Source organism: Schistocerca gregaria, chromosome 8 (assembly GCF_023897955.1).
Source record: "Schistocerca gregaria isolate iqSchGreg1 chromosome 8, iqSchGreg1.2, whole genome shotgun sequence".
Lineage (NCBI taxonomy): Eukaryota > Metazoa > Arthropoda > Insecta > Orthoptera > Acrididae > Schistocerca > Schistocerca gregaria.
In genome coordinates, this window is record NC_064927.1 from 382701480 (window position 1) to 382845658 (window position 144179).

At 43.4% G+C, this 144179-nt stretch overlaps 1 protein-coding gene across 1 annotated transcript; it reads right to left on the reverse strand.

The window, feature by feature from the left end:
* Positions 1-351: 351 nt before the first annotated feature.
* LOC126284821 (protein yellow-like) lies at positions 352-88502 on the reverse strand. The gene is made up of 6 exons (XM_049984032.1): positions 88273-88502; positions 52811-53017; positions 30677-30948; positions 22585-22787; positions 15326-15587; positions 352-3140 (listed from the first exon to the last, which is right to left on the reverse strand). Exons 1-6 carry the CDS (start codon positions 88340-88342, stop codon positions 2772-2774), a joined length of 1383 nt encoding a protein of 460 aa, XP_049839989.1. The 5' UTR covers positions 88343-88502; the 3' UTR covers positions 352-2771.
* Between the last annotated feature and the right edge of the window lie 55677 nt (positions 88503-144179).

The following is a 144179-nucleotide window of genomic DNA, read 5'->3' on the forward strand; positions in this document are numbered from 1 at the left end:
ACTCTGTTGCATTTTCCTAGATTTGATCCCCATGCTGAAACATCGAGGAAGTCTCTCAGAAATGCGTCTGTAGAAAGTGTACGGTCTTTATGACAATCTGTCCTTCCCTCTGGAGTTCCAAACTTGAAAAGATATGGGCAGTGGTTTTTGTTGACTACATCTCGACTTGTTACAAACTTAATGCTGTATTTCTGCATTTGTATCATCACTAATGAAATGTAGTGCCTCAGTATTAATAATACTTGGAAAAAATCCTTTTTCCTGCTGCTTTGTCGAATACCGACATTTTTTAGACGGTGGATAAGTAGGAAATACAAGTTGATTTTTCCAAAGAAGAAAACAAAAACAAGCTATCGTTAATGGTTCTATTTATTTTCACTAATAGCACCGCTATCGGTTCACGTTTATATTATATTGATTGTGGTTTACATTAGTTGTTGAGCCGTTTTTCCTAGCGACTAAATAAGTAATTTCCTTAGCGATATATGCAATATATCACTGGCACAGGGAATTTTTCCAGGCAGGTTAAAATATGCAGTTGTTAAACCACTTCATAAGAAAAATGACAAGAAAGACTTAAACAATTACCTCCCATTTTCTTTACTAGCGTTGAAACAATTTACTTAACGTGTCACAGTTTGGATACCAAAAGGATGCTCGACTAAGAATGTTGTTTATGCATTCACTCATCAAAGAGTACAACTCTTAAATAAAATACATCATCACTTGATATTTTTTGCAATCTTTCCAAGGCGTTTGATGGTGTAAATCATGTTGCTCTTAGAAGAACTCAAGTTTTATGGAACTGGTGGTCTTACGCCTCCTTTGAATCATATTTGAAAAGAATGCAAAAACTTGTGCTGAATAGCTCAGACAATGTCGCAAAGGTAGAGCATTTTTGTAACCGGGAAAATCACAAAGAGAGTCCCACAAGATTCACATTTGGGGCCACTCCTATTCGTTAAATATGTGAATGACCTTCGACTTAACATTCAACAAGTAAAATTAGTACTTTTTGTAGATGATACTAATGTCCTAATAAATCCCATCAGAGCGAAAGTAACAGAAGAGTTGGTAAATGATATTTTCCAAAGAATTATTGAACGGTTCTTTCAAAATAGACCCTCCATAAATTTTGAAACACACATACACACACACACACACACTACATTCAATTCTGTACAACAAATAGAGTCATGCCAATAATTGATGTAGCACATGAGCAGGAGTCAGTAAGTAGGGTAGAATGCTCCAAATTTTTTTATGTACATAGTGCTGGAAACGTAAAATGGAAGAACCATATTACTGACTATACCAAACAACTAAGTTTAGCTACCTTTGCTCTTCGTGTATCTGCTAGTCTTGGAAACAAGCTTACAAAACTTCTGACATATTTTGCATATTTACACTCAATAATGTCTTACGGAATAATTTTCTGGGGTAACTCATCACTAAGGAAAAAAGCATGAAGTGCACAAAAGCTAGCGGCGTTCCCCCACAGACGTCATGTAGGTACCTCTTCAAGGTGCTGGGCATTTTAAATGCGACGCCACAATACATATATTCGCTAATGAAAGTCGTCATAAATAATCTGTCACAATTTGAGAAGAGCAGTGACGTCCATACTTACACCACTAGAGGAAACAATAACCTTTGTTATCCATTATTAAAGCTGTCAGAGCTCTGACAGGAGTTAAATATGCACCAACAAAAATGTTTGATCATTTGCTCAATAACCTAAACTGTCTGACAAGCAGCGAAGCAAATTTTAAAACTAATTTAAAATCATTTCTTCTGGACACTCCTGCCATTCCACTGGCGAATTTCTACTTATAAACTCGTAGCCAGTGAAAAAGAAATTAAGTGTATTTCCGTAAGCGGGACTAAAAATAATAATGTGTTCATTAAAGGTAACACTAATGATGTTTACTTCAATACATTTCTTGTAAACTTACTCGTTCCACATCATTTCGATAAAAGAATCGCTCAAATGATCTACGGAACATGTAACTAACTAATCAACAACAAATCTAACGGAAACGCGAACAGCTGTGTCAAGATGAACGTGTCACTTAGCAACCTGCTACGGCGCCATTTGTGTAAAGAAATACCATTATTAACATTGGTTGGTGGTTATTTTCTTCTTTGCAAGAATCAACGTGTAAAGGCTTTCTTATTAGTCCTGAGAACCAGTCAGTTCCCTAGTATGAAACACAGAACGTTGTTAATAAGGTATTTATTCTCTAATTTGTCTCTTTTTTGCGGTGATGCGGCGAACAGCATAATTCTATGTTATCAGAATACCTTCTCAATTTTTGGATACAAACTTGTTATGCACAAACAGAGACACATTGACTTAGACACACATACTTTTCGTTCTGACAAATGTCAGGCTTGACACTTGGAAAGTTATCCATTTCAATTCTTCAAATGTCCAGTAAGTTTTTATTAATCGTGGCTTATTTTATGATCTTGTTTGTCACTCTGTTTAAATTTTAAATAATTTTTGAGACACTACATTCTTAACGGTTCTTTTTATCAGGATACTTAAAAATGCTCCAAAGCCAAAACGGTACAATAGCAGAAGTAAAATAAAACTGACAGTTTCAGGCGGGATGCAGTCACTTAAAACACCGGAGAAGAGTTTCCGTACTGAAATATGATTCGGTTTTTGGAAAGACAGTCTGTGCTTCGCGATTAGGACCACGGAAGCTTCCGCTGCGGTTTCGACCTCAGCGGCTGCCGGGGCACCGCGACGCCGGCGTCGGCACTCACGCGGCAGCGGCGGCCGAGGTCGCGAGCAGCGTCGCGACGGCCACCAGCGGCGCCCAGAGTGCGGGGGCGGGCGTGGGGGCGGCGGACGGCGGGGGCGGCGCGGCGGCGGAGCAGGCGGTGCCCGCCACGGCCGCCTCCACCGGCGCCGACAGCACGCGGAAGTTCACCTCGACCGGGTCCAGCTCCGAGTACAGGAAGAGTGGCATGCGGTCGGTCAGCACCCACAGCGTGCCGTTGGCGTCCACCTTCATGTCGTTGGGGAACACCATGGTCACGTTGTCCTGGCCCACCATGCCCTGCGTCTCCGGCGTGTAGGTCTTCGGATGCAGCTTCGAGTTCCAACAGCCCACTGCGTTCTTATTCACCTGCGTCACAAGGTTGGCACGTCAATTTTACTGAACCTTGAAGAAGTGTGTCGTTTCTTACCCTGTACGGCGAACAACTCATACTCATACATGAACTGTGGATAAATAAACAAGGTGGAAGTTTATGAGCTGTATGTCGTGGCCGTCTCCAGAAACTTTTCCAGATGGGGGCAAGACCCAAACTGAAAAGTGAAACTATAGTATTCCAGAGACCTTTTCAAAAGAAAAACATACAGGGTGTTACAAAAAGGTACGGCCAAACTTTCAGGAAACATTCCTCACACACAAATAAAGAAAAGATGTTGTGTGGGCATATGTCCGGAAACGATTACTTTCAATGTCAGAGCTCATTTTATTACTTCTCTTCAAATCACATTAATCATGGAATGGAAACACACAGCAACAGAACGTACCAGCATGTCTTCAAACACTTTGTTACAGGAAATGTTCAAAATGTGCTCCGTTAGCGAGGATCCATGCATCAACCCTCCATCGCATGGAATCCCTGATGCGTTGACGCAGCCCTGGAAAATGGCGTATTGTATCACAGCCATCCACGATACGAGCACGAAGAGTCTCTACATTTGGTATCGGGATTGCGAAGACAAGAGCTTTCAAATGCCCCTATAAATGAAAGTCAAGAGGGTTGAGGTCAGGAGAGCGTGGAGGCCATGGAATTGGTCCGCCTCTACCAATCCATCGGTCACCGAATCTGTTGTTGAGAAGCGTACGAACACTTCGACTGAAATATGTAGGAGCTCCATCGCGCGTGAACCACATGTTGTGTCGTACTTGTAAAGGCACATGTTCTAGCAGCACAGGTAGAGTATCCCGTATGAAATCATGGAGGTGAATCGAGGAAGTACAGTACATACTGACGAAACTAAAATGAGGTCTAACATGGAAATTAAGCGTTTCCGGACACATGTCCACATAACATCTTTTCTCTATTTGTGTGTGAGGAATTTTTCCTGAAAGTTTGGCCGTACCTTTTTGTAACACCCTGTATATGACGCGTGTATGCAGCCTGAAGCGACGAAAGAAAGTTTGTGCTATGGCTGGGTTTCGAACACTAATTTCGTGTTCATGAGGCAGGTGCACTACCCACTATGCCACATCGGCTTTGCACAATTGCATGGACTACCCTAGTCCTCCTTCCTCAACCCTAATTCCCATGAACACCTCAGCCCACTTGGTATTCCCCCTAAACTTGTACAGCATTGCAAAGGCCCTCCAACTTAACTGAACTAGCACCTCAGCATCGAACGAAACGGGAGATCCTGCCTGAAACCCGGGCATAGGCGTTTTGATCATATGAAACTGCGAGGGTCACTCGGAATGTCTAGTGGATAGCGTTGCTGCCTCTGGATCACGGGGTCCCGAGTTCGATTCCCAACCGGGTCGGGGGTTTTCTCTGCCCGGGGACTGGGTTTTTGTGTTGTACTCATCAATTCATCATCACCATTCGTGACAGTGGTTAGACTGGACTGTGTACAAAAATTGGACCGAGTAAAAATTGGGACTTGTACAGGTGCTGATGACGACGCTGTTGAGTGCCCCACAAACCAAACATCATCATCGTCATTCGAAAAAGAAAGAACGTTCTTTTCCCAGAGAATTTTTTATTTGATATAATTAAACTAACTATATAAAAATGTCGTGTGACTAGGGCCTCCCGTTGGGTAGACCTTTCGCCGAGTGCAAGTCTTTCGATTTGACGCCACTTCGGCGTCTTGCGCGTCGATGGGTATGAAATGATGATGATTAGGACAACACAACACCCAGTCCCTGAGCGGAAAAAAATCTCCGATCCAGCCGGGAATCGAACACGGGCCCTTAGGATTGACATCCTGTCGCGCTGACCACTTTTTTCTTTCTTTTTTAGCTTACAGGCGTTGACATACGTCAGTGGGGACAGATGAAAATTTGTGCCCCGACCGGTACTCGAACCCGGGATCTCCGGCTTACATGGCAACGCTCTATCCATCCTTTTTTATTTTTTTCTATCCATCCTTCTTTTAGTTTATTTTTTTCTTTTTCTAACGCTCTGTCCCTCACTCTTTTTTTTTTTTGCAATGTCAGGCTTACCACCTTTGCTGACATTTTGTTGTACTACCGCATAAATAGTGTCTACAATGTCCATATGTTGACAAGTAGTGGCTAATTAGAAAATTAATTAATTAAGGAAATGAATAAAACTGAAAATGCCCAAATGAAAGACATGAGGACATTGCAGATAGTACAAATGCAAAAGAAACATGCTCCTGTAGCAATGAAATGAAATTCGGATCGGGGGCGACACCTGCTCACGACCTGACGTTCAATAGAGCAAGAGAGCCATCTATCGACTCGCTCTCCAGACGTTGGTGTAAGACTGGGTCGTCTTCTCGATATTAACTAAGGGTCCGTAAGTGTGATCCATGTCTATACCGGCTTCTTCGTCTATCTCATCTCTCACCCGTCACACCCCATCTGGCCGGCGGGTCGGTAAATGTAAGTCGCAAGTAATTAGCGAAGTCTTGCCCATATTTCGTATGCTGTTGCAGCTTCGTTTGTCCATCCAGGAGAAAATGCCATAAATCAAATTTGTCCTTTTCCGATTCGTTATACACGTAGCCCACCACCATTCCCCGTACCCATGTCACTGCAGTGGTTTTTTGGACTGGAAAATAAGATTCTCGGGGGGAAAAAAATGTGTCTGATGAAATTGTGTGAGGGGCGGAGCGTAACAGGAACGCCAATATCTGTTGTGCCAAGAGCCACACTGGAGCCGCCCCACTACATGCTAAACGATATTCATCAGTGTCCACTGTTGTGCAGCCTAAACATGGTGGAGTGTCTGCCAAATGAATCGCGTGCCGCCGTTGATTCGTTGCGAACTTCCTATTTACCACCACATACCATGTTGAGCGTACCGACGTTGGGAGGTAAACGTTCCGTAAAACGCGCCATATCTGTCGCCAGTTCTTGTCTGGGTACTTCTTTTCCAGGTTATTCCTAGGACACCGGCGTAGTAAGAGTTGGTGTACATCTCGCGTCGTCGGTAGTCGTGTTGTTGGGAAGGAATCTCTGACATAGCTAAACTAGGGAAAAAAAATTGAAATGTGACAGCTTCGGTGGAATATGGCCCACATTGGCTGGGAGCAGCATTGAAGTGGGCGCTAGTACATCGGCCAACGCACCCAAGATATTGCGAAATTGACCGCGCCACTGTTAGAAAATAGTACTGACGAATAACGCCCGTGCCTTTCCATATACGTTCACTAGCCCAAGTCCACCCTCTCCAGGTGGTAGCGTAAGCGTTGTGTATTGGATCTTAAACAGATGTCCCACACTCACGTAGGTTCCGAAAGTTGCTTGTATCCGTGATGCCAGTGTGCGCGTTAAGGGCAGGACATGCGCTACGTGAGTGAGTCTCGGTGCTAGGTATACGTTAACATAGGTCACCCTCTGAATCATATCCAACGCTCTTAATTTCTGTAACAGCACCATTGTCCGCATCAGCTTCAATATGCGTCGGTAGTTATCCGCTGCTGTCCGCTGCACATCCGTTGTTGTTGTTGTTGTCTTCTGTCCTGAGACTGGTTTGATGCAGCTCTCCATGCTACTCTATCCTGTGCAAGCTTCTTCATCTCCCAGAACCCACTACAACCCACATCCTTCTGAATCTGCTTAGTGTAGTCATCTCTTGGCCTCCCTCTACGATTTTTACCCTCTACGCTGCCCTCCAATACTACATTGGTGATGCTTTGATGCATCAGAACATGTCCTAACAAACGATCCCTTCGTCTGGTCAAGTTGTGCCACAAACTTCTCTTCTCTCCAATCCTATTCAATACTTCCTCATTAGTTATGTGATCTACACGTCTAATCTTCAGCATTCTTCTGTAGCACCACATTTCGAAAGCTTCTATTCTCTTCTTGTCCAAACTATTTATCGTCCATGTTTCACTTCCATACATGGCTACGCTCCATACAAATACTTTCAGAAATGACTTCCTGACACTTAAATCTAGACTCAATGTTACCAAATTTCTCTTCTTCAGAAACTCTTTACTTGCCATTGCCAGTCTACATTTTATATCGTCTCTACTTCGACCATCATCAGTTATTTTGCTCCCCAAATAGAAAAAGTCCTTTACTACTTTAAGTCCCTCATTTCCTAATCTAATTCCCTCAGCCTCACCCGACTCAATTCGACTATATTCCATTATCCTCGTTTTGCTCTTGTTGATGTTCATCTTATATCCTCCTTACAAGACACTATCCATTCCGTTCAACTGCTCTTCGAAGTCCTTTGCTGTCTCTGACAGAATTACGATGTCATCGGCGAACCTCAAAGTTTTTATTTCTTCTCCATGGATTTTAATACCTACTCCAAATTTTTCTTTTGTTTCCTTTACTGCTTGCTCAATATACAGATTAAATAACATCGGGGAGAGACTACAACCCTGTCTCACTCCCTTCCCAACCACTGCTTCCCTTTCATGTCCCTCGACTCTTATAACTGCCGTGTGGAACGTAATACCTAGGCATTTTATGGTCTTCACTAACATGAGCGGGCCTTCCTCCCCCGGTTGTAATCCTCGACCGACATTCATGCAGCGTGATTTTTGTAGATTAAGCACGCTTCCTGCCGCCATCCCGTATCGCTGTATTCATGCCAACGCCGTACGTACTTCTTCGCCTGTCCGTGCCACCAGCATCACATCGTCAGCGTAAGCGCGGCAATGAAAGGTCAGTTGTGGCAACGGCACTCCCTCCAACCGTCTGCGGAGACCATACAGACAGGGTTCCAAAGCCATTGCATACAAAAATATCGAAAGGGGCAACCTTGACGAACTGACCTTGAAATAACAATGTAGTCAGGGCTCCGCCCATTCACCAAGACCTTTGATCGCACGCCGTGTAACAGTCGCATGATCACTAGAATGAAGGCCTGTGGGATTCCCAATCTGTCCATCACCGCATGCAAAAAGGTGTGATCCACTCTGTCGAACGCATGATCGAAGTCAATAGCGACGAGTGCCCCACGCACTCGGCATGCCGCAGCTAATGCGATGATATCTCGGTAGTCACCGAGCGCCGTATGTACGTTACTCTTACCGGCGAGGCAAGTTTGACCTATTAGGAGTCTATCAGAAATTGAAGACCGCAGGTGAGCCCCAAGGATGGGCGCCAAAATCTTATAGTCGCAGTTCAAGGGAGTGAGTGGTCTATAATCTCCTGGCCTTCTGCCACCGCTTGGTTTGGGTATTGTGATGATGATACCCTCCGTGAATTCGGCAGGTATCTCAGTCTGCGGTAACAGGAGTTCGCTGTACATCTGAATCCAGGTCGGTCCCATGAGGTATGCAAAGGCGCGGTAAAATTCAATTGGGAAGCCGTCCTGTCCTGGGGACTTGTTCGGAGCCCCCCTGGCAATTGCAAATGTCAACTCGTCCTCTGTTATCGCTGTGATGAAAGTCTCTGCATCCAGTGGTGGTCCTCTATCTGGCATTTCCGCGATGATGACATGTAGAGTCTCGTGGTTCACTTGTACAGGTACATATAACTGGCGGAAATAGTCGATAAACACATGCGCAATGTCACGCTGGTGCCCAACTTGCTGGCCACTTTCAGAGATCAGTTCCCTGATCAATGGCCTGCGTCGTCGTTGGCGTTCACGTACTACGTGGTGCATGGAGGGGTTTCGGCAGCAACTGTGTCTGTCAATCTCGCCCGGACACTTATACCTTCCATTTTTAGTCTCGTCAGCTGTAATAACTTGGCTTTTATCCTGCGCATGGCCGTGTGCCTTTCCGGCGATGGTTGTTGGGTCATCAGCTCCATCAGGGCTGTAAAATAAAAATCAGCCGTCGTGCGGTTCCACTGCGATTTGTCCTGCCCGTATCGTATCAATGTTCTCCGTAACGTTGGTTTTGCGCATTTAATCCACTACTGCAGAACCTAGGTGTATGCTCGTTGGCGGCGAACGCAGGTCTCCCAGGTCGCCTCTATCGTCCGGCGACATTCAGTGTCACGTAAAAGTGCACAATTCGTTTTCCAGTGACCCTTACTCCGACATATCTTTGATGCGTTAGTGAAATCGTACAGACGTACGCCATATGATCCGTAAAACCCGCTGGCCAGATTTCGGCATCCAGTATCGCCGTCCGTAGAGCTCGTGTCACATACACTCTATCAAGTCTACTCGCCGAGTGTCCCGTTACAAACGTATAACCCGGTCTGTCGCCATGCTGCAGTTCCCAGGTATCCAGAAGTGCCATTTCGGTAATCAACGCACGCAGTTCCATGCATGGCACATAATGAGGTACTTGGTCCTTTTTGTCGACGACACAATTAAAGTCGCCGCCCACTATATAGTTATCATAGCGTCCAGCGAACAACGGTGCTATCTCTTCGGTGTAAAAGGTCTCCCTTTCTCTTCGTTTTGTGGAGCCAGATGGCGCGTATAAATTGATGAAACGAACGCCGTCGACAGTGATCGCTATCCCACGTGCCGAAGGGAGAGACATGACATCCTCCAGCCCTATTCCTTCCCTGGTGAGAATCGCCACACCGCATCCACTTTCATCGTGCACTGAATAATGTGCCTCGTAGCCGTAGAACTCTGGCGGCGATGTGAAACGCACTTCTTATAGGAGTACAATATCCACGTCCGCAGCGCGTAACATATCTTTCAGCATTTGAATTTTAAGCGGTGTCCGAATGCCATTAATGTTTAAGCGTTTATCTGCACCCCCGGCGCTCCTCACCACACGAAGTTGTTCAACATTTCCCGACCCCTCCCGGCCTCTGGCCAGAACTATCCTCAATCGTCGCGTTCGTATCTTCATTCTGTTCCCGTTGGTCCATTTCTTGCGCCCAGTCCCCCAGCATATTTCCGGCACTGGTCCAAGGATGGGAGGCAACGTCGTCACCGCTCTGGTGTTGGACAGTTGTCATCCCCACTTCTGCCTTCCGGTCACCAGAAGGAGAGTTCAAGTTATCGTCGCTGTGTAATTCCTGCATCGTCATCTCGGTATCTGTTGAATCCACTGGTCTCAGGCCGATACTGTCGTTGTCGTCCACCGTCCCCTCGGGACTATGGCTATCGTCAGCAGAAGTCAGTCGACGCTTCTTTCTTCTCTTCGGCGAACGCTGTTTCCGTTGCCTTGATTCCGCATCGGCTGTTTGGGTTGCGTATCCTCCGTCTTGGGCCTGGCCTATCACGCTCTCGGTGGAAGCACTGGCAGCCACCACGGATGAGCCTGGAGCGGCCGTCAGCTGCACTTCTTGTGTGGTGTCCTGTGTCTGCTGTGGTGGAACCGGTGGTCGGAGTTCCAGTCCATTGGTGTCCATGTTCTCTATAGGGCGCAGCTGCTGGTGCCCATCGGAAATCTCCCTCACATCGCCTCTCAGGGCTTCCACAAAGGTCAACGGTAAGACAGTCATCTGTTGTGGCGCCTGAACGTCACTGGAGGCATTCCGAGTGGACGTGACCTTCTTTCCCGCACCCCGAGCAAGTGCGAAGTTGCCCATCATAGATTATAATTGCTCGACAACCTCCTATGTACAAATAATTGGGGACGTGCTTTCGGTTTAGTCCCCCTTAAACATCCCAACAACCACCACCACGTGCTTTCGCAGTTCTTTCCGTATTTGTCTCACCCCATTTAAAACGGAATACGTCGTAAAACTCGTCCATTTTTCGGCCACATGGGATAGAACTGTACCGTATGGTCGAAAGGCGTCGGTAGCAAGTTCAGACGGGACCTCAAACGGAAGTTAGAAGACTCGTGTAGTGCGGATCTCCATTCCCGCGTGATCGACTGTAGCCGCACCAACTTTCCCGTCGGCATGACAGAAACGATACCCGTTCGGTGATCGTTGTAGAAGCCTTTCGCAAGCAGCCTCGTCAACAAGCTTGACATAGACGACGCTAGAAACGATCGATAAATTGATTCCCACGATTTCCTGTGGATCGATTTTTACCTCTTCTCGTAAGAAACTTTCAATCTCGTGTGCCTTTTGTCGTGTGTAGTCGTTCGCAAAACTGAACTTCAAAATCGTTTTTCTGTACGAATGTGCCATCTCGTTCTAGACTCACGACGCCGCACACGCGAAGCTGTCCGGCGTAAACAAACAGGCGCGCGCACCACAGCGCGGCCCGCAGGCAACACGGTCCGCACTGTGTCACTGCCGAAGGCAGACTGCCACTCAGCTACTGGGCGTGGACAACAAATTATATTATACATATAGTATGATGCCCAAACCATTTTTCTACAGTCATCATTCAAATTTAGGCACTTGTCGTACTTGTTTTACTAGCTTCGCTATGCCATCTGTATACTCGGTTTTTGCCAAGTTGTTGACCCACTGTTTAACGCCTTCTTTAAGTTCATCATCACTTCCGTAGCGTTGTCCACTTGGAAAAATCTTTTAATTTGTGGAATTAGTGGTAAACTCTTGGGGCTATGTGTGGACTGAATAGCCGATGTTCTACATCTACATCTACATCCATACTACGCAAGCCACCTGACGGTGTGTGGCGGAGGGTACCCTGAGTACCTCTATCGGTTCTCCCTTCTACTCCAGTCTCGTATTGTACGTGGAAAGAAGGATTGTCGGTATGCTTCTGTGTGGGCTCTAATCTCTCTGATTTTATCCTCATGGTCTCCTCGCGAGACATACGTAGGAGGGAGCAATATACTGCTTGACTCTTCGGTGAAGGTATGTTCTCGAAACTTTAACAAAAGCCCGTACCGAGCTACTGAGCGTCTCTCCTGCAGAGCCTTCCACTGGAGTTTATCTATCATCTCCGTAACGCTTTCGCAATTACTAAATGATCCTGTAACGAAGCACGCTGCTCTCCGTTGGATCCTCTTCTATCTCTTCTATCAACCCTACCTGGTGCGGATCCCACACTGCTGAGCAGTATTCAAGCATTGGGCGAACAAGCGTACTGTAACCTACTTCCTTTGTTGTCGGATTGCATTTCCTTAGGAGTCTTCCAATGAATCTCAGTCTGGCATCTGCTTTACCGACGATCAACTTTATATGATCATTCCATTTTAAATCACTCCTAATGCGTACTCCCAGATAATTTATGGAATTAACTGCTTCCAGTTGCTGACCTGCTATTTTGTAGCTAAATGATAAGGGACCTATCTTTCTATGTATTCGCATCACATTACACTTGTCTACATTGAGATTCAATTGCCATTCCGTGCACCATGCGTCAATTCGCTGCAGATCCTCCTGCATTTCAGTACAATTTTCCATTGTTGCAACCTCTCGATACACCACAGCATCATCTGCAAAAAGCCTCAGTGAACTTCCGATGTCATCCACCAGGTCATTTATGTATATTGTGAATAGCAACGGTCCTATGACACTCCCCTGCGGCACACCTGAAATCACTCTTACTTCGGAAGACTTCTCTCCATTGAGAATGACATGCTGCGTTCTGTTATCTAGGAACTCCTCAATCCGATCACACAATTGATCTGATAGCCCGTATGCTCTTACTTTGTTCATTAAACGACTGTGGGGAACTGTGTCAAACGCCTTACGGAAGTCAAGAAACACGGCATCTACCTGTGAACCCGTGTCTAAGGCCCTCTGAGTCTCGTGGACGAATATCGCGAGCTGGGTTTCATACGACCGTCTTTTTCGAAACCCATGCTGATTCCTACAGAGTAGATTTCTAGTCTCCAGAAAAGACATTATACTCGAACATAATACGTGTTCCAAAATTCTACAACTGATCGACGTTAGAGATATAGGTCTATAGTTCTGCACATCTGTTCGTTGAAACATTTCCCACTGAAACTGCTAAACCAAGTCTTATGTCACTCCCGCTGCATGAGGACGTGCATTATAGTGAAGGAAGGTGACTCCATTGAGTACCATTCAGTATCGCTTGTTCTAATGGCGTTGAAGAATCTGGTAGCAGACGTCAGGAGTGCACGCCTATGTTCTTGGATTTTGGTTTCAATCCTTGCACTGTGTCTGTCAGCACTGAGGGCTGGCCTCAGCCATCTTCTCCACTGTTAAACTTCCGAAATATATATATTGCGATGGGTCGAAATATCTGCACGTTAAAAAAGCGAGTAACACTTCGCACTTTACACTTGCCGGGATCGACAGTTTAGTCACACATTTTCAAGTCACACAGTTGAGCAATAATCAATCGTATTGAATCGAACCTACCGCCAAACTGAAGCAAATGAGCAGCAAGGCCAGTGGTCGACTGGCGATCATTTACATTCAGAATAACCCTTTTGTATTGCTGCAGAGACCTTCTTAAGTTTCAACCATTCACAGCTTCACTCTGCATTTGTAGATTACAGATGTTTTACACCTGAAAAGTACTCTTAAACCACGTACACTACAGGCCATTAAAATTGCTACACCAAGAAGATGACGCGCTACAGACGCGAAATTTAACCGACAGGAAGAAGATGCTGTGCTATGCAAATGATGAGCTTTTCAGAGCATTCACACAAGGTTGGCGCCGGTGGAGACACCTACAACGTGCTGACATGAGAAAAGTTTCCAACCGATTTCTCATACACAAACAGCAGTGACCGGCGTTGCCTGGTGAAACGCTGTTGTAATGACTCGTGTGAGGAGGAGAAATGCGTACCATCATGTTTCCGACTTATTGTTAGATAAAGGTCGGATTGTAGCCTATCACGATTGCGGTTTATCGTATCGCGACATTGCTGCTCGCGTTGGTCGAGATCCAATGACTGTTAGCAGAATATGGAATCAGTGGGTTCAGGAGGGTAATACGGAACGCCGTGCTGGATCCCAACGGCCTCGTGTCACTAACAGTCGAGATGACAGGCATCTTATCCGCATGGCTGTAACGGATCGTGCAGCCACGTGTCGATCCCTGAGTCAACAAATGGGGACGTTTGCAAGACATCAACCATCCGCAGCAGCATGGACTATGAGCTCGGAGACCATGACTGCGGTTACCGTTGACGCTGCATCATACAGAGGAGCGCCTGCGATGGTGTACTCAGCGACGAACCTGGATGCACGAATGGGAAAACGTCATTTTTTCGGATGAATCCACGTTCTGTTTACAGCATCATGATGGTCGCATCCGTGTGAACGTCCACTGGAAGAGTGTATTCGTCATCGCCTTACTGGCGTATCACCCAGCGTGGTAGTATGGGGTGCCATTGGTTACACGTCACGTTCACCTCTTGTTCCATTGACGGGCCTTTGAACAGTGGACGTTACATTTCAGATGTGTTACGACCCGTGGCTCTACCCTCTACATTTCAGCAGGATAATGCACGACCGCATGTTGCAGGTGCTGTTCGACTGTTGTCCTGGCCAGCACATTCTCCAGATCTCTCACCAATTGAAAACGTCTTGTCAATGATGGCCGAGCATCTGGGTCGTCACAATACGCCAGCCACTACTCTTGATGAACTGTCGTATCGTGCTGAAGCTGCATGGGCAGCTGTACCTGTACACGCCATCCAAACTCTGTTTGACTCAATGCCCAGGCGTATCAAGACCGTTATTACGGCCAGAGATGGTTGTTTTGGGTACTGGTTTCTCAGGATCTATGCACCCAAATTGCGTGAAAATGTAATCGCATGTCAGTTCTAGTATAATATATTTGTCCAATGAATACCTGTTTATCATCTGCATTTCTTTTCGGTGTAGCAATTTTAATGGCCAGTTGTGTATAAGTTTCGACACGCAAGTAACGTGGATTCATAGATTACAGGATGACCACCTTCAAATGTGATGCTTATTTGTAATAACCATCATTAAATTAATTAAAGCTCTTGTAACACATCGCAAAGAGGATTAGGCGTTGATGGTCGTACCTCGTATTGCATATTGCAGTTACTGTTATTAATCAATGACTACCCCGGTCACATGCCCAACACATCGCTTCGTCAGGCAATTACGGTATTACATATTTGGGGTTGCTGAACGTGGCAGCAATGTGAAAAACAGAGGACAGTCGACACGACATGCCTGTCATGGTGTCGACTTTTAATGGTCAATTCTTAAGGGACTGCGGCCAACTTACCGCGCCCTCGCTCATAATACATTAATTTACGGACGTTACCAATTAACAATAAGCCGACACTGGTTCTTGAGCGATAAAAAAACAACGACCTCTGACGCCCATTTATGTATAATGTGAAGGCGGCAGGGCTCACCAGAGAGTAGAAGAGCACGCCGGACTCCTCGTCCATGAAGGAGGCGCAGGACTGGGTGCTCGGCCCGCGGGAGCCCAGCAGCTTGAAGTCGTGGAAGTGCAGGTGCGCCGCGCCCGGCTCGTGCAGCACCCGCGTCGGCACGCTGAACTCGTTGGTGCTGGAGAAGGGGTGGAAGTAGAGCGTGCGGTGGCCGCGCAGGTCCGGCGCCGACAGCGCCAGCCCGAACAGCCCGTCCGTCCACTGGAACTCCGTGCCCAGCACGCTGCAACGACACCGCCACCGTCAGACCGCCTCCCTACTCGCGCTTCAGCGTCACACAGCAGCAATATCGCAGACACTTTTCGGCTCTTAAGTCAATGATATCCCGCTACTCATTAGTTCATACCTACAAATACTAAATATAATTGCAATTTTGTCAAATGATGACACGATGGAGACCGTGGCTGTTGTTTGAAGACAAATGTTCATGGTGTTAGGACAGCAACCAGCCACAAATTTACTTTCAGTTCCTTTATTCAAAGGGTACCACTACCGGTTTCGAATAATTGTGATTCATCCTCAGACGGTTTACACGCTTTCTTTATGACACGTGGTGTGTTTTTTACAGATTAATTGACCTAAAATATAAATAATACATAATTATAAACACGCCACACACAGACGGTTGCGTTACATATTTTCGTTGCATGTGACTTACGTGAAACGTCGGTTTGGAGTGATTGTTTTCATAACATTCGTCCAACAGATGTGAATACATTCCCATTGCATTCTTATTGTTGCACACGTAAATTGTTCTTACTGAACACTTTAGATTTGTCACTGAGAAGATTTCTACTACGCACCACATGTTTTGGTACATACAAAGAGCTTACAAACATATGAGTATCAAAGATGCTATGATATATCGTAACATTTGACGATGATGTCCTATGTTTGGAAAAGATCATATATTCATTTACGCAACTGTAATTCCTTTTACACTAGTACAGAGACATTGAATTTTTAAGTTGATATTGTTAAATTAGTTATAATTTATTTTTTATTTTTTAAAAATATTACTGTATGGGTAAAATAGTATATTATTTAATTACATTTGACATCATGAGGATTCTAGTAACATATAAAAATTAATTATAATTTTTCAATATTTTTAAAATATATTTATATATAGTACTGTATAGCTAAAATAGTATATTATTCAATTACATTTAGCATCATGAGAATTATCGTGACATATAAATTTCATGAAATCAATATAATTAAAATAGTTGCTCAGAATAATGGATATAAACCCACAATAATAGAAAAACTCCACAACATAATGCAGACAAACCCACAGATCCACTTCACAGAAGTCACTTCAAGCCAAATCAGTGTGCCACAGAAGCCAAACCTAAATATGCTACTCTCCCATACATAGGACCACTTTCATACCTAATAGCAAACTTATTTATAAAAAAATATCACAATCAGCTTTTCCACAAATAATAAATTACAAAAAAAAGTAATCCATGATGTAAATACCTCCAAGAGTCCTACCGTAAATCAGGAATGTACAAACTCAAATGTGATACATGCACAAAATTCTACATTGGACAGACAGGCAGAAGTTTTGAAATTAGATACAAAGAACATATTGATGCTTTAAGACTTGGTAACGAACAAATCAGCATTTGCAGCCCATATTGCTGAAGAAAACCATTCAATGGGAAACATTGAGGACAACTTAAAATTTTTAAATCTAGCAGAAAAAAGAACCACTATGAATATACTAGAAGATATAGAAATACACACACACACCAAAACAGCACCCCAGACTATATCCTTAATAAACAAACAGAGTTAGATAACACCCCTTACCTGAAAAATTTCCAAAAATTATTTTCCAACCTCCAAAGCTAATAATATTAGTACACCTCTCTGCAGATCAAACAGCAATTTTATATGTTACTAGAATCCTCATGATGTCAAATGTAATTAAATAATATACTATTTTACCCATACAGTAATATTTTAAAAAAGAAAAAATAAATTATAACTAATTTAACAATATCAACTTAAAAATTCAATGTCTCTGTACTAGTGTAAAAGGCAATACAGTTGCGTAAATGAATATATGATCTTTTCCAAACATAGGACATCATCGTCAAATGTTACGATATATCATAGCATCTTTGATACTCATATGTTTGTAAGCTCTTTGTATGTACCAAAACATGTGGTGCGTAGTAGAAATCTTCTCAGTGACAAATCTAAAGTGTTCAGTAAGAACAATTTACGTGTGCAACAATAAAAATGCAATGGGAATGTATTCACATCTGTTGGACGAATGTTATGAAAACAATCACTCCAAACCGACGTTTCACGTAAGTCACTTGCAACGAAAATATGTAACGCAACCGTCTGTGTGTGGCGTGTTTATAATTATGTATTATTTATATTTTAGGTCAATTAATCTGTAAAAAACACACCACATGTCATAAAGAAAGCGTGTAAACCGTCTGAGGATGAATCACAATTATTCGAAACCGGTAATGGTACCCTTTGAATAAAGGAACTGGAAGTAAATTTGTGGCTGGTTGCTGTCCTAACACCATCAACATTTGTCTAAATATCATTTATCTTACATCATTTCAAAAATAAAAACGTTCAAAGAAAATTCTTTTTCAATCTGAAATTTTGTTAGGCACTGATTTTGTTGTTGGGGATGGAAGGTTAGAGAGGTTCAAATGGCTCTGAGCACTATGGGACTTGACTTCTGAGGTCACCAGTCCCCTATAACTTAGAACTACTTAAACCTAACTAGCCTAAGACATCACACACATCCATGCCCGAGGCAGGATACGACCCTGCGACAGTAGAGGGTCGCGCGGATCCAGATAGTAGCACCTAGAACCGCTCGGCCACTCATGCCGGTAGGTTAGAGAGGAGGTGTATTACATAACATGTGACTGCAATCAGGGGGAATGGTCTCGTTGTTCTAGCGGCTGTAGAGGGCATTTAGTAAAGTTCTGATGAGAAATCCGTGTCAGGAAAAGTACGGTTCGGGTGTAAAATAAGTTTGAAGATCTATTACTGTCAAATCTCCTAGTGTATGGTACGCGCGCAAATGGAGAGCATTGTCGTCATTCCCCGCTGAAATTATGACATCGCATCCGCTTTCTTCACACTACAACAACAGCTGCGAGAAACTGTCACGTTCACAACTGGGAGGTCTGTCGGTGGCGCCCGTGGAACCGCCGATTCTCGACTGTGAAGAGAACCCGAGAGAGGTGTTGTTGTTGTTGTTGTTGTTGTTGTTGTTGTTGTTGTGGTCTTCAGTCCTCAGATGCAGCTCTCCATGCTACTCTACCCTGTGCAAGCTTCTTCATCTCCCAGTACCTACTGCAGCCTACACCCTTTTGAATTTGCTTAGTGTATTCATCTCTTGGTCTCCCTTACGGTTTATACCCTCCACGCTGCTACACCAATACTAAATTGGTGATCCCTTGATGCCTCAGAACATGTCCTACCAACCGATCCCTTCTCCTAGTCAAGTTGTGCCACAAACTTCTCTTCTCCCTAATTCTGTTCAATACCTCCTCGTTAGTTATGTGATCGACCCCTCTAATCTTCAGTACACTTCAGTACGACATTTCGAAAGTTTCTCTTCTTGCCCAAACTATGTATCGTCCATTTTTCACTTCCATTCATGGCTACGCTCCATACAAATACTTTCAGAAACGACTTCCTCACACTTAAATCTATACTCGATGTTAACAAATTTCTCTTCTTCAGAAACGCTTTCCTTGCCATTGCCAGCCTACATTTTATATCTCCTCTACTTCGACCATCATCAGTTATTTTGCTCCCCAAGTAGCAAAACTCCTTTACTAATTGAAGTGTCTCATTTCCTAATATAATTCCCTCAGCATCACCCGACTTAATTTGACTACATTCCATTATCCTCGTTTTGATGTCGTTGATGTTCATCTTATATCCTCCTTTCAAAATACTGTCAATTCCGTTCAACTGCTCTTCCAAGTCCTTTGCTGTCTCTGACACAATTACAATGTCATCGGCGAACCTCAAAGATGTTATTTCTTCTCCTGGGATTTTAATACCTACTCCGAATTTTTCTTTTGTTTCCTTTACTGCTTGCTCAATATACAAATTGAATAATATCGGGGATAGGCTACAACCCTGTCTCACTCCCTTCCCAACCACTGCTTCCCTTTCGTGTCCCTCGACTCTTATAACTGCCATCAGGATTCTGTACAAATTGCAAATAGCCTTTCGCTCCCTGTATTTTACCCCTGCCACCTTTAGAATTTGAAAGAGAGTATTCCAGTCAAAGTTGTCAAAAGCTTTCTCTAAGTCTACAAATGCTATAAACATAGGTTTGCCTTTCCTTACTCTATTTTCTAAGATAAGTCGTAGGGCCAGTATTGCCTCACGTGTTCCAACATTTCTACGGATTCCAAACTGATCTTCCCCAAGATCGGCTTCTACCAATTTTTCCAGTCGTCTTTAAAGAATTCGCGTTAGTATTTTGGAGCCGTGGCTTATTGAACTGATAGTTCGGTAATTTTCACATCTTTCAACACCTGCTTTCTTTGGGATTGGAATTATTATATTCTTCTTGAAGTCTTAGGGAATTTCGCCTGTCTCATACATCCTGCTCACCAGATGGTAGAGTTTTGTCAGGAATGGCTCTCCCAAGGCCGTCAGTAGTTCTGTTGGAATGTTGTCTATTCCCGGGGCCTTGTTTTGACTCAGGTCTTTCAGTGCTCTGTCAAACTCTTCACGCAGTATCATATCTCCCATTTCATCTTCATGTACATCCTCTTCCATTTTCATTATTTTGTCGTCAAGTACAGCGCCCTTGTATAGACCCTCTATATACTCCTTCTACCTTTCTGCTTTCCCTTCTTTGCCTAGAACTGGGTTTCCATCTGAGCTCTTGATATTCGTGCAAGTGCTTCTCTTTTCTCCAAATGTCTCTTTAATTTTCTTGAAGGACATCGATTATTTTCATGTCGGCATTTGCCTGCGGCCCATCTCTGTAGAAACGCAAATTAAGTATTGCCAATTTAACATATTGTAATAAACTCAATTAACCCATTAAGTTCCAAATTATTTTTTTTAAATTGATTTTTTAATTCCTTAATTATAATTTACAAAGTGTATGAACCACAATAAGTACAAAAATAGTCAGAGAGTATTTATACATGCTGATATAATGACCGTCCTCAAAATAGGACACTGGGATCTAACAGTATCGTATAGCATGCTAAACTGTATTCAAGTCTTAACTATCTATTTCTTGTGAATTAATAATTTACTGTATATTTATAAATAAATATGTGCTACCAATAGTAGGCCATCCATTGCAGTATCTTCTGGATCCTTTCCACAGTAAAAATCAAATTTGAAACACTTGCTCCACAAAGAGACCACAACTTTTAGCTAAATCTAATAAGCTTGTCTCGGATAAACTGTTTCAGCCCACTTTGTCCATAGTATTTGACTATCATTTCATCAATTGAAAAAATTTTCCTCAAATATTCCAAATTTTTGAAAAGATTCATTTATCATTTTCAGGAGACATCTAGTTTTGAATCTGTGATCGTGTGTGTTTTCATTGGCTATGTCATTATCTTGAAAATGAAGCAATGTTTTCAACTTTTGATATTTATTCTTTGACGTAGCTGTCTTTATAATTGGTATGCCAACTCCTTCATCCTCAGACAGGTATAGCTTCTCAGCAGAGAGCTTATGGTAGCCAGCAAAAAGAAGAAATCTGACAAAGACTTTCACTTCTTCAATTGTGAGGATAAAATCCTGCATATTCTTCATATTTACTGCATAGCTCACTGTTTCCTTCACTATGAACTCGTATATGTTTTTGTTCATCAGTTCGACAAACATCTCCTTGGGAGTCGCGGGAGAAAGTTGTTCCTTCAATTTCTCTCTCTTTATGGTGATGTCATGCTCACTCGTTTGAGACAGCTTTGTATAAACTGGAGGTGTCTTTTTCCAATTGCTTTTCTCATCAGTAAGACGTCTCTTCTTCGATTTACTTCTGGAAACTTGGGATTTACTTGGCAGTGAAGTTTTACATACAGTTTCTTCGTTATTCTCTGATGATGCAATATTCGAACGTGCAGCAGTACAAGTAACTGAAATGATAACAAGAAGTCGCAGTGTCCTATTTTGAATACACCAAACTTTGTAACAATGGAAAACAATGAATATAACTCCAATTGAGCTAACAATGCAAGTAGTTTAAAAGACACATTGCTGACTATAAATAATCACAAAAAGATCTTTGGCACATATTTAAAATATTACTAAATTGTCGATAAAGTAAATACCTGTAATAACGAAAAGTGTGCCTTAGTATTCAATAATCAATTAATGGTGGGATTTATTGTTTTTAATTTCCTGTAAGCATGTATTTGTTATAAAAAAGCACCAACAAATGACGTAGAACAGTAATAGTTGCAAATTAATAATTTATTGTGTATTTATAAATAAATATGTGCTCTGAAACTTCCTGGCAGATTAAAACTGTCTGCCCGACCGAGACTCGAACTCGGGACCTTTGCCTTTCGCGGGCAAGTGCTCTACCATCGGAGCTACCGAAGCACGACTCACGCCCGGTACTCACAGCTTTACTTCTGCCAGCATCTCGTCTCCTACCTTCCAAACTTTACAGAACCTCTCCTGCGACCCTTGCAGAACTAGCTCTCCTGAAAGAAAGGATACTGCGGAGACATGGCTTAGCCACAGCCTGGGGGATGTTTCCAGAATGAGATTCTCACTCTGCACCGGAGTGTGCGCTGATATGAAACTTCCTGGCAGATTAAAACTGTGTGCCCGGCCGAGACTCGAACTCGGGACCGCTGCCTTTCGCGGGCAAGTGCTCTGCCAGTGTTAGGAGGGGGCGTTAGTCGTGCTTGGGTAGTTCAGTTGGTAGAGCACTTGCCCGCGAAAGGCAAAGGTCCGAGTTCGAGTCTCCGTCGGGCACACATTTTTAATCTGCCAGGAAGTTTCATATCAGCGCACACTCCTCTGCAGAGTGAGAATTTCATTCTGGAAATATGTGCTCTGTCCCCAAAATAGGACACTGGTACTTAATGGGTTAATAAGATTTGCTTGAATTGTTGTCTGGCTGTCCGAGAAAACAGCTTCGTAGGCACCCTAACTGGACGAGTGGGACAGGGAGTAGTAAGAAGGTGGGGTGGCCGGTGAGCGGTGAGAGCCGCGGTGCGTACCTGTACTCCCCGGCCAGCGGGTCGGAGTGGAAGTAGTTGTGGGAGACGCGCCACGTGGTCTGGCGCGCCCAGTCATGTACGACGAGTCCGTAGGCGCCCAGGTCTGCCGCGTAGGCGAACGTCGCCTCGCAGTCATAGCCGCCGGAGAGCGCTGGCGCCACCTCCACGGCCACGTTCGCGAACAGCGAGTCCTCCTTCACCACCTGCCGGGGCACACACAACAGCCGTCACTCGCGCCGTACCCTCTGCCACCAGACAAAGGCAGAAACGTGATTCAAAGTGGTCCACATGGCGCTAAGCACTGTGGGACTTATCATCTGACGTCATTAGTCCCAGAGATCTTACAAGGGAACCTCCACATCGCACCCCCCCCCCCCCCCCCCCACAGATTTAGTTATACGTTGGCACAGTGGATAGGCCTTGAAAAACTGAACACAGATCAATCGAGAAAACAGGATGTTGTTGTGTGGAAATATGAAAAAAATGAGCAAAATATACAACCTAAGTAGTCCATGCGGTAGATAAGCAACATCAAGGAGAGCTTGAGGTCAGAAGCGCCGTGGTCCACTTTACCACCTGAAACATTTCTTCGTAGAATATAGCTACATTAGACTGGGAATACCCGAGAAAGTTGTCATCAAAGTCAAGGAAATATACCAAAACTTAATGAACTTACAGACAAAGAACATCATAGAACAAAAATGCGTCGGTCACTCTTGGCATGATATCTGGAGGAACATATACCACCGGTATTTACCAACAAAAGTGCGGTCATTGTGGTACTATTTTGTGAATAGGAAATTTCCAACGAACTCCAGACTACATTCCATTCACCTGGCTGATTCCGCCTTTGTGTACCACTTGCAACCTGATTGATACAGATGAACATCAATTTGTCTGTGGGAATGCGAATAATATATGGTTGTCAATCAGAAAAAAATTAGCAACTATGCACAGAAAACCGCCGTGCCTTTTATACCCGGAAGAAGTATACCCCAGCTGGAAGAAAAATGTCGTCAACTGGTTGAAGGGACACGCGGTATTTTACCTGCTGTGCAGGAAAGAAAGGAGCGAAGGAGATTTTTGGACGTACATTTCCGACCAGCATCACAAGCTACTACGCATGAATAATTATTATGATACATACGCCAACTTCCTCAGAAGAACAGTCAAATGGTTCAAATGGCTCTGAGCACTATGGGACTTACCATCTATGGTCATCAGTCCCCTAGAACTAAAGAACTACTTAAACCTAACTAACCTAAGAACAGCACGCAAGACCCAGTCATCATGAGGCAGAGAAAATTCCTGACCCCGCCGGGAATCGAAGAACAGTCATGTGAACTCCATTTTCGATGATGCGATTCAGAACATGAAGAAACGAGAGACAATTTGATCTTTGAAAAACAAATACGATCAAGTGACGAACATCACTGTCTGGTTTAGACTTGGATTTTTTCTAACATGCCAAGGAACCTGTAATTAATTTTAGTTTGTTTTATTACTTTTAAATGTCAGTTGAAAATTATGTACTACTGTGGAATGTTATGACCAATAAATTGGAAAAAAGTGGTTAGCTTGAGCAGCTGCGGAACGAGAGGTCCTTGGTTCGAGTCCTCCCTCCAGTCAAAACTTTAATTTTTAATTTTCAGACGATTCTCAAAGTTCAGGCACTCACACATAATCAACTTCCCTCTCCAAAATTCCTGGACATGTTCAGATTTGCTTGGACATGTGCAGGATTTGACAGTCTACACACGGAAAAATTTGAAAACGTTAAAAAAAGATGTTTTGACACAGCACAGACCGTGCGACTGTGAAACTGTTGCATTCATTTGTTGCAGTTTATGTCACAAACTCTTATGTTTTAATCACTTTTTTGGAAGTGATTATCGCATCCACAAGAAAATCTAAATCGGGCAAGGTAGAAGAATCTTTTTACCCATTCGCCGAGTGTACAAGTTAGGTGGGTCGACAACATATTGCTGGCATGTGACACACATGCCGTCACCAGTGTCGTATGGAAAATATCAGATGTGTTTTCCTATGGAGGAATCGGTTGACCTGTGACCTTGCGGTCAAATGTCTTCGGTTCCCATTGGAGAGACACGTCCTTTCGTCTACTAATCGCACGGTTTTGCGGTGCGGTCGCAAAACACAGACACTAAACTTATTACAGTGAACAGAGACGCTCATATTATCCTTCCTCCGCATGGACTACTCAGTTTATATATTTCGCTTATTTTTTTCATAGTTCCACACAACTTCTTCCTGCTTTCTCGATTGATCTGTGTTCAATTTTTCAAGACCTATCCACTGTGCTTACTTAGAACTAAACCTGAGGGGGGTGCGATGGGGAGGTTCCCTTGTTAGAACTACTTAAACCTAACTAACCTAAGGCCGTCGGCACACGGACCGTGCATCCGAACGTTGAGCGCGCCGAGTTTCTGACGTCATAGCGTGGAATAGCACGTTCGGGAGTCTTTCCGAACGTGCAGAGCAATATCTGACATGTCAGATATTTTGAGCGTGCGTCTGAGCGTTGACCAATGAGATTGCACAACGCCACCTACGTCACACGCACGCTGTCTCCCTTCAGTACAGAGTATCTTAATTTTGACAACACTTTATCTCCTTGGTGGAAATATTGTTTTGAACTTTAACAAGTTCCTAAGAGATGGAGCATAAAGTAAAGAAGTTGATTTAAAGCCTCCAATCTAGAAGCTTAAGAGACCAGCCAATTTATATAAATGTAAATCGCACACCACGAGCACTTTGTCAGCTAAAATTGTAGGCAGCTTCCTAATTAAATTAACTGCTGCCCTCTGGTCAATATATGAAGGGCACTCAGTGGAAATGTTACCTACTGAAATTAGTTCACTCCTGTTACCATAGACAGGTTGGTCTTACCGCACAAGTAAAGCCAAGGGTGAGGGGAAATATTATCTTTATGGAGATGGTTGACTGTGAATTCATCTTGTTTCTGTGGCTAGCGTTCCCGCTCGGGAAGCAGTGCGTTATACTGCACGGCTAACCGGGCGGCTAAAAGTCTGTGTACTCAAAGTTATTTAACGCTGTGCTGTGACGATTTGGCTAACCTTAATAAAAGCATAATACAGGTTGTATCAAAGAGAATCATCTGATTTGGCAAGTCTATATTTCTGAAACTAATAAACATATAGAATGAACTTTGTTTTTTGATGAACGGGAAACTCAAAAAGTTTCTTTCCATACCTTTTGGAAACTTTTGGAAATTTGTGGTAAGGACTATGGGACCAAACTGCTGAAGTCATCGGGCCCTAGGATTACGCACTAATTAATCTAAATTAAACTGACTTACACTAAGGGCAAAACACACACACACACACACACACACACACACACACACACACACACATGCGCGAGGGTTGACTCGAACCTCCGACGGGGTGAGCCGTGCGAACTGTGGCAGGACGCCCTAGACTGCACGGCTATCCCGCGCGGCTTCATATCTTTTCATAGGTATTCAATATGCCTCCTGTAACATGCACGGCATGTGTACACGCGGCTTTCAAATTGTTCCCACACTGCAGCCGTACACCTTAAGTCAAGTAACGTAATAGTTACGATTTTAAAAAAATCGGATGGTGTTTTTTGATGCACCATTTAAAACTCGAGAGTTTTCTCTTTCCAACAGCACGTTGTTCACGCACATATCTCAAATAACATAATAGTTATGATTTTTTTAAATCGGATAATTCGTTTTGATACATCCCATATATGCCGGCCACATATTGGCCTCGATTTACTCGGCGTCTCTTTTGAAAACTTAATTTTTATATGTTAAAATGTAGATATCCAACCCTTCGTATTTTTATAACATCTTAAATGCCAGGTGATCATCTACTTTCGAATTATACCAATTTTTAATGCTTGGGTGATGCTACACGTGTAAAGTTGTGCTAAAATGTACTGTGTGTACTGGTTGACCTCCTTGTTCTGCGAATGTCACAGACTGTCAGTGTTTCACCATCCAAAACGTGACTGTTAGCAAAACAGTGATAGTGACTTTCACAAACAGGTCGACGTGCAAAGATGAGCACACCATACAAAAAGCTTCTAAACCTGTTTTACACGTTTCACTCTCGACTAATGTGGCTGTCTTTGAAACGGCGATAGTGATACTAACAGGAGCAGAAGGCCGCTAGCACGCACCAAGCACATACATTCTAACCATGCCTTACCCGAGTTGCGTCATCCGAACATTAGAAACTGACATTTCTTCCAAAAGTGAACTTGAACTGTGGGAATAACACGAAAAACTCCATGTGAGCTGTGGTGTTAGACAACGATATTGAAAATTGTTGTAGTTGTCTTCAGTCCTGAGACTGGTTTGATGCAGCTCTCCATGCTACTCTATCCTGTGCAAACATCTTCATCTCCCAGTACCTACTGCAACCTACACCCTTCTGAATCTGCTTAGTGTATTCATCTCTTGGTCTCCCTCTACGATTTTTACCCTCCACGCTGCCCTCCAATACTAAATTGGTGATCCCTTGATGCTTCAGAACATGTCCTACCAACCGATCCCTTCTTCTGGTCAAGTTGTGCCACAAACTTCTCTTCTCCCCAATCCTGTTCAATACTTCCTCATTAGTAATGCGATCTACCCATCTAATCTTCAGCATTCTTCTGTAGCACCACATTTCGAAAGCTTCTATTCTCTTCTTGTCCAAACTATTTATCGTCCATGTTTCACTTCCATACATGGCTACACTCCAAACAAATACTTTCAGAAACGACTTCCTGATACATAAATCTATACTCGATGTTAACAAATTTCTCTTCTTCAGAAATGCTTTCCTTGCCAATGCCAGTCTACATTTTATATCCTCTCTACTTCGACCATCATCAGTTATTTTGCTCCCCAAATAGCAAACCTCCTTTAAAATTGAAGTGTCTCATTTCCTAATCTAATTCCCTCAGCATCACTCGATTTAATTTGACTAGATTCCATTATCCTCATTTTGCTTTTGTTGATGTTCAACTTAATACCCTCCTTTCAAGACACTGTCCATTCCGTTCAACTGCTCTTCCAAGTCCTTTGCCGTCTCTGACAGAATTACAATGTCATCGGCGAACCTCAAAGTTTTTACTTCTTCTCCATGAATTTTAATACCTACTCAGAATTTTTCTTTTGTTTCCTTTACTGCTTGCTCAATATACAGATTGGATAACATCGGGGAGAGGCTACAACCCTGTCTTACTCCTTTCCCAACCACTGATTCCCTTTCATACCCCTCGACTCCTATGAGTGCCATCTGGTTTCTGTACAAATTGTAAATAGCCTTTCGCTCCCTGTACTTTACCCCTGCCACCTTCAGAATTTGAAAGAGAGTATTGCAGTCAACATTGTCAAAAGCTTTCTCCAAGTCTACAAATGCTAGAAACGTAGGTTTGCCTTTTCTTAATCATTCTTCTAAAATAAGTCGTAAGGTCAGTATTGCCTCAAGTGTTCCAACATTTCTACGGAATCCAAACTGATCCTCCCCGAGGTCCGCATCTACCAGTTTTTCCATTCGTCTGTAAAGAATTTGCGTTAATATTTTGCAGCTCTGACTTATTAAAAATTGATAAATTTTTCCTTGCACAATGTAAATTAGTTCCTAGTGTACAATGACTTCAGTTTACCATCTCTGGTACCAAGTTGATAAAATTAGTCAACCTGAATACTGCTATTACAGATTCTGCATCAATTTCTCCCTGTCTACATCCGATACTTTAATTCCCTAATTCTGCCCAACTGAAGGTTTAGGAATTTTATTACTTGAGACTGCTTTCATTTTCTTTGCCTGCAGTTGAAGACCTTCTTTGGCAGCCTCTCGGATCCGCACTTTCAACCTCCTTCTTTCTGTTCCAGTACTTGATTCACTGGCATAATTCCTTGGCAGTCATTTTCAATTTCCTGTGAGTCAGTGGAAGTGGTGTTTAACATTGTTTCCAAGTCTTCTTCAGGATTTACTAACGTCCCTTGGTAAAAGTTCGAAAACTATGCATAAATGAGAAATTTCGGACTTTTACCACACCGCGATGCTATATCTTCGGTTCCACCGGTTAATTCTAGGGTTTACCAATTATCTTACTTTTGCAGTAACATATGCAAAAAATAACTGAGAAATGTTCGGTAAAAGTTCACTCAGAGATAGTACAGAGGAAGAAGTCGTAGCGGGCTACATCAAAGCAGTTGGAAGACCAATGATTCTTCCCCCTCCTCCCTCCCCCCCCCCCCCAAAAAAAATAACTGCACAAATGTGTATTATGCCACAAAATGAGTAGGTATTCAAGATACAATGGACAGGATACGTATAGGACCTGTAAACTCGATTATAGCAAAAATGGTGTGACAGATATCACATCTACACTACTGACCATTAAAATTGCTACACCAAAAAGAAATGCAGGTGATAAACGGGTATTAATTGGACAAAAATATTATACTAGAACTGAAATGTGATTACATTTTCACACAATTTGGCTGCATAGATCCTGAGAAATCAGTATCCAGAACAACCACCTCTGGCAGTAATAACGGCCTTGATACGCCTGGGCATTGAGTCAAACAGAGCTTGGATGGCGTGTACACGTACAGCTGCCCATGCAGCTTCAACACAATGCCACAGTTCAAGAGTAGTGACTGGCGTATTGTGACGAGCCAGTTGCTCGGCCACGATCGACCAGACGTTTTCAGTTGGTGAGATATCTGGAGAATGTGCTGGCCAGGGCAGCAGTCGATCATTTTCTGTATCCAGAAAGGCCCGTACAGGACCTGCAACATGTGGTCGTGCATTATCCTGCTGAAATGCAGGGTTTCGCAGGGATCGAATGAAGGGTAGAGCCACGGGTCGTAACACAACTGAAATGTAACGTCCACTGTTCAAAGTTCCGTCAATGCGAACAAGAGGTGACCGAGACGTGTAACCAATGGCACCCCATACCATCACGCCGAGTATGGCGATGACGAATACATGCTTCCAATGTGTGTTCACCGCGATGTCGTCAAACACGGATGCGCCCATCATGATTCTGTAAACAGAATGTGAATTCATCCGAAAAAATGATATTTTGCCAATTGTGCACCCAGGTTCGTCTTTGAGTGCACCATCACTGCCGCTCCTGTCTGTGATGCAGCGTCACGGGTAACCTCAGCCGTGGTCTCCGAGCTGATAGTCCATGACGCTGCAAACGTAATCTAACTGTTCGTGCAGATGGTTGTTGTCTTGCAAACGTCCCCATCTGTTGACTCAGGGATCGAGACGTGGCTGCACGATCCGTTACAACCATGCGGATAAGATTCCTGTCATCTCGACTGCTAGTGATACGAGGCCGTTGGGATCCAGCACGGCGCTACGTATTACCCTCCTGAACCCACCGATTCCATATTCTGCTAACAGTCATTGGATCTCGACAAACGCGAGCAGCAATGTCGCGATACTATAAACCGCAATCGCGATAGGCTACAAACCGACCTTTATCAAAGTCGGTAACGTGATGGTACGAATTTCTCCTCCTTACACGAAGCATCACAACAAAGTTTCACCAGGCAACGCCAGTTCAAATGGTTCCAATGGCTTTGAGCACTATGGGACTTAATATCTGTGGTCATCAGTCCCCTAGAACTTAGAACTATTTAAACCTAACTACGGACATCACACACATCCATGTCCGAGGCAGGATTCGAACCTGCGACGGTAGCGTTCACGCGGTTCCAGACTGAAGCGCCTAGAACCGCACGGCCACACTGGCCGGCGCAACGCCAGCCAACTGTTGTTTGCGTATGAGAAATTGGTTGGAAATGTTCCTCATGTCAGCACGTTGCAGGTGTCGCCACCGGCGCCTTCCATGCGTGAATGCTCTGAAAAGCTAATCATTTGCGTATCACAGCGTCTTCTTCCTGTCGGTTAAATTTCGCGTCTGTAGCACACCATCTTCGTGGTGTAGTAATTTTAATGGCCAGTAGAGTATTTGGTACCAAGGTACGAACCACCTCCCCGCGAGTCTAACGCAACAACAGTTGCAGGTTTCAGTGAGTAGCTGTTTGGAATGGAGTGCTCACCTCTTTTGGGAAGGTGATCTGCCGGATGAAGGTGTCGGTGTTGAGGTCGAAGACGAGCAGCGCGGGCGGCCGCAGCACCCTGGTGGCGGCGCCGCCCAGGATGTCTGCGATGCCGGTGTCCAGCACCCACAGCCGGCCGCACTCGTCAGCGCGCACGCGGAACGGCGACACGATGACCGGCGCCTCGACGGACGCGTTGGCGCCCTCCAGCAGCGACAGGTCGTGCCACGACCACTCAGGGTACGGCCGCAGCTTCGGGTTGTCCGCCGGGTCTACAACACCACAGTCGGCGTCACCTGCCAGCTCTCCGGGCCTCACGGGTTATACGCTACCCCCTCCGTCACCACCCTTTCCACGCAACCAACATGTGACGTCACACTAGTTGCCTTGCCCGATATACCGGCCTCACGGGTTATACGCTACCCCCTCAGTCACCACCCTTTCCACGCACCCAACTTGTGACGTCACACTAGTTGCCTTGCCCGATATACCGGCCTCACGGGTTATACGCTACCCCCTCAGTCACCACCCTTTCCACGCAACCAACATGTGACGTCACACTAGTTGCCTTGCCCGATATACCGGCCTCACGGGTTATACGCTACCCCGTCAGTCACCACCCTTTCCACGCAACCAACTTGTGACGTCACACTAGTTGCCTTGCCTGATATACCGGCCTCACGGGTTATACGCTACCCCCTCCGTCACCACCCTTTCCACGCAACCAACTTGTGACGTCGCACTAGTTGCCTTGCCCGATAAAACGGCCTCACAGGTTATACGCTACCCCCTCCATCACCACCCTTTCCACACAACCAACTTGTGACGCCACACTAGTTGCCTTGCCCGATATACCGGCCTCACGGGTTATACGCTACCCCCTCAGTCACCACCCTTTCCACACAACCAACATGTGACGTCACACTACTTGCCTTGCCCGATATACCGGCCTCACGGGTTATACGCTACCCCCTCAGTCACCACCCTTTTCACACAACCAACATGTGACGTCACACTACTTGCCTTGCCCGATATACCGGCCTCACGGGTTATACGCTACCCCCTCAGTCACCACCCTTTCCACGCAACCAACATGTGACGTCACACTACTTGCCTTGCTCGATATACCGGCCTCACGGGTTATACGCTACCCCGTCAGTCACCACCCTTTCCACGCAACCAACTTGTGACGTCACACTAGTTGCCTTGCCCGATATACCGGCCTCACGGGTTATACGCTACCCCGTCAGTCACCACCCTTTCCACGCAACCAACTTGTGACGTCACACTAGTTGCCTTGCCCGATATACCGGCCTCACGGGTTATACGCTACCCCCTCAGTCACCACCCTTCCCACGCAACCAGCTTGTGGCGTCACACTAGTTGCCTTGCCCGATATACATCCCTTGGCTATGTTAAAAGGTAAGTGGGGAATCACTATGTCAGTGAAAAGATAACTACTAAAGCTCTTAACTTTGTCATAAACTGTTTGTTCTTGATGTGGTCTTCTGACCAGCGACTGGTTTGATGCAGCTCTCCAAGCTACTCTGTCCTGTGCAACTTACTTCATCTCCCAGTACCTACTGCAACCTACATCCTTCTGAATCTGCTTAGTGTATTGATCTCTTGGTCTCCCTCTACGATTTTTCTCTCCACGCCGCCCTCCAATACTAAACTGGTGATCCCTTGATGCCTCAGAACATGTCCTACCAACTGGTCACTTCTTCTAGTCAAGTTGTGCCACAAATTTCTCTCCTCCCCAATTCTATTCAGTACCTCCCCATTACTTACGTGATCTACCCATCTAATCTTCAGCATTCTTCTGTAGCACCACATTTCGAAAGCTTCTATTCTCTTCTTGTCCAAACTATTTATCGTCCATGTTTCACTTCCATACATGGCTACACTCCATACAAATACTTTCAGAAACGACTTACTGACACTTAAACCTATACTCGATGTTAACAAATTTCTCTTCTTCAGAAACGCTTTCCTTGCCATTGCCATTCTTCATTTTATATCCTCTCTACTTCGACCATCATCAGTTATTTTTCTCTCCAAATAACAAAACTCATCTACTACTGTAAGTGTCTCATTTCTTAATCTAATTTCCTCAGTATCACCCGATTTAATTCGACTACATTCCAATGTCCTCGTTTTGCTTTTGTTGAGGTTCATCTTATATCCTCCTTTCAAGACACTGCCCATTCCGTTCCACTGCTCTTCAAGGTACTTTGTTGTCTCTGATAGAACTACGATGTCATCGGCAAACCTCAAAGTTTTTATTTCTTCTCCATGGATTTTTATTTCTACTCCGAATTTTCCTTTTGTTTCCTTCACTGCTTGCTCAATATACAGATTGAATAACATCGGGGAGAGGCTACAACCCTGTCTCACTCCCTTCCCGACCACTGCTTCCCTTTCATCGACTCTTATAACTGCCATCTGGTTTCTGTACAAACTGTAAAATGCCTTTCGCTCCCTGTATTTGACCCCTGCCAACTTCAGAATTTGAAACAGAGTATTCCAGTCAACACTGTCAAAAGCTTTTTATAAGTCTCAAAATGCTAGAAACGTAGGTTTACCTTTCCTTAATCTATTTTCTAAGATAAATCGTAGGGCCAGTATTGCCTCACGTGTTCCAACATTTCTATGGAATCCAAACTGATCTTCCTGGAGGTCGGCTTCTACCAGTTTTTCCTTTCGCCTGTAAAGAATTCGTGTTAATATTTTTCAGTCGTGACTTATTAAACTGATTGATCGGTATTTTTCACACCTGTCAACGCCTGCTTTCTTTGGGATTGGCATTATTATATTCTTATTGAAGTCTGACGGTATTTCGCCTGTCTGATACACCTTTTTCAGCAGATGGTAGAATTTTTTCACGGCTGGCTCTGAGAAGGCTATCAATATTTCTAATGGAATGTTGTCTACTCCCGGGGCCTTGTTTCGACTTAGGTCTTTTAGTGCTCTGTCAAACTCTTCACGCAGTATCATATCTTCCATTTCATCTTCGTCTGCGTCCTCTTCCGTTGCCATAATATTGTCCTCAAGTACCTCACCCCTGTATAGACCCTCTATATACTCCTTCCACATTTCTGCTTCCCTCCTCAGCTTAGAAATAGGTTTCCATCTGAGCTCTTGATATTCATACAAGTGGTTCTATTTTCCCCAAAGGTCTCTATAATTTTCCTGTAGGCAGTATCTATCTTACCCCTAGTGGTATATGCCTCTACATTCTTCCATTTGTCCTCTAGCCATCTCTGTTTAGCCATTTTGCACTTCATGTCGATTTCATTTTTGAAACGATTGTATTCCTTTTTGTCTGTTTCATTTACTGAGCTTTTATATTTTCTCGTTTCATCAATTAAATTCAATATTTGTTCTGTTACCCAAGGACTTCTACTAGCCCTCGTCTTTTTACCTACTTAATCCTCTTCTGCCTTCACTATTTCATCTATCAAAGCTATCTATTCTTGTTCTATTGTATTGCTTTCCCTTCTTCTTGTCAATCATTCGCTAATGCTTGCTCTGAAACTCTTTACAACCTAAGTTGCAGTTTCTTAAGCTTTAATCTGCAGTTAATAACCACTAAATTGTGCCCAGAGTCCACATCTGCCCCTCGAAATGTTCTACAATTTAAAACCTTGTTCTGAAATCTCTGTCTTAACCATCACATAATCAGTCTGAGACCTCCCGGAGTCTCCATACCTATTCCGCGTATCGAACCTTCTTTCATGAGTCTCAAACCAAGTGTCAGCTATGATTTAATTACGCTCCGTACAAAATTCTACGAGGTGGCTTCCTCTTTCATTCCTTTCCCGTGGTCCATTTCCACCTAATATTTTTCCTTCTCTTCCTTTTCCTACTATTAAATTGCAGTATCTTATTATTAACTTTTCATCTCCATTAACTATCTGAATAATTTGTTTTATCTCATCATACATTTCTTCAATCTCTTCATCATTTGCAGAGCTAGTTGTCATGTAAACTTGTGCTACTGTTGTGGGTGTGGGCTTCGTGTCTACATTAGTTACAGTAATGCGTTCACTATGCTGCTCATAGCACCTTATCCACATTCCCACTTTTTATTCATTATTAAACCTACTCTGTATTACCCCATTTGATTTTGTATTTATAACCCTTATTCACCTGACCAAAAGTCAGGTTCCTTCTGCACCGAACTTTATTAATTTCTGGAATATCTAACTTTAACCTATCCATTTCCATTTTTAAATTTTCTAACCTACCGTCCGATTACGGGATCTGACATTGCACGCTCCGATATGTAGAACGCCAGTTTTCTTTCTCCTGATAATGACATCCTCCTGAGTAGTCCCTGCCCGGAGATCCGAATGGGAAACTATTTTACCTCCGGAATATTTTACCCCAGAGGACGCCATCATTATTTAACCATAGAGTACAGCTGCATGCCCTCGGGAAAAATTACGGCCGTAGTTTCCCCTTGCTTTGAGCTGTTCGCAGTTCCTGCACAGCAAGGCCGTTTTGGTTATTGTTAAAAGGCCAGATCAGTCAATCATCCAGATTGTTGCCCCTGCAACTACTGAAAAGGCTGCTGCCCCTCTTCAGGAACCACACGTTTGTCTGGCCTCTCAACAGATACCCCTCAGTTGAGGTTGAACCTACGGTACGGTTATCTGTATCGCTGAGGCACGCAAGCCTTCCTACCAGTGGCTAGGCCCATGGTTCATGGGGGTGAGGGGTGTGTGTGGAGGGAGGGGGGATGTCATACACTATATGATCAAAAGTATCCGGACACCTGGCTGAAAATGACAAGTTTGTGGCGCCCCCCATCGGTAATGCTGGAATTGAATATGGTGTTGGCTTGATGACAGCTTCCACTCTCACAGGCGTACGTTCAGTCAGGTGGTGGAAGGTTTCTTGTTGAATGGGAGCCCATCCTTTAGGGAGTTCTGTGCTGAGGAGAGGTATCGATGTTGGTCGGTGAGGACTGGTAGGAAGTTGGCGTTACAAAATATCCCCAAGTTGTTTTATTGGATTCAGGTCAGGACTGTGTGCAGACCAGTCCATTACATGGATGTTATTGTCGTGTAACCACTCCGACACAGGCCGTGCATTATGAACTGCTGCTCGATCGTGTTGATAGATGCAGTCGTCATCCCTGAATTGCTCTTCAACAGTGGGAAGCAAGAAGGTGCTTCAAACGTCAATGTAGGCCTGTGCTGTGATAGTGCCACGCAAAACCACAAGGGGTGCAAGCCACCTCCATGAAAAACACGACCACACCATAACACCACCGTTTCCGAATTTTACTATTGGCACTACACACGCTGGCAGATGTTCACCGGGCATTGGCCATACCCACACCCTACCATCTGATCGCCACATTGTGCACCGTGATTCGTCACTCCACACAACGTTTTTCCACTGTTCAATGTTTACGCTCCTTACACCAAGCGAGGCGTCGCTTGGCATTTACCGGCGTGATGTGTGGCCTGTGAGCAGCCGTTCGACGATGAAATCCAATTTTTCTCGCCTCAAACCTAACTGTCATAGTACTTGCAGTGGGTCCTGATGCAGTTTAGAGTTCATGTATGATGGTCTGGATAGACGTCTGCGTATAACACATTACGACCCTCTTCAACAGTCCGCGGTTTCTGTCAGTCAACAAATGAGGTCGGCCTGTACGCTTCTGTGTTGCACGAGTATGTTCACGTTTACACTCTACTATCACGTCGGAAACAATGGACCTAGGGATGTTCAGGAGAGTGGAAATCTCGCGTACAGACGTATAACACAAGTGACACCGAATCATCTGATCACGTTCGAAGTACGTGAGTTCTGCGGAGCGCCCCATTCTGCTCTCTCACGATGCCTAATGACTAATGAGGTCGCTGATATGGAGTACCTAGCCGTAGGTGGCAGCACAATGCACCTAATATGAAAAACGTTTGTTTTGGGGGGTGTCCGGATACTTTTGATCACGTAGTGTATGTTATCTTGAGCGTGTGCATATTTGAACACGCAGATATGTAGTATTAAACTGGCCTGAAATATTAGATTAATGCATACGTTCGTAGTGTTTCTGTTTGGCATGTTGGTATTCCGGTTACTATATGTTATTTAGCAATTGTTATTTTTTATTTGTAGTTCACTGTTGCACTTTGAGTTTACATATTGGCATTTTGTCATTTGGAGATAGTGAGTGGAGCTACAGACGCTATAAAGTGAAGTGCCGATTGGAGAAATCGGAACTTTTCCGACATATTCTTCTTTTTGAGTTCAGTAGAGGGATGACAGCAATCGAGGCAGCCAGAAATATTTTCTCTATGTATGTGAATGGTGCCACTGGACAGAGCACGGCAATAAAGGTTGTCTCGTTAAAAGGAGGATCGTTTTGATGTTGGCGACTCTCCACAGTCAGGAAGAACTTTGGGGTTTGGTGAATATCGTTTAAAAGCATTAACCCACAATGATCAAAGTCATTGTACTCGAGAACTAGCATGTGTGATGTAAACGTAAATGCCGTGTACTAGAGAACTAGCATGTGTGATGTAAACGTAAATGCCGTGTACTAGGTCCTCCCGTCGGGTAGCCCGTTCGCCGGGTGCAAGTCTTACGATTTGACGCCACTTTGGCGACTTGCGCGTCGGTGGGGATGAAATGATGATGATTAGGACAAGACAACACCCAGTCCCTGAGCGGAGAAAATCTCCGACTCATGCACCATCCCAATAGTAACTAGCTCCCCTCAGGACACGCTCGCTGAAACTGTAAGACTCGTAATATCACGTGCTGTTACGTACGCGACAGGGCACCGTAAAGCTTGTTGATCCCGCTCTCTCTCTACAAAAACTGGCAGCAAATGTTAGACTCATTCTGACGGGTTATAACCTGTTCCGCTCTGACCAATCTGCTGGATAGGACTTTTCACATTCGCACAGTGATGGTGGCGTTGCCATAGAATGTGCGAGAAAAAACTGGCCTAGAACTGTTTATACACTACTGGCCATTACAATTGCTACACCACAAAGATGACGTGCTACAGACGCGAAATTTAACCGACAGGAATAAGATGCTGTGATATGCAAATGATTAGCTTTTCAGAGCATTCACACAAGGTTGGCGCTGGTGGCGACACGAACGTGCTGACATGAGGAAAGTTTACAACCGATTTCTCGTACACAAACTGCAGTTGACCGGCATTGCCTGGTGAAACGTTGTTGTGGTGCCTCGTGTAAAGAGGAGAAAACGTACCACCACGTTTCCGATTTTGATAAAGGTCGGATTGTAGCTTATCGCGATTGTGGCTCATCGTATCGCGACATTGCAGCTCGCATTGGTCGCGATCCAATAACTGTTAGCAGAATATGGAATCGGTGGGTTCAGGAGAGTAATACGGAACGCCGTGCTGTATGCCAACGGTCTCGTATCACTAGCAGTCGAGATGACAGGCATCTTGTCCGCATGGCTGTAACGAATCGTGCAGTTACGTCTCCATCCCTGAGTCAACAGATGGGGACGTTTGCAAGAAAACAACCATCTGCACTAACAGTATGACAACGTTTGCAGCAGCATGGACTATCAGCTCAGAGACCATGGCTGCGGATACCCTTGACGCTGCATCACAGACAGGACCGCCTGCGATGGTGTACTAAACGACGAACCTGGGTGCACGAATGGCAAAACGTCATTTTTTCGGGTGAATCCAGGTTCTGTTTACAGTATCATGATGGTTGCATTCGTGTTTGGCGACATCGCGGTGAACGCACGTTGGAAGCGTGTATTCGTCATCGCCATACTGGCTTATCACTCGGCGTGATAGTATGGGGTGGCATTGGTTACACGTCACGGTCACCTCTTGTTCGCATCGACGGTACTTTGAATAGTGGACGCTACATTTCAGGAGTGTTACGACCCGTGGCTGTACCCTACAGCGAAACCCTACATTTCAGCAGCATAATGCACGACCGCATGTTGCAGGTGCTGTACGGGCCTTTCTGGATACAGAAAATGTTCGTCTGTTGCCCTGGCCAGCACATTCTCCAGATCTCTCACCAATTGAAGACGTCTGGTCAATGGCGGCCGAGCAACTGGGTCGTCACAATACGCCAGTCACTACTCTTGATGAACTGTGGTATCGTGTTGAAGCTGCATGGGCAGCTGTACCTGTACACGCCATCCAAGCTCTGTTTGACTCAATGCCCAGGCGTATCAAGGCCGTTATTATGGCCAGAGGTGGTTGTTCTGGGTGCCGATTTCTCAGGATCTATGCACCCAAATTGCGTGAAAATGTAATCACATGTCAGTTCTAGTATAATATATTTGTCCAATGAATACCCGTTTATCATCTGCATTTCTTCTTGGTGTATCAATTTTAATGGCCAGTAGTGTATGACCGACGCGGAATGGACACTTGTTAAAGAACAGGAGAACTGTCTATCACAGAAAAACATAAAATGCTGGAAAGTGTGATTTCCGTGCCCCAATTGGCCGCTGTCACGTGTCTGTGCACGTGCTCTGTCCTGAGTACTTCGCTGTGTTGTCACGTTTCAGCGACTGAGAGGAGCAGACGTGTTTAGTGTCCAGTTAAATACAAAACAGAATGGTGCTCACCACAGAACAGGGATTTTTTATCGTCGAATGTTATGCGAAGCCTAATTCGTGGAAAACTAGTGCGGAATTCTTTGCGCAAGAGTTTAAGGCTGAAGTGTTTTCTCTGCACCTAGATCAAAGGGTCCAATGCAAACCAATGACAAAAAGGCACTAAAAGGCCTCCGCACCGAATAAGAACCGTTGTGTTAATAACAAAGGTCAATCCGCATTTCTCTCGTAGTAGTTCTCTTCCTGTCCAATTCTGTATCGCCCACCCATTATTAAATCATTTTTGTAAAGACACTTTATGGTCATACTCTTCAATCTTCGATAAACGGGATGCTTCACATTCCTTGTTGCAGTCTTCTAGGAGCTTTAAAGGGAATTTAGCGGATAAATTTATGGTAAGGAAATAATATTCGGAAATGTATGGTTCAAATGGGTCTGAGCACTATTGGACTTAACATCTGAGGTCATCAGTCCCCTAAGCTTAGAACTACTTAAACCTAACCAACCTAAGGACATCCCACACATCCATGTCCGAGGCACGATTCGAACCTGCGACCGTAGCAGCAGCGCGGTTCCGGACTGAAGCGCCTAGAACCGCTCTTCAACAGCGGCCGACTCAGAAATGCACTATGTTGGTATAAAATACGTTTGGAGATCCGGTCGCTTTCAAGATTCCTGCTTCACGATGCTCAGAGAGAATGATAATAAACACTGTCGTCGGTTTCTGTTTTAATGATGACATCAGGCATCATTTTCGAACGAATACAGCAATGGCTGTGAGAAACTGGTTCGTTCGCAACTAGGAGGGTTGGGTGGTGCTCCAGGAACGCGCCAAAGCCTCGATTTCGAAGAGGACCCGACGACGAGTACTTGAAACACTGCCCTTACGACGCGCTCCTGCAGAGCGTGCTGTCAAGCGGGCGATTTGAAACTGAGCCGATCCCCAAACTTATTTTTCATCCAACCGGTACATTTACAGACATGGATTTCTCATCAAAACATTCCCTACTAAGGCTCCTCTGGAGCACCTAGCAACCTGTAATAAGAATTGTGAAGCACCATGTACATATAGCAGATTCCGCTTTCAGGTCCTGAGAACGATGCAGCCTCTGCTAGCAGCCTTATTATTTGCCAAAGGCGACATTAGGATGCTGTTTGGAGGGGCGTGAGACCGTCCCGGGCTTTCCAATCAGCTCCTAAACTGGACTCACGAAGTTGAGTGAACCCTTCCAGCAAAAATAATCTCTCACGCAGTACCGATCGGAAGATATTGCTAACAAAAACCTAAGATATTTAGACCGAAAATTATATGTTGTTTCTAGAGACGTTACCAGGCCCACTTCGAGAACATTCTTCCACAGAACTACGATATCATTTGCCCCCTTCCCCGCCCCCTCCCTCTTCCTCACTGAGATAGTTCTCCTTAATTTGACTCTTGGTAGGACCATTTACGACAAATGTTTAAATCAACTACACAAATCGTGAAATGATAAACATAGTACGGAAGGAAATCCGCACATTTCATGAGGCAACAGACATTTTCACACTGCGTTTACGGATACAGAGGAAGGCGCCGGCTTGTGATGCATTGCAATGCGTTTTACGAAGGCTGTATAGGGTTGAGTGCTGGATACTCATGTACGACATAATCGACACACTACTATATTTTTGATTAAAAAATCATATTTTTTACTTCTATCATTACAAATTCGTTTCCTGACTTTAATGATAAAGAATTACACTAATAAAATTGAATTTTTCATGTAAAACGTTTCATTTTTTAGCAACGAGAATCTAAGTTTGGCAAGCAAATAAAATAAATATCAGCAATAATGGTTCAACTCTTGCAGAGACAACTGTAGCTTTGGCAAGCAAATAAAATAAATATCAGCAATAATGGTTCAACTCTTGCAGAGACAACTGTAGCTTTAGATACATCTCACCCGGGCTCAAAGTATTTCTTTTTGGACAAACAGCATCTTTAAATGATTTTTCACCACTTGTAGGTAACATGAAAAATCTTACATAGTCTTAGCTTGATTTTAGGGTTCCGCGCCTCAATCTATAAAAACGGAACCCTTATAGGATCGTCAGTCCGGCCGGCCGGCCGGCTATCTGTCTGTTTGTCCGACTGTTAAGAACCCTTACTTTTTCAGTGGCGGGTAGACGCATGAAGCAGAAATCTATGTCAAGTGCTGAAGTCTTCTATGGTCCCTTAGCGACGTAAGACTGCTGAAGCTTCTAAGTTTATGTAGTCAAAAGATAGGGCCACTTATGTCACATATTCTGATATTCGAAAGCTCGTGGAGCAAAACCTATAGGGTCAATTGAGTAATGAACTGGGGACCTAGAAACGACGTGGAGCCTTCGTCCCACCGTAGCTAAAAAATGGTTCAAATGGCTCTGAGCACTATGGGACTTAACTTATGAGTTCATCAGTCCCCTAGAACTTAGAACTACTTAAACCTAACTAACCTACGGACATCACACACGTCCATGCTCGAGACAGGATTCGAACCTGCGACCGTAGCGGCCGCGCGGTTCCGGACTGAAGCGCCTAGAATCGCTCGGTCACGCCGGCCGGCGAGATCTTTCACTGTTATGGGGAAAGAGAAGCTGGTTTGCATTTTTGTGGCGACGAAGTCGCTGAAGTCATTTCTTCAGTATCGTGATGTAAGCACAATACACTTCAGAACTGATCGTTGCACTTTGAGAAAGGACTTCGAACAGAGCAACATCTTCGGAGTTCCAGAAGGCCAGAAGATGGCCGCCACGACTTTACTGGGCTAGGGTAAACTTTTACGGGGGAAAGGTGTGGCGCCATTGCACGGACTGCCGTTTTGTTTCCTGTTCGAAGGGATGAACCCAGTATTCATCGCTTGTGACGGTGTTCCGCAAGAACATCAGGCTCGTAACGCGCAAGTGATTCCTCACAGATGATCCTCCGCTGCCCTTTATGGTCTTCTCTTAAGCGTCGAGGAACCCAAAGTTCACACACCTTTGAGTACCCCAACTGGTCGACGAGTATGTCAGCGCTACCAACAGAGACCTCTAGCTGTGCAACGAGGTGTTTGTGATCCATCAATCACCTCAAATGAGAGAGTGCCCGCACTTTTCGACATTGCACCAGTCACAGCTGTGTACTGTCAGCCGTCACGTGGCAGATCGGAGAGGTTTGCAGAATCTTTTTGATACGTTTCGCCCAACAGCTCACCGTGATTTTGTTCACTGCCAGATCTCCGTACACGTTCTGCAAGCGCCTGTGAGTGTCTATGACGCTGTGGTTTTCCGCTAAAAGAAACACATTGACAGCTCTCTGCCTGGAACGCACTTCTATGCAGACACCAATTTAAAGGCTACGTGCAGCGCCGCCATCTATGGGAACTTCGCAAATTTTAGGGGCTGTAAAGGGAATATTTCACAACGTCCCACAACAAATGCTGCATTTTTTGAACAGAAACTGTCCGAGAAAAAAACGTGTTGCATTACTTACTGAGCGTCCCTCCTATTTTAACAGATACATTGTTTGACAGGAAGTTCTATTTGCGGTTTGTCGCTTGGTAGTGAAATTTCAAATAACTTTTATATAAACGGAGACGTTGTTGTTGTGGTTGTGGTCTTCAGTCCTGAGACTGGTTTGATGCAGCTCTCCATGCTACTCTATCCTGTGCAAGCTTGTTCATCTCCCAGTACCTACTGCAACCTACATCCTTCTAAATCTGCTTGGTGTATTCATCTCTTGGTCTCCCTCTACGATTTTTACCCTTCACGCTGCCCTCCAGTACTAAATCGGCGATCCCTTGATGCCTCAGAACATGTCCTACCAACCGATCCCTTCTTCTAGTCAAGTTTGCCAAAAACTCCTCTTCTATCCAATTCTATTCAATACCTCATCATTAGTTATGTGATATATCCATTTAATCTTCAGCATTCTTCTGTAGCACCACATTTCGAAAGCTTCTACTCTCTTCTTGTCTAAACTATTTATCGTCCATTTTTCACTTTCATACATGGCTACACTCCATACAAATACTTCCAGAAACGACATCCTGACACTTAAATCTATTCTCGATGTTAACAATTTCTCTTCAGAAACGCTCTCCTTGCCATTGTCAGTCTACATTTTATATCCTCTCTACTTCGACCATCATCAGTTATTTTGCTCCCGAAACAGCAAAACTGCTTTACTTCTTTAAGTGTCTCATTTCCTAATCTAATTCCCTCAGCATCACGGAGACGTTAAAAAATCGAAGTAGGCAGAGTTTGGTCTGATAATATCTGCAGGAGATACTTCTACATTAATCGTACTTTTGTAGAGCAAACAAATTCCTTTCAGGTTTTTTTCATATTTACTTTTTTGTTTGACAACAGATTTGGTAAAATCAGTTTTGGAGAGACTCACAGAACACGTTCTGCAGGTTTTGCGTAGTATTTAGGATCCTCGAATGGAACTTTGTGAGTATTATTATATTGCTGCGGGAGCGGGACAGGTAGGATTTTCTGTTGTACTGACTCCGAGAAAAGCTATTTCAGTTGATCATATTGGAATGTTTAATTTAAATTCTCTAATGTGTTTCATCCAACAGAGGGCAACAATTGTCAGTAATTTTTACACGGACATTATTATGAACAAATACGGAATATTCTACAGTATATACATAATAATCAAAACAGAAATTTAGTCCCATTTTTTCTAGTTAAACATTACCAAACCGCACTATCATGAAGATTAGACATAGCTGTTCCCGATGTCTGCACTCGTAATCCTACTTATGCCGTGCAATCAGAGGCTCTTCTTCACAACATCATAGCAGCCAGTTCAGCTGTCTATAGTCCTTGAGCCCATTCGCGCAAACATCTCAGTTAGTACGGTCAGACTCAGCGCAAAATCGCACACTTGTGCTAACACAAGTGAACCGAGCTCGTTAGGGAGGCCTGCTTGTGTCGTGTGTAGGACTCCTAAGTGACGTTTCCCAGATGTTGCGCCATTTGTACACGTGCGTCTATAGCCGCCAAGACATCGTGAATGCATAGCGCCACTGGTCTTTCTGCGCTGAATACATCGGTTCTCGTCAGATCACCGAAGTTAAGCAATATGAGGCGTGATCAGTACTTGGATGGATAACTCCTAGTTGCGCCACGTGCCATGGCACCTTTCCATTTGCCTTGACCGCAAACGGGAGAGGGGTGGTGGCATATAGTTCCTCATCAATGGTCTTTGAGCCAGTGCCTTTATCTTGCATTATTTCGCAGGGTCGGCACGGTTAAGGTCGGATTTGGCATGGTTAATTTTAAGGTGTGGCCAGATGCCCTTCCTGTCGCCACCCCAACCCCCCGGGACGGAATTAGTGTACCCCATCTGTCTGCGTCTCGTGCAAACACGAACAGCTGCTAGCATGAGTTTCTTAGAAGTAGATACCTTAGGGGTTGCGAAGCAACTCAAATCGCTTGGTACGGGAAAGTCTTCAGGTCCAAATTGTATACCGATTAGGTTCCTTTCAGATTACGCTGATACAATAGCTCCCTACTTAGCAATCATATACAGCGGATCGCTCACCGATAGATCTGTACCTACAGATCGGAAAATTGCGCAGGTCGCACCAGTGTTTAAGAAGGGTAATAGGAGTAATCAATCCAACTTCAGACCTAAATCATTGACGTCGGTTTGTAGTAGGGTTTTGGAGCATATACTGTATTCAAACATTATGAATCACCTCGAAGGGAACGATCTATTGATACGTAATCAGCATGGTTTCAGAAAACATCGTTCTTGTGCAACTAAGTAATGGCCGCTATCGACAGGGGATCTCAAGTTGATTCCGTATTTCTAGATTTCCGGATAGCGTTTGACACCGTTCCTCACAAGCGACTTCTTATGAAGCTGGAGGCCTACGGGGTATCGTCTCAGTTGTGCGACTGGATCCGTGGTTTGAGACGGCAGATCATCGAGTAAAACTGAAGTGTTATCAAGTGTTCCCAAGGAAAGCGTCCTGGGACCTCTGCTGTTCCTGATTTATATAAATGACCTGGGTGCTAATCTGAGCAGTTCTCTTAGGTTGTTCGCAGATGATGCTGTAATTTACCGTCTAGTAAGGTCATCCGAAGACTAGTATCAGTTGCAAAGCAATTTAGAAAAGATTGCTGTATGGTGTGGCAGGTGGCAGTTGGCGCTAAATAACGAAAAGTGTGAGGTGATGCATATGAGTTCCAAAAGAAATCCGTCGGAGTTCGATTACTCGATGAATAGTACAATTCTCAAGGTTGTCAATTCAACTAAGTACCTGGGTGTTAAAATTACGAACAACTTCAGTTGGAAAGACCACATAGATAATATTGTGGGGAAGGCGAGCCAAAGGTTGCGTTTTATTGGCAGGACACTTAGAAGATGCAACAAGTCCACTAAAGAGACACACTACACTCGTTCGTCCTCTGTTAGAATATCGCTGCGCGGTGTGGGATCCTTACCAGGTGGGATTGACGGGGGACATCGAAAGGATGCAAAAAAGGGCAGCTCGTTTTGTATTATCACGTAATAGGGGAGAGAGTGTGGCAGATATGATACGCGAGTTGAGATGGAAGTCATTAAAGCAAAGGCGTTTTTCGTCGAGGCGAGATGTATTTGCGAAATTTCAGTCACCAACTTTCTCTTCCGAATGCGAAAATATTTTGTTGAGCCCAACATACATAGGTTGGAATGGTCATCAAAATAAAATAAGAGAAATCAAAGCTCGAACAGAAAGGTTTAGGTGTTCGTTTTCCCGCGCGCTGTTTGGGAGAGGAATGGTAGAGAATAGTATGACTGTGGTTCGATGAACCCTCTGCCAAGCACTTAAATGTGAATTGCAGAGTAATCATGTAGATGTAGATGTAAACCATGAAATAGTGCGAACGTTTTGAAATGTCTGCAAGTCGAGTAACTAAAGCGGGACGTGGGGACCAGCCCAGTATTCAACTAGTGGGATGTGGAAAACCGTCTAAAAACCACTTCCAGGCTGGGCAGCACACCGGCCCTCGTCGTTAAACCGCCGGGCGGATTCGATCCGGGGCCGGCGCGTTTACCCGAGTCCAGGAAGCAGCGCATTAGCGCCCTCAGGTCTTTGAGCCAGTGTAATGGATTAAATCCCGAAACTCTCTGCGGTGCCTGATGAAGCGAGGGTACGTGATGCTGTTGATGGTGCTCCGTCGACTAGATGCGGATTTAAACTCGGCGACCCCTTGATGCTCATCAGGAGGAGGAGCAGACTACGTGACGGCACTGGGTTTCACCCTCCCCCTTCTCTCATCACTATTATCGAACACAAACACAACAAGACACTACACATACCTATTACAGTTGTCACCACTCATTAGACACACTTAAACGTACAACTCTGAAGTAAAGGTGCCATAGTGTGCGAAGGACAGGAAAACCTTTCTAATCAGGCGACTGATCCTGTCCTTCCGTGTCTCCCAGCCAACAATGCCACAAGGCTTTACTGTTTTTAGTGTATAACCCAAATGTGACTTTATGCCCTTTTCCACATGGCCCCTAATATCTCTCACCTTATTTTGTCGCTCTTATTTCCAATATTGTGTCGGATCTCCTTTTTCCCAGCTTAGCGCAGCGTCTCAATGTGGCATGCTCTCAACGAAATGGTTCAAATGGCTCTGAGCACTATGGGACTTAACATCTGAGGTCATCAGTCCCCTAGACTTAGAACTACTGAAACCTAACTAACCTAAGGACATCATACACATCCATGCCCGAGGCAGGATTCGAACCTGCGACCGTAGCGCGGTTCCATGCTCTGAACAAGTGGTTGGAAGCCTCTTGCAGAAGTATTAAGCCATGCTGCCTCTTTAGCTGTCCACGAACGGACCTCTCGATCATGTCCCATAAATGTTCTTTGGGATTCACATCGCGCCATCTGGGTGGCCAAATCATTCGATCGAATTGTCCAGAAAGTTCTTCAAACCGGTGACAAGGCAACTTTGTCATTCATAAAAATTCCATCATTGTTTGCCAACACGAAGTCGAAAGAATGGATGAAAATGAAGAAGTCGAACGTGACCATTTCCAGTCAATGATCAGTTCAGTTTGACCAGAGGACCCATTCCATTCCGTGTAAACACAGCCCACACCGTTATGAAGCCACCGAGAGCTTGCACACTGGCTTGTTGGCAACTTGGGTCCATGACTTCTTTGGGACTACGCCACAATCGAACCCTACCATCAGCTCTTACCAACCGAAATCGGAACTCATCTGACCAGGCCACGAACTTCCAGTAGTTTAGGGTCCAACCGACATGATCACGAGCCAAGGAGAGGCGCTGCAGGCGATGTCGTGTTGGTAAAAAAAGGCAATCACGCCGATCGTCTGCTGCCATATCCCATCAGATTTGGCCGCACTATCCTAATGGATACGTTACTTTGATTTCTGCGGTTATTTCACTTAGTGTTGCTTGTCTGTTAGCACTGACAACTATACGCTAACTCCGCTGATCTCCGTGGTTAAGTGAGATCCGCCGGCCACTGCGTTGTCCCTGGTGAGAAGTAATACCTGAAATTTGGTACTCTCGGCACACACTTGACACTATGGATCAAGAAATACTGAATTCTCTAACGATTTCCGAAATGGTATGCGTCTTGCTCCAAGTACTGTTTCTCGTTCAAAGTCTGTTAATTCCTGTCGTGCGGCCATAATCACATCACACGAATCACCTGAGTGCGAATGACATCTGCGTCAATGAATTCCCCTTTTACACATTGTGTACACGATACTAGCCCCATCTGTACATGTACAAATATACGTACATACCGCTATCCCACGACTTTTGTCACCTCAGTGTATTACGATTCTAGCAGTGCCTCAATAAGGTCATTCGATATCTGTTGTCAGACTTACTACACAACGCTTGAGCAGTCTTGTGGAATTGGATGTAGCCGGCCGTGGTGGCCGTGCGGTTCTAGGCGCTACAGTCTGGAACCCCGTGACCACTACGGTCGCAGGTTCGAATCCTGCTTCGGGAATGGACGTGTGTGATGTCCTTAGGTTAGTTGGGTTTAAGTAGTTCTAAGTTCTAGGGGACTGATGACCTCAGAAGTTAAGTCCCATAGTGCTCAGAGCCATTTGAACCATTTTGAATTGGATGTACTGTTTTTATATTGGAACCTACGTTCTCTTGTGCCCATGGCTACGTGGATGAACAACAATACAATGGAATCAAATAAATGTATTACAGCTTGTTACGGATTTTAGATAATACCTACACACTAGTGTAGGCAAATTTTCATATTCACTAAAACATGTGTAGATTCCGTATACATTGCAGTTATTCTTGGATAATAACGAGTTTACTGATATTGACAGCGTACAGTTGGATTTTAGATATTCTAACGCAATATTTGGGTCTCAAAAAGAAATGTTTTCTTTTTACCATATGTTTACATCGGTCTGAGGAAACCGATGCAGATGTTCTTGAAGCAGCTGAGACTGAACGTTACGTGCTTCTTAAGCGATTTGAACATCTGTATGTACTTTAGCAACGACGCACTGTTAGTGAAGGACATATTTGCGCGTAGACACTTAGACTACTTTTAGAGGATTCCAGACATTCAGTTTCCAATTTGGACTAGAGGAATATCATCGGACTTTCGGAAGAGTATCATAGTTGCTATTTCGAAGACAGCAAGAGCTGATAAGTGCGACAAATATCCCACAATGAGCTTAACAGATGACACATCAAAGTCGGTGACCACAATACAAGGCACAAGAATCCGCCTGCTTAGCTAGATGGTAACGTGCTCGCCTCCTATGCAAACGGGTCCGGGTTCGATTCCCGGACTGGTCGGAGATTTTCTTCGCTCGGGGACTGGGTCTTGTGTTGTCCTCATCAACATTTCATCCTCGTCACCTGCGTGCAAGACGTCCAATGTGGTGTCGACTGAAATAAGACTGCCACTAAGTGGCCGAACTTCCCCGGTTGGGGACTCCCGACCAACGATCTCATACGCTCATTTCCATTTTTCTTATGCAGAAGAATGGAAGAATCGTAGAGGCTCTGTTGATGATGATCAGTTTGGCTTTTGGAAACGGAAAGCCACCAGAGGCGCTGTGCCGATGTTACAATTGGTAATAAAGTGACCTCTTCAGATACAATCAAAACTTTCCGTGGGATTTGTCGACCTAGTAGAAACGTTCGGCAATTTAAAGTGGCGAAATATGTTTTAAATACTCAGAAAAATAGGTACACGCTACGGGGGAAGACGGATAATATTTATTATGTCTAAGAACCAAGAGGGAACAATGAGAATGGAAGACCAAAAGCCGCATACTCAGATTAGAAAAAAAAGTCTAAGGCAGTAATTCAGTCTTTATAGTCTACTGTACAAAGTGAACATGGAAGAATCAGTGATGGAAATAAACGAGAGGTTCAGAAGTGAGTTTAAAATTCAAGATGGAAGAATATCAGTGATAACATTCGCTGATGGAATTGCTATCGTCGGTGATACTGTAGTAGAAATACTGTAGTATTAAACGAAACCTCAGATGTGGAACCATTGCTGCACGATGTTCATTGTGCATTCACCACTAGGGTCTAATGAAATGGACAGTATTGAGCAGTAGGCGGCCAGGTGATCACTATATGTGGACTGTTTGAGCTCTATGTGAATTATTAACAAACTTGCAGAACTGGATGCTATATTTCATGGATGTTCTTCTTCTCTTCCCCGAGAGTTCATAGGGAGTCCACGATTCCTGTAGAAACTGTCCTTGATATTCACAATTTAAACTGTAAATTTGTATTTCTTAGCGCAGTTTTCAGTGATGCTAAATCACACTCTTTCCAGGAAAACGGTCTTTCAGAAATGAAAGAGAATATTGTAGACTTGCTATGTTAACAGGAATTGACAGAGATGGGTCCCTTAATATAGTCTGATAACCCTGGAGAAACAGAAAGTACAATGAAGAACTTTTATCACAAAAGTGGAAGACGAGCTTTTAGAAATAACTGATACAACAAATTGGTTATCTGTATTCGAGTCTCCGCCCTCCTGTACATTTATTTGCCTTCTACAGCTCCCGCTAGTACCATGAATATCATTACCTCATGTCTTAACTGATTTATTATCATCCAGATCCCATTTCTAGTTAATTTTGATCAAATTTTTCTGCCCTCACCGGTTCTCTAGATAATTGTCTCATTTCTTACGAGTCCACTTAATTGTCTGCGCGTTATTGTAAGATCAAGTCATACCGATGATGTTACCTACTTTCTCAGACATTTTTTTCTCTCAACTTAAGATCTATGTAGGATACTAGTAAACTTATTTTATCTATGAATGAGCTCTTTACCTACGATAGTCTCTATTTACATCCTCCTTGCTTCCAGAGCAGCAGAATTCTGCAATAGCGGCTACTTAGCGGTCCCCAACTTCGATTTTAAGTTAGTAGCAACTCTCATTTCTGCTAATGCCCGTTAGACCTGTTCTGAATCTCTATCGTACGTTGATATGTTTACTATGCATACACCTCTAGTGTCTTACGAAGTAGGAATTTTCCGATACATGTAAGTATTCGATACTTTTGTTTCGATATCGATTCGAATAAATCCTTTCGATACTTATAAAGTATCGGAAAAAGTACTTCCATCAAATCGATTTTACGCGCTTATTCCATTAGTGAGTGAGTGCTTAGCCTTCTCGCCAGGCCTATTCATCGGCCATATTGTTTGTTGTGTTTTGGAAGTGCGAGCTTCTTGTCAAAAGTTCATTAGCTTTTATTGTGTCAAGACGCTGCCGACATCTGAAGTATGGACATATTTTATTGCAATGAATGACAGTACGGCAAAGTGCAAGGAATGTTATAAAACTGAAGTTTTTGTAGCAGTATGCACAATTTATTTAAACAAACCAGTACCCACGGAATTGCTGTAGACAGAAATTAAAGTCAGCTGTGCCTCTGAGACTGATAAAGCGAGTGAAAGGTGTCTGTAAACCTAATAATAATTCTCTTTTGATATCCTCTGATACAGAATTGTCATATCTGTGCAGACTTATTTTTTAGATTGTGGGTTGTTCTTTTAAAGTTTGTCAGTAATTTATTTTCATTCCCAATATAGATATGAGTAACTATCATTGCGAATTTTGAAGTTACGAGAGAAAAACGCTGATACAATAACATCTCGAAAATACAATTAAAACCTGCAGTGATGGGAAGTGTCGTCTTTCGACAAATATGTATAGCTTTAATTTTATTGTCTTTAATTATTCTAATTGGTAGTTTTAATATGTTTGATTTTATAAGCTGGTGACATTTCAACAATGTGTTGCCGTCGCTGCAACATCTACATCTTACTCTGCAAACCACCGTGATGTGCACGGCAGAGGATACTTCCCATCGTACTAGGTATCAGGGTACCTTCCCTTACGAAGAATGAAGAATTATTGGTTAGATGACTCTGTGCTTTCTGCAATTAATGTAATCTTATCCTCACGATCTCTATGTGAGTTATATGTAGGGGGTTGAGTATATTTCTGGAGTCATAAATTAAAGCCGTTTTTCGAAACTTTGTAGGTAGGCTTTCTCAGGGTAGTTTACGTCTATCTTCAACAGTCTGTCAGTTCAGTTTCTTCAGCATCTGTGTGACACTCTCCCATTAATCAAACAAACCTGTGACAATTCATTCTGCCGTTGTCTGTATAAGCTCAGTATCCTTGTCAGTCAGTCACCACAGCGTAACTATAATAATGATGCTTCATCTTATGTAAGTACAGATATATTTTCGACAAATGCTGTCTTGCCACTTACAATTGTCCTACTCGTATCTGTTTAGCCACCAGTGATCTCCAGCAATGTAAACGTGTACATCAATGTATAAATCCTGAGGATGGGCGCAAACCCGAAACCCGTCGTGTTACAAATAAATATCCTTTTATTGTGACTGGTAGCGGAAATTTTTCTACACCCTATAAAGGAACAGTCACGGAATTCAACAGCATCCACTATGGATAAAATTCAAATTGAAGTGTACTACCTGCTTTATCTACACTGAGCCTGTGTGATCATTCCATATTGACTGAACATTTATGCAGCTTCTTTAAGACAGCACTTCATTATAGACAACTACATCATCTTCAAAAAGCCTGAGATTACTATTAATATTGTCCGCAAGGTCACTGTTGTACAACATCTGTTCCGAGTGAATGTTTATTTTTTAAACCAGTGCAGATACGATTCAGAATAGAAATAGACTGTTTCCTAAATATTTACAGCAAAAAGTTTTCTATTTAAGGTTTATTATTAATAAAAAATGAATCTATTTAATGTGTTTTGTTGGACTACATAAAATAAGCAGTCCATTAAAATACCCAGCATTACTTCAATGCATAAAAAAATTAATAAGAGTATCGATATGAGTAGGTATCGATACTTTTGTAGTACTCATAAGAGGGGTATCGCATGACGACTTTAGAACTACTCTTTTCAGTAGTTATCGATACTTTGAAGATATCGAAAGATCGCTAGTTAGGCAGGAAGCAGTGCACGTCCAGGTAGGCACACTGACCGTCTCTGCGGACGTAGGCGAGCGAGGCGGGAACGCCGGCCTTCCAGCGCGGCACCGTGACGAAGACGCGGTCTCCCCACACCTCGACGCCCACCGGCACGTTGTCGGAGGGCCGGAAGCGCTTGGTCGCCATGGCCGCCGAGCGCTCTGCGTCCGACGGGAAGTCGAAGTCCAGCTGCCGCCAGCGGAACGTCTCGTTCAGCTTGCCTGCAACACATCACAGGGACACTAATGAAAGGCTCTGACACAGAACCAAACACGAACAGATACACGTAGTGAAACAGATATTATCGGAGATTACAATCGAAGTGATGGACGCTAAATGCAAACGACGTAAGGTCTAACTAAACACAACAGACACAAAATTATTAACCTCGAAGAGACGTCACGCTAGGGCCTGGAACACTGTCTCTGCCCTGGATAATGGGCTCAAACGGGCGAGGAAGAGAGTACACAAGTTTCTTCAGGTGTACCATAGCCAGCTGAAGACACTCATTAATGATTAGAATCTATATTCAACGAGACTACAATAATTCCAATTCCAAGGAAAGCAGTTGCTGACAGGTGTGAAAATTGCCGACGAACTGCCACTTAAATAAGTCATTGCATTGTATGTTGACCTGGGGCCTACAAATGACTCAAAGGCTCCATCCCCACCTCAGACGCAGTGGTCCACAACCTCACGACGACTACCGCAGTCCACTTCATCCCTCCGCCGCCCCACATCGAACCACTCTTTCAGGGTTATTTTATTGCGCGTTTCGGCATCCGGTGGACACCTCCCCCCACCCGCCCCTCCCCTCCCACGGAACGTCTCACACCAGACGAGTGTAATCCATATGTTTGCGTGGTAGAGTAATGGTGGTGAACGCGTACGTGGAGAACTTGTTTGTGCAGCAATCGCCGTATAGAGTAGCTGAGGCATAATGAGGGGAACCAGCCCGCATCCGCCGAGGCACATGGAAAACCGCCTAAAAACCATCCACAGACTGGCTGTCTCACCGGACCACGACAGAAGTCCGCCGGGTGGATTCGTGCCGGGGACCAGGCGCTCCTTCCCAATCTGGAAAGCCGTGCGTTAGACCGCACGGCTAGCAGGGCGGGCTTAATAACTCATGGTTGCAAAATACTAACACGAATTACTTACAGATGAATGGAAAAAGTGGTAGACGACCTAGGGGAAAATCAGTTTGGATTCCGGAGAAATGCAGGAACAAGTGAGGCAATGCTTACCCTACGACTTCTCATACAAGATAGGTTAAGGAAACGCAAACTAAGTTTATAGCATTTGCAGAGTTAAAAAAATATTTTGACAATGTTGATTGAAGTACTCTCTTTGACATTCTCAGGATTGCACGGGTAAAATACAGGGAGCAAAAGACTATTTACAACTTGTACACAAACCAGATGGCAGTTGTAAGAGCCGAGGAGCATGAAAGGGAAGCAATGGTTGAGAAGGGAGTGAAAGACGGTTGTAGCCTATCCCCAATGGTATTCAATCTGTATACTGAGCATGCACTGAAGGAAACGAAAGAAAAATTTGGAGTGGGAATTAAAGTCCACGGAGAAGAAATAAAAACTTTGAGGTTTGCCAATGACATTGTAATTCTATCAGAGACAGTAAAGAACTTGGAAGATCAGTTGAACGGAATGGGCAGCGTGTTTGAAAGGAGAAAAAAAGATGAACATCAACAAAAGCAAAACAAGGATAGTGGATTGCAGTCGAATGAAACCAGGTGATGCTGAGGGAAATAGATTAGAAAATGAGACGCTTAAAGTAGTAGATGACTTTGCTATTTCGGCAGCAAAACAGCTGATGATGGTCGAGGTAGAGAAGATATAAAATGTAGACCGGCAATGGCGAGCAAAGCGTTTCTGAAGAAGAGAAATTTGTTAACATCTAGTGTCTGTGTGACCATCTCGGTCAGACTGTTCGCACCACGGATCCTCAATTGAGAAACCTACACACTGGAGACGGTACCTTGCAGAACCTTACCGACTCCCTTCCTACATCTCCGCGCGGCGCAAGGTGGCTATTCAGCCTTCGTACAGGTGATCACATTTATGTGACTAGACTGTACAATGGTGCCGCTTGTTTGGTCCTGTTCATATTTGTTACTTAAGAGATCGCACATTTTGCTGCAACGGGTGGCTCTCTGAAAATGAATCAACTTAAATCGTATCCGTTATAATTTAGCGACGATCTGCACCTGTTGTCATCCCTTTAGTACCCTGTAGTTTAGTGTGGTAATAACCATTACATCAAGCGTAAAGGATCGCCGTGGCTATTACTGTTGAACGTTTATGTTGAGCATAATTCACTAATGGCATTAAAATTGATACACCAAGAAGAAATGCAGATGATAAACGGGCATTCATTGGACAAATATATTATACTAGAAATGACATGTGACTACATTTTCACGCAATTTGGGTGCATAGATCCTGAGAAATCAGTATCCAGAATAACAATCTCTCGCCGTAATAACGGCCTTGATACGCCTGGTTATTGAGTCAAACAGAGCTTGGATGGCGTGTACAGGTACAGCTGTCCATGCAGCTTCAACACGATACCGCAGTTCATCAAGAGTAGTGACTGGCGTATTGTGACGAGCCAGTTCCTCGGCCACCATTGAGTGAGAAATCTGGAGAATGTGCTGGTCAAGGCAGCAGTCGAACATTTTCTGAATCCAGAAAGGCCCGTACAGCACCTGCAATATGCGGTAGTGCATTATCCTGCTGAAATGTAGGTTTTCGCAGGAATCGAATGAAGGGTAGAGCCACGGGCCGTAACACTTCTGAAATGTAACGTTCACTGTTCAAAGTGCCGTCAATGCGAACAAGAGGTGACCGAGACGTTTGATCAATGGCACCCCATACCATCACGCTGGGTGATACGCCAGTATGGCGATGATGAATACACGTTTCCAATGCGCGTTCACCTCGATGTCGCCAGATACGGATGCGACCATCATGATGCTGTAAACAGAACCTGGATTATCCGAAAAAATGACGTTTTGCCATTCGTGCACCCAGGTTCGTCGTTGAGTACACCATCGCACGCGGTCCTGTCTGTGATGCAGCGTCAAGGGTAACCGCAGCCACGGTCTCCGAGCTGATAGACCATGCTGCTGCAAACGTCGTCGAACTGTTCGTGCAGGTGGTTGTTGCCTTGTAAACGTCCCCATCTGTTAACTCAGGGATCGAGACATGGCTGTACGATGCGTTACAGCCATGCGGACGAGATGCCTGTCATCTCGACTGCTAGGGATACGAGACCGTTGGGATCTAGCACGGCGTTCCATATTACCCTCCTGAACCCACCGATTCCATATTCTGCTAACAGTCATTGGATGTCGACCAATGCGAGCAGCAATGTCGCGATACCATAAATCGCAATCGCGATAGGCTACAATCCGACCTTTATCAAAGTCGGAAACGTGATGGTACGCATTTCCCCTCCTTACACGAGGCATCACAACAACGTTTCACTTGAAAACGCCGGTCAACTGCTGTTTGTGTATGAGAAATCGGTTGGAAACTTTCCTCATGTCAGCACATTGTAGGCATCGCCACCGGCGCCAACATTATGTGAATGCTCTAAAAAGCTAATCAGTTGCATATCGTCGGTTAAATTTGGTGTCTGTAACACGTCCTCTTCGTGGTGTAGCAATTTTAATGGCCAGTAGTGTATTGTAGCGTATTTATTTTCTCAAGGAATGGACAGGTACTTTAATTCAGTTTCTATAGTAATGCGTCACATCACCAACTTCAATCCTGGCACAATTCAGTGCACCTTTAACCCATACGGACACTGATTCTTATTCATTTACTTTACGACGATTCCTTGTCCTAAGAACCAGCGGTATTGTAGACATATAGTAAGATGAACCATGATCTCTGTTACACACTTCACATGTCTGAAATGTACCATAAGCAATGACTTCCCGGCTGTTGAAAGTCTCCAGCTCTGATACAGCCTCCACTTTACCACCACCAACTAGAGCCACAGTAACCCAACCATTACTATGTGCACTGACATCAGCGTTAGTAAAAGTAAAATTCAGTACGCATCCACAAAACACTGAAGGACCATTCAGAATAACTTGCGCACCTATCCCGCTCTTCGTAGTAATGGATATATTAGCAATAGCTTTATACACTGTATGGCGCGAACGCCTTCTCCTCCTAAAATAACGCGGCATAACTCGTCTGTGTCGATGCTGCTTTCACGTGCGGCTGCACGACGACTGCTAGATGTCAATACGTTATTGCTTATCGTACGTTTCACATATGTGAAGTGTAAAACAGTCTGTGTTGTAATGGCACTTCCTCGGGTGAGAAATGAAAATAAAAAATTAATTCCAAAATTCCCAAAGATTTCCTCAAAACAAATTCAAAATTCCATGAAAAATGAACAAGCAAACAAATTTCCAGTTAAGACTATTATTTGGATATTAACCAGTAATTGAATCAGGAATCTAATACTTAGTAATTTATTAACATACGAAAGAAAGATAGGGTTCCAGTAAAACCTAACTCAAAATTCAAAATTATAGTAAATCGCAAAATGATTATAATTAAAATTCACAAAGTAGAACCAGCGTTCCCAAAGAATACTCCGTGTGAGTACTCTTTGAGATTTGTGAGTAATGGCTAAGGATAATTCAATCCATTGACACTACGTTACGAGAGAGTTAGCCGAAGCAGGTCATACTTTTGAATGCTCGTATATGTAGACGCAATTAGATTGCTTTTTTTTTTTCAAAATCGATTATTGCGATCTACTATGACGCAGTGAAACGATACTTTGGCTTCAAATATTACGTTATTTAGAATTCAGATAGAGGACTTGCATATAGTAGACAGAAGTGACTTTTAATTACATAACCTGAAGTTAACACCATTTAGGAAGTGAACACAGATAGACAATTTCATTCGTAATAACTAATGGACTATAGAACTTGACGATAGTTGCGAAGCATATAATTTATAATTCCCCCCAACACCTGGGAGAGCTTATTCCTCACGGCTCTGTTAGGAAGTGACTAACATTGTGTAATAAACCAGCATTCGTGTCAATTCACGCATTTATCATTCAAGTTTTACAATATTATTTGTAGAGGTAACGTGCTGCGATATTATTTGACTGAAGCGCTCTATGCAGAAACTCTTTGACGTTAGGAATTAATAACACTGTTACGACTGATTATAGATTTGAGATTACAACCAGTCTATAGGGAATTTGGTGTCACTGGAACTAATCTGAACTTATCATTAATATTTAAATAGCAATCGATAAACCATGGATTATAGACGATTTAATTACGACATTTGGTGAAGTAAATATCTCGCGTAAGTCGCGAGTTCAGTTCTTCAATGTTCTGTTTGTAACGTCGATACCGATACATAAGAAATAACAATCTCATTGATCTTCTGTTGAGTGTTAGTCGAGACCGAAGATCTGAAAGGACGTTACAGTGTTCCTATGGGTTAAAGGTGCACTGAATTGTGCCAAGATTAAAGTTGGTGGTGATGTGACACATTAGTATAGAAACTGAAATAAAGTACCTGTCCTTTACTCGAGAAAATAAAAAAATGAGAAATATTACACGACAGCAAAAAGGAAACCTATTGGATCGTGGTAAATGACCCATCCCAAGACATCCAGATTCTGATTCACCGACAGACACTGATATCTCAGAGGGGGGAACCGTAGGGGGGGGGGGGGGAGAGCTGTGCTCCCATCTTTGATTACATATATATATTCATTTGCTACTAGTAGCTACGATATGTATCTTCGATATGCTAGTGTACTATGTGCGGCGTTCTAGGTACATTGCATTGCCCACTGGGCGTTCTAGCATGACGTTACTAGTTTTACTTAGCGCCGCGCGCGCTTCAACTCGATCAGTTTCTTTACCAACAAAAGAAGCCGGATCGCGCTTTTGACGATGGACAACCGCACAGCATATAGATCGGAAGATAAAGCGAACATGCTGGCGGATATTTTTGAAGCAAATTTCCGACCGCTGGATGACGGGAGTAGACCCCCAGTGGGTTGCAGAAATCGAAGACGAAGTTGCAGACGTCCTCCGCGAAGAAGATAGCGCAGATGACGACCCCATCCCTCCAATAACACCTGCTGAAGTTGAAGACGGCATCTGGGCATTGCTCACCAACAAAGCACCCGGCTGTGATGACATCACGGGAAGGACGCTACGGCAACTCCCGCGGACCGCCATGGTACGATTGGCGGCTATCTTCGATTGGATTTTTACCACGGCAACGTACCCAGAGGCATGGAAGCACTCCATCGTGGTGGCTGTCTCGAAACCTGGGAAGAACTACCCACCAGCTACAGACCAATCAGCTTGCTGTCACACCTAAGCAAACTCTTTGAAAGGCTCCTGCTGAAGCGGCTCCACACCATCCTGGACCACCGCCGCATCCTGCCTCCGGAGCAATTTGGCTTCCGATCAGGACACTCCACAACACAGCAAATTCTTCGGGCGACAGAATACATCACAACGGCCTTCAACAACGGAGAGTTCTGTGGTGCTGTTCTTCTAGACGTGACGAAGGCATTTGATAGCGTGTGCCACCAGGGCCTCGTTTGGAAGCTCCACGCATCAAGGATTCTCCAGGGCATACGTCAAACTCGTTGCTGCCTACCTCAGACAACGCACCTTCGCAGTCAGAGCCGGTGATGCGCTTTTCACGGCACGACCTATCCCTGCAGGAGTTCCACAGGATTCGGTGCTTGGGCCGGTCCTTTACTCCGTCTTCACCTCGGACCTTCCTTCATCACCACGCGTAGAAAAAGCCATTTACGCTGATGACACAATACTGTACACCAGGGAAAAATGGCTCGAAGTACTTTCCCACGCCTGCAGAGTGCCTGCTACGCCTTAGAAGACTGGGCGGCTAAGTGGCGTATCAGGTTTAATCCGCAGAAAACGCAAACCTATCATCTTCACCAAGAGGCGATCTGGTCCTCGCCGGCTTCGACATCTTCGGAACCTTCGGCTCGATGGAACCGATCTGCAGTGGAAGGACTCCGTTAAATACCTCGGAGTGACTATGGACAAGCAGCTTACATGGAAACTCCACGTCGACGATTTCCGCGCCAAAGTGTCTCAAAGGATAGGGGCACTTTTCCCCTTCATAAACGAAGGTTCGGACCTCTCGATAACAAACGGTCTACTGATATTTAGAATGTACATCTGCCCCATTTTTGACTACGCCTGCGAGGTATGGGGCGGGCAACACGGCAAAGACACATCTTCAGCGCCTTCAATCGCTACAAAATAAGGTACTTCGTCGTGTTTTCCAAGTTCCCCCGCAGTTCCCGCACCGGTACATCCACGAAGCTGCAGATGAACTGGAAGTGCCACAACGACATCAACAGATAGCACGAAGATTCTACACCAGGACTGGAACTTCCGCCAATCCCCTGATACGAAACCTTGGAGCGTCGCATCAGCCAAGGGGACGCTATGCGCGACCCATTGACATGCTGGAACGGTAATGTAAATAATCCGAAATAAGACGGAATCTGCACCAAAGACTGGAGATAATTCGTGCCCGCCCACCCCCAAGACACACAAGCAAATAAAGATGTTACACGCAACCCCCCCCCCCCCTTCCCCCGGAGAGAAGTAGGAAATGCTCCTGAGTAAACCCTGCACGACCCAAATGCCGCATATGAGCCTGAAGCAAAGTGTAAGTAGCTATTGCTCCCCGACCAGTAGCTAATAAGAGGGGCGCTGCTCTGATAACTGGCAGCTATATAAGTGACATTTCTGGTAGAACAGCGTCAGCAGCGTCGTGCAGCAGCATCGACACAGACCAGTTATGCCCCATTATTTTAGGAACCAACGGCATTGTAGCAGCTGCAGAGACAGGACGCGTGTGCGCAAGCCTACTTGCTTGTTTGTTTCCACTGAGCGCCTCAAGAGGCGTCAGCAACAGTTTTAACACGAGTTTTCCACTTTCTTTTTCGTTGCAGCAACCGAGTGTGTGCAACTGTGGCACGATGATTAGGGCGTCTGTTAACAGGCAGGCGACCTGCTTTTATTGGAGCAAACTCGATGTTTAGGACACAGGGTACATTCTGGCGTCCATTCCACAGGGTTACCGAGTATCGGAAGACTTGCGTTTGCCGTTGACAGACGAGAGAAATTGACTAAGTGCCACTACTAGACTCACCCTTTCTCTTTTCACTCTTATTGTTAGGCCGGTATTACACTATCAAATTTCTTTGTCAAAGATTTGATCAAATATGTGATCAAATATTCCGTCAAATGTATACGACAAAGATCTTTGACATAGTGCTAGAAGGGGTATTACACTGTCATCCTATTTTTCGTCAAAGTTCAAGATGGCTGACAACAACAACTTGTTATTAACCGCAGCAGTTGCAGGTACCACAATTGAACTGTGTGCATTTTCGGAAGAGAAGCGGGGAAAAAAAAGGAAACATACCTGGGTGAAGCCGTGGGTTTCACGACGACACGTTAAAAGCATTCAACAAAAGTTGTTACGTCAGCTTATAGTGGAGGACGTCAAGTCGTATATCAATTACTTAGGAATGGATGAGCATTCATTTCTGTATGTGCTCAATGAAGTGTATCCCCATATCGCAAAGCACAATATTCACTTAAGAGCTGCTACAGCTGCAGAAGACAGGCTCACTGTAAAACTCCGATTCCTTGCTACAGGAGAGCGTTGGGTTAGGTTATGTTAGGTCAGGTCAGGTCTGGTCTCCAATCTTCTTGATCTATTTTTGTATTCAGCGTGCCTCACGTTGTAAAAGCGCCTCATCAGCTTCATACATCTCTATTAATTTTGTAGTTGTCGGCACACACCAATTGTGTTTACCCGCAATGTTTATAAAAACACTACAGACGACAGAATGCAGCGATGATAGCGGTCCATATGGTAACTTGTCACATTAAAGTGAACAGAAGACAAGCGACTTCTTTGATCAAATCTACAGCGAGGCACTACATTTGATCAAATATTGGACGACGTTTGACAAAGTTCCCTATTACACCATCAAATATCTTTGACAAAGACATTGGACCAAGATATTTGACAAAGAAATTTGATAGTGTAATACCGCGACGCAAACACGACACTACACCTTCTCTACCCTCATCACCAACATTTGCAGGGCCGTACAGTAATGTCTAAAACAGAATACTCTTCTGTCGTAACGGAAATATCTTCCCAGTTTAGACGGCTGAACCGCTAGGCCGCTTTTTTTCCCCTCGAATTATCAGTCTTCTGACTAGTTTGGTGCGGGACGCCACGAATTCCTGTCCAGCGCTAGCCTTACATTTCAGAGTGCCATCTGCACTCTACGTCCTCAGTTATTTGTTAGACTTATTCTAATTGTTATCTTCCTTTACAGTTTTTACCCACTACAGCTTCCTCTCTTTATATCCCCTGCTGTCTTAACACACGTGCTATCATACTGTCCCTTCTTGTGAGAGCTTTCGATGTGTTCGTTTCCTCCCCCGTTCTGAGAAGAACTTCCTTATTCTTTAGCTTACCATTCCACCTAATATTCAACATTCTTCTGTAGCACCACATCTCAAACGCTTCTATTCTCTTCTGTTCCAGTTTCCCTACAGTCCATGATCCAATACCGTACAATGTCCGTACCCTAAACGTACATTCGTAGAAATTTCTTCCTCATACTGGTATTATGGCCAATACCGGTATAATTCTCTTGGCCAGGAAAGCCCCCTCTGCCCGTGCTAGTCTACTTTTGATGTCCTCCTTGCTCCGTCCGTCTTGGGTTATTTTGCTGCCTAAGTAGCAGAATTTCTTAACTTCACCAGACCTCATCTTAAGTTTCTCGTTGTTCTTATTTCTGTTTCTTCTAATTACTTTCGTCTTTCTTCGATTTACTCACAGCGCATATTCTGTACTCATTATACTGTTCATTCCATTCAGCTTAGCCTGTAATTATTCTTCACTTTCATTGAGGATAGCAATGTCATCAGCGAATCTTATTGTTGATATCCTTTCACCTTGAAGTTGAATCCCGCTCTTGAGCGTTCCTTTAATTTTCGTGCGCGCCCCTGGTAGCTGAGTGGTCAACGTGACGGAATGTCATACCTAACGGTCCGGGTTCGATTCCCGGCTGGGTCGGAGATTTTCTCCGCTCAGGGACTGGCTGTTGTAGTGTCCTTGTCATCATTGTTTCATCCCCCTCGACACGCAGGTCGAGGAAGTGGCGTCAACTCTAAAGACTTGCACCGGGCGAACAGTCTAGCCGTCGGGCGGCCCTAGCCACACGGCATTTCCATTTCCGTAATGGCTTCTTCGACGTATAGATTGAACAGCGGAATACTGCATCCCTGTCTTACACCTTTTTCTTAATCCGAGCACTTTCTTCTTGGTCTTACAAACTTATCGTCCCCTCTTGTTTCTTGTATATATTGTATATTACCTGCCTTTCACTGTAACTTACTCCTAGTTTTCCCAGAATTTCGAACATCTTGCACCATTTTACAATGAACACTTTTTCTAGTTTGATATATCTTATGAACGTGTCTTCATTTTTCTTCAGTCTTGTTCCATTATAAAGTGCAACGCTAGGGCTGCCTCTCTGGTGTCTTTACTTTAACTAACGCAAAAGCAAACAATAGCGTAGAACAACATTTATGCTAGCATTCCACTAGAAGTTGTGGCGTTCCAAAAGGAATGCATTGGCTTCACATAGGAAAAGTGTCGCTACTTTACGTACAAGAGATAGAGTACCTCAATCTTTATGGTTACATATGTAATTATTTGTACATATTGTGCATTATCCTGTGAACATGTTATTATGTTGAAGAAGGTTGACGAGGCGGAAGAAATGCCGCGGCAAACTTTATATAAATTTTGCATCGAATACACAGAGTACGAGAGCACACACCAAAGAAACTGCATCACTGGCCCTGTACAAGAAGTAAAGACATCCGGAAAGCTAGCTGACTAAAAAAAGATTTGCCGGAACTAAACATAATAATGACTTATTTTTACAAACGGAAAAATAACACCGTGCATTTGCTCCTCCAGCGTTTTATTCTGATAGGGTGCTGATAGCTGCCGAGTTTTCTGAATGGAGTTTTCTGCATTGGATGAATTAGTAAAGTAAATGCACAGTCCACTTTAACTAATATGATTTAGCTCAATCCATGATTTTAATAGATTTCACTAGCAAAACAATTTGCTACAAGTTACTTCTAATCACAGTGTTTTGTAGTTAATGACAATGTGCTCTATCATTATAATATCTCGAACCGAACTTTACTGAAGGAAAAGAGTAAATTATTGCAGTTGACAGTAATTGTACCGGGTGTTGTACTATTGAAACTATTGCAGATGTAACTCAGTGTCTATTGTAAACGGAAGTGGAATTACTTTATTTTAATTTAGAAAATGATTCTGACAGCGAATAGGCTCGGAATTTGTACGACTGACGAGCAGACAGTATCGCAACTGGATCAGATAGACAGACGCTTTTCTGATTCAAGTTGTTAACTGATACGAAAACGAAAGAAAAATGAAATTTCTGACCCTTTGAACTGTAAGAAGCATTGAACAGCAGTGTTCTACAATTACAGGTAACTGGTTTGAGATTCCATACTTGCATGTACGAAGCTAATCCGTGATACTGAGGTAGCTAGGAGTCAACATCTGAAGTGGTTTAAATGTTTCCGTTTTTGATTGTATGAAAAGTAGCGGTAGCAAATTAGTATTCTTTTTGTTTGATTTTTTGTGGACAGGAAAGGCCAAGTTAATAGATTAGCTGTGGAAAAAGCGCTGTGAGGATAAAGCAGTTGTTCCTTCAAAAAGATAAGAAACACTGAATCTGTGGATTTAATTTGCAGATTTATCACGCAGAAGCTCCCATAAGAGAAAAATATTCATTTTCGTAAAAGGACGTAAACCAGAGAAGTTTTCTCATGCGAAAGAACCTTTTTTCCTGACTTTATTCGGTGTCCCCTCCCTACATTACACTTCCACTGATATCCGTAAAGCGTAAGAACTGATTTACCACTTTGCTTTTCTTATTTTCAGTGTACACTGAACGACGCAGTGGCCTAGTGAAGTACACCCAGCGGGGGTCAAAGGCGATCCGCACAGTTGGTCGTTATGTAAACGTACCATTGTTGGACATTATTATTTAACTGGTCCAAAAATGAAATGAGATGACGGATCTGTATTCATGTTCAGTTACTGTTAAGCTACCGTTGACATGCTGTTGAGATGTTGCTGTAATCAGATCCTCACTGGACTCGGGAGAACGACCTTCAAATCCCGTCCGGCCACCCACAGTCAGGTTTTCCGTGATTCCCTTGAATCGCTCCAGGCAATTATCTGGGTGCTTCCTTTGAAAACGGCACGGCCGATTTACTTACCCGTCCTTTGGCATTCCGAGCCTTGACTCCATCTCTAATAAACGCGCTCTTGACGGGACGATACACTCCTCTTATTGTAATAAGATACTGTTCAGTTGTACTTTAGATTACAATATAGTGCTTTAGCAACTACAGTTGAAACTTTGCGAAGTGAAATTTATAAATAAAAAAATATAAACTGCATATATTCGACTTCAGGGAAAAACATGTGTTTCAGGAGATAGAGTTATGCTAATTTTTCAAAATTATTTTATTTTAATTATACTGCAGAAAGACGTCTGCACAGATAATGAAAAGTTGTTCGCTGTAGTTTACAAAGCAATGGATGAATGAACGTGTACCATTATTCGCCAGGGAAACACATCTGGGGTGAACCGGCATCTGGTACAGAACTTTCTATCTGAAGCCACATCGGCACCCAACACCCAATCACCAAGCGAATAAAATGACCGAGCCGGCCAGGAAACGAACCGAGGACTCGGTAATCTACAGGCAATGACGCTAATCACTACACCACGAGATGCAGACTACGCGCAATGTACTAACGTGACGAAAATAATGATGAATACCGTTCTCTGTATTGATGGACCAATTCGAATTTGGATAAAAATTAAATTGGAAATTTTTGTCTATTATGGGGTAACTGCTACTAATCGGATAGCTGATGAATAATGACTTCTCGCTACTAACATGATTTCTCTAGGTTATTGAGCACGTTAGAAGAGAATACCAGCAGTGTAACTTACGTGGAGAAAACAACAATCATAATGCGAATTCTTTTATCCATTATGATGCCAGAACGAACTGAAGAAGTGATAGTTTTTAATGGACTCAGTGGTGATATATTGGGGATTATTTTACTGAAGCAACTCCGTAATTTTATTCAGCATTATAAAAGACGAATAAGGAGACAATAAAGATATTTTACACTGCTTGCTATAAGAAGCCAAGTATTACGAATATGAGTTTGGGCCGATACTTCGACTCAGTGCTGAAAATAAATTACACTAAAACAGTTGTCCGAGGATGAGTGCGTAACACAGCAACAGCTTAGTTTTGCTTCTTGGTGCTTTTCCTACATGCCATGTAGGAGAATGTCCGGTTGTAGCACTCAGAAATGAGTGGAGGGGAAACACCACTGATGATGAAAGCTTGAATTGATGATGTAGGCGTTCTCCGCTGGCCTAATTTGTTAAGTCGTGCACGGACTCCGAAAGCAGTAGGTGCTGGCGCCAAGGGTTGATAGCATGTCCCTCAACTGCCGGAAGGCCTTCGATACAGTTCTACACGACCGGCCAAAGAACAAAATACGAGCGTACGGAATATCAGAGTAGCTGTGTGACTGAACTCAACAGTTCCTAGCAAACGGAATGCAGCATGTCATTCTTAATGGAGAGAAATGTTCAGATTTAAAAGTAGCTTCGGGCGTATCACAAGGGAATGTTATAGGACCATACCTGTCCATAATACATTATACAAATGAGCTAACGCATAATGAGAGAACTTTCATGAGGCTTTTCGTGGATGACACCGTTTAACATAGAAAAGCCACAACGATTAAAAATTGTAACGAAATGTAGGAAGATCTATAGAGGACAGACGTTTCGTGCAGGTATTGGCAGGTGGGACTCAACATGTACAAACGCAACGTATTGCGCATAAACAGGCAGGAGGACCCATGGTGCCGGCCGCTGTGACCAAGCGGTTCTAGGAGCTACAGTCCAGAAACGCGCTGCTGCTACGGTCGATGGTTCGAATCCTATCACGGGCATGGATGTGTGTGATGTCCTTAGGTTAGTTACGTTAAAGTAGTTCTAACTTCAGGGGATTGATGACCCCAGATATTAAGTCCCATAGCGCTTAGTGCCATTTGAATCATTTGGAGCCATGGTTGTATGGTTACACAATTGCAGAGGTCTCATTGCTGATCCTACACGAGTCCCTCCTAGATTCCACTTACCTAGGAGGTCGTGGACCACCCTAAATCGCATACGCACCAAGCACGGAAGATGCCAGGATTGAAGCATAAGTGGGAAATCGCTGAAAGTGCCAAGTGTGACTGCGGACACCAACGACAAACAATACACCACATAGTCACAGAGTGTCCCCTACGGAAATATGCTGGAACTCTGACCAGCATACATGAGGTCTCTGAGGAAGCAATCTCCTGGCTGGATACTTTACATATTAACCTATAGTTTTTATTACAACCTGAAGCTCTGTTTGCCGGCCGCGGGAGTCTCGCGGTTCTAGGCGCGCAGTCCGGAACCGTGCGACTGCTACGGTCGCAGATTCGAATCCTGCCTCGGGCATGGATGTGTGTGATGTCCTTAGGTTAGTTAGGTTTAAGTAGTTCTAAGTTCTAGGGGACTAATGACCACAGCAGTTGAGTCCCATAGTGCTCAGAGCCATTTGAACCATTTTTTGAAGCTCTGTATGTCAATATTAATGTTTATAAAAACCACTTTTTCTCTTTTACATGTAACTCATCCTAGTGTTTTTATCCATATGAATATTATTGATTTATCGATCTAATCTAAGACTTTTATTACCATAAATGAATGTAATCTATTTTATTTGTAGTACATAGATATTGTGTTACCAGTAACATAATTGCTGTTGAATTCAAGTAATGTATCCTTCATGCCAAACGAAATAATAAAAAAAAACAATTGCAGAAGAACTACTGGATGCAGTAAGCGTTCTGTAAACCGCCGTTCCAAACTAATTATTGATTTACACTTGATTATTACTCGCTATAATCACATTCATAAGTAGTCACATCCCTGTAATGGACTGGTACTCGCTCCGATAACTAAAATTCTTACCGTAAGCCTAAGACGCATACCCTATCTATTCTCCCGAATGGTTCTATAACATTCTCTTCGAAAACTTATAATAATGATGAAGAGGTTTTGTGCGACGGAGTTCATTTACTTCACTTTAAATTCAAGTATTAAATCGCTATTTATTCTGATCGCATTCGCACTACAATTACAGTCACTTACTTATCACGGGCTCATATGAGTTTACCATTGCTGAATTCTTAGTGTACTATTGCTTTTTAATTATACAGTTAGTTCCATAAGAAAGTGTACGCCGTAATTTTAAATGAAACGTCCGCAGCGACATCTCTGATAGTGGTCTCGAATCTGTACTGAATGCGCTTTTGCGCAGTGTATAGATAAACAGTGCGACAGTTAAATGTTTTTTGTCGATTGGAGTTTTGGCTATTTACACTTATTAACAACCAGTTTAAACGCTAAAAAATGTGCAATATTTATCAAAAATGCTTTCTGAAGTCCGCTAACAAGCTATTTGGTTCGAAAGAGGTAAATTGGGTGCTTCGAGAGCATAATAATATGATACATCGCAGCCGTCTCTGTACAGCGTGGAAATAACAGAATGGGACGTCCATGATGGATTAACCTGCAATGTCTCAGGATGGAAAACTGATGGAAAATGTTTGGTCGTATATTAAAATGCTGCTTAAAGGGAAGCCAATACATACTTTGGAGCATCTGTCATATAAAATGAGGACGATATGAAGATCGTTACCAAGAGAATATTTAGAAAATGTCATGAGAAGCATTCCAGAAAGGTGCCAAGCTATAATCAGTAATGACAGCGATTGGATTAACTGTTAAGTAATTAAGAAATTACATAAAACTACATGTTATTACTAGACATTTATTTATAATAGTGTCTTTAATTTCATACAAATAACGGCGTACACTTTCTTGAGAAACTGGCTGTATAACAATTCTCCCGATAGGACATTAATCCAGAGCTTCAAAATTATTGTTTTGACAACGATCCCACGTCTCACACTCATAAGCGTCCGACGTGCTTGATGGCTCTGGCTGACTGACTAATTCCTTCACGCCAAACTATCTCCAGCCGCCAATACACTATGTGACCAGAAGTGTCCGGACACCCACAAAACAAACGTTTTGCATATTAGGTGCATTGTGCTGCCACCTACCGCCAGGTGTTTCACATTAGGGACCTCAGTAGTCATTAGACATCGTGAAGGAGCAGAATGGGGCGCTCCGCGGAACTCACGGAGTTCGAACGTGGTCACGTGATTGGGTGTCACTTGTGTCATACGTCTGTACGCGAAATTTCCACACTCCTAAACAGCCCTAGGTCCACTGCTTCCGATGTGATAGTGAAGTGGAAACGTGAAGGGACACGTAGAGCACAAAAGCGTACAGGGCGAAGTCGTCTGTTGACTAACAGAGACCGCCGACAGTTGAAGAGGGTCGTAATGTGCAATGGGCAGAATCCATCCAGACCATCACCCAGCAATTCCAAACTGCATCAGGATCCACTGCATGTACTATGACAGTTAGGCGTGAGGTGAGAAAACTTGGACTTCATGGTCGAACGGCTGCTCATAAGCCGGTAAATGCCAAACGATGCCTCGCTTGATGTAAGGAGTGTAAACACTGGACGATTGAACAGTGGAAAATCGTTACGTGGAGTGACGAACCACGGTACACAATGTGGCGATCCGATGGCAGGGTCTGGGTATGGCGCATTCCCAGTCAACGTCATCAAAAGTAATTCGGAGATGACGATTGCATTTTTCTACACGATCGAGCACCAGTTCATAATGCGTCGTTACACGACAATAACATTCCTGTAAAGGACTGGCCTGCACAGAGTCCTGACTAGAATCCTGTAGAATACTTTTGGGATGTTTTGGAACGCTGACTTCGTGCCAGGCCTCGTCGACCGACATCGATACCTCTACTCAGTGCAGCACTCCATGAAGAACGAGCTGCCATACCCCAAGAAACCTCCCAGCACCTGATGGAACGTTTGCCTGCAAGAGTGGAAGCTGTCATCAAGGCTAAGGGTGCGCCAACACCATACTGAATTCCAGCATTACTGATAGAGGGCGCCACGAACTTGTAAGTCTTTTTCAGCCATATGTCCGAATACTTTTGATCACATAGTGTATGTCTATTCTTGAAGCACGGAGCATCCACGGCAGCGATACCGCTGATCTGTAGCAAAGAAGTGTAAGGACAGATTCGAGCCGTCAAGGTACAGGATATCTGTATCTTTACAGCACGGAGCGTTTGGTAGTAAAAAGACCAGATAAAACTATTTGTAAGAAAGGCAGGTGCCAGATTGAGACTCATTGGAAGAACCCTCAGGGAGTGCAGTCTACCCACAAATGAGGTAGTTTACTAAACCCTCATTCGACTAATACCTGAATATTGCTCGTCACTCTGGGATCTCTGCTAGACACTACATATATATAATAAGGCGAGGAGAGCCAATGATCTCTTCAGTGAGAATGCTCACCAGCCTCGAATTCTTACGGAAAACTGCAAAAGGCCGCGAATAATGAGAATAATGTGCAACGGGCACTGCGTTAATAGTGTGTGGATGAGCTGTGAATTTGTGTCTCACGGGAGGCGTGCTAGGGTAGTCCGTGGACTTGCGATGACCACTGTGTACAGATGTCGCTGTGGTCAGAGCATCTGCCTTGTAAGCGTGGGACCTGGGTTCGGATCCCAGTCTGGCACAAATTTTCAACTTCCCCCCATTGATTTAAACCAGTGCCCGACGGCAGCTATTGTGTGTAATTTCTATGTGTCTTAATTTATAGAGGGTGCTGGATCAAAATGGCATCTGCTCTTTCTGACATGCCCGAAAGAACAGTACGGGGCATCCAAGACAGCGATGCCGCTGATCTGTAGCAAAGAAGTGTAAGGATAGCAACTCCCCTCCCCCCCTCCCATATATATATTAGTTGAATATTGCTTGTCATCCTGGGATCTATACAAGATATGATTACTGGGCGAAGTTGATCTGCACTGTTTAGCGCACTGGGCACGCATTCTAGAGGACGACGGTTCAAATCCGAGTCCGATCATCCACAATTAGGTTTCCATGATTTCCCTAAACCGCTTACAGGAAATGTCGGGATGGTTCCTTTGAGACGGAATGGTCGATTTCCTTCCCTATTCCTTTCCTAATCCGAGCCTGTGCTCAGTCTCTAATGACCTCGTTGTCGACGGGACGTTAAACACTTTTCTCCTCATCCTCCTCTCATACACGATTAATAAAGGAAGAAGAGAAGATCCAAAGAAGAGCATTTCAAATGGTTCAAATGGCTCTGCACACTATGGGACTTAATATTGGAGGTCATCAGTCCCCTAGAACTTAGAACTACTTAAACCTAACTAACCTAAGGACATCACACGCATCCATGCCCGAGGTAGGATTCGAACCTGCGACCGTAGCGGTCTCGCGGTTCCAGACTGTAGCGCCTAGAACCGATCGGCCACAGCGGCCGACGCAAAAGATACCTATGTGTTTCCATGTTTCCACGTTACAACCCTTTTCACACGAGCCTCCTGAGTAAAAGTGACAGCTCCCCCAATGCACTGCCCTTTTATATCTAGTGTACGCGAAACTACCTCCATCTGTATCTGTGCATATCGCTATCCCACGAATTTCGTTACCCCACTGTATAAACATTCAAGGCCGGATTAATGGGCAAGCGGCATTAGACGCCGCCCAGGGCCCTAGCTGGGAGGGGTACCAGGGACACTCAGGAGTAAAATTTAAATACAGGTTTTATCATAATTACTAACGAAAACCGACACGGCTGAAAGTATACGATGGTAGAAGCTAAAGTTCTCCAGTAAGCATTGGTACGAAAACGAGTCGTTTGTGAGACAACTTCGAATGTGTCGTTACTGGCCACCACTGAATTAGGTATGAATTATTGTCCTGGCTAGTACAAATGTTTGAAATTTAAACTTTACGATTGAGTCCCGGTAGAATTGGGTTCAAATTTCACCAAAAACCTACGCCGACAAGAAATAAAATACCACTTAAGCATGCTAAGAAATGGTTCAAATGGCTCTGAGCACTATGGGACGTAACATCTGAGGTTATCAGCCCCTAGACTTAGAAGTACTTAAACCTAACCTAACCTAAGGACATCACATACATCCATGCCCGAGGCAGGATTAGAACCTGCGAGCGTAGCGGTCACGCGGTTCCGGACTGAAGCTCCTAGAACTGCTCTGCCACACCGGCCGGCAAGAGCATATCGTTGCAGGTTCGTTTAGTAAGCGCGAAATCATCACCCAGATGACCAGTAAAGTTCAGTCTTAGACATTACAAGAGAGGCGTTCTCCATCATGGTGCGGTTTGCCGTTAAAATACTGAGTGCGTACGTTTCTGGAAGAGTCTACTAATATAACTTCTTCCTACCATGAAGTTAAAATTAGAGAAATTCGTGACACACGGAGGCTTACCCACAATCTTTCTTCCCGCGGACCACTCGTGACAGGAACAGGAAAGCAGGGGAATGATAGTGCCACACACTATAAGGGTCGTGCAGAGTATGGATGTCGATGTAAACTCCCCGCGATTTGAGGGAAAAAAAACTGTTTCTTTTCTCGGTCTGATACGAATTGTTATTTGTCAGAGCTCCCCTCCCCTTCCCCCCCCCCCCCCCCCTCCTCTGACAAGTGAAACCGATTTAATCCGCGAGTTCGAATCCAGAACCGTGTGATTGTGGTAATGACGGAAGGTTAGTAGGGCGACCACGCGCCAAGGTCGCTGTAGGTGAGAGCAGCTTCGAGGCTTCGGGCAACGCGGTCAGGGACCTCTCCACAGAGTTGCTACACCGGCGCTGCGCCACGTCCCAGTCCAGCTCTGCTTCCTGTCCACCTCACGACCCACGGACGCTTCCATGTTATCTGAGACAGCTGGTAGGCACATGGGTGCTCTGGGGCGCATGCGGTATAAGACAAGACGTGGACTGATACGCTTTCTCTGTCCAGTCGTAGCAACGATGTACCCTTTTACAGTGGCGACTGTTTTTCTAAATTAGCACGCTACAAGACTTGGATGCCTCAGCGATACAGATAGCCGTACCGTAGGTGCAACCACAACGGAGGGGTATCTGTTGAGACCGGCAAACCTACGTTTCTAGCATTTGTAGACTCAGAGAAAGCTTTTGACAATGTTGACTGGAATATTCTCTTTCGAATTCTTAAGGTGGCAGGGGTAAAACACAGGGGGCGAAAGGCTATTTACAATTTGTACAGAAACCAGATGGCAGTTATAAGAGTCGAGTCGCATGAAAGGGAAGCAGTGGTTGGGGAGGGAGTGAGACAGGGTTGTAGCCTCTCCCCGATGTTACTCAATCTGTATATTGAGCAAGCAGTAAAGGAAACAAAAGAAAAATTCTGCGTAGGTGTTAAAATCCATGGAGAAGAAATAAAAACTTTTGAGGTTCGCCGATGACATGTAATTCTGTCAGAGACAGCAAAGGACTTGGAAGAGCAGCTGAACGGAATAGACAGTGTCTTGAAAGGAGGGTATTAAGATGAACATCAACAAAAGCAAAACGAGGATAATGGAATGTAGTCGAATTATATCGGGTGATGCTGAGGAAACTAGATTAGGAAATGAGACACAGTGGTAGATGAGTTTTGCTATTTGGAGAGAAAAATAACTGATGGTCGAAGTAGAGAGGATATAAAATGTAGACTGGCAATGCAAGGAAAGCGTTTCTGAAGAAGAAAAATTTGTTAACATCGAGTATAGATTTAAGTGTCAGGAAGTCGTTTCTGAAAGTATTTGTATGGAGCATAGCCATGTATGGGAGTGAAACGTGGACGATAACTAGTTTGAATAAGAAGAGAATAGAAGCTTTCGAAATATGGCGCTACAGAAGAATGCTGAAGATTAGATGGGTAGGTCATATAACTAATGAGGGGGTATTGAATAGCATTGGGGAGAAGAGAAGTCTGTAGCACAACTTGACTAGAAGAAGGGATCGGTTGGTAGGACATATTCTGAGGCATCAAGGGATCACCAATTTAGTATTGGAGGGAAGCGTAGAGGGTAAAAATCGCAGAGGGAGACCAGGAGATGAATACACTAAACAGATTCAGAAGGATGTAGGTTGCAGTAGGTACTGGGAGATGAAGAAGCTTGCACAGGATAGAGTAGCACGGAGAGCTGCATCAAACCAGTCTCAGGACTGAATACAACAACAACAACAAGACACCGTGCGGTATTTGGCAGAGTGCCCCTTCTGGTACGTCTGTATTTCCCTCATTCACTGTCCAATGGTGCGGTAGCACCAACTTATTTATTGGTTTGAAGAGCTCTTAGCAGATGTAATACAGCGTATCATTCTTGACGGAGAAAAATCTTCAAACACCAATGTCAGTTCGGGCGTACAACAAAGGATTGTTATAGGACTATTACTGTTCACAATGCATACAAATTACTTATTGGATAATGTCGGAAACTGCGTAAGGCTGCTTGTGGATCACACTGTATACAAATACATAGAAGTAAAAATGCTAGAAGTTTGTACCGAAATGCTTGGTGCAGGAGTTGCTGGAATTTATACGGAAAGACACTTAATTGTACCGAATGGTTAAAATAAATGTGCAGCTACTTACAGACGTCCGCTGTGGCCTATAACTATCGTTTTGCAGCGAAACATGGTAGATGCTCTAATCCGTTGACATGGGACTGAATTACGCTGAAATAAAATTAGTTCCGATTTTGGCCAACAGGTGTAGCTATGGCGCTGTGAATGCGTTCCACAAGTAATGGATTAGGAACGGGATGGGAGCAGATATTGTCCAATAAGTGACAAAGCATAATGTTGACTTTATTATTAGACGCCAAAGTCCCTAATCCGATGGGACCGATGACCCCGCCGATTGAATCGTGTGGCAGCGACGGGAACAGGAAAGGGAAGGAGCGATAGTGGTACAGAAAGTACCCTTTACCGCACACCATAACGTGTGTTACGGAGTATCGATGCAGATATAGAATGGACGACTGTCGGCAAGCGAGATCTGTGTGGGAGGAAGTAACATGCATTTTGCCTGATTTCTTTTATAACGTGCGTGCTCTGAATTTTGCACTACTGGCCATTACAATTGCTACACCACGAAGATGACGTGCTACAGACGCTAAATTTAACCGACAGGCAGGAAGAAGATGCTGTGATATGCAAATGATTAGCTTTTCACAGCATTCACACAAGGTTCACCTACAACGTGCCGATATAAGGAAAGTTTCCAACCGATTTCTCATACATAAGCAGCAGTTGACTGGCGTTGCCTGGTGAAACGTTGTTGTGATGCCTCGTGTTGGGAGGAGAAATGCGTACCATCACGTTTCCGAATTGTAGCCTATCGCGATTGCGGTTTATCGTATCGCGACATTGCTGATCGCGTTGGTCGAGATCCAATGACTGTTAGCAAGATATTGAATCGGTGGGTTCAGTAGGGTAATACAGAATTCCTTGCTGGATCCCAACGGCCTCTTAACACTAGCAGTTGAGATGACAGGCATCTTATCTGCATGGCTGTAACGGATCGTGCAGCCACGTCTCGATCCATGAGTCAACAGATGGGGACGTTTGCAAGACAACAACCATGTGCACGAACAGTCCGACGACGTTTGCAGCAGCATCGACTATCAGCTCGGAGACCATGGCTGCGGTTACCCTTGACGCTCCATCACAGACAGGAGCGCCTGCGATGGTGTACTCAACGACGAACCTGGGTGCACGAATGGCAAAACGTCATTTTTTCGGATGAATCCAGGTTCTGTTTACAGGATCATGATGGTTGCATCCGTGTTTGCCGACATCGCGGTGAACGCACATTGGAAGCGTGTATTCGTCATCGCCATACTGGCGTATCACCCAGCGTGATGGTATGGGGTGCCATCGATTACACATCTCGGTCACCTCTTGTTCGCATTGACGGCACTTTGAACAGTGGACGCACATTTCAGATGTGTTACGACCCGTGGCTCTACCTTTCATTCGGTCCCTGCGAAACCCTACAATTCAGCAGGATAATGCACGACCGCATGTTGCAGGTCCTGTACGGGTCCTTCTGGATACAAAAAATGTTCGACTGCTGCCCTGGCCAGCACATTCTTCAGATCTCTCACCAACTGAAAACGTCTGGTCAATGCTCGTTACAATACGCCAGTCACTACTCGTGATGAACTTTGGTATCGTGTTGAAGCTGTATGAGCAGCTCTACCTGTTCACGCCATCCAAGCTCTGTTTGACTCAATGCCAAGGCGTATCCAGGTCGTTATTACGGCCAGAGGTGGTTGTTCAGGGTACTGATTTCTCAGAATCTATGCACCCAAATTGCGTGAAAATGTAATCACAAGTCAGTTCTAGTATAATAGGACTGAAGACCACAACAACAACAACATATGTGTATTTTAATGGCCAGTAGTGTAACAGTAAACTTCTCCGTGATGCATAAAGCCTCTGCGTCTGCCGCTGGAGTTTTATGAACATCCCCGTAACGCTCTTGTGATTACTAACGAATTTGCGACGAAACGCTCCCCTCTACTAAGGATCGCAGATTAATAACCACTACTCAAGAACCAACTGCACAAGTGTTTTGTAAGCCACCTCTATTCGTGGATAAGTAACATTTGTTTACAATTAGTTCAGAGAACTCCAGCCTAGCATCTGCTCGTCCTACGACTGGCTTTATATTGTTATTTCATTCTGTCCGCAGTATGCGCAGTTCGTTTCTTGGTAAACATTTTTTCCAAGAACAGTGTGGTTTATCAGATTTTGTCGCTAGTGGTGTTGCACTTACTGGGACATATCCAGATGCCACAGTGCCGAACAATTTAAAAACACCGAGATTAGTCGTCTGTTTCCGGGAATGCGGAGCAGATGTAGACAAAAAGAGAACCTGGAGGCCGGCCATTTTGACGGACGCTATATTGCCCCATGTGATACACCGCTCGCCTTCAAAAAGTTTGGGAGCAGTGTCTGCCCAATCCAATCTCAGATTTCGCATGAGAGTGCTGACAAACGATGTACAAATTAAAATGTCGCACATATAATGTTCGTAGTGCGCAGGAATTGAAGGCGTCGGATAAATATGGGCGTCATCATTTGGTCAATTGCTGACATCCAAGGAATGGCAGAATTGGACCGTGTTTGTTTCACTGATAAGGCGTAGTTTCACCTTAATCGATATATGAATAGTGAAAGCACAAGAATTAGGTCAAATGAAAATCCAATTTTTTTTAAAGTGAACACTGCCAGGAAACTGGAGTGTGATGTGCCGTATCATGTCGTCGAATAGTCTGTTCTACTCTCTCTGGCTACAGTGAACAGTGTTGTGTACCAAAACATCATTACACAGTTCGCTCCTTGAGGCAGACAAAAGTTATTTTTGGTTGCAGCAGGGCGATGCTACTTGTCGCCCACCTAACGGAACACATCATTTCTTAAGCCAATTTTTTGGGTGGTCGAGTCATCTCTTAAGGACTATGGTCCTCACGTTATACTGATTTAATGTCTCCCGTGGTGCTATCTTAATGCAAAGGTATATTAAGAAAGGCTGCACAAACTGGAGGAACGAAAGATCAACGTAAAGCGCACATTAACACCAGTGTCAACGTCCTCCGCAAAGTGCCCTTCAATATAGTAAACGAGTTTGGGCACGTATTACAGAATCTTTTTGAGTATCTCTTATAAACAATGTGAGATTATCAAATTAAAAGAAAAACATATATGTCTAGTTTTTGATGTGCACGACTTTTCGATCACACTATATATCGTGAACAGTAATGTGTCTATAACATTCCATTGGGGAGCTTCCGTATTGCTTTAGCATTTGTCAGTAACAATAGACAGCGACTCAGTAACCTACATCGTTCCCCTCAAAGTCGACATCATCCGAGTCTTAGCAGGAGCTTTTCCAAGAAACCGCACTGTTATTCAACAGAAATTGTTTGGTTTACAACACGGTAAAGATATTTGCTTGTAGGGATGACGATTCAGAAACCACTCCATGCCAATACAAATCCAATGTCTTGTCCCTGCTCTATCTCGCTTGCTCCTAACAAGGAACCCTTTGAATGTGATGTGTGTTTAGTAAGGCTCATTTGAAAGTATTGTGTTAACAGTCATGGCAGGAAAAATATTAACTGCTAATGACCCACAATGTGGATCAGGAAGGCGACAGAAAATAAGTGTTCTGGAGGTGCTGAGATCAGTTTTCTATGGGATGTAAGTCATACACGTCATAAAATGGACATCGTAGACATTCAAGAAATGTTCAAACAAACTATTAACTTGCACCATGACCACCGAATGAAAAATGGCGAGGTATAACGATCACAAAGGTTCGCACCTTCAAGATCGAAGGCGAACTTGCTGGGAGTTACAAACCGTGCAGTACGTTCAGCTATGTATCCACTCTTAAAGAATGCATATAGAATCATACTGGTGTTACGGGGCGATGAGAACTGATGGAATGTGATGCCATGCAACCGAATGCGAAACAGCCTGTAGTGGATCTTATCGTGAAACTGGGTGTCCTTTAAGGCGTAGCTGAAGATAGTGCGGTAATATGTTTTATAGCCACCGAAAAAACAAAGATGTAGAGGCTGAATTTGTCTGGTGGTTCCAGGTGGTATGAAATGCAATGTCGTACACTTTTCAGGAGTATGATTTTTATATGTATACCAGGAATCAAGTAAAGGCAAGTTATTTTGGCCAGCTATTGGCCAAAAGCAGTGCTCATACCATATTAGTTGTCCTGTTACGCCCATTTTCCGCCTCTTCTTTGCTGTGACGCAGATATTCCCTACTGCCATTGCAAGATTACACCCACAAGAAAAATTCATAGGAGCAGAGCATTTCCAACTCTTCGTAGCACAATAAATAATGTTCCAGCCAATTTATGAGGCAGACTAACAGTCGGAATAATTGAAAGCGGGTGTGTTAAAGGCATTGATGTTAGTTGATCTTCATTCAGCTGTCTTGGTACCTCTAATTTCCAAGGTTTCTTTCGTTCTCATTTCCTCTTCAAATACCGATTTGTCAGAGTTGTAAACAAATTCCTTACTAGACGAAGTGATAACTTTCTTTATCTAATCCACAAATTTTCGGGCTGATTCCGTAGTTTGCTGTGTGTTGACGCTTTGTCTGTAATTTCGTTATCTTACATTTTCCAGTTCTGCAGCACCGTTTAAAGTTTTGCAACCATAAACTGTTTCCTTTCAAGCCACTGTAATCTTTATCGTGTACAATTCAATGTGCGTAACGTAGTAGGTCACTATCATGCGCATCCAGTAAATTACATCGAACATTCCTGAAACTTGCGCCTTGTCCTCCCTTGAATATCCATAGTTTTTCTTATGCGTTACAAGGTCATACAGCTGCGGACTTTTTCGAAATCTATTCATAATTGTTTCTTTACAGTGCTGCGTAATTATATTTGGTACTCGCTCCTTGGACAACAACTGTCCTTCACTGCGTTTCAATAGAGACGAGATCTGTTATTCCCTATCCGACAAGAATGATGAACTGCATCGATCGACATCTGTTTTAGTATTATTTATACTTGCTAAGCAAAAATGGTTCAAATGGCTCTGAGCACTATGGGACTTAACATCTTAGGTCATCAGTCCCCTAGAACTTAGAACTACTTAAACCTAACTAACCTAAGGACATCACACACATCCATGCCCGAGGCAGGATTCGAACCTGCGACCGTAGCAGTCCCGCGGTTACGGACTGCAGCGCCTAGAACCGCAAGACCATCGCGGCCGGCACTTGCTAAGCACGTATTGTCAACATTGCGCTCCTCATGTAGATTGCCCAGACAGTATATATCTACATGTAGAATATATGGCAGCACATATTTCACTGACTCAACTTGCAGAAAGGCTAATATATCACCTGGCACTTCTTTCTCACTCTGCGAAATTCCTTTGTTTCCTTTCTGACGAAATGTCAACTTCGGCAACTGTTGTAGATACGATGCGATGCTCGCTTTGTTTATCGTTGCATTGCGTTGTTTTGTAGTAACACCACTAGCACCGTAGTACTGTTGTGAGTTACTCGTCGACTAAGCAGTTCAACTACGCACCGTAACCTCATACTCTACCCACCACTGGATACCTGCAGTCCTGCCCCCTGTTGCCGTCAGCAGCTAACTTTCAAAAATGGTTCAAATGGCTCTGAGCACTATGCGACTTAACTTCTGAGGTCATCAGTAGCCTAGAACTTATAACTAATTAAACCTAAGGACATCACACATATGCATGCCCGATGCAGGATTCGAACCTGCGACCGTAGCTGTCGCTCGGCTCCAGACTGCAGCGCCTAGAACCGCACGGCCACTCCGGCCGGCAGCAAACTTTCTGGCTGTCTCGCTCCGGTTCTAGTCTCTCGTGAAAGTACGGAAGTGCATGTACCAGAAATCCGTTGCGCGTGATTGGTGAAACCTTTTGTGCTGCATCACAGTAGTAGCAACAGACTCAACTTCATTGTGTCAATTGCTTAACGGTTGGTGGTTTTCCCCAGTTTACGGAATCTAGTTGTTTGTGTAGGAGCACCCCAGTTTACGAAAACTAGTTTGTGAGCGCGCGTGCGCTCTCTCTCTGGCACGCGCGCGTGAGCGCGTGTGTGTGTGTGTGTGTGTGTGATGACGTTGCTGACCTCTGTAGCGTCACCGTGCACGCAGTGACCCTCGGGAATTCCCCGCCCACACGTCAAAGGTGATGAGTCCCCTCGGGCAGCAAAAGAGTGTACGCTATGAGGTGAGATGACGGAGTAAGCGTTGTGTACAGCGAGACCCACCGCTTGCTTCTCTTAGAGCCGCGAAGGCCGACTGGTTCGTCCAGCAATCGCGCCGATAAACAAGCGCGAACGTGCTACACCGCCGTGTCAAGTATCTCTCAAGTTACGTGCACAGTGTGTGTCCTGCTCTGATAGCAGTGGAAGCGCACCGCATAGCGACTTGCACATCAACATTTTCAACCCGTAAAACCAGAGTCGTTTTCAGCGCATTCGGGCATATGTCAGTCTGATGAGACAGACAGTTTGTAGTAGTGCAAGACACACAGATTTACTCACGAGGAAATATCACCAACTTCTCCTGAAATTTTAAGGAGCAAAAACAACACGCTTGCAAGGTATCAGCCCCAGAAAACGACCCCGCTCGAAGATTCGGGTCGTAATTCTGACAGTACAGAGCTTCGACGATCTAGAAGCACACCTTTTGAACTTCCGCGCGATGGATGTTTGTCAATCGCTCCGCCCCCCTGCAGCCGCCTAATGGTCGAGCGTGCAGCATTGTACCAGGTGTAGAAGTATGAAACCGGAATTTGGCTGCAATAATTACACGTCTGTTATTTGAAACTGAAAAAACAGTATTTTATTCAAAATAATCTCCATTGATATTTATAAATTTCTCTCACCTCTCTGGGACGCTATGAATGCTACGCCAAAAAAACAGTTCTTCTTCTGAAGGGAATCAGTCAGCTAGCCATTTTCGTATATTTTCATACGAGTTGAAGCGTTGTTCAGCGAGAGCGCGTCCTAGTGGTGCAAATAGACGATAATCGGACGAAGTCAAGTCTGGAGAATAAGCCGCTTGCCCTAGTATTTCCCAACTGAACGCACTGATCGTTTCCCTGATCCGTTTTGCTGTGTGTGATGGGGCGTTATCAAGGAGCAATATGACTTTCTCTAGTCTTTTTCCATATTCCGGTCGTTTTTCACGTAATGATCGATTTAAATCGATCATTTGCTGTGGGTAGTGATCATTGTTAACGGTTTCACCAGGTTTCAGCAGCACATAATAGATGACACCCTGCTGATCCCACCAAACACAGAGCATTGTATTCTTTACAAAGTGATGGAGTGGAAGTCGATGGTTTGCTTGGATTCACTCATGATTAACGACACTTAGGAATCTCAAAATATATCCATTTTTCATCACCTGTCACTATTCGGTGAAGAAACGACTTTCTATTGTATCTAGCAAGCAGCATTTCACAAGATATCTTGTGCTGTGTGCTGTCTTTCATTCAGTTCAGGTGGAATCCATTTTCCCACTTTCTGCACCTTTTCCATAGCTTTTAACGGAAAAGAAACGGATTTCTGTATCATATTCAATTGTTTCGAGAGTTCCTTTTGAGTATCATCTTCATCCTATAAGGCCTGCAATTCGTTGTCCTAAGGAACTTTTTGGGTCGTTTCTCGTCGTTTCTCACATCAAAATCAGCACTTTTGCATTTTTGAACCACGCGGAACACTATGTTTTCCCAAGAGCATGTTTGCCGAAAGCTCCGATAAGCATTCGATGCGATTCTGCTGCAATTTTCTTCAAATGATAACAGAAAATCAATGCTGTCCGCAAATCGTAGTTCACAGGCACAAAACTCGACATGTTTATGGGTTTGAAACAGATACCGATGTATGGAACATGGGTTACTGTGTGTTGACATTCGTCGACAGCCGTTACAGGAAGCAGATGGCGCTGCAGACGCGGTCTCACTGCCCTTACAACGACGGCTATCACCATCTATAGGGAAATTTCGGTTCCATACTTGTACACCTCGTACATTGGAGTGACTAGGAGGTTTGTGAAATAATACTTTGACATTGGTAACATGGACTGTGGGAAACCGGAAGAGACTCGAAGCACTTGAGATGCGGTACTACAGAAGAATGTTGAAAATTAAGCCGGCCGCTGTAGCCGAGTGATTCTAGGCGCTTCAGTCTGGAACCGTGCTGCTGTTACGGTCGCAGGTTCGAATCCTTCGCCGGGTAGGGACGTGTGTGATGTCCTTAGGTTAGTTAGGTTTAAGTAGTTCTAAGTCTAGGGGACTGATGACCTCAGATGTTAAGTCCCATAGTGCTTCGAGCCATTTGAACCATTTTTTCTAATTCTACAACAGATGCACCTGAAGAAGACTAAACGATAGATCTTCTGTTTACTTTTAGTTCCCTGGTAGACTGGTATGAACTGTTCTTTCTTCCAGCTGTTAGACACAATTTTTTGTTTCGAGGGCTCTGTGTTATACTGCGGTCATACAGAGTAATTTCGTGACGTTGCCAATTTGCAGGGATGATGGAGAAGAGTATCCGTTTTAGTAAGGGAACCTGGTCCCGAAATGACCGTGTCGAATGTTATAAGCAAAAATCGCCCTGATACCTCTGATAGTGAATATATGTACCGATACAGTTGTTGCTTGGACTGTAGGGTAGGATTTTCCAGGTGGTAGTAAGGACCAAAACAAGAATCAGTAGTAATCATCGACTCTAAAATGCTTACTTTAAGAGCTATGACCAGTTGTTCACGTTGAATGCTGTGAAAATCATCTGTTACACCGAGCAAGTGCTCGTTGCTCTTGAGGTATGCATTTTAGAGCCCATGTTTACTAGACGACTTTCTCTCGATAAAAACTTTCTACAGCAGAGATCGCATAAATTCTTTTTTAGTTTTGACAAGCGGTTTCGACAGATACAACTGTCGTCTTCTAGTCTCCAAAATGATTTGCTACAAAACGTGTCAATGTGAATTAGAACACGTTTTGTAATAAATAATTTTTGAAGACCAGACGATGACAGTTACATCTGTCGAAACAAGTAGTCAAAAATAAAGAAAAACTTATGTAATTTGACTATAGAAAACTTTTACAAAGTAAAATAGATCGCTCGTTCTAATTTCTGAACATGAGAAGAATCAATCAGTTACATCTTGTTTTGGATCACTGTACCACCTCCTAAAGTTGCCTAATCTACAACCTTACCAACGACAGTGCAGGTACATGTATTCCACTGTCAGAGGTATTAGAACGATTTTTGGTTATAACTCGGTAGTTCCGGTATCACGGTCTCTTGTCTTAGATTGATACATTTACCATTCCCCCATCATATCCGTACGCCTGCATCATCCTCGCGGAATCGCGTTGTATGAGGGGCTCAGTGGCAAATACTGTGTGGATTCTGCTACGGATTGTGTCGGGCCTACCTACCAAGAAAGTCTCAGACCGGTCACAAATTTTGTTTGAAAGTTTGTATCACTGTATTTTCGTTACAAGCGTTGGTGCGGTATTGATTCTTTTTTCACATAAAAAAGATATTTGAGAGTATTAGCTACTTCGGATGAGAAAGTCGGGTACTGAAGAAGAGGTATGAGATTACAAGAACGGGATTGGCAAGATAGGAGCTGGAAGCTGCGCAGTAAAAACCGATGATAATGGTAGCACGACCGCGGGATGATGATCGCATTAACTGTACATTATGACACGTACGTCACAGCGATCTCCACAAAACAACGTAGGCATTCTCTCTCCTTCGCACTGCAGCGTGAGAGCTTCAAAGTCACTCAAGAGCTACTCTACAACTACAGAGAAGGTATCCACTGCAGACAGGATTGTGTTCGCTTTCACCGAGCGCGGTCTGCGAAGGCCACAGAACACAGCTGCAGCGCTGTTGCATGTTTCACAAGAAACGTAGCTGATCGGCATAGTTAAAGCGTGATAAAATCGAGGAAACAGAAACATTATTCAGATTACAATTACCTTTACGGCAATGATTTAACTACACTATAAATGCCTTTCATGTTTATGAGTCTTCCACGAAACAGTTTCAAGTGCTTGATGATGCAGCCGTACTTGTATTCATAATGCCACGAAGTCCCTTCTTGGTTTTGTGTCCTGCCTGTACATAATGAAAATTTCATGTTTCATAAAAATTGAGACTAGCGTACACATCGCCGCTTGAAAGAACAAACTGCGATGTGGTATTACGGAAGGTGACCACACAATTACAAAATACGTTATCGCGAAAGAAACTGCGATGAATTCTTGTAGTGAATAGAACAAGCTTGCGAAGGGAGAAATTCTCATTTTCTTTAAACAACGGCAGTATAGTCCGTTTATCAACCCTGTCGTCCATCGAATGAACATTCTGGTTGCAGTACAATGCAGAGCTTCCTGGACAGCTACTGAAAGCTAATCGAAATACTGATTGTTTCTCTGCTTGTTGACTGGTGATTTAGTGTACGGCAGCTACCCAATGGAAATAATTAGCTCTGTTTCCAAATGTCCAGGTTGCTACATATACTCTTCGTTCAGAAGAAATATTTGTATGGCTTATTACAAATCTCACAATGAACTTCGAACAAAAAAACATTTATGTCGCTAAGAGCTCATTCTGTCACACAGTAAAATAAATAAATATCTTAGAATGGAACCAACCTGTGTGTGAACAGAGGTGAAAAAGATACTTTGATTTCCATCTCCTCCACTGGTGTCGATGATGGCATCTCGGAGTTATGCAACCTCTGTTTCTTTTATTATGTGAAATATGACAGGCTTCCTCAGGCCGCAGTTCATGTTGATACATTACTGATTTCGGAATTCATAGTCCACCATCAGATACATCTGAGAAACCAGTTAGATCTATATGTTGATTCAGAAAAATATTTCCGTGAATGGACAGCCGATAACCACTGGCATCCTATCTTATCACTTTATCACCCAGGTAAAATCATTTAAAACTCTGCGAAAACTTTTGTTTTGAAAGTCATAAGGAACCTAAACTGTCCGTGGAGCACACAAACCAAAGTCTGTAATGTGGACTCTGAAATCAGGAACTGTGATGTATCAATAGATAACATTAATAAGTGGTTCCCGAGGAAATCTGTAATCTTTCACATAATAAAACTGATTCCACTTTATCGTATGTTATAATGATGGAATGGAAAGACAATTTTAGATATACGGTATTTGATTTTCATTGACTCAGTTTCTTTGTGATAGATTAAGGGGTATCAAGTCGCTTTCAGACATAGAATGGACGTAAATCTAGAGTGGTAAACATTTTCTGCGACATCACAGGGCTTTAAAACTGCTTTTTAAATCTGGAAAGTAGCTGAATCCCTGTGAAAAAACGACTAAATATTTTTAATAGATATCGTCTCTACCTCTCTACGTAACTATGTGCGCTAACGCACACTTTTGTGGTGGTATTCGACACTGAGGTATCCAACTGAGATTTTGATACTGAAAGATAATTTCGTCGTTAGTATTTAGCTGCCGACAGTAGGGGAAAGTGGACGCGCGATTCTAGAGCACCAGAATACGCGCAAACGTACTCCTTTAAACCCCTAACATTTAGGGGCCTACCAAGTGTCTCAAGGAGAAAGAGCATGAGGCACTGGTTACGGTATGTTGATAATTTTCACTATTGGACCGCCTAACTACAACTGAATGAAATACAAGGCTTTTCGCCTTTATTCTTTTCAAGGCATCTTCAGTGGCCTGGAGCATCAACATATCGTAATATTACAAGCAACTGAAGACGATATGACTACAAATGTTGAACAAGCGCTACTTGGTTTTTAGGTTGCGGATTTTAAACTGTTAGACTACGTGCCAGGAACGGGTTTCACAGTGTCCCTACGTGCCATTCCATACTCATCTCTTTAGCAGCACAAATACTACTCTATACATCACAGCCATCCATATAGCACAGGAGCATAAGCAACGTCACAACAGGTTGGAGGAAGGTAGTGGAAAGCCAGCTACACAAGTACCTTCCAGAGCACAGAGTGAAGGAGTTCTCACATTGTATCCAAAGCTCACCGACTGAATATGCTACTAACACCATTGCGAAACGCTTGTACACAGCATCTCACACTGAGTGAAATATGTGGTTGGCAGGGCTATTACTACTTCTCTTACGAATGACAAACACGGAAACATAAGGGAGTATACAAATATATAATCAAATCAAATGTCTCCTGCAATGTACTAAGCGACTTCAAAATTCCGGTTAAGATGACAGTGTCGTTTCGTAGGAAGGTGACTGATATTTTGTAACTAAACGACGTGTTGGGGCAGTTTGGCTGGATGAGAAGCATCGTGTAAAACAAATTACGGGCCCATCAAAAACAAATCAGAAGGCAATTTCGACTTCAGTATACATATACAATATTTAGTTTTGAACGCGCAATTCAAGTGTTGAACAGTGTTAGTTAGTACTTCATGTCATAAAAAAGTACACCGTGTATCGCTGAATAATTTGGTATCTGTCTGTTTTGGTATGACAATAAGTACTAGGCCTAATTCATCATCGCAAAAGTTTGAACCTTTGGAATCGAAGCGTAAAATAAACTTGAATACAATGGTTTGATGAAATAAGAGTCCAAGGACGTTATAATGTTTTTTGGACCATAATAAGTACCACTTTTGGCGGGAAATATGACAAATGTATTGGATGATATTGCGAAATCAAATGAATCCCGTTACATGGCAGCATAACTATTACCGATGAAAGAAAAAAATGAGGAACGTCTGAAATCTGTCACTTGTATTGCTTAAATCATTTTCTTAGTCTAGATAAATTTGAAGAAGGAAATTTTTCCATCTGACTGTGAATAAAACATTTTTCTTTTCACACTACCAGTTTCGGGTATTGCCCATTCCCAGGTGTGTCTCTAGCAATATACGTCGCTACATCGACGTCATTAATTTAAAAATCGCGTGCGCAGTTATGCATGGCAAGCAATTTTTATAGCAGTGACAATGATGTAGCCACGTGTGTTACATTTGACAATGGGCAATGCCCTAAACTGGAAATGCGAAAATAACAAAAACGAAAATTGTACACAGTCTGATGGAGAAATGTCCTTCTTCCAACTACACTGTTTCATTTGGCTACTGGATTATAAATTTAGAAATGTAGCCGTTCGAATATCCGTAAACATAGATGTAACACACGCTTTTTTTTTTTTTCTTTCGTCGATAGTAGTTGTTTCAGCCCCGACGAAAAGATACACGATAAAATTTTTCGCTTGTTGTATTGCTAATGTGTGCCACAGAATTTGAAATGTAAGCTTACAAATGAAACACCTCTATCGCAAATCGTAGTGCTATCGATACTATTACCGAAAATTGAAAAATAAATACAGAATGATAAAAGGTGTTCTCTGACGGAGAAAATACCGTACGCTTCACAGGACAATCGGACAAACTCTTGATAGTGCGTAAAAATGCTCGGGCAACATTTGGCAAAGGAAGACTGTTGATAACAAATTCCAAGTCTGCTAATGCTACCGGGTATTTAGTGTAAACTGAACATAAAAAAAAACAAGTCGCATTGTCGGTAACCGGTATATATCGTGGTAACACCGTGTGAAGATTGGACGCTGGAGAAGTGACGCTTACCGGCATCAGACAGACCGAAGATCACGGCTGCGAGGCACAGCAGCCACAGGTGAAGCGCGTGGCGGGCCATAGCGCAGACTGGAGAACAGAACGCGGACGCGAGAGGAGAAAGGTGACTCGGACGCCAACTCACGCTCAGATTGTACTGCGCATGCGCGTCACGGACGAACGCGCCGGGAAATTCGACGATAACAATCGGTGCGTCAGCTGGCGCTCGGAACCAGTCCGGGAGACAGAAATTCCTGCGTCGTGATACTCGAAAATGATTAGGAAGCCGAGGAAGGCACGATGCCGTTCCCGGAAGGCGCTCCGTTGGTGAGCGGCAAAGAGGGCCGTCGTTTGAAAGCTTCGTTCACACCGAAGCAAATGGGAGCAGACACAAGCAAGCGCGCATTCGCAGACGACTATCCAGTGCTCATTAGCATGTGCTTGCAACAGCGAACAAGCGTTAGCACGCGATGAGAGGGTATACGACACGAGAGCACAACTCTACGAACGCTGTGTTACAGTTTCTCTGGCGCTAAGTGTCGTCACTACGGATGGAAAAAACCGGCTGGAAAAAACCGATACCGGTATTTTAGTTCTGAATAACCGGTACTTTACGGTACATGTTTCGTCTTCATTATAATAGGTGCTTTTCAATTTTTACTAACAACTAAGTAAAAAAACTAAAAAAACAATTAGCCATAGCAGAATTGCAAATTTTTTTGGTTTTAAATAAACTTCTTTAAGAAAAGGAGTAAAACGTTTATTTTTTTAAAATTTGCATTGGTTTGAAATGTTGCGTTGTTGCAGAAAAAGGAAAAGTGATCAGTGCTATTTTAATAACAATATTGTACCGTGATTTATTTTCAAGGAATATTCTTAAGAATTTATTTTATTTACTAGCGATTCATCAAGAACATTAACGCATTTAGTCACACTATGTAAGCATGGAAGTAGTTGCCAGGGAGTAATTGATGAAATCATAACCAAATTCCTTTTAACAAATGGGAATTTTATTCACTTTTATAGTGTCTAAAAGCATTTTTTTTAAAGAAACAGATTTAAAATTATAATCAGAAAGCACCCTCTAGATATCAAGTTACAATTTATTCAGAGGCAGAAAGAAACAAGTTTTGACTTTATGGGCTTTCGGGCAGAGAACCTTGCCGCTCCCTTTTGACACGGTCGTAGTTACGACCGTTCACAACAGCCTCTTAAAGACTACACTGGTGCAAATATGCAACACACCAGATTACTTCAAACTAAAAGTTTTAACAATGTACACAAGCACACAAACTATGCACCCCCGTAGGAGGGATGGAAATGGTACAAAACACTAAAAATTAAAATATTAACTTTGCCACCGAGGGTGCCACTTGATTTTAACTTCTAAGAAAAGTCTTACGGTGAAAGGGTGGCAACTTTATATACCAAAATGATCATTTAAATAAAAGCCCATGAAATGCGATCTTATATAAAATTCTACAGGGTTGGCCAAACAAGTTAAGATGCTCAACGGTACACAGATACCGTCTCTCAAGATGATAGGCAAGATCAAAACATGTTCCAGGAATTAGGCCGTTACACTCCAAGCAAGAAATTCGTTAACACACCAAATCCGACAAACATGCCAGAGGCAGCTCCGAACGACAGACAGACACGAACTGCCTAACAAATGCGGACGAGAGGTAGACGAGCAAGCTGGGGACGACAGACAGACCAAGAAAACAAATAGAATTTAAGAAGAATAAACTGCGATTTCTCGAGAAGACCTGGCGCAGCACCCCCAAATTGCTCTCCGGAACAGTCCGCTGCCAGCCGCTGCAACGGACGCAGGAAGGCGCGCCGATCTCCCGTCTCACGACGTCGCAGCTCGCACCGGCCAGACCGATGTCGTGGGTTGACTCCTGTTGCTCTTGTGTGGACCGCGAATTCACCACCCCTCGCTATAGGTCGCGGCCCACTGGACTCACATAGCGACATCACATGCGCCGACGCTCAAGACGGACAAGTCATCTTGTGTCTCAGTGCACGACCGACCAACCGATCGATCCAACCGCCAATGACCATTCCATTGCCTGAGCTAACTCCAGCAGACTGGCGGCCTAGCGCGCAGACTCAGGTGCAGGAACTAAGCCCCGACCGGGCGATCACTCGCTGAGTTCTCTTACTGGCGGAGTGGAAAGACTTTCATTTTGCCGGCTTTAAGGGTTGATCCGAACGACTCACATAATAGCACACCGAAAGACTGACAGACACTAACTGCCTAACAAATGCGGACGAGAGACAGACTAGAAAGATGGGGACGAGAGACTGACCGCAGACTGACTAAAAAGACTCCAGACTGACTCGCTGGCGAGCTCATAGCGCCCCTTAAATGCACACGAACAGACAACCTTTCCCCTTTCCCACCAGAGAGAGACACCAAAGCTGCGATTGCCACAGCGGCGCCACCGCCAGAAACGGAGGGCGACTGCTTCACACTACGCATTGCGGCGCGCTCTTCAAAACAGCAATTTTTACCACGACTCAAATATCAACAGAAACGAGTGCGAGCTAACATCGCAAAGATGCTTGGGCTCACTTGCGGTTCCCCTTAATCGAAATGTCTTGGCTGAAGCTCGTCTAGGGGTTGAGCTGTACATGTCGCATTACACGTCCTAAATTAAAAACTTGCTACCCTTTGGTTAAATTGTCTGGCTGGTGGCAAATTTGCGAAATACAAAGTTAATATAACGGATAATAACAGTAATAATAATATCGGGAACTAAATTAACGACCCATAAATGATGTAGGCCACTCAGTTGCGATTTGGTTAGAAAAATGTTTATTCAGAAAGCAAACTAATAGCGAAAGTGGTCGTATTAGAGTTACTGTTACACTCGAGTGCATATCCATCTGTCACAGTTCGATCATTCACAATCTCATCTCCAATACGCCACCTCGATATTTACACGAAAAGTTAGAGTTCACACCAGGCGCGCGGCTGCTTACAGCGATACCACACAAAGCGAAATTTTCTAAGTCGTTTCACTTCCTAGCTGCCTAAAGACCGCCTGTTCGCTTTCGCGTCTCAATCCGAACTGTCCCCGTGGTGTCCGCGGCCGCGCTTCCCGCGCGCCGAACATACTCGCTCAACTGACTAGTGCAGTTCCCTTTCCTGAAGCCGAGCATCTTACTGGCTTGGCTTATTCTACATTATTTTACATTTTATCATAGTTAAATAATCAAAGCTTGTCCACTTTCACGTTTTAAATAAAGTAACAATGATATCCATTGTTAAATTCTTTTACATAAAACCAATACAACTTCTTTCGTAACTCTGAATGTCACGGTGAGTAGGCTTGCACCAGTGTGCTTTCTGATAAATAAGTAAAGAACAAAAGTAATTATTATGCATTAAACTTTACAACAAATATTCTATTACCTAATGATTCAATAAGGTGTCATTCTGTCATCGTTCAATGTGTTTTGTGTGGAGGAAATGATGATCTGATGCTTAACTGAAAATACAGATAATTTAAATTTTCTATATCTTTTAAACAAATAAAGTTACAGAGTTTATATTTACAACATTTGTCATTTTAATAATGCGCTTCTATATGAAATGTCAATCGTTAAGATCGACCAGACGGTTAAGATTCTAGCATTCAGGTCTTTTTTACAAAACTTGATAATTTCGCTTTAACAGTAAATCCTAAATTATTATAGATAAGATCAATATTCAAGTTTTATTGGGATCACCATGCAAATTTATGGACGATGGCAGATTAAAATTGCTGTGGCTTGATTCCCTTAGTTACTACAGAATTAAATGGTTTTCATAAATGTTTTCGTTTATGGACGATCTTAGGTCCGCCATATTTAACACTGCTACGACTTCCTGGTGTAACACCTACAGCACCTCTCGGTGTTGAAAAAACAAAAATAGCTCCCAAATTAGCTCCCATGTCCTTAAAATATCAATTCACAAAATGACCCAAGACCCTCCACAAGTAGTAATTACGAAAAATAAATAAAAAACAAATAGAGGGAAATATCTAGTATAGAAAGCAAAAGAAAAGAAAAGGAAAATTTAACTATAAATTTTAGAAACATGGGAAGGAGAAAAACAGTAGAAAATATTAAAATATTAGTTATTCCAATATGTAAGAAAATCAATATTATAGTCACCAAAGATAGTGATTATTAAAGTATAAATAGCCATAAGTTGTAATTACGATACTTCAGTCTCTAGTCTGTTCTACTTCGGAAGTTATTTAGGACGTACAGCTTTAGAGAACAACAATTGGAACTTTATTAAATGGGGATCAAGATTAGATTCTGACGAGATTGTTTTATAGGATTGTCAATTCAATACTTTAATTTGGACATTTATCAGATTAGATAAACGGGAAGGTGAATAGTAATCTCTTTGGCTTTATTGTCAATTCGTGTGAATATTTAAACGCTTTACTGAATTGAGAATTTTAAATGAATTCGGACTTTGAATTGTGAGAGTGGGAAACTTTAACTTCACGCGACTAGTGATCATAGTTAACAACGGTTTGCGGATATTAAATAGAAATAACTTATTTGCCGAAAGTGACAGGAAATTATCTAACATCCCTGACTTTAGCGGGAATCAGACATCTAATTAAATAACTTCTTTTAATGAGATCGTATGAGTGAACCTATTTATTAATAATTCTTGTCAATAAACTGACGCTGTTAATTTGAAACATAATACAAGTTTTGAAGATTAATTTAACTTGGATTAATAAACGTTAAGGTTACGTGATCTATGCCAAGAACAAACTAGCGATTCGTAACTAAAACAACTGAACGAAAGTTTAAAGTATCGTCGTCTATAAACATTGGTAATAAAGCTATGAAACGTCCCCTTTTGAACAATTATACATGATTGTGCTTAAACTGACACACAATAATTTTAGCGCAACGCAATCTGACTTTCAAAAATCCCTACAAATGAATGGCCCTGACTAACATTAACCTATACGCTTCACAAATCACTTACCTCACAAAAATCTTCGTTACTCGAACTACTGCAATACAGCGAGCGCCACTACTGCCAGCTAAATAAAAGATTCAAACTACTGAAGGTACAACTACTGATAGGCATAGTTAGCAAATGAAAGATTTTGATAGAGAACAAACAATGTATTTACCTCAATAGTGTTCAAAAGTGAAAATATATATAGCAGTTCATGACATCCAGTCTTAGAAATTTCAAAACTCCGCCATTTCTCTCCCCACATCCACCACCGCTGGCGGCTTACCTCCAACTGCCCAACGCTACGCGCTTATCCAGCTTCCCAACACTACAATGGCAGACAACAATGCAAACTAGCCACAGACTGCACACAGCCCAGCCAGTGATTTTTAATACAGAGCGCTACGTGGCGTTACCAATAAGAAAACCTAAACAGCTTACTTACAGCTACTAAAGATTTTTTCTCTCAGAGTTGGGAAGACTATATGTGTAGTGACCCACGTTTAACTTTGGGTTTTAAAAGTAATCAAACTGATACTTAGCCGGTACAATATTAAATAAAACTAAAACACTTCAATGACAGTCAATGTGTAAAAAATAAAATCAAACTTTCGCCTATTAGACGAAAAAGCGAGAACAGAAAAAGGGCTGCTACACTGGCAACAAACGCCTTCTTCTGGGTTTCCCTGTGACATGAGTTCTCATCTGTCTCACTTGCACACTACAGCGCTTAGGCCTCAATAGACAATAGATGCCTGTGATTTCCCCCATCTCGTGGTGAATTTGCTCCCTTTGTGGCACACGGTCCTGGACGACAGGGCTCGTTTCACAATTCCTGTAGGCTGACTCTTTCGTCCATATATTTAAATGAGAGCTCGCAGTGATCGTTAACTCACACGAGCAATAAACACATGGCATAAGAATTAGTACAGCGTTGCTGACACAATGTCCCTGTTGTGTGTTTTATGGCTTAAGGTACGCGCGTTCGTACAGCGTGCTTGTCTTGACCCCGTCTGGTCTGTACGGAAGTTTGTCCTTGTAGTCGCCAAATCTCCGTTGTATTGCAGAACTGTACCAACCTTGTCCGGAAATACAGGGTGTATCAAAGAAAATCATCCGATTTTAATAACAATCGTAACTATTATGTTATTTGAGATAGGTGCGTGACAAACGCTCTGTTGGAAAGAGCAAACTCTCGAATTTTACATGGTTCTCGCCAGGTAGCATCAGTGAGCGCCCACTTCAGTTCTGGTAAAAATTGTGTCGGGACAACAGAAAGCGTTTTGCGTTGTACGTGTTGCGCAGTGCGGGTCAGTAATAACTGTTCAGCATGACTTTCTTACTAGGTAGGTGTGGATCCTCCTAAAGCAAACAGAGCATTAGACGATGGCATGAACAATTCCGAAAAACAGGTTGTTTATGTAAAGGCAAATCGCCGGGCCTTTTCCGAGTGTCTGATACAGACGTTGAACGCATCCGCCATAGTTTCACAAGCGGTCCACAGAAATCAGTTCGCAGTGCAGCTCGACACCTCGACGTGCCCCTGATGTCCGTCTGGTGTGTGATGCGTAGACATTTACACATGAAACCATAAAAATTCAGCTACTGCAAGCTCCTCGTAAAGGTGACAAACAACAACGTGTGTAGTTCTGTAATTTCGTTCCCGTTAAGATAGAGGATGACAGTTTTTCTCCAGTTAATTAGTTACGAGGCAACATCCGATTGAAATGGAAAGGTGAACCGTCATAACGTGATAATATGGGGTACGGAACAACCACATGAAATTGTACAACATGAGAAGGACTCTCCAAAATTAAATTTAATTTGTGCAGTTTCACGGGAAAATATGCTTAGCGGGAACACTGTTACAGGAAGCAAATATCTCTAAATGCTTGAGAACTTTCTTTTCCCGCAGTTGGAGAATGGTTCGAACGACTTCATTTACAAACAGGATGGAAGTGCGGTAATTTTTAAATCAAAGAATTACTGAAAGACCGGTCGGTCGCTCTGGACCGAATGTTTCAGTCTTCATTACTTGCCTCCAAGGTCACCGGACTTGACTGTGTATCTTGCGAGGTTTATAAAAGACTCTGTTTATGTGCCTCTGTTACCAACAACAATGAATTAAGTGAGACATCGCATAACAGCAGCTGTGGAAGCTGTCACTCAAGACATGCTCGCTGCAGTGTGGGAACAATCTGAATACCGCATTGACATACGCCGTGCATTTGAAGGAGGCCACAATGAACATCTACGAATAAGTACGAAAAAAAATTTGAATTTCCCGCTTATCAAAAAAACAAAATTCATTGTACATGTTCATTAGTTTAAGGGTCCGCCTCTGTAGCGTAGCTGTAGCGTTAGCGCCTACCACGCGGGGAGTCCGGGTTCGAATCCCAGCAGGGGATTGGGTGTTGTGGGTCCTTTATCATCACTGACTCGCAAGTTACCGATGTGGCGTCAACTGAAGAGGAGTTGCAATATGGCGGCCGATCTCCCCCGATTGGGGCCTCCCAGCTAATAATGCCATAGGATCATTTCATTTTCATTAGTTTCAGAAATATGGACGTGCCAAATCGGATGGTTCTTTTTAACACTCATGCATTTTTGCCAACTGACACGCTTCATATACCTTAAAAGGCAAAAGATTAGACTGCCATTTCTAAGAAATGATATAGTAGGAATGAAATTGTGGTAACACTAATAAATTAAAACTATACAATTCATTCATAATATACAATAAAAATAGAAGGTATCTAATCTGCTACAACAGGAATAAAAAACCGAAAATCGGCTATTTCAGAAACAAATTATTTTGAGAGATTTTAACAGTGTAGATAAAACCCGATGTAGCCGAAAACCGATTGTTTCAGCGATAACCGCCATCCCTTCTCCCCACACAGATTTCACTCAATAGCGACGCCTACATCTAAATCTACATTTTACAGACCAGTATGAAGTGCATGACAAACAGTACTCTCCTTTATTATCAAGGCTTCTTTCCATTCCACTTATGTATAGAGAGCTGTTTAAATGTATCTGTGGGTGCTGTGTCTAATCATATCTTGTCGTCACGATCTCCACGGAATCGATGCAAAGGGGTTTCTAGTAAACTCCTACAGATATAATTTACCTCTCGCCCTTGAACTTTGTAAGTAGGCTTTCCCCAGATACAGGAAATGTACTCGCAGCTGCACAATGTATTGGTGACAATGAAAATTTGTGCCAGACCGTGATTCGACCCGGTATTTCCCGCTTCACTCAAGCAGGTGCCTTCACCGCCTAGGCCATCCGTACACGCCTCCAGGGTCGACCCAAACTTCCATACGTCACTGTGAGCTACGTCCTGCTCTCCCACAGTAATTGTGTTTACCGCACAGGGACAGACTTATGATTATTGTCGCGGCCTTGTCTTAACATAAATACTTTACGCAGTATCTGTGGTTTTACGATGTATTCTGCAATGTCCTTCAGGAGGACATTGCAGAGTGCATCGTAAAAACACAGGCACAACAATATAATAATTTCCTGGGATAGCTTGTGTCTGTCTTCAAGTCTGCCAGCTCAGTTGTTTCAACATTTGTGACACTCTGCCACGGCTCAAACAAATTTGTGAACATCCGTGCTAGCCTTTCCTTTATCGTTCAGTATCCCCCAGTGTTAGCCCTATTTGCTACCGATCCCACACACTTGAGCAGTATTCTATAATGGGTCGCAGGAGTGATTTTTAAGCAATCACCTTCGTACACTGACTGCGTTTACCTATGTTCTACCAGTAAACCTAAGCCTGCCACTTGCTTTATCTACGACTGAACTTTTGTGATCGCTTCATTTCATAGCCCTACAAAATATTACCCCTAGCTATTTCCATGAGTTGGCCGTCTCCAACTATGACTTTGTGACGAAGCAAGCTGGGATAATTTTAATTCCCCTCTTGTTTTGCCATCTGCCGCCTTAAATTCGTTTTGTTACTTTTGACTAATTACTATAAATATACGTGAGCATAATCTGCGTTTTCATAAAAGAGAAATATTGGCCCTTAGTTTTAAAGAACACAACATCAGATCTAATTTTGTGCTTAGTTTTATATATGTAACTGGTTTTCTAATTTATTTTGACTATTCCTAGTTAGTATCTTTTGCTATAGGGTGAAATCAGTAATTGTTTCGTAACTTAAAATTCTATTGTTGACATATAAACAAATATAAATTCTGTAATAATTGTAAACACTTGGAAGACGACATGCTAGTAATCTTAAAGTATTTATTTGGCCCTAGTCGGAAACATGTTAGCAAAACTAGCCCTTCATTAATTTCAAAGTAATTAACAGTTTTGTCCAAAGTATTGTTTGCATAATTTAATGCACGATTTAAATAAATAATTCAGCCTAACTGTTATAGTAGAAGAAACTGTTCATGAGTCAGTCAGTCCACGGCCGAGTTTCAGACGAGTAATCTGTGCTGCTTAGCACAACAACAATGCTTCACTTTAAGTGTGAAATAAGTGTTCAACAATTGGGCCGTGTGTAAAAACCAATGACAGTGTCTGCTCCATACGTACCTGATTATATTTCAAGAGTTGTAAACTTGGTGGTTACGTTTTATTGCTCGTAGATGTTCAACAAGAAACTACTGTAGCAGTATGCGGAGTTCCGCCTGCTAACTATTAATGAGGCTCATCGAAGGTCACATAATAGTGCACTGGTCATATAACTGTGCATTATTGGGGGATTGTAAACAGTGAACTTAAAGTACTATGAAACACAACTGCGCACCTGTCAGCTACATAATTTGCAGTAGTCAGTGTCGGAATCCACAACCCACTTTTTCAGCCAGTGTAGTAATGTAGTACGACGACACTGAGGACAATCAACCAACAACAAATGAAGAAATAAATTAAAAGCGGATGGAACCGCCACAACTTGTTGATACGATAGTCATGGGATACTATGTTTAGTTTTTGTTTTGTAAAGAGCTAAATTTTACATGTTTTAATATTTTAAGAAAGTTACCAATGTTTGCACCAATTTGAAATCTTATCAAGATGTAACTGAATATGTGTGCACCTATTTTCAGACTGTGCTGCATCACGTACGAAAAGTCTGAGGTTACATCAATGTTGTACGCAAGGTGATTAGTATACAATATGAACGGAAAGGGTCCCAACGTACTTCCGTGAGGGACATCCGTAGTTACTTCTATGTCTGTTGATGCCTCCTCATCCAAGGTAATATGCCACGTCCTTCCTACCAAGAATACCAAGAAATACCCAATTAAGTCACAAATTTCGCTTGCTACCCCAAAGGATCATCCTCTTGACAGTGAAGGTAGATGTGGTACCGAGTCAAATGCTTTCCAGAAATCGAGAATTACTGCATGTTACTGACTGCTTTGAGCCATGGCTTTTAGGAACTCGTGTGAGAAAAGTACGCAATGTGTTTCATGATCGATGTTTTCGGAATCAGTATTGGTTGGCCTGAACGAGGATATTCCGAACGAGCTACTTCATTACGTTTGGCCTCAGAATAGGTCCTAAGATTCTAGAGCAAACGGATATGAAGGATACCAGGCGGTAGTGGTGTGGCTACCCTCCTACTAGATGGATATGACCCGTGCTTTTTCCAAACTACCGGACATAGATTTTCGTTCGACGGATCTACATTAGCCACAAATTCGGTATAGAATGTGATAGGTGTTCCCTGGGGCCCACGAGCTTAGTTCAATTTTAGCGATTTTACCCGTATATCAACAGCACTGGTACTAATATATGATTTCACATGTTCCTGTTATAATATTGGATTTTTAGTGGTGGTTTATGTTGTGTTGGAATAGTATTTGGAAGAAAATTTCGTTTGTACTGTTGGCTTTCAAGTGATGTACTGTTAACTAAACACGTTTTTGCGTAATATATTGAGTGACGAAATCTTAGTAAAGGGGCGTTAACGCTATTTCATAGCGAGTTCTTGAGCCTGTAAAGAATCGCCTTGTGATTGCAGTTTCGTTCGCCACGTCTCCAGCCACGTCAACGTAGATGTCTGGAACTCTCCAGATATTTATGAGAATGTAATTATAGATGCATAACTAATTTCGAGTGTCACCTTTTAATCAGGTGAGATGAGCTCTTTCTTCTGATACTATACAATGCATTTATAGAGCTGTAGTAGTTTCAGGAGAATCTTAACAATAGTCAGAAGAACAATAATCAAAACAATTAACGATGCAGATAACCACAAAAATTATACATAAATCAGAGACAAAAATATTGTTCGCCTCTCTCTGCAAGATTATAGCGTTTTTCATTCCTACACACATCGCACGGTGTCAAACAGTCATTCCACTAACAAAATTGTTCATATTAAATTGTGACATCACTTTGCCACTACTTTTTTGCTTCTTTGGTTCGGTATCATCCAGCACTTGTTCATTGTTATCAGGTGGCTACCGACGTCATCTGACTTGGTCTAGGCGCTACAGTCTGGAACCGCGCGACCGCTAAGGTCGCAGGTTCGAATACTGCCTCGGGCATGGATGTGTGTGATGTCCTTAAGTTAGTTAGGTTTAAGTAGTTCTAAGTTCTAGGGGACTGATGACCACAGAAGTTAAGTCCCATAATGCTCAGAGCCATTTGAACCATTTTTTGACTTGGTCTGACGCAGCTGCAACATATCCACATCGGCTCGACGGCCTTTTGAAGTGGCCTGAGCAGTCACCGAACACAGCGGACGACACATTCCGTCTTGTCCGTTGTGCAAGATTTTGGAATCAGATCCATGAGGGTTTTTACTTTTTCTACTACGATCTCAATTGTGATACGCTGGTTTTCGGGCCACAGGGGATTTCATTCTCTGGCGATTCTCAGTTCTTCACCAAGAGATGGTCGTTGTTCGCCATTGACACTTGTCTGATCACCCAGGATGCGTCTACATCACATAGGGTAGGCAGGGGCAAAGGTGCGCAAGGGGCAAAGATGCGAGTCTAGAGCTTTTCATGCTTCTGAGTGTAATGTGGCAGCCCTGAATCTTCAGTTGAGAGCTTTTATGGTGGAAGAGTCACGTATGTTGTGATAGTACATGGTATTTCAAAAAGAATATACGTATTTCTAATATACATATTTATTTAAGACATACGAATATAAAACTTTACACACATATTTACGAACCTCTCAAGTTCAGAATACAGATGCTCAATATGTCTTCCATCACCGACACGAACAATATCAGATAGACACTCAAATTCCTCCCATTCTCGGGCAAGCATGTCCTTCGACACTGATGTTATGGCAGTACGGATCCGGTTCTTCAACTCTTCCAGGTTCTGTGGGGGTGGTGGTACATAAACGTTGGCTTTAACGAAACCCCACTGCAAGAAGTCAGAGGGTGTCAAATCCGGTGACCGTGGAGCCCAGCTGATACATGCTAAGTCTCCAGCTCCTTGACGACCAAACCAACGGTTCGGTAGAGTGTAACCTCCCAACAGAAAAATTCCGAAACCTATCAATAGTAAAAAAAAAACCTATGAATAACATTCACATTCAGCGTAACCTCCCAGCAGATAAATTCCGTAACCTACCAATAATAAAAATGTGACTAACCTCCTAATTAAAATTGTGGCTCACTTATAACCTTTCAATAATTAACTGTGAATTTAAACTGGTAAATTTTGGACGTCAGCAGTGCTGCGTCATGGCCCTGAAAATTCATTCTGAATAAATTAAAATATCTTACCTCAATGTAGCCGCCGGATAACGCATATATATCTGCTCCTATAAGAAATTTTTCTGGCACAGCCCAGTGCAATGCTGGCCGATAGATTTGTCATGTATAAAAAGAAACAACTGATTTTTCTTTACAATAATCAGAACGACCCTGCATTGGAGAAATTAGTAAATTCTTTAAATTGAGATGATTGATTGTCAAAAGTTACTTTTTATAAGAAATATTATTACTAAGAGATTTTTTAGAAACATTTACATGGGACTTGATATAACAATACTACATATGCGCGAGGCTGCTTTTACCTTGTGTTATATCGCTCAGGCTCAGCCATCGCTCCCCACGACCGGACCAGCCAACTTCATACACACGGCTCCTCGCTACTACTTATTCCTACTGCCACACAGTTCCTACTGCTGACAACACTGCTCTCTGGTCTGAGATTCTCTTACAGCTTATATATCGCAGGCAGCGCGTGAGCAATCCATCGAAATTACGTCTGCTCGAGTGCGCTAGCAACAAATTCTTTAATCATGGACCTCTTACAAGTGTTTCATTCAGATATTCGCGCACTTGGCGACACCATTGAGGGGGTACCTCGTCTTGTTGAAAAATGAAGTTGTCTTCCTGCAGTCTCCGAAACAACCAGTTTTGTAACATAGTGAGGTACTGCTGACCGCTAACCGTGTTTCCATCAAAGAAGAATGGGGCGTAAACAGATGATCGGGATATCGCACAAAACACATTGCCTTAGGGCGAATATGGAACATGTTCAATCGTTGCATGTGAGTTCTGTATGCCCCAAATTCGAACATTTTGTTTGTTTACCTGACCACTAACATGGAAAGTTGCTTAATCACTGAACACGATGCGTTGTGCGAAAGTGTTATAATTGTCAATAGCAACAAGAATCTCATTACAAAATGCCATACGGTTGCGTTTGTTATCAGGACGCAGAGCTTGCAACAGCTATAACTTGTACGCATTTATAAACAAACGACGTCTCAAAACACGCCAAATTATTGTTGTAGGCAGTTGATTTTCAAGGATTACGTTGGAATGCAGTTTGAATTAGTGCAGCATTTTCTTCAGGACCACGAGAGTGGCCAGGACTCTTTCCTTTAAATACACATCCTGTATCTAGAAACTGTCGATACCATCTGCGAATGTTCCATCCATTCGGAGGATCAGTTTGGTACCTCAATCTGAAACATCTTTGCACTGTAATCACGGAATTGCGCTTCGCAAACTCGACGACACAAAATGATTTCTGCTGCGGAGTAGTCATTTTAAACATATGGCGATTACCAAGCAAAACAGAAGACAACTGGCATCTATAAGCTATTAATATAAACTAGACTATGTATTTGTTTTTCCAATAGCCGAGCCGCGGTGCAGCGATCGATAGTTTGGACAAAATAATACTTTGTAATACTATATTCTTTTTGAAACGCTCTGAAGCTTTCGTGATATGCGGTGAGTTAGTTGTTTTAGAAGTTTCCATGTAAGTATTTACCATGTAATTGATGGCTCTCTGTCTGCTATAACAAAATTGCAAAGAACTATCAATACCTCGTATGTAAATAAAAAACTGAACTCACGCTTTAAGCTTAGTTGTTAATTTAACAACTTGGCGTGTATGGTAGCTGAGATCAGAAGTTTCAGAAATCAATGCCACGGGGCAAAGATCCCACGAATTATGTCTGCATGCATACCTTTTCTTTCTTCAATTCTAATACTGAAAGCCTAGCTTTATTAAACATATTTGATGGATCTTAACTTATAGTTCACTGTTTCACATCCACTGATTTAGTATTAGTGAGACTAGTTCGATTCATCTTACAGGAACTATGAGAGAAAAATGTCCTCCGCGCAGTGGTCTTCAAAAACGTTAGAGGAGGCTAAAAATGTAATAGAAAACGGATCTTCTATTATAAATGCAGCTAAATGGCGTGGATGTAATGAATGCACATTACGTAAAGGACTGAAAGCAAGGTACGGAGGGGCTACATTCGGATGTGTCAAGAGAGTATTTTCCGAGACTGAGGAAACTGAACTGGCGTAGCACTGTATCACTCTGGATTCTATGTTCAACGGCCTTACGTTTAAAAACTTCCGACGTTTAGCAAATCAGTTTATGAGTTTGCCTAAAGTAATGGCGCTAACCATATGTTAAATTAAGAAACACTAGTGGCAAGGGAAGACTGGGCTCGCTCATTAATCACTAGTTATATTTAATTTTGAGGCAACCGGAAAAAATTGGTACCTGGAGGATAAAGCACAAATAGAACTTTTCTCAGCCGTTAGGAAACTTTGCAATCTAAATGTAATTTTCCACCCCATCCATTCTGGGAATACAGACCGTACCGGGAAAACTGCAGAAAGAAAGTCCAAGTAATAATAATACAATGTGTTTTCTCGTGCTGAACGTCTTGTATTTAAATTAGTAATATGTTAGTGTCATGTTTTGATTCAAAATTATTGGTAACACTTTTGGAGAACAGTGATCTTGTGAGCTATATAATTAGTGAAAAACAGTCTAGATCGCACTGGTTACTTTATTTAAAATTATCGGTTTCGGCCTAGTCTTAGGCCATCTTCCAGAACAGGACCATCGCTTAAGTTGCGATGTCTAGAAGAATCAGTAGACCTAAGCCGCTGATACTGCTGAATGTAGTTTCCGTGACGTCTGCTAGCAGTTTACCTTGTTGCTAGTTTAGCTTAATCATAAATAACTGGTTCGATGAATCGATGTTCTTAAGGAATACATTTTGTTAATAATCATTTTAACGTTGTAGCACACGCAGTTTTAACAACTTAGCATTTTTGTGGGTAGTTAAGATTCCGCAATTTTTAGTTTCAAGATATCTTTTTCTTATTATACTTTTCATACAACAAATTTATTTTTTTATGACTAGTATTGACCTCAGATTGTATTGTATACTCTAAGTCAATGAAATAAACTAGATCCATTAAAAGGCAACCCTTCATTGCTGAAAATCTTATAAATATGTTTTAATCTGTGTTTTCTTGCGTTGGTGGTCGTTTGTAATACATATTTTAGAACTTTTCAGTGGACAGATTTGATTGTTGTATCCTGTATGAATGATTAATTTTTTTAAGGCATAAAATCGCAGGGTCTTCCTTTTTTTTGCTAAGTACGTGAGTGTGGCATTGCACGACCGCTACCGAACCCTAGACGTGTCATAGCAAAACAAAACCGATGTAAAAAGAGCGAAACCTAGAAGGAGGTAACATTTCAAAAGAAAACGAAATATTGTTAATATTTATCCATTGATTATGTCAACCTTAGGCCTCACAATGAGGCTCTGATGTCACAAAGAAAAGTATTATCAAAAATATGTAGGATACAGAGCACCATTGACATGTGAACTGTGGTAGTTAAAAAATGGTTGAAATGACTCTGATCACTATGGGACTTTACTTCTGAGATCATCAGTCCCCTAGAACTCAGAACTACTTAAACCTAACTAACCTAAGGACATCATACACATCCATGCCCGAGGCAGGATTCGAACCTGTGACCGTAGCGGTAGCACGGTTTCTGACTGTAGGGCCCAGAACCGCTCGGTCACACCGGCCGGCTGTGGTAGTCCAAAACCATTAACTCACGAGCTATATCTTTCAAAAGAAAAGTGGCAAAGCCTTCCTGCTGACAAATAAAAATTACGCTTATTATTTTTGATGAGAAGAATTTAATGTCACAAACAGATATGAGACCAACAGTTTCCTAACTCCTGTATAACTGATGTCACTGTACAACAGTCACTTACTCCTATACGAAGTTTCTTTGTTATCTCACGAAAACCTCCCTGTACTGCTACAATAATGAAAAAAATTTCTGATAAGAGCCACCGGCTCCGACTTATCAAGCAAGTGGTCAAAATGGAAAAACCAGAACACATCTGATCACTTGTATTGTAGCAAGTCGATTACATTCAGATGAATTTTAAGACCCAACGACTGCACTGGAAAAGTACCATTTTTATAGCTTCCATGTAAACTCCAACGGAATGTTCCCGAAGTCGTAGAGAATCTCTGCAAAGAGAACGGTCCTTGTTACTGTGGTGCCATCACGATTTTTTGGGCGTTACTGTGGACAATAGAAGCTCAGCCACAGCAACTGAAAAAGACGGTGGGCCCCAAGGTGTCAGGATGCCTGTTGCAGGGACAGGGCTGTTTACGCATTCAAGGCGAGCCAGATCGAGCTGCTCAATCCTGGCGATGCAGTGAAAAGACGCAGTTTTGTAAGGCTGGTCGCGTGTAACGAGTGTAAATATTCGTCAACTCCAGGCTCTTCAAAACAGCTGCAGTAGAAACCCTACAACAAATTAATGCAGTAGCCACTGTCAACCTTGTTCCACTGGGAGGGAACGGACCAAAACAATGGCGTCTTGAGCTCACTTTGGACAACATTACTTTGCAGTCGTGTTGAGTCTGTTAGCCAATGATCTCCGTTTCACTATATTTCAAACAGTGCACTATTTTCTGTTTGACGCTGATCTATTGCAATATTATCAAGAGCCATGGCAAACGCCTTGTACATTCGACTTTGGCGCAAAAGTGTAAAAAGATTTATAGCACAGAATAAAATAAAAATATTTATTCCGACGGAACAGTGTTTGCTTAAATGGCTTCCCAGTGCATGGAACTTTTCATGAGATCATCAGACTTCAGTCAGTATACTACGAGGGTAAGTCAATTATTATCCACAATTTAGTTATATTTTTGTTTATTTTGGTAGTACTGTCGTTTTCCGCTGATGATGCATGCTTTGTTTATTTGTTGTTATATCTTTGAAATTTTCAAGCTGCTAGGCTAGTTTCGTTATCGCTGCCTTGCTGTTAATCATGGCTGCTCCGCTGTCTATTTGCATAAAAGAAGAGTAACGTTCAGTGATCCGTTTTTTGTGTTCGGAAGGCGTATCAGGGGCCGAAATCCGTCGAAGACTTTCGGTACAGTACGGGAACAGTGTTTTGCCACAACGGGGTGTCTACGAATGGATTGAAAAATGCCGAAATTGTCGCATAAGTATTACGCACGATGAAGGAGCCGGATGATCGCTTACCGCCACAAATGAAGAAACCATTGAGCGTCCACGTGAAATGATTCTCTTAGACAGACGATTAACTATTGACGAAGTGGCACATCGTTTGCAAATTAGTCACGGTTCTAACTAACCTAACTAACCTGAGGACATCACACAAATCCATGCCTGAGGCAGGATTCGAACCTGCGACCGTAGCAGTCGCGAAGTTCCAGACTGTAGCGCCTAGAACCGCTCGTCCACTCAGGCTGGTTACTGGTGAAGAAACATGGATCCATCATTACGAGCCGGAGAGTAAACGGCAGAGTATGGAATGGAAACATCCGAATTCGCCGTGCAAGAATACACTCCTGGAAATGGAAAAAAGAACACATTGACACCGGTGTGTCAGACTCACCATACTTGCTCCGGACACTGCGAGAGGGCTGTACAAGCAATGATCACACGCACGGCACAGCGGACACACCAGGAACCGCGGTGTTGGCCGTCGAATGGCGCTAGCTGCGCAGCATTTGTGCACCGCCGCCGTCAGTGTCAGCCAGTTTGCCGTGGCATACGGAGCTCTATCGCAGTCTTTAACACTGGTAGCATGCCGCGACAGCGTGGACGTAAACCGTATGTGCAGTTGACGGACTTTGAGCGATGGCGTATACTGGGCATGCGGGAGGCCGGATGGACATACCGCCGAATTGCTCAACACGTGGGGCGTGAGGTCTCCACAGTACATCGATGTTGTCGCCGGTGGTCGGTGGAAGGTGCACGTGCCCGTCGACCTGGGACCGGACCGCAGCGACGCACGAATGCACGCCAAGACCGTAGGATCCTACGCAGTGCCATAGGGGACCGCACCGCCACTTCCCAGCAAATTAGGGACACTGTTGCTCCTGGGGTATCGGCGAGGACCATTCGCAACCGTCTCCATGAAGCTGGGCTACGGTCCCGCACACCGTTAGGCCGTCTTCCGCTCACGCCCCAACATCGTGCAGCCTGCCTCCAGTGGTGTCGCGACAGGAGTGAATGGAGGGACGAATGGAGACGTGTCGTCTTCAGCGATGAGAGTCGCTTCTGCCTTGGTGCCAATGATGGTCGTATGCGTGTTTGGCGCCGTGCAGGTGAGCGCCACAATCAGGACTGCATACGACCGAGGCACACAGGGCCAACAACCGGCATCATGGTGTGGGGAGCGATCACCTACACTGGCCGTACACATCTGGTGATCGTCGAGGGGACACTGAATAATGCACGGTACATCCAAACCGTCATCGAACCCATCGTTCTACCATTCCTAGACGGGCAAGGAAACTTGCTGTTCCAACAGGACAATGCACGTCCGCATGTATCCCGTGCCACCCAACGTGCTCTAGAGGGTGTAAGTCAACTACCCTGGCCAGCAAGATCTCCGGATCTGTCCCCCATTGAGCATGTTTGGGACTGGATGAAGCGTCGTCTTACGCGGTCTGCACGTCCAGCACGAACCGTGGTCCAACTGAGGCGCCAGGTGGAAATGGCATGGCAAGCCGTTCCACAGGACTACATCCAGCATCTCTACGATCGTCTCCATGGGAGAATAGCAGCCTGCATTGCTGTGAAAGGTGGATATACACTGTACTAGTGCCGACATTGAGCATGCTCTGTTGCCTGTGTCTATGTGCCTGTGGTTCTGTCAGTGTGATCATGTGATGTATCTGACCCCAGGAATGTGTGAATAAAGTTTCCCCTTCCTGGGACAATGAATTCACGGTGTTCTTATTTCAATTTCCAGGAGTGTAGTTCAAGCCCCACCGGCCGCAGGAAAACTGATGCTTATGGTTTTTTGTGACGCACAAGGTCCAGTACTGGAACATTATGGGGAAAGGGGCACAACAATAAACAGTGAACGTTACAATGAGGTGCTTACTGCCAGGCTAAAGCCTGCAATTCGAAGCATACGCCGAGGATTGCTGTCAAAAGGTGTTGTGAGGGTTGTACGACAATGCCCGTCCGCATACTGCTGCCCACACTGCTGAAACGCTCCGGAAACTCAAATTTGAAGTACTGGATTATCCTGCATATTGTCGCGATCTTGCCCCTTCTATTACTTGTTTGGCCCATTCAAACGCGCATTAAGGGGCCGTAGATTTGCCTCGGACGAAGCAGTGAAAGAAGCGGGGCATTCCTGGCTCGCAGCTCAAACGAGAACCTTCTTTTATTATGAGGGCATCAGGAAGCTTGCACAACGATGGACCAAGGGCGTTGAAACACAAGGAGTCTCTGTCACAACAGTCGCAGTAGAAACACTAGCACCAGACATTACAGACGTCGAGGGGCATTGTCGGTGTTAAAGATTGTTGAACTGTTGAAAACATTGAAGTTAAGAGTGGCGCTGGATCGGTGTGATGATGTTCTTGTAAGTTCCCTATTTGATTACAACACAATTTTATAACTACCTTGCGGATGATAATTGACTTACCCTCCTAGTTGCAAATGAACGGGACCCACTGAAATCGCTACCAACACAATCTCCATTAGTGTTGATGACATCTGCAATGGCTTCTGTGGACCAGGGCTGCACGGTTGTTACTGTAGCGGCATCTACAGAGAAAGGCTGAAGGATGGAGGAACCACGAGCAGGCGACAAGTGTTGGACTTACACGCCTCATCACCGATTGTGGGTCCACAGCTCGCGGTCGTGCGGTAGCGTTCTCGCTTCCCACGCACGGGTTCCCGGGTTCGATTCCCGGCGGGGTTAGGGATTTTTCTCTGCCTCGTGATGGCTGGGTGTTGTGTGATGTCCTTAGGTTAGTTAGGTTCAAGTAGTTCTAAGTTCTAGGGGACTGATGACCATTGATGTTAAGTCCCATAGTGCTCAGAGCCATTTGAACCGATTGTGGAGGCCGGCTGATTGTCCGCTCTGTAAATGAGGATAGGAGGTGATCTGTGGCAGATTTAGAGACAGAGTTCAGTGCTGGTGCAGGTACAAGTATTTCGGAAAACACCGTTCGACACACATTGTTGAATGTAGGCTCCGCAGAAAACGATACAAAATGATTCAAATGGCTCTGAGCACTATGGGACTTAATATCTGAGATCATCAGTCCCCTAGAACTTAGAACTACTGAAACCTAACTAACCTAAGGACATCACACTCATCCATGCCCGAGGCAGGATTCGAACCTGCGAGGGTAGCGGTTGCGCGGTTCCAGACTGAAGCGCCTAGAACCGCTCGGCCACACCGGCCGGCGCAAACGATACCTATGTGTTTCCATGTTGACTCAAACCCAAAGCCATCATCAATTACCATAGCTGCGGGCACTGCATGATCGAGACTGCACCGTGGGTGAATGCAAATGTGTCACCTCGTCTGTAGAATAACGTTTCTTATTACACTGGGACGATGATCGTGTCCGAACACGTCGTCATTATTACTACTAATACTAAAGTTAAATACATATACCTCAAAAAACAGAAAGCCTGTCAAAGACTGAGGTAGAGGCAACTCCTTTCTATTTATTTTTCACCACATCAATCCAGTTCCACTCTTAACTTCAATGTTTTCAGCAGTTCAACAATCTTTAACACCGACAATGCCCCTCGACGTTTGTAATGTCTTGTACCGTAACGAGACATCTGAGATGCTGGTGCTAGTGTTTCTACTGCGGCTGTTTTGGAAACTTTTGATTCTCGTAATGTGATTGATTATCGCACTTATCGTCATGGTGAGGTGGAGAATAAAATCTTTGGTAGGTCTTACTATGTTTCTGATATGGCCTTGACTGTCAGTACTCAGGACGAAAGATAGAGGGTAGGTAAGTTGTAAATATTTGCTTTAAAGAACACGGTTTTTGTGAAAAGTTTTCTTTAACTGGTGATTGTACTACTTATTATCATCATTAAAGCTGACCTTGAACTACTCACTGTGTGCTAGCACCTGTAAGAATCTGCGCAACCGCCAGAGTTCAGGCCGCCGCCGCTGCCGGATCGTCTTCGGGCACGAATTTTTCCTCCATGGGTTTGGCATTTTTCTGTATGTGAGCCGCCTTCAGTCTCACTCCAGCAGCAGCAGGGGGCTCCAAATCGAGACTGGGGCTGTACAGACGCTAGCCCTCCTACGCTTCTGCAGGTGTCCTAGCGCGAGTTCCATGCCTGGAAAATGCCAGACCTGTAGGGGACTTTCATGCCATTGGCATCTATCGCAAGCAACCATGCCGCACCTAACTGGGGCACACATCACTGAGTGGGCGCCGACGTTGCGGCCTGTCTTCTGGCATAGCAGCGCACCGGGATCATCCATTGAAAGGTGGCTGCACTGAGTCACAGCGCCAGAGATTGCTCCAAAGAGTATTATTCAGCCGCCTCCACTGGCAGTTGCCACTGAGAAGTTGCTGAGGGCAGTAGTAGTTCTGAGGTACGCGTGATCTGTGCTTGTTGAGACGCCGATAGAGTAATAGTTGTTCTGTTGGGCAAGACACCATATGTTATTCGTTTGGGGATGTTGTAATGATCAAAGTGTATTTTTCGTCAATATATATGAAGGTAAAGAATTTTTTTTATTTTAGACGTCCTAAATAACAATGCCTCTTGGTCACAGGTTCAGTCAACAAAGCATCTGGCTCGTGTTCTTGTATTTGACTGTAATTATGGTTTCTATGTGCAATCATAGTATTTCTGTTTTTTTTTTTTAATTACTTCAGTGTAAATCGTGTTTAAAATATCTTGTGTTATTGAGGTAGAACCGTGCCAGATGTGTACGTTGAATCACACTTCCACACACAGAACAGTTACATTTGCACTTTGTTGTTTCGTAGCTTTTATAGTTGCTGGGGACTTAATTAATTAATTGTGTTAACGGAAATTTCCTTTCATTCTTTGTTGTTATTCTGTGCAGTCAGATTGCCTACTAATATTATTCAGGCCAATCGGTTACGAGACTGCATAACCGGACAAACAGCGACTAAAATTAAAATTATTAGCATTTTATTTCATTAAACCCCCATGCACGTGGCGACCCTGCCAGGATCGTCCCTTGGAATTCTTTTGATAGTAAAAATAGCAGTATTGTTGTAGTAATTTGTAGTTTAGTAGTCTATATTGCATGTGTAGATTTGGTAACTAAACATTTGTAGTTGTCTTGTCATTCTTTTAATGGTATTTTGGCAGAATTTAATTTTTGATGTCTTGTATACGGGTTTGACAATTCTGTGCAACTATGAAGATTTTAATTGTTCGTTAGGCGTGTTTGTCGGGAAGCATTTCGTGTAAATGGTATTGTTGGTGATAAAGTGTTATATTCTGTGTAATTTTCGTATTGTGACGAGTTTTGTATGTTTTGTAAATTATTATGTGATCGATGAAAAAGGCAAAAAAGATGGCTAGTCAGAATGACGAAAACGTTAACATGGCGAACTCGCCAACACAGGAGAACAATATGATGAATAATGAAGTAGAAAACAATTTAATGAGCAGGGAAAATAGTCTGGAACCAGTTCAAAATTTTTCACAATCGGAAAATTTTCAGAAAATGAGATTAACGATAGAAGATTCTGAAATAGTATCGAACACTGATAGCTTTACGGCTATGCCAAAGGAAGTTAGTTTTACGGGAAATGTTAAGGGCGAAAAGAATTTCGGCCCAGTTAATATGGAGCAGTTGCTGAGTGCAATATTAAATTTGGGATCACAAGTAGGAACAATTAAAACTGAGATGGGCACAATGGAAACACGGTTAGACTCATTGGGATCACAGTTAGGATCTGAATTAAAAACAGAGATGGGAACATTGGCAACGCGGTCAGAAACTGATACGGGAACAACGGAAGCACGGTTGGACTCGCTAGGGTCGCGGTTGGGATCTGAATTACAAACAGTGGGATCACAAATAGGAACAATTAAAACTGATATGGCAACAATGGAAACACAGTTAGACTCACGAATAGTGATATGTTTTAAAAACATGAAAGATAAATAAAGAAAGAAATTAGAGAAGAAGTACAACCGATTTTGAATGCTCACAATAATAGATTAATTTCAACAGAAGTCAGACAAAAGGAACAGGATGGAGAACAGGAAGAAAGAGATCGCGTGATAGTACCAAAATTTTCGGAGTTAAGTTTACAACGTGCACACGATAAGGATGAAATATTTGAAAGAATCGAGGAATCTGTACCAAATGAAAAAATTAATAACCTAACACAACAATGTGAACAGATAACTACTAAATGTGTCAATACTGAAACCCGAGTCGCGACACTTACGGAAGACGTAAATAAATAGAAAGAAAAAATAGGTGACTTATCGGAAAGAATTGAGGAGATGTCAGATAAATTGACAAGTCTTAGTTTAAATGGGGACAGAGATTCAGACGATACAGCTCCATTGCCATTTGCAGAAACCGAAGAGTACCAGAACATAAATAAACATGTTGAAAATCAGGGAAAATTTAATGAACGCGTTTAAAGGGAATTTGAGACGTTACGAAAGCAGGTCAAACAAATTGAAAGCGAAATCGTAGGAAAAGGCAGCAGAAGAAATTTAGAATCACAGATAGCAGAAGGCTTTGAAGAAAATAAGTTATTTCATTTACATGAAGCAACAAGAGAGTACCAGGAGCGCGAACTTAACAATAATCGACATTGGGACTGGGACAGACGCGGTAGGTCTTTGTCGCCACGAGGCGAAAACTTTGACTGTAAACACTTCTTAACTGTTCGGAAATTTAAAATCTTTCGCAATTCTTAGAATGACATACATCCATGTTCATGGTTAGATCAATTTATGTACGCACTTCCACCAAATGGGCCACTAAGTCACAAACTGGAATTTATCTGCGGCTATTAATGTCCTCAGGGGATTCGCTACACTAAGTGAATATGTGCCGTAGCTTGCACAGGGCCCCGAGCTGCAGTGGTGCTATTTCCCTTTTAGTTTTCTGCACCGCTGCCAACTCTTTTACTATTCTTTGTATCTATCAAAACAACTCTTCAACTATCAATCTATCTAGAGAGTCCGTAAAGAATAACCGGATATGACTATTTTACCCAAAAGTGTTTTCGGAAATTACCGTTTGGACTTACAGTATCTTCAGCAGCATTCATTCGTAGTTTAAACGAAATTTTACCTGTTTATCTTCGTGACAATATTACTTCATATGTTGACGATATTCTTATTGCTAAACGTTCTTGGAGTGAGCATAACAAAATGTTGGATTCATTATTACGTATTTTTGCAAGAGTTAGCATTACAGTGAACTTGAAAAAGTCTGAATTTGGTTGTTCTCAGGTGCAATTTCTTGGTCATATTATTTCTACAGAAGGTATTCTTCCTGATCCAGAGAAACTAGACGCTATTCGTAATTATGCTGTTCCTACTACAAAACGTGATGTTCGTAGATTCCTTGGTGTCTGTAATTTTCTTAGACGCTTTGTTAGATTGGACAATTTGGCCACACCTCGTTTATGTGAACTATCTGGAAAGAATTCTAACTTGTGTTGGGATGAAGAAGCTCAAGCAGAATTTGAACAACTTCGTGATGCTTTAGTTGCTGCTCCACTTCTTTCACTCCGGATTTATCTAAAGATTTTTGTTTGGCGACGGACTCATCATACAAAGGCCTAGGTGCACACTTATTTCAAGAGATAGAAGAAAACGGCGTTGTAGTACAGAAAAGTATTGCATTTGGAAGTCGTGTTCTCTCTAAATCAGAAAAGAATTATTCGATTGCGGAACTTGAAGCCTTGGCTGTTGTTCGGGCTTTCACAAAATTTCGCATCTTTTTGTATGGCAGACATACCAAGGTTTACACCGATCATCGAGCTCTGGAATTTCTTACGTCAACAAAATTAACACATGGACTATTGTCACGAAGGGCGCTGTATCTACAGGAATTTGATTTTAGTATTGTGTACATACAGGGTTCTTCAAATATTATTGCTGATGATTTATCACGTGCACCTATGGGTTTGAAACAAAGTGCTGAGGAGGACTGCAAAGAAAACAATTATTGTTTGATGTGTATTCAAGGTGCTGCGTTTGCAAATTTTATTTCGTCTTCGCTCCAGGACATCGCTAAGGAGCAAAATAAGAAGCCAATCTGGAAAAACATTAAGGAGAAGTGGAGGAGAAAGGAAAGCGTAGCGATTAGACAGTATTATTTAGTTCGCAATGATATTCTTTCTAAACGAAAATCGGTCGACAACTCTGTTTGGTTAGTTTGCATTTCTGATGAGTGGGTTGATAAATTGATTTGGTATACACATATCAGTTATGCACACTTTGGTCCCAGAAAATGCTTTCATAAATTACGAGAAAATTGCTACTTCAGTAATATGGAAAAACGTATTCGATCTGTTCCTGCCAAATGCAAATTATGTCAAAAGGCTAAGCCGCCAACTATTTCTCACAGAGCACCGTTGTTTCCTATCATTCCAGTGAAATTGGCTGCAGTCGATTTGTTCGGTCCAGTGGTTCGTTCTACTAGTGGTTTTGCGTACATTTTGGTAGCAGTGGAATTGAAATCAAAATATATGTGTTTTACACCTTTACGCAAAGAAGTGGGACATGTTTATAAGGTTATATCAGATAATGGATCACAGTTTCGCTCTAAAATTTGGCTTCGTACTCTACGGCGTCGTAAGATTAAACCAATTTTCATTTCACTTTTTCACCCTCAATCTAACGCTTCAGAGAGATGGATGAAGGAAATCAATAAATTGCCTCGACTTTATTGTCATCAGAATCACAGAACGTGGGATCAGTATCTTCATATATTTCAAAATATTCTGAATGAACTCCCTAATGATTTAACTTCTTTATCGCCTATATTGATATTAAAAAATAAAGCACCGACAAATCGCATTTCTGAAATCGCTCCTTTTCCGCCTTCACGGAAACTGCGGCATTCTGAAGTTGTCAATCTGGCTCTACAAAATATTGCATCTGCGGCTGCTAGATGAAAAAAATCAGCTAAACGTCCTGGTCGCTTAAGAACCTTGTCAGTTGGTCAAAAGGTGTTAATTAAGTCTCATCGTTTGTCTCACAAAGGAAAAGGCTTGTGCCGCAAATTTTTTCTGCCTTATAACGGTCCACATAGAATTCGCAAAATTATTCATGATAACACTGTCGAAGTAGAAACTCTTAAATCACTGCGCTCTAAGGGAATACATCAAATATCGAACGTTAAAATTTTTGTGGAATGACATACTTTTGACAAACTTAACAGTTATACGTAAACACTCGGAGACTACAAGGATACCGCGCCGTGTTCTGGTGGCGGCACATACTCAAAGCAACAGTCAAGTCTGCGCGCCGCAGATGGCAGTCGTTGACCGCAAACAATTACTTACTACGTCACGCGTACCTACAGCTGATCGAGCGCTCAGTGCGAATGCACTGACAGGCGTAAACAAATACACAGTCTAATTTCTCTGATTAAATTCAGTGTAAAGCTATAGTGAGTTGATAAATTATGTTATTAACGTTCAGTATTTTTCAGGATACAGTTGTATAAAATATTTAAGAACTTCAGGTAAATTCTGTGTGTGTCTGACGTTAAGAGGACTTGCTATCGAGAAAATTTCAGGAAGAATATAATTTCGAAGAAGAAAGTAATAAACTAAAAAGGTAACTATTAATTGAGTTTATTTTTCAGGTAACATATTTCCGCTTAGGTACATACTTTAGACGTAATTTGGTGCTCGCGATTACGTGATTTAAACTTTGTGTTAACTGATTTTGACAATTATTGATTAATGAACAGGGTTGTTAATTATGTATATTATGCATTGCTTGGCTGCACTGCTTTTTCACTGGTCACATTTTTTATTATGTGCCTGTTGTGCTTATTTATTTAAGTTATAATTGTCACCTGATTAGTCGTACTGATATGGTTATGTATGTAAGTCATACTTTGTGATTTATCTGCTTGCGCCTTCATGTTTACTTATTAAGATTACATATGAACATTTATTTGCTTATGCTGATATGATGCTAATTACCTGTTTATTATGTAAGATATATATTTGCTGCATTGCGTATGGATTGCATATTTACACATTTCTGTTTTGTTGTCATAACTCTCTTTAATTTGGTATATAAAAGTGCTGATATATGGTGTACGAACGTGGAGTTTGGATCACACTGTGGTATTAATTATAGATTATTCGCTTGGCAGAGCCTCGTTATAGGGATTGTGCTACATCCACTTGCTGACATTCTGTTCTCTACTGGTATATTTACTCGCTATTGCATGTTTTGCTTACGCTCAGTGCCGTATATTTTAAGATAAGAAAATGAACTGCCATAATTCTACGAACGACATTGGTACAAGAAACTTCATCGAAGTCACATGAGCTGGAGGTTTTATGGAAGCTGTATAAATTTATGTTAATAGGAAGGAAGCTAACGATATGACATACCAACACTAGGTTTAGACCATTGACAGTTATTACAGTGCATTCTTCGTGAGCAATTGTAATAGCAAGTGACACTTGACGCAATAAATACTCCACATGTTTGCTTCTGTTGTGCCATGATTCTTGAAGTGGTGTACACACTGTGAATGATTACGATCATTCACACTCCATACTCGTACTTACTTACTGAAAGGTATTCAAACTAAAGGCTGTTGGAGTTCATGTATGCATTTCTTTTATTTAATGATGGACAAGGTAACCAAAATGTATTTTATAATTTATAATGAGTAGAAGGTTTGGGTCAGATGGATTACACAGAGGTTGTGTGTGGACATTGTGTCTTCGGATTGTATGGGATGATGAATTGAAGTTTGCACTAGGATTTTATCTGTACTTGTTCGAGGAGACTGACTAGAGGAAAGAGTTGTTATGGAAGTGAAATGATATTGGTATATGTATCGCCGTATTGAAGAGGTATTATTGAGGTATTGAGATTGTGTGAAGTTGATGATTATTGGAGTTTTTGTGGACAAGAGGTAAGGTAAATGATATTGGTGATAAGGTTTATATGTATCGACGTATTGAAGAGGTATTATTGAAGTATTAAGATTATGTGACGCTGAGATGCTGATGATTATTGGAGTTTTGGTGGATAAGACGTAAAGTAACTGAGGAGCATTTTTTTTTGTTGGTTTATGTGGAACAAGGAGGATGAAGATGGCACACTAGAACACTAGAAGATTGTCTACACACATACACTTTGTTAAATCAATAAGCAGTACATACTTTTTTTGGAGAGAGGAAGTAATTGCATATCTTGGCACATTGACAGTTGTTCAGCAACCGTACATTTTGATTTGGCTTGGCTAACATTGGTCTTGACATGATGACTATGACGTGGACTAACTATTATTGACTGTTATACACTGTACCACTACTACTTCACACACATTGAGCATCAAATTTTGACAGAATTGCATTTACACAGTTAACACTAATCAGTTACACAGTAGTACTGAATATGTGGATGAGAGATGAGTGAGTGTTTTGTGTGTTTTCCTTTCCTAATCCCAAATAATTGGTACCGACCTATCTCCCAAATATTATTTTACTTGTTTGTTGCGGCTTGCACTGACACCCATAAATATTATAGGTTTACTGTTATTTGTGTATTGTAATAGTTAATATGACAATTATCTGATATCATTTGTGTATTTGCTATAATTTGTATGTTTAGTGTAAGAGCGTTGATAATGATTTTGTAAAAGCAATTGTGTGTGCATTCAAACTGTTGTTCGTGCTTACACGTATTAACATTGGTGGGTGCCGCATGGAAATGTTTAACTTGTGCTAATGAACTCTGATGAACTGTTTGATTAGTGATAGTGAATATTATGGACTGTTACCTGCACTTGTGCACCATTGATGGGTGCCACTTGGAAATGTTTAATTACCGCTGATGAACTCTGATAAACTGTCTAATTAGTGATAGTGAATATTATGGACTGTTACCTGCACTTGTGCACCATTGATGGGTGCCACTTGGAAATGTTTTATTTCTGCTGATAAACTCTAATGAAGTGTCTGATTAAGGATAGTGAATGCTATGGACTGTTACCTGCACCTGTTCAACATTACTGGGTGCCACTGTTGTAACTGCTTCTTCTGATTATGTCACTTGTTGCTGTTTGCACCTGCTCAACATTGCTGGGTGCCACTGATGGAACTGCTCTACTGAAATAATGTTACTTGTTGTTGTCTGCACTTGCTCAATATTACTGGGTGCCACTGATGGAACTGCTTCTACTGAGATAATGTTAATTGTTGCTGTCTGCACCTGCTCAACATTGCTGGGTGCCACTGATGGAACTGCTTCTACTGAAATGATGTCACTTGTTGCTGTCTGCACCTGTTCAACATTGCTGGGTGCCACTGATGGACTGCTTCTACTGGAATGATGTCACTTGTTGGTGTCTGCACCTGTTCAACATTGGTGGGTGCCACTGATAGACCGCTTCTACTGGAATAATGTCACTTGTTGGTGTCTGCACCTGTTCAACATTGGTGGGTGCCACTGATAGACTGCTTCTACTGGAATGATGTCACTTGTTGGTGTCTGCACCTGCTCAACATTGCTGGGCGCCACTGATGGAACTGCTTCTACTGAGATGATGTCACTTATTGGTGTCTGCACCTGCTCAACATTGCTGGGTGCCACTGATGGACTGCTTCTACTGGAATGATGTCACTTGTTGGTGTCTGCACCTGCTCAACATTGCTGGGTGCCACTGATGGAACTGCTTCTACTGAGATGATGTCACTTGTTGCTGTCTGCACCTGTTCAACATTGCTGGGTGCCACTGATGGACTGCTTCTACTGGAATGATGTCACTTGTTGGTGTCTGCACCTGTTCAACATTGGTGGGTGCCACTGATGGACCGCTTCTACTGGAATGATGTCACTTGTTGGCGTCTGCAGCTGTTCAACATTGGTGGGTGCCACTGATGGACTGCTTCTACTGGAATGATGTCACTTGTTGGTGTCTGCACCTGCTCAACATTGCTGGGTGCCACTGATGGAACTGCTTCTACTGAGATGGTGTCACTTGTTGCTGTCTACACCTGCTCAACATTGCTGGGTGCCACTGATGGACTGCTTCTATTGGAGTGATGTCACTTGTTGGTGTCTGCATCTGCTCAACAGTGCTGGGTGCCACTGATGGAACTGATTCTACTGAGATAATGTCACTTGTTGGTGTCTGCACCTGCTCGCCATTTTTGGGTGCCACTGTTGGAGCTGTTTAAATACTGCTGATGAAATGTTATGAGACTGCTATTTGTACCTGTTGCCCATTGCTGGGTGCTATTGTTGGAACTGTCAACTACTCTGATGAGTCCTACTGTTTATTGAACTACTGAAAGGATTGTATGTGAATATTTGTATAAACTGATTTTTTGTGTTTTTACTGTTTATGAAATGTTATGAGACTATTATGTGAAATCATATGTATGCAAGAATTTTTATTCCTTACTGTATTTTATATATTAGGTTATTGAAGGCTCAGTGCAAAGCCAAAATTTATTTATTTACTTATTTAATATTATCTTTTATTTTTGTCTGTAATTTTTTTGGACGAATTTGATGGTATTTTCACCACCAATGCTGGCAAAAATACCATCAAATTCTAGTCGTGGAGGAGGGGCATATGAAAGGTGGCTGCACCGAGTCACAGCGCCAGAGATTGCGCCAAAGAGTATTATTCAGCCACCTCCACTGGCAGTTGCCGCTGAGAAGTTGCTGAAGGCAGTAGTAGTTCTGAGGTAGGCGTGATCTGTGCTTCTTGAGACGTCGATAGAGTACTAGTTGTTCTGTTGGGCAAGACACTATATGTTATTCGATTGGGGATGTTGTAATGATCAAAGTGTATTTTCCGTCAATATATATGAAGGTAAATATTTTTTTTTATTTTATACGTCCTAAATAACAATGCCTCTTGGTCACAGGTTCAGTCAACAAAGCATCTGGCTCGTGTTCTTGTATTTGACTGTAATTCTGGTTTCTATGTGCAATCATAGTATTTCTGTTTTTTTTTATTACTTCAGTGTAAATCGTCTTAAAATATCTTTTGTTATTGAGGTAGAACCGTGCCAGATGTGTACGTTGAATCACACTTCCACACACAGAACAGCTACATTTGTACTTTGTTGTTTCGTAGCTTTTATAGTTGCTGGGGACTTAATTAATTAATTAATTGCGTTAACGGAAATTTCCTTTCATTCTTTGTTGTTATTCTGTGCAGTCAGATTGCTTACTAATATTATTCAGGGCCAACCGGTTACGAGACTGTGTAACCGGACAAACAGCGACTAAAATTAAAATTATTAGAATTTTATTTAATTAAGTCCCCATGCACCATGCCACAAGCTAAAGGGGGAGTGGCTGCAGCATTGCAGTGCTGTGAGTGTAACAGCTCAGTAGACTGTTTCACTTTCTGATACTGTTTTCATGAACGACCAACGGTCAGCACCCTTCTCACAAACCACCGCCGCAAGCCAACCTGTGCAGTAGTGGCTCTTCAACCTGGGCTCCTACAGAGTAACACATTCTAAGAAATACCACAAATGAGTTTTTCGAAAGGGATTGAAAACGGTAGACGTGATGTACATTTGCAGGCAAACAAATGCTTACAATTTCTGAAAAACTGATTTTGAATCAAGAGTAAGAGCTTCACAAATTGAGCAATTCAGTAACGCGTTGATCCAGCTCTCGCCCTTATGAAAGCAGTTATTTGGCTTGGCATTAATCTATAGAGTTGCTGGATATCCTATTGAGGGATATCATGCCGAATTTTGCCCAGCTGGAGCGATAGATCGTCAAGATCACGCGATGGTAGAAGGGCCCTGCTCACAATGCTCTCAGCTGCGGAGGATACGGTGACCTTGCTGGCCGAGGTACGGTTTGACAAGCACCAAGACAAATAGTAGAAACTCTCCCCATATGAAGGCCAAAGCTCCAATGCAGTTCAGAAGTCCTACTGAAAATACCGCTAATGGTCACGCCCTTCACAGTGACTACAGTTGTTGTTGTTGTGGTCTTCAGTCCTTTGACTGGTTTGATGCAGCTCTCCATGCTACTATATCCCATGCAAACTTCTTCATCTCCCAGTAGCTACTGCAACCTACATCCTTCTGAATCTGCTTGGTGTATTCATCTCTTGGTCTCCCTCTACGATTTTTATCCTCCATTCTGCCCCCCAATACTAAATTGGTGATCCCTTGATGCCTCAGAACGTGTCCTACCAACCGATCCCCTCTTCTAGTCAAGTTGTGCCACAAACTCCTCTTCTCCCCAATCTTCATTAGTTATATGATCTACCCATCTAATCTTCAGAATTCTTCTGTAGCACCACATTTCAATAGCTTCTTATTCCCTTCTTGTCCAAACTATTTATCGTCCACGTTTCACTTCCATACATGGCTACACTCCATACAAACACTTTCAGAAACGACTTCCTGACTCTTAAATCTATACTCGATGTTAACAAATTTCTTCTTCAGAAACGCTTTCCTTGCCATTGCCAGTCTAAATTTTATATCCTCTATACTTCGAGGGTCATCAGTTATTTTGCTCCCCAAATAGCATAACTCCTTTACTACTTTAAGTGTCTCATTTCCCAATCTAATTCCATCAGAATCACCCGACTTAATTTGATTACATTTCATTATCCTCGTTTTGCTTTTGTTGATGTTCATCTTATATCCACCTTTCAAGACACTATTCATTCCGTTCAACTGCTCTTCCAAGTCCTTTGCTGTCTCTGACAGAATTACAATGCCATCGGCGAACCTCAAAGTTTTTATTTCTTCTCCATGGATTTTAATACCTACTCCAAATTTTTCTTTTGTTTCCTTCACTGCTATACAGATTGAATAACATCGGGGAGAGGCTGCAGCCCTGTCTCACTCCCTTCCCAACCACTGCTTCCCTTTCATGTCCCTCGACTCTTATAACTGCCATATGGTTTCTGTACAAATTGTAAATAGCCTTTCGATCTCTGTATTTTACCCCCGCCACCTTCAGAATTTGAAAGAGAGTATTCCAGTCGCGACTACAGTAAAGCACGTAAAATACTTTTCATATTAACAAAACTCTCCGGATTGTCATCAGGTTCGAATAATAATTACTCCTGCGAGAACTTATCCCTATTGGCATGGAAAAGATAGTATACAGCTGTGCATTGCATGTGACCATAATAGCACAGTTACTGATTAACATACTGTCTTGCACAGACAGACGTATCAATACAGCACCATTCGAAGAAAACTGGAATATATAAAGGATATTAACTACCGAAAAGTGTACCCAGGGCCATTTGTCAACTATTTTGTCATACCTCGCGAGATTAATATGAGCTGCCCTTCCCTACTTTCCTGTCTCAGACTCTGGGTACGCTCTTGATCCTGTATGTCCATCCGTTTACAATTCAGTTCGTCGAAAGGTAAAATGGGCGATCGTCAACGTTTGAACTGGACGCTGTATTTTTTTAAAAGTACTTACTTCTTTACACAAGCAAAAATAAAGGTTATTAACTTTATCGGTTATGGTTATTGTAGAAGACCGATACCGAAAGTTAATTGAATATAAGCATAAATAAGTACGACCAGTCAGTTATGAAATATTTCTTTACTTGCATTCATTAATATCCGAGGCTTTTCAGGTTCATCTTGAGATGAGGCATGCAGAATTTATATATTCATATTTATAGCATGGTGTCCTATACTGGAATATTTTTTATGTTACAAGTAGATTGGAAAAAGTGAAAGAGTTTTGGTCATTTAATGTCCACAACTGAGCCGTCCGGGGAGGCCGAGCTGTTTAGGCGCTACAGTCTGGAGCCACGCGACCGCTACGGTCGCAGGTTCGAATCCTGCCTCGGGAATGGATGTGTGTGATGTCCTTAGGTTAGTTAGGTTTAAGTAGTTCTAAGTTCTAGGGGACTGATGATCTCAGAAGTTAAGTCCCATAGTTCTCAGAGCCATTTGAACCATTTTGTCGACAGCTAATTTGAATGTAATTCAGGTGCGTTTATTGCGCCACAATCGGTTTCGTTCTTAATGAATGTCTTAAAGAGAACTGCAGCTCAGCAGCAAAAAGATTAGGCTAAAAGTTGCTAAGACGGGCACATAATATAAGATACACGTAGTATTTGATACGTAAATCATCTCGAAAGCTCAGAACCAGTCTTCATAATTAATTCTCACAAAAATGTGGCGGTGCCATGGTTACACTCTCATTAGGTGTGACATATTGTGCAGTCTAGAGTCTATACTTCAGGTAACTCCTAATGTTCTTAGATACATTTTTGTGTTATTTTTAACAATTTTTGTATATATTCTATGGACTTTTTCCTGCGAATTTATGATTGCCACTACACTGTAGTTAGTTAAATTTCCCACATTTTCCCTCCTCGCCCCCCCCCCCCCCTCACCCCCTTATCTTTCATCGTTTCCCAGCATGACACTTACTCTCCACCCATTCCTTCCTCCCCCCCTTTTACATTTACTTTTTTTAATTCACTGGTTTCTATAAAAATTTGGGTTATAACCAAATAAAGCACCGTGTGTTTTTCTTTTATACTACCACCACGTGTACTAACTCCTTCCTTTCTATATCAATATTTCAATAGTTTAGTATTTTCTAGACATTTCTGTGCTATTCTTTCCCGCACTTTTGCCCTCTTGTTCCGCGCTTGCATGTACTGCCCTCTCACGTTCTAAATTTTCCTCAACTCAGAGAGACATTGGTGCGACATCAGTTCACCAATTGCATTAGTAAAGCACTGTCTAATGACATACAGCTCGATATTTTGTGAATTTTGCTGATATGGAGGAGATTCTAATCTTCATTTGTGTCACACATCTAAAGTACTTCCACAAAATCACGTAACCAGCGTTAATATTTCATCCTTCTGAAGATTTTTTTAAAGACGTCAAAACCTAGGCAAAGAGGTTTTCAATAAACCTTGTGCTACTGCATCTGATTTGAGTGTTTTCCCCTTTTCATACACGAAGCGTACACAGCAGGATTGTACACTTCTGGCCATTAAAATTGCTACACCAAGAAGAAATGCAGATGATAAACGGGTATTCATTGGACAAATATATTATACTAGAACTAACAGTGATTACATTTACACGCCCGCATCTCGTGGTCGTGCGATACCGTTCTCGCTTCCCACGCCCGGCTTCCCGGGTTCGATTCCCGGCGGGGTCAGGGATTTTCTCTGCCTCGTGATGGCTGGGTGTTGTGTAATGTTTTTAGGTTAGTTAGGTTTAAGTAGTTCTAAGTTCTAGGGGACTGATGACCATAGATGTTAAGTCCCATAGTGCTCAGAGCCATTTGAACCATTTTGAACATTTTCTCGTTGTTTGGGTGCATAGATCCTGAGAAATCAGTACCCAGAACAACCACCTCTGGCCGCAATAACGGCATTGATACGCCTGGGCATTGAGTCAAACAGAACTTGGATGGCGTGTACAGGCACAGCTAAACCTGCAGCTTCAACGCGATACCACAGTTAATCAAGAGTAGTGACTGGCGTATTGTGACGAGCCGTAGCTCGGCCACCATTGACCCGACGTTTTCAGTTGGTGAGAGATCTGGAGAATGTGCTGGTCAGGGCATCAGTTGAACATTTTCTGTATCCATAAAGGCCCGTACAGGACGTGCAACATGCGATCGTGCATTATCCTACTGAAATGTAGGGTTTCGCAGGGATCGAATGAAGGGTAGAGCCACGGGTCGTAACACATCTGAAACGTAACGCCCACTGTTCAAAGTACCGTCAATGTGAACAAGAGGTAGCGAGACGTGTAACCAATGGCACCTGGGCGATACGCAAGTATGGCGATGACGAATACACGCTTCCAATGTGCGTTCACCGCGATATCGCCAAACACGGATGCAAATATCATGATACTGTAAACAGAACCTGGATTCATCCGAAAAAATGACGTTTGGCCATTCGTGCACCCAAGTTCGTCGTTGAGTACACCATCGCACGCGCTCCTGTCTGTGATGTGCAGATGGTTCTTGTCTTACAAACGTCCCCATCTGTTGACTCAGGAATCGAGACGTGGCTGCACGATCCGTTACAGCCATGCGGATAAGATGCCTGTCGTCTCGACTGCTAGTGATACGAGGCCGTTGTGATCGAGCACGGCGGTCCGTATTACCCTCCTGAACCCACCGATTCCATATTCTGCTAACAGTCATTGGATCTCGACCAACGCGAGCAGCATTGTTGCGATACGATAAACCGCAATCGCAATAGGCTACAATCCGACCTCTACCAAAGTCGGAAACATGATGCTACGCATTACTCCTCCTTACACGAGGCATCACAACAACGTATAACCAGGCACCGCCGGTCAACTGCTGCTTGTGTATGAGAAATCGGTTGGGAACTTCCCTCATGTCAGCACGTTGTAGGTGTCGCCACTGGCGCCAACCTTGTGTGAATGCTCTGAAAAGCTAATATTTGGATATCACAGCATCTTCTTCCTGTCGGTTAATTTCGCGACTGTAGCACGTCATCTTCATGGTGTAGTAATTTTAATGGCGAGTAGTGTAGTTACAAAATATCGTAATTAGATATGTAAAACAGTTGAATTATTTAACTGAATAGATTTAGTCGTCTGTTAGCATAACCCTGCCCCCATCGGTCTGTGTCCGTTGCGCAGTTAGAGCGATCCTTCGCCTTGATGACGACATGTTTGGACACGATCATCGACCTAGTGTAACGAGTATCGTGAGTCATACGACAAGGCGACGCGTTTCCGTTGATACACGGTCCAGTCTCCATGGTCTCGTGCCAATAGCAATCGCATTTGACGATGTCGTTCGGTCACTATGGAAAAGTGTAGGTATCGTCTGCTGCGGAGCCCTCCATTCCACAGTGAGCGCTGATCGACGTGATCCAAAACACTTGTGACTGCGCCGTCAGATCTGCCAACGATCACCACTCACAATGCTTCACAGAGCGGGCAAAACTTCGACCTCGATGTTCTGTGATGAGGTGTGTGTGGCTAATTTTTGGTCGCCTACTCGTGGTTTCTCCGTCATTCTGCCAATTTCTGCAGATGCCCACGACAGTAGCACGCGAACAAGCGAGGAGCCTCAGTCCACAGCGGCCAATTCAGAGAGTGGGGCAGTTGTCAACACTAACGAAGGTTGTACTGGTGGCGATACCCTTCAAGCTGGAATAAGGATACTGACTGAAGTCTAATGATCCCATGAAAAGTTCTATGTACGGCTACGACGCAAAGACCAGTGCGCCGAAACAACTGTTTTCATTTCGTTTTGAGTTACCAATCGTTTTTTGGCATTTACGCCATAGTCGTGTGTAAAACGCGTTTGTTATGGCTCGTGATAACATCGCAGTAGGTCAGCGTTAGCGACTGGATTCGTGATTTCCTATCAGGAAGGTCGCAGTTCGTAGTAATAGACGGCAAATCATCGAGTAAAACTGAAGTGATATCAGGTGTTCGCCAGGGAAGCGTCCTGGGACCTCTACTGTTCCTGATCCATATAAATGACTTGGGTGACAATCTGAGCAGTTCTCTTAGACTGTTCGCAGATGATGCTGTAATTTACTGTCTAGTAAGGTCATCCGAAGACCAGTATCAGTTGCAAAGCGATTTAGAAAAGATTGCTGTATGGTGTGTCAGGTGGCAGTTGACGCTAAATAACGAAAAGTGTGAGATGATCCACATGAGTTCCAAAAGAAATCCGTTGGAATTCGATTACTCGATAAATAGTACAATTCTCAAGGCTGTCAATTCAACTAAGTACCTGGGTGTTAAAATTACGAACAACTTCAGTTGGAAGAACCACATAGATAATATTGTCGGGAAGGCGAGCCAAAGGTTACGTTTCATTGGCAGGACACTTAGAAGATGCAACAAATCCACTAAAGAGACAACTTACACTACACTCGTTCGTCCTCTGTTAGAATATTGCTGCGCGGTGTGGGATCCTTACCAGATGGGATTGACGGAGGACATCGAAAGGGTGCAAAAAAGGGCAGCTCGTTTTGTATTATCACGTTATAGGGGAGAGAGTGTGGCAGATATGATACACGAGTTGGGATGGAAGTCATTAAAGCATAGACGTTTTTCGTCGCGGCGAGACCTTTTTACGAAATTTCAGTCACCAACTTTCTCTTCCGAATGCGAAAATATTTTGTTGAGCCCAACCTACATAGGTAGGAATGATCATCAAAATAAAATAAGAGAAATCAGAGCTCGAACAGAAAGGTTTAGGTGTTCGTTTTTCCCGCTCGCTGTTCGGGAGTGGAATAGTAGAGAGATAGTATGATTGTGGTTCGATGAACCCTCTGCCAAGCACTTAAATGTGAATTGCAGAGTAGTCATGTAGATGTACATGTAGAAAATTATAAACTGTTTGTAACGTAGTAAACGGGAGATCATGGGCGTACAGACTCAACACGGCTGCAGAGTAAGGGTGTACACAGTGAGCTCAAGATGCCATATTTTTTTCAGTTTCGTGCCTGTGCAACAAGAGTATTCTGCATAATATCGTCTGAACATTATTGCAGTACATACTAGTTTGTGAGATCGACTACTCGATCTCATTTCCTGTAATTTATTTTATTTTTTAACAATTGACGTGTGTTATTTGTCACTCGGCAGACTAAGATCTGTAAGTTACAAATTCGAAAGAAGATAAATTACAGATAACAAATTTTACAAATGAAACAAAAATTATTACAACTTTGGCCCAAATAAACTGCTTTGACGCACAGTTCCACATTCAGAGTCATACCAGTGTTTGAAATCAGACTATCAGCTTCAGCTGTAGCTGGGAGGACATCACTCCATTACGCAGAGTATTTAGTGCTGTACCTCTGTTGGGAAATGTGCTCCACGGCCTGTCCCGGTGCTCCGCAGTCACTGAAGCTTCCTGGCAGATTAAAACTGTGTGCCGGACCGAGACTCGAACTCTGGACCTTTGCCTTTCGCGGGCAAGTGCTCTACCAACTGAGCTACCCAAGCACGACTCACGCGCCGTCCTCACAGCTTTACTTCTGCCAGTACCTCGTCTCCTACCTTCCAAACGTTACAGAAGCTCTCCTGCAAACCTTGCAGAACTTGCACTCCTGAAAGAAAGGATATTGCGGAGACATGGCGTAGCCACAGCCTGGGGGATGTTTCGAGAAAGTTTGGAAGGTAGGAGACGAGGTACTGGCAGAAGAAAAGTGAGGACGGGGCGTGAGTCGTGCTTGGGTAGCTCAGTTGGTAGAGCACTTTCCCGCGAAAGGCAAAGGTCCAGAGTTCGAGTCTCGGTCCGGCACACAGTTTTAATCTGCCAGGAAGTTTCATACCAGCTCACACTCAGCTGCAGAGTGAAAATCTCATTCTGGCTCCGCAGTCACTTTCAGGACTATCGACGACGCCCCATCTGTGCAGGTAGCCCTATAGTTCTGGGGTGCTGCGTACGGAGCCAGATTAGGCGGCATCAATTCTGCCTGGAGAATTCGGACCCTAACATGTGCATAATCGACCTCCATAGTAGTTCAGATGGAAAGCATTGAAATACTTACATGTTTCTTCCAGGAGAAGGGCCTGTCTTTGTCGCAGGACATCATCTTCCCACAAAGATAGGAACGTTTCTTAGGGGTCTGGAAGCATGAAGCTTGTTCCATGTGAAAGGTGGCTACGCTGAGTTACAGCCCCAGAGATTGCGCCAAAGATTATTATTCCGCCGCTTCCACTGGGAGCAGTAGTAGTTCAGAGGATGTCGAGAGCAGTCGTTGTTCTGTTGGGCGAGAGAGTAGACGATCTGAGTGTTGACTGAAATGTTGTACTGTTTTTAGTTTATGCAGTCAGATGGCGTGCTAATACTACTCAGGGCCAACCAGTTACTAGACTTTGTGACCGGTCACACAGCTAGTAAAATTATTTCATTTATTCATTAATATTAGTCTTTTCTGTTTAATTAAGCGCCCTTGCACATGTTTTAATGGTGGCCTGTTAAGAATTCATCACAACGTATAGAGAACTCACTGAAAAAAGTGAGACATACAACTATGAAATTCCAGAATAAAAATAACTCCTAAAACGAGCATAATAGTAATAATAATAATATTAATAATAATAATAACAATAATATTCGAAATGGATAAGCCACCAGCCGGATGCCTGTAAATTCCTAGGTATTTTGCTGTTGGACAACACGAAGTATGGCCACGTAAAAACTGTGGTCAGCAAAGAGTAAACTCAAAGAATAGGAAAAATTTTGAATGGAATGGACGCAGTACCACCAAGGCAATTAGCACCTGGGACACACCGTCATCAGACACACTGGACGCATCGAGAACTGGATAAAGTAGAACTGGATAATCTGGAGAGGGAAACCAAAAAACTCATGACAATTCACCGTGCGTCAAATGAATTCTGAGTTGCGAATAAGGACTACCATCATCTGTAGAATGGATTGAAGACAATGAAAAATTGTGAGGGGCCGGGACTTGAACTCAGATATCCCGCTTATCGTGAGCGGTTACCTTACCATTTGGCTCTCCGTGCACGACTCACTGCCAAACTCAAACTTCCATATGTCGTCAACCATGCGGCTATGTCCTGTACTCGTACATTCCTTATGTACACTCCTGGAAATGGAAAAAAGAACACATTGACACCGGTGTGTCAGACCCACCATACTTGCTCCGGACACTGCGAGAGGGCTGTACAAGCAATGATCACACGCACGGCACAGCGGACACACCAGGAACCGCGGTGTTGGCCGTCGAATGGCGCTAGCTGCGCAGCGTTTGTGCACCGCCGCCGTCAGTGTCAGCCAGTTTGCCGTGGCATACGGAGCTCCATCGCAGTCTTTAACATTGGTAGCATGCCGCGACAGCGTGGACGTGAACCGTATGTGCAGTTACGGACTTTGAGCGAGGGCGTATAGTGGGCATGCGGGAGGCCGGGTGGACGTACCGCCGAATTGCTCAACACGTGGGGCGTGAGGTCTCCACAGTACATCGATGTTGTCGCCAGTGGTCGGCGGAAGGTGCACGTGCCCGTCGAGCTGGGACCGGACCGCAGCGACGCACGAATGCACGCCAAGACCGTAGGATCCTACGCAGTGCCGTAGGGGACCGCACCGCCACTTCCCAGCAAATTAGGGACACTGTTGCTCCTGGGGTATCGGCGAGGACCATTCGCAACTGTCTCCATGAAGCTGGGCTACGGTCCCGCACACCGTTAGGCCGTCTTCCGCTCACGCCCCAACATCGTGTAGCCCGCCTCCAGTGGTGTCGCGACAGGAGTGAATGGAGGGACGAATGGAGACGTGTCGTCTTCAGCGATGAGAGTCGCTTCTGCCTTCGTGCCAATGATGGTCGTATGCGTGTTTGGCGCCGTACAGGTGAGCGCCACAATCAGGACTGCATACGACCGAGGCACACACGGCCAACACCCGGCATCATGGTGTGGGGAGCGATCTCCTACACTGGCCGTACACCTCTGGTGATCGTCGAGGGGACACTGAATAGTGCACGGCACATCCAAACCGTCATCGAACCCATCGTTCTACCATTCCTAGACGGGCAAGGGAACTTGCTGTTCCATGCACGTCCGCATGTATCCCGTGCCACCTAACGTGCTCTAGAAGGTGTAAGTCAACTACCCTGGCCAGCAAGATCTCCGGATCTGTCCCCCATTGTGCATGTTTGGGACTGGATGAAGCGTCGTCTTACGCGGTCTGCACGTCCAGCAGGAACGCTGGTCCAACTGAGGCGCCAGGTGGAAATGGCATGGCAAGCCGTTCCACAGGACTACATCCAGCATCTCTACGATCGTCTCCATGGGACAATAGCAGCCTGCATTGCTACGAAAGGTGGATATACACTGTACTAGTGCCGACATTGTGCATGCTCTGTTGCCTGTGTCTATGTGCCTGTGGTTCTGTCAGTGTGATCATGTGATGTATCTGACCACAGGAATGTGTCAATAAAGTTTCCCCTTCCTGGGACAATGAATTCACGGTGTTCTTATTTCAATTTCCAGGAGTGTATATTCCGGTACAGGTCAGACGTTGCACTTGAAAGTCGCTTGTATCGGCAGATAAATACAATATTGCAGTGCCTGTGTTATTCTCATTACGACGCAAATTTCCATGGGACATTCATGTATGTCCAAAGTAACTTTGGACGTAATCAGAATACCGCAAGCACTGCAATATCGAGTTCACCGTACACTTCATCCTTGCAGTGACGTTGAAAATTCAGAAAAACAGGTGATGGAGGGCTCTTGTAAGTGAGACAGACAGTGGAAGAAAAGAAGATGCACTGGCACACTGTGCGAAAGCCAAGAATGATTTCTCGTGGAAGTGCACAACAGAAAGATTCCCAAGGTACAGCAAACCAAAAATCAATATAGGAAAGTTACACCCAATACCAGGCTGAGAGCCTACGCAGTAGATCATTGTGTGGGCAGATTTAGGAGAAGATCGAAGGCAAAATAAATAGAAAGACCTGACTCACGAAATCCCAAAGAAGGAAACTGGAGGACTGATTTCTGCTGCAGCAGTAATAAGACATGAAAACTAACATTACTAAAGCCACAATCTGGAAATCACTAGAAGACTCAAAGTGCAAACTCTGGAAAGAAGCTGAGTAAACTGTAACATCTTCACCTCGTTTGAGTGACGTGCTCCCGTATCTGGTTGTAACAGATTCGCGTCCACGCGAGGGTTATCGTTCGAGATATAAATCAGGTACACCACGCAGTTTTTCTATAGTTATTCTACATGGCGTCTTCTAAAACATGTGTCCCTCTCACTGCAAAAGATGACCCTCGATCGTGTCTTTATTCATCTGATGCTGTAACTGTGAGAATCTGAGGAATAACTGGCACTGTCTTCGTGTAAAGAGTATATAAACATTGTTCAAAAAGAGGTACCATTTCTTTCGTTCTGTACTCCGTAATACAGCACTGCTGACTTTACACATCAGTTATTATACAAAATTTAATACGTGACACTTGAGAATAATAACAATAATTAACATTATTTCGGACGCTTGCTAATCATTCGCGTCTACACTCAGTTGCCGCCCGCACCCGATACTCTTCCTGATGAAAAATGAAATAATTAACGGATTTAGTAGACTTCTTTACAATGACATGAGATGTGCTTCCATTCACTTTGGCCTCCGCTACTCCACTCCTATAATGCAATGAGATGCAATTAATAATTACACTAAATACGAGGGGGTTTCAAGAAGTAATGCAACGCTTTTTTTGTGAAATCAGCTTGGTTTCATCCAGAATTCCAAAACACCATATTACTCCGCTCTTTTTAGGGGACAAAACTCTATTTTTCAACATAATCTCCTTTCAATGCGACAGCCTTACACCAACGTACTGAGAGTGCATGTAGGCTCGCATGACACCACTCTAGTGGTCGAAGTCGCAGCCAAAGTCTTGCTGCATCAATAACCTCCTCGTTATTCGCATACTATTTGCTGCGGAGTGCGTCCTTTATTGGAACAAATATATGGAAGTCGGAAGGCGCGAGACCAAAAAATGGTTCAAATGGCTCTGAGCGCTATGGGACTTAACATCTGAGGTCATCAGTCCCCTATACCTAGAACTAATTAAACCTAACTAACCTAAGGACATCACACACATCCAGGACCGTAGCGGTCGCGCGGTTCCAGACTGAAGCGCCTAGAAGCGCTCGGCCGTACTGGCCGGCCGGTGCGATATCCAGGCTGTAGGGTGGATGAGGAGCAACAGTCCAGTCAAGTTTTATGAACCCCTCTCGGGTGTGTCGACTTGTGTGAACCTTGCATTGTCTTGGAGAAGGAGAAGTTGGTTTGCATTTTTGAGGCGACGAACACGCTGAAGACGTTTGTTCAGTTTCCCGAGAGTAGCACTATACACTTCAGAGCTGACCGTTGCACTGTGAGAGAGGACATGAAACAGAATATCCACATAAGAGTCCCAGAAAACCGTCGCCATGACTTGAGCGACTGAGCTTTGAACTTAATCTTTGGAGGAGATGTGGTGCGGCGCCGTTCCATGGATTGCCGTTTTTTTTTTCAGTTCAAAGTGTTTGACGTATGTTTCATCAACCGTTCGAAGAAAGAAACTGTGACAATCGGTCCCGTAACGCGGAAGCAATTCTGCGCTCATTAGGTGGCGAGGAATCCAGCGAGTACAAGTCTTTGAGCATCTCAACTGATGGACGAGTGTGGAAACACTACTGACAGAGACGTCCAGTTGTGCAGCGAGGTGTTTGATTGTGATCCGTCGATCTCCTCGAATGAGAGTGTCCGCACGTTCCAACATTTCTGGAGCCACAGCTGCGCTGCGACCGGCCGGCCGGCACGCTGCGACCTCGTTGCAATGATGACAGACGCTTCGCCCAACGACTCATCGTGCTTTTGTTCACTGCCAGATCTCTGTAATTATTCCGCAAGCGCCTAAGAATAACTGCGATGCTCTCATTTTTCGCCAAAGAATCTCTGCCTGGAACGCAACTCCGTTACGGACGGCCTTTTGAAAGCTACATATAGCGCCGCCACATATAGGAACTTCATAAAACGATAGGGGTTGAAGTGCGAGTATCGCACGATGTCCTACAACAAATTCTGAATTTTTTCAACCGAAACTGTCCGAGAAAAAAATGTGTTCCATTACTTTTCGAACGCCGCTCGTAATTAATGCATTCAGTGAGCCTCATTTAACGGCTTACGTGCACGGCAGGTCACTGTGGCCGCCATCAGTCGACTCTTCCAGCAATGGAAGCAGTTCCCGCCTCAAATTTTTTCGTCCAATCAGTGGAGAGAAGATTCCTTCTTATCAAGTAAGGATCTGCTTCTCTCAGACAGTGGACTGTCTCGAGGTGCATGGTGAAGCCGTGCCTCGATCCGACAATTCCTCCATTTCGTAAAAGATTTCTCGACGAGTAGGTCTTGCTACATATTGCACCGTATTACGATTGGATTAACTCTAAACTGTATCGTGAGATGTCGCAAAAAGATCTCTCAGATAAGCACAATGCTATGGCGCACATAACCCCTTGGAACGTATGACAAAATTATCATGTGTCGGTGTCAAGGAGCTGGTACGATCACAGGCCAGAAAAACGTTGCCGGTAACAGACATTCCAAAGTACTGTGGGACTTCTGAGTTATACAGATCGAATGCTGAAACAGAATACTCCAGATGTCACAAGTTTGAGGAAAAGAAAACTGTGGACCTTTGACATTGCCATTCCTGATAACGGCGGAATAGGTGTGAAACGACAGGACAAAATTACCAGACACTAGGATCTGAAAGTAAACTATAACGGCCCAGTTGGCCGAGCGGTCTAACGCACGGCTTTCCGGGCGGGAAGGAGCGCCTGGTCCCCAGCACGAACTCGCCCGGCGGAATTGTGTCGAGGTAAGGTGAACCGGCCAGTCTGTGGATGGTTTTTAGGAGGCTTTCCATCTGCCTCAGCGAATGCGGGCTGGTTCCCCTTATTCCGCCTCAGTTCCACTATGTCGGCGATTGCTGCGCAAACAAGTTCTCCACGTACACGTACACCACCATTACTCTACCACGCAAGCATAGGGGTTACACTCGTATGGTGTGAGACGTTCCCTGGGGGGTCCACCGGGGGCCGAACCGCACAATAACCCTGGGTTTGGTGTGGGGTGGCGGAGGTGTGAAGTGGACTGCGGTAGTCGTCGTGGGGTTGTGGACCATTGCGGCTGCGGCGAGGACGGAGCCTCTCCGTCGTTTCTAGGTCCCCGGTTAACATACAATACAATACATAGAAACTATAACGTATCTGGCATAAAAAAGGGTAAATGATCTCAGTGGTTCTCGGCCCACTGAAAAAAAGTGCCAAAAGATCTCAGTGGGCACTTGAAAACCATCCATCTACCAACTACAAAAGTCACTTTATTGGGATCTTCAGGAATTAACCGCAGATGCATCACACAGTTCTAAACGACTGGTAAGTGTCCGACTAATGATGAAAGACGATATTCTCCACACTGATCACAGTCGCTGTGTTTAATGCTGTAATAATAATAATAAGAATAATAACAATAATAATAATTGCCGGACGCTGTGGCTGAGCGGTTCTAGACGCTTCAGACCGGAACCACGCGCCTGCTACGATCACAGGTTCGAATCCTGCCTCTGGCATGGATGTGTGTGATGTCAGGTTGGTTAGGTTCAAGTAGTTCTAAGTCTAGGGGACTGATGACCTCAGATGTTAGGTCCCATAGTGCTCAGATCCATTTGAATAATAATTATTATTAGAACAAACAAGTGAGAAGGAGAGAAGGAATATGCTTGAAATGCCTTTCTGTATCAACCTTCCTGACAGTCGGCTGGCTTCTGAAAACCGTTGAATAACCAATGTTCAACAGCATCCAGTGTCCTGAAGTAATAAAAACTCAGAAAGGATGTTCCATGGCATAGTACTCGCATGAAGACCTCTATGCCACAAGCAATACCACACTCGTAAACCATGACCCAAGGTTGTGTCAGCGCTGGAAAACGGGTGGGAGATTTTCCACAGCTGTGCAGATAACACGTCCGTGATATCCTCATGTTTCGTGAGCCACCGCAAAAATTTCGGCTCTTCCGGTTGTCTTCGGTCCTCTACTTCCTCTAGAACCTCACAACTGTTGCTTATACCAGTTGCAAGAATCTCTCTGTCGCGGTGCAGAAATCCCGTTTCCTGAACAAACGTCATTTTCCCCCGTACGGTTTCTGCAAATTGAGTCACAGAGATCATTAATCTCTTACAGGTGGAAGTCAACCTGCTGCACGATCCAGATGTCCAATATATATTTTTTTAATTCTGCATTATATGACTGTCGTACATCGTGCAAATACTGTATAACACACCGTGGTTTGGGTCTAGCGCCTTTAATTGCTGATCGAAACATCGTGCGTCTCGGGTTCGACATTAGCCAGTGTATAATTTAGAATGCAAATCATCAACATTGGCAGCAGAAGACTTACAAAATAAGCAGTGAACCTCGCTCTGCCAATGGCATTGTTTAGGAGGACGGAGCCTCTTGCACTTGGAGTGGAAAACTGTCTCTAAAATGTCAGAAGAATGAACCATGATCAACGGTACAAGGATACAGAAGGCAATGGAAACCAATAAATTAAAGACACAAAGTGACTATTCACAGAATATGAAGCCTGTAATTGAAAAAAAAATGGAATGATAAGACAAGGAATGAGAAGGTTTTCCGCAGAATCAGCGATAAAAAATATTTGGAAAACACTGACTAAAAGAAGGGCCTTAATGATAGAACATATGCTAAGATGACAGGCAATAGCATCCATGGTACTAGAGGGAGCTATAGAGAGCAATAACTGCAGGAGGAGACAGAGAGTGAAGTACCTATATACTATAACAAGCAAATGAGGACAATGGGTGTACGCGCTACTCTAAGATAAAGCGGTTGTTGGCACGGCAGGGAAAGTCTACACACTACGATTTGTGGTCGAGGGTAATTTGTGTACCGCTGCCACTCCTCCCCGCTCCCTTCCCCCCCCCCCCCCCCCCTCACCAACCCACCCATCTTTCCTGATGCAGACGAGAATTGCACGCGGGAAGAACGATTATCAATAAACCTCTATGTGGGCTCGAATATCTCTAATCTCATGTTCACGGTCTGTTCTCGAGATATACGGATGAGGAAGCAGTATACTTGTTGACAGTTCTAACAACGCACCTCTTGGAACGTTGACAGCAAACGACACGGTTATGCAGTACGCCTCTCTTTCAGCATCTGCCACTGGAGTTGGTTAATCATCTCCGTGACGCTTTCGTGCTTTCTAAATGAACCTGTAACGAAACCGTAGCGAGCCACATCAAACCAATTAGAGGACTAATGAAAAATGACTATTACGAGAATGTTACATAGCAGAGAGGTGCACAGTCAGCGTGCATGTTTACAGTCACTTTAGATTTACATACCGAGTACATTGGTTACACGGCACACGAGTTCATGATCTTTCAAAATACATACGAGGGGCTTTAAGTAACTAATGCAACACATTTTTTATGACATCAGGTTGATTTCATCCAGAATTCAAATACACCATATTATTCCCCTTCGTTTTGGCTACAAAAGCATATTATTCAATATAATCTCCTTTGAATGCTACAGCCTCCTGGGAGGCCCTGTATGTCCGCATGATACCACTCTACTGGTCGATGTCGGAGCCAAAGTCTTACTGCATCAGTAAACTCCCCATCGTGCACGTAACCTCGGCCGTTCCACAGGGGAATGTCATGGGACCATTGCTTTTCACAATATATATAAATGACCTAGTAGATAGTGTCAGAAGTTCCATGCGGCTTTTCGCGGATGATGCTGTAGTATACAGAAAAGTTGAAGCATTAGAAAATTGTAGCGAAATGCAGAAAGATCTGCAGCGGATTGGCACTTAGTTCAGGGAGTGCAACTGACCCTTAACATAGACAAATGTAATGTATTGCGAATACATAGAAAGAAGGATCCTTTATTATATGATAGTGGAACAAACACTGGTAGCAGTTACTTCTGTAAAATATCTGGGAGTATGTGTAGGAACGATTTGAAGTGGAATGATCATATAAAATTAATTTTTGGTAAGGCGGGTGCCAGATTGAGATTCATTGGGACAGTCCTTAGAAAATGTAGTCCATCAACAGAGGAGGTGGCTTACAAAACACTCGTTCGACGTATACTTGAGTATTGCTCATCAGTGTGGGATCCGTACCAGGTCGGGTTGACCGAGGAGATAGAGAAGATCCAAAGAAGAGCGGCGCGTTTCGTCACAGGGTTATTTGGTAAGCGTGATAGCGTTACGGAGATGTGTAGCAAATTCAAGTGGCAGACTCTGCAAGAGAGGCGCTCTGCATTGCGGTGTAGCTTGCTGTCCAGGTTTCGAGAGGGTGCGTTTCTGGATGAGGTATAGAATATATTGCTTCCCCCTACTTATACCTCCCGAAGAGATCACGAATGTAAAATTAGAGAGATTCCAGCGCGCAAAGAGGCTTCAGGCAGTCGTTCTTCCCGCGAACCATCCGCGACTGGAACAGGAAAGGGAGGTAATGACAGTGGCACGTAAAGTGCCCTCCGCTACACACCGTTGGGTAGCTTGCGGAATATAAATGTAGATGTAGATGGACATGTAGATCTACTGCTTCCTGCAAAGGGCATCTTTCAGTGACTCAAAAATATGGAAGTGGGTGGATGAGGAAGAACAGTCCAATATAATTTTGCGAGCTCCTCCCAGGTACGCAGACTTTTGTGAGGCCTTGCGCTGTCATGGAGAAGGAGAAGTTCGTTTGCGTTTTTGTGGCGACGAACGCGCTGAAATCATTTCTCCAATTTGCTGAGGGTAACACAATGAACGTCAGAGTTGATCGTTGCACTGTGAGGCAGGACATTAAGCAGAATTACCCGTCCAGAGTCCTAGAAGACCATGACTTTAACGGCTGAGGACGCGCCTCTGGACTTTTTCGTTGGAGGAGAGGATGTATGGCACCACGCCATGGATTACCGCTTTATGTCTGTTTCGAAGTTACTAACCGCTGGCCGGTGTGGCCGAGCGGTTCTAGACACTTCAGTCTGGAACCGCGCGACCGCTACGGTCGCAGGTTCGAATCCTGCCTCGGCCATGGATGTGTGTGCTGTCCTTAGGTTAGTTAGGTTTAAGTAGTTCTAAGTTCTAAGGGACTGATGACCTCAGATGTTAAGTCCCATAGTGCTCAAAGCCATTTGAACCATTTTTTTCAGTTTCGCAATTTTGAAGTTTACGATTAAACCAGTGGCGTAAGACAGCGGAAGGCATTCCAAAATCTGATGCGGAGCACCTGCGCTGCAGTTTGGCCAATTTGAGACTGTTGCCTGGCTTGATAGTCCACAAGGGCTTTACATCAAACTGTTCGTCTTGACTGCCCCTACACCACACTGACATACGGCACAATACTTTAACATATTTTACGTATTTTGTTTCAGAATGATAGAATGGAGAGTAAAGAGCTTTCGAACATGACATGTTAACAGAATAGGCGTTCTGCCAGAGATTCGTCTCGGAGACTACATGGACCCCGGTCCAGTGTTGAGGATGAGACACGTCACGCAAGGCACCCATCCCAGCTAGCTCTCCTGTATTTTTACAGCGGTATGAAAATTTAACTTTAATTATAATCTCCCTGTATACAGAGAGAAGTGAGGTACTTAAATAAGGAATGTTATCTCACGGCTATTTCATGTCAGCTATCCTCACACTGATGTACTCTGGTTCAACTGCTTGTACTTTCTAACAATACAATTTACATCTGATTCTTTTATACTTCTCTAAAGCTGATCTTTCATGTTCGTGGCCAATAGTAGTGTATAGAGTTAGGTACAAACGTAATTATGTATGTAATGTAATTAGGGTTCATATTTGTTTAACCGTTCAGCTGTGACTTAACATTCGTAAAATAAACAGTGTTCTTCTTTCTCCCGGCCTTTTTGTCGTATCTTCACGGCGTCGGCATCTTTTTCTGAATTTGTCTGAGTTAGTGATGGATGGTGCCCGGAACACCTCTCCTGTTGCTAACTTCCTCCACCCCTCCGCCCTCCATCCCAACCGCATCAGTCCAAGGGATGGAATTTATGTATCACGTCTCTCTGCGTCTACTGTTATCCCATTTGAAAGTGTGAGGACGTTTTCAAAGAGTTTGCGAACCGTGTAACTGAGACGGTACGTGGGTCGCAGCTTGATATTCATCTAGTCCGATGTGGAAACGACCTAAAACCAGATTCAGACGGATCCGGTCTGGGGCCGGCGCAAATCCCAGAATCACGCAAGCGGCGTGGAAACTCGTGCGGTTATCCGGGCGAATCTCGTAAAATAAAGAGTACAACCTACTATTTTCGAAACAGTTGCAGCCCAGCATCACCCAGAACTAAACTAATGAGCATTAGAATAATTGCACGAGTTTCAGTTGAATCCGTTACTGGTTAAATTGGCCCTCTGGAAGTTCCATGTTGCCTAATTTCGGTCATTTTGCAAATTTCTCCAAAATTCAAGATTGTACTAGTCGGATGCTCAACCAAGCCAACGCAGTGTCAAGGCACTGGACACGGTCCTGAGGATGATGTTACCAATCCTCTTCCTGTAATCCAGGTGTAGATTTCCTACTGTTTCCTAATATTTCTGATGTGAATTTTTTCCTTTTATATGTGGCATCTATATATACCACCCCTATACCACAATACACGTGTTCACTTAAGACTAAATAAATCTTAATGTCATTTACCCACTTGTGCTACCACTGTTGATTCACTACGTCAGAAAATCTGTTAGCAGACGTACACGAAGAATCGTGTGTTTGCATATCATGAGATCCGCGCTTGGGTACTTCCATTTCCTTTCCAGACTGTGTTCGTGGGCTTGGGTCGAAGCTTTCGAGACCAATAAGAAGCAAGCGATATATAATAGCAAATTAAATCAAGACCAAATGGGATCGGACTGTTTGCTGCCACCTTCTCACTGATTTTTAAACTTCCCTTGTCGTATTTTCATAACAGGAACTGCTCTGACAGCAGTTATCAGACAGAGTATCGCGGCAGCGACTATGCTCTCCTAATGTAGCGGAGGAGGTCAGTGGGCAGATCTGGCGGGGTATCCACACGTGACGTCACGCTGTGGAGGCCACAGCCATGAATCAAGAAGGTGACTGAGCGACTGCGAGATGAATTCCGCCAATTTCGTACGGAGATCGCTGTGGCAAGGCGACGATGTGAGAGACTACAGTGAATTACAAAGCTAACATGTTCAAAACTAAATCGTTATTCATTCTTTGGGTTTATAAACTTTACTAAGCACAATGTTTTTTTTTAAATATTCTTTACACAAACTTGTTTCGACGTGTATCTGTGATCTTCAGTGGGTCTCTATTTATGTTTGTAAAAATATTATAAAACGTTCATGGGTGGTTTCCCTTTTAAAACTCGTGTTGAAGTTGGAAGTGCAATTCTGTCTATTAAGAATGCCACTTCGGGAGATTGCGACTCACATCCCAAGTTTGATTTGTGTATCATTTGTTCGAGGTCGGATTCATAAGTGGACGATATTGCAGTTGTCAGAAAGTCGAGTCATTCAGTCTGTCTATTAACTACTTGAAAAAAATATGTGTGTGTGTGTTTGGATTTTATGGGTGCCCAGCGGCGAGGTTATCAGCGCCCTTGTACTTGTCAAAAGAACGTGGACATAAACCAAAATTGTTCTACAATCATGCATTCAAAACGACCACGCAGTCACTCTAACTTGCACCAAAACCCTTTAGGAGAGAAAGTAGCTATACATGAAGGAAATATAGCTGCTCTGAAAACGTGTTATGGCCGGAGGAACCTGAATGCCATCCATCTCAGCCAGTTAGGATTTTGTGGAGAGAAAGTAGCTGTACATGAAGGAAATATAGCTGCTCTGAAAACGTGTTATGGCCGGAGGAAGCAGAATGGTATCCATCTCAGCTAGTTAGGATTTTGTGGAGAGAAATCTATCTGTGAGTCAACGAACTACATGTAAGATATTATCGAACAGAGGACAGAGGAATACACTGTCGAGACTTTTTCTTCTTCTTTAGCTTCATCCGTCTTCTGACTAGTGCGATTCGGCCCGCTACGAATCCCTCTCCTATGCCAAGCTCTTCATCTCAGAGTAGCACTTGCTACTTACGTACTCAATTACTTTCTGAATGTTTATTCCAATCTCTGTTTTCTTTTGCAGTTTTTACCCTCTACCACGGAAGTAATTCCTTGATGTCTTTAACACCAGTCCTACCATCCTGTCCCTTCTTTTTGTCAGTTCCTCTTTTCGCCCATTAACTGGAGGACCTCCTCATTCGTTACTTTTTTATTCCACCTAATTTTCAACGTTCACCAGCTGCACATCTCGAATGCCTGTTCTCTTCTGTTCCGGTTTCCCCACAGTCCACGATTCACCACCTAACAATGCCGTTCTTTGTACTATAATAATTTCTAAATGATGTATTCCACATTAGGTGTAACCTACAACGTATTTACCATAGTATATGCACTGTAAAATATGTAAAACGCTTGGTTAGATGCAAGAGGGCGTCTGAAGGCAGCAGATAAGTGCAGTGCGCTGAAAATGGAGATTAATTACCATCTCTGGTACGAACAATTACAGAATCATTCAAGTCGATGGTATAATGTGAGAAGCACATCAAATACTCTAGAATCCATACTTGGTAACAAGGAGATCACATCACTACTGAGACAAATATTCTGCGTGTACTTTAGCGATGTAATGTGTCTGATAATGACGATCTAATGGCGGTCACTGAGCCACTGTTCCTACATTGAGTTATAAAACGCTACGAAGTATTACTTCTGACGTCATTTGTATTGGGCAAACGGGAGAGACTTCCAGATTGTGGCGGCGGGCCACCTTCCTTTTGCGTAGAAATCGATGACGGCAGTCCGGGAAATACGTCGACACCACAACCACGCCGTTACGGCCTTGCTACGTCACGCTGCGGTAACGGTACGAGTGTGGCAAGAAAGCGGAAGCAGAGCGGTGCCGAGACCTATACGTTCCTTCCACCTAACCGCAAGTCGCTCCCATATCTCGTTTTCGCCTCTTGTGCTATAAAAGCGAAGTGGGCGAGTAAGCCAAATGGTTCAAATGGCTCTGACCACTATCGGACTTAACTTCTGAGGTCATCAGTCCCCTAGCCCCCTAGAACTAACCTAAGGACATCACACACATCCATGCCCGAGGCAGGAATCGAACCTGCGACCGTAGTGGTCGCGCAGTTCCAGACTGTAGCGCCTAGAACCGCTCGGCCACCCCGGACTGCCGAGTAAACCAAAGAAGACAAAAAAATAGAGGAGCACAAGCAGACGATGGACAAGATACAGGACAAACAAGAAAATAATCGTAAGCCGGAACCAATAAATTACAGTAGTATTGAACTGAACATTGTACTAAGTAGGCTCGAGCAAAGATATATCCTGTAGACAGCACAAGGATAAATTTATACCTTTATCACATGAAAAGCGTGATTCTGTTTCCCTATAACATAGCAGAATTAGGATCATTTTTCGGACGGAAAACTTGCCCACCAATGAAAAGGAGCTTGCTGATCTTTTCAGACCTGGCTGCAAGTGATGTTCAGAAACTCTGAGGAAATGTATAAAGATCTTCTTAGGGCTGAAGAGCGAGTGTATTTCGACCCTTAGCAGATTGGCATGAAGTTTGATGTATGTACTATGCACCGGTGAGGATCCTGCAACTCAATGCTACGAGGAGTAGTACTGTGAGTGTGGAACTTCCGAAGCTAGCCCAAGAGCATAAAGTGGACTTTATGTGCCTTCAAGAACTGTACACCACAAATGGGAAACAGGTATGCTTGCCGACAAGGACAACGGAAATACCAGATGCAAGATGGGATATGGCCGCAATAGCGGTAATGGATTACAATTGGCGAGACACAGTGATTACGCAGGTGTGCAACAGATGCACTGTAGAAGTAACAAAGAGTAGTGACACATTGGTGCTTGCTTCTTTGTATGCCCAGTACTCTCTTAGAATTCAACAATAGGCAGACGTGATACGCGAACAAGCACAACATACAAGAATTACGAAGTTAATAACTGCAGGCAGCATCAATGCCAAATCCACCTTGTTGTACCGTGGTGGAAATGATGGTCGAGGTCAGATTGTTATCGACACCCTAAGTATGAACAACTTGTGTATCGTCAACAAAGAAGGACAACTTCCTATACGTATAGGAATGACAGGAGGTAGCAGCAGAATAGAAATAACTGTAGTCACCATGTTGTTGTAAGCATAGAAATAGACTGGAATGTACAACTTAATCAACTGCAAGTTGTTACGGCGTAAAGTTAACCGGGAACGAGAGAGCAGAGAGGCCTATGAAGAAGACGTCAGCCAATTGCACGCTGACCCACCCCTCTCCAGGACGACAACGCGACAGCACCGGCCTCTATGCGATATGCGAAAAGAACATAAGCGCCTCACCCGACTAGCTGTTCTAGAGCAGCTTGAAGACTAGCAACTACACTCCTGGAAATTGAAATAAGAACACCGTGAATTCATTGTCCCAGGAAAGAGAAACTTTATTACACATTCCTGGGGTCAGATACATCACGTGATCACACTGACAGAACCACAGGCACA

Coding starts and splice junctions, on each gene's coding strand:
- LOC126284821 (XM_049984032.1), bottom strand. CDS start 88,342: ATGGCCCGCCACGCGCTTCACCTGTGGCTGCTGTGCCTCGCAGCCGTG. Junction 30,949..52,810: donor CGCCTACGTCCGCAGAGACG/GTCAGTGTGCCT, acceptor GTGGTGTTGTAG/ACCCGGCGGACAACCCGAAG. Junction 3,141..15,325: donor GCGTGCTCTTCTACTCTCTG/GTGAGCCCTGCC, acceptor CTTGTGACGCAG/GTGAATAAGAACGCAGTGGG.